This window comes from Pelophylax lessonae (assembly GCF_965119305.1).
Source record: "Pelophylax lessonae genome assembly, chromosome: 1".
NCBI lineage: Eukaryota > Metazoa > Chordata > Amphibia > Anura > Ranidae > Pelophylax > Pelophylax lessonae.
Genome location: NC_138768.1, coordinates 303,263,374 through 303,399,893, shown reverse-complemented (window position 1 = coordinate 303,399,893; position 136,520 = coordinate 303,263,374). Strand labels below are relative to the sequence as shown.

At 39.6% G+C, this 136,520-nt stretch overlaps 1 protein-coding gene across 2 annotated transcripts; it reads left to right on the top strand.

Moving 5' to 3' along the window:
* Positions 1 to 15,169: 15,169 nt before the first annotated feature.
* TBX5 (T-box transcription factor 5) lies at positions 15,170 to 111,637 on the top strand. Of its 2 annotated transcripts, none has more exons than XM_082244238.1 (7): positions 15,170 to 15,270; positions 27,121 to 27,240; positions 43,038 to 43,185; positions 88,236 to 88,388; positions 96,319 to 96,410; positions 100,528 to 100,757; positions 109,969 to 111,637. In XM_082244238.1, exons 1-7 carry the CDS (start codon positions 15,179 to 15,181, stop codon positions 110,544 to 110,546), a joined length of 1,413 nt encoding a protein of 470 aa, XP_082100364.1. In that variant the 5' UTR covers positions 15,170 to 15,178; the 3' UTR covers positions 110,547 to 111,637. The 2 variants fall into 2 exon arrangements, with proteins under 2 accessions (XP_082100364.1, XP_082100363.1); XM_082244237.1 differs by lacking the exon at positions 15,170 to 15,270 and adding an exon at positions 55,706 to 55,813 and having other exon boundaries at positions 26,398 to 27,240.
* The last annotated feature ends 24,883 nt before the right edge of the window (positions 111,638 to 136,520 follow it).

Below are 136,520 nucleotides of genomic sequence, written 5' to 3'. Positions count from 1 at the left end.
CCTACAAGACTCTTTAACTCTTTGCAGGAAAGGAAATGAGCAAGGGGTTAAAAGCTGGCTATATAGAACAAAAGAAGGAATGCAGAATAGATTAGAGTGAATGCCTCAGAGAGTGAAATGTCCCTGCTCACACCATATATTGTGAGCAACTAGCTAGAGAGAGAAAAACTAGTCTTTTCTGCTCATTGAATCCAGGTTAGACAGACAGAGTGTGGCAGACATGCATTGCACACAGAGGTGTGTGTGTGTGTGTGTATATGTATGTGTGTAAATCACCCACCTGGCCTCTCCATTCTTTTACTTACAATGTGAATATCTACTTTTTGTTTTATATTAACGGTCTAAAATCTTAATCCAGGTGTTGACTAAGTGTTTATCCACTCTGCCCCACGGGAGATTGGACCGAAAGCCAGGAAATCCAGCACATGGGATATTCTGGAGAGGAGATTGCTATTGCAGACTGGGACTTGTGAGAGGCCGGCGCTAGTAAACACTACAGTCCCCCCTTCCTAGAACAGGTACAGCTTCACACAACTACACATGTCTGCGTCTGCACTCAGTGCTGCTGTGCGGGAACCAATGGCAACCTGTCTGGAGCAGACACTCGCTTACCGTACAGTACAGCACTTCTCCTTGCACTGTGCCAGAGTGCATTCCAGTGTAATGTAGGGTAACATAGACACAAAGGGTTAAAAAGATCTTTCCTTTTTTTTTTTTTTTTTTCATCATCTATGTTCATTCTTTTGAATGTATCAATCAAAGATCCAGTTAAATTAAGGGGAAAAAAAAAAAAATATATATATATATATATATATATATATATATATATATATATATATATATATGTGTGTGTGTGTGTGTGTGTGTGTGTGTGTGTGTGTGTGTGTGTGTGTGTGTGTGTGTGTGTGTGTGTGTAAGTGATATGCAGGTGATTTTGTTACTATATATATATATATATATATATATATATATATATATATATATATATATATATATATAGTACAAAATCACTTGCATGTCACTTACCTTACATTTTTGTGTGTTAAAATTTTAAACCAAAATGATGTTATATATTATATGTATATATATATATATATATACATATATATATATATTACAAAAACACTTGCATATACATTCTTCCCTTACATGTTTGTACATATATATATATATATATATATATATATATATATATATATGTATGTGACATGCAGGTGATTTTGTACTATATATATATGTGTGTGTGTATGTGTATATATATATATATATATATATATATATATATATATATATATATATATATATATATATATATATATATAAATATATATATATATATATATATATGAATAAAAAATAATTGCAATATATATATATTCATATGTATATATATATATATTCATATATATATATATATTTATATATATATATATATATATATATTCATATATATATATTCATATATATACATATGAATATATATATATATATATATATATATATATATATATACATATATATATATATATATATATATATATATATATATATATATATATATAGATATATATATATATATATATATATATATACATATGAATATATATATATTGCAATTATCTATTATTTTTTTCTACAATTTTTTTTTTTTATAAACACTTACACTTACTTTTGACAAACAGAGGCAGCAAGCAGTGGTATGCTGCCTATTTCCCCTCCAATGCTGCTATTTGCAGTACTGTAATGTTCAATTAGGATTACGTGATATTTAGCACACATATCCACTCCCACAGAGGACAGAGAACACAAGTGGTGTGTATGACGTGCAGCCCTAACAAACACACATAATCCACATAGACAAATGATCGTAATGACAGCTCCATACAAATATTATAGTGATTGGAAGAGCAGGCGGCGTGTTCATTAGCAGGGAGGAACAAATACTCACTGGGAGTGTGTGCAGTATTTGATTGTGTACAAACTGAACACAGGCTAAACATTGGCGAAGTGCACCACTGGGTCTTTCCACTTTTAACTTTCTTATCATTATCCTTTCTTGCATTGTAGCTTCCAGAAGGGTCTACTGCTAAACCAAGCAGAAAGAAGTCTTCTTATACCATTATACAAGTCAAAGAACAGAGAGAGGCTACAAAATAACCTTATGGTACTGAACTGAAAATATATAGCAGTGTGCTAAATTCACAAAGGAAAAATTACCTGCTTAAACAAAATGAAGGGAGGCCAGGTATGCATGCATCTCACTCATCGCACATTCCCTTCTAGACTGTAAGCTCTAAGGAGCAGGGCCCTCTGATTCCTCCTGTATTGAGTTGTACTGTAACTGTATTGTCTTCCCCCACACTGTGCAAACTGTTGGCGCTATATAATTCCTGTATAATAATAATAATAATAATAATAATAATAATAATAATCACACACCTCTCTCTCTCTCTCCCCCCCCCCCTCTCTCTTTAGATAGATAGATAGATAGATAGATAGATAGATAGATAGATAGATAGATAGATAGATAGATAGATAGATAGATAGATAGATAGATAGATAGATAGATAGATAGATAGATAGATAGATAGATAGATCATGCTTACACATACATATACAATGTTTATGTACAATATACAATAGTGTACAATAGGCAATGTTTGTTTGCACACACAAGACAAATAAATCATAAGCAATAAAGTATAAAGCATAAAGAAAGATGCATTTTTTGTCACACCAGTAGTAGCATGCTCAGAGTGGCAAACTTTGGCACAGAATAAAAATAAGGTTTGTATAAATAGGCCCCTAAATGACATTATTGATACCTATTGGCCACAAAGGTAGGTAGGTGCCCTGTGCAGTCAGATTATTGCACATACTATAATTGCACCGGTTTTTAGCGGTGCATGAAAATGAAGGAAATACCTTGTCGCCCTTTCACTCTCCCCTCACATGATTTCATTGTTAAAAGTACTCCATCATTTCTCTCTAAAACCAATGAGTAAATCTTCCTGGCTAAGCCTGGTGACTCCTCTTTTAAACTGCAGACAATCTGGCAGCCCAAGTCAAGTTAATGTCAGAATTAGAACAACTTATGTCTTGACATTCCCAATGTTGCCAACATGATTATCAAAGGAGAAGGGGGGGGGGTTGGGGGGGGGGTTATGGGGCAATCAAATAGGGACAAAAATAGTTACTTATATAGATATGATTTCTAGGCCGGAGATAGACGACTGAGGAGGAAAAAAAAGGAAAACTAGAGAGTTAATTCATACCCAACTCCGCTGGGATCCAGGCAGAGGACGACTAGAATGTGTTCTGCAGCCTGACTGTGAATGACATAAAGTTACAAGAACTTTCAGGAGTTTTTTTTCTGTATTAAGAGGTGGATAATTGAGTTTGGACTGTAATTCTGCTTACAGGTCTCAGCCAAAGGGGGAAAAAAAAAAAAAGAATTTTGGCTTTTGTCACACCAAAATCTGAATGCTATAGCCTGCCACTTCTGTCAGACCTGGAGAAAATGAATCATTTGTAGTGCTGGCTTATAAATGACATTTACTTCTGTTGTATGTATTTCTATATTCTTTATGGGGCACACAGTCACATAGCACAGCATGGCGATGTGACGCCAGGAAACTATATATATATATATATATATATATATATATATATATATATATATATCAGTTATAGGGTAAAGCTGGATACACACTATACAATTCTCTTTAGATTTTTTTTTCCTTTAGATTTACCAAAACCATATAATATGAAGTCAGACCTAAACACTCTCAATATGTATGCAATCAGGCAGGCCGGTGCACTACATAGTTGAAGGTAAATCTAAAAGAAATATACCGACAAAAGTTGTATAGTGTGTATCCAGCTTAGTCACTCCTCTTGTATCCAAGTCCAACAAGTGGAGATAGCATTAATAGTGGGCTCCCGATCATCTACCACCAAAATATGTATCAAAGAAGGATACAAATTTCCAATCTGCAACATTCTTTACTTCTACATTGCTGTTATGAAAACTCTACTTTGAAGTAAAAAATGTTTCAGATTGGAGATTGTATCCTTTATATATGCAGGTGTGTATGTCTATATTTTTATATATGTTTGTGTGTGTGTGAACAATAAAGAAACAAGGATACAAATTTATATTATTCTAAGGCTCCAGAAACAAGAATATCAACGTACATAAGCTCCAGAGACGAAGATAATAATGTACATTATGCTCCAGAGAAATAAGAACAATAATGTACATTGTTATTAGGCTCCAAATACAATGGTATTGTATATTGCCCTTAGGATACAAGGATAGTAGTGTAAATTATTCTAAGGCTCCAGAAACAAGAATATCAACGTACATAGGCTCCAGAGAGGAAGATAATAATGTACATTATGCTCCAGAGAAATAAGAACATTAATGTATATTGTTATTAGGCTCCAAATACAATGGTATTAATATATATTGCCCTTAGGATACAAGGATAGTAGTGTATATAATTCTAAGGCTCCAGAAACAAGGATAATACATAGGCTTCAGAGAATAGGATTATAATGTACATTATTCCTAGGCTCCAGGAAAAAATAAATTCTAATGTACATTTATTAGACTCCAGATACAATTATATGTACAGTGTCATTAGGGTACAATGTACCTTATGCTAGGATGCAGAAACAAGGATAATAATGTACAAGGATAATAATCTACATTAATATAGGCTCCAGAAAGTAGTATGCACATGTACATTATTCTTAGGCTCTAGAAACATGGATAATAATCGACATTAGTTTTAGGCTCCAGAAACAAGGATATTAACCTACATTAGTATTAGACTCCAGAAAGTAGTATGCACATGTACATTATTCTTAGGCTCCAGAAACAAGGATAATAATGTACAATAATCTTAGGCTACAAACAAGGATAATAACCTACATTAGTATTAGGCTACAGAAAGTTGTATACACATGTACAATAGTCTCAGGCTCTAGAAACATGGATAATAATCGACATTAGTTTTAGGCTCCAAAAACAAGGATTATAATGTACATTATTCTCAGGCTCTAGAAACAAGGATAATAATCTACATTAGTTTTAGGCTCCAGAAACAAGGATAATAATGTACATTTATCTTAGACTCTAGAAACAAGGATAATAATATACATTCGTTTTAGCCTCCAGGAAACAAGGATATTAATGTACATAGGTTCCAGAAAGAGTATAATAATGCACATTAGGCTCCAGAAAGAAGGGATACAAATGTATATTAACCTTGGGCTCCAGATACAAGGACATAAATGTACAATTATTCTTAGGCTCCAGATACAAGGACATAAATGTACATTATTCTTATAGGCTCCAGATGCAAGGACATAAATGTACATTTTTCTTATAGGCTTCAGATACAAGGACATGAATGTACAATTATTCTTAGGCTCCAGATACAATGACATAAATGTACATTATTCTTATAGGCTCCAGGTACAGGGACATATATGTACAATTATTCTTAGGCTCCAGATACAAGGACATAAATGAACATTATTTCTATAGGCTCCAGATACAAGGACATAAATGTACATTATTCTTATAGGCTCCAGATACAAGGACATAAATGTACATTATTCTTATAGGCTCCAGATACAAGGACATAAATGTACATTATTCTTAGGCTCCAGATACAAGGACATAAATGTACATTATTCTTATAGGCTCCAGATACAAGGACATAAATGTAAATTATTCTTAGGGTCCAGATACAAGGACATAAATGTACATTATTCTTAGGCTCCAGATACAAGGACATAAATGTACATTATTCTTATAGGCTCCAGATACAAGGACATAAATGTAAATTATTCTTAGGGTCCAGATACAAGGACATAAATGTACATTATTCTTAGGCTCCAGATACAAGGACATAAATGTACATTATTCTTGTAGGCTCCAGATACAGGGACATAAATGTAAATTATTCTTAGGGTCCAGATACAAGGACATAAATGTACATTATTCTTAGGCTCCAGATACAAGGACATAAATGTACATTATTCTTATAGGCTCCAGATACAAGGACATAAATGTGCATTATTCTCATAGGCTCCAGATACAAGGACATAAATGTACATTAATCTTAGGCTCCAGATACAAGGACATAAATGTACATTATTCTTATAGGCTCCAGATACAAGGACATAAATGTACATTATTCTTATAGGCTCCAGATACAAGGACATAAATGTACATTATTCTTATAGGCTCCAGATACAAGGACATCAATGTACATTATTCTTAGGCTCCAGATACAAGGACATCAATGTACATTATTCTTAGGCTCCAAATACAAGGACATAAATGTACATTATTCTTAGGCTCCAGATACAAGGACATAAATGTACATTATTCTTATAGGCTCCAGATACAAGGACATAGATGTACAATTATTCTTAGGCTCCAGATACAAGGACATAAATGTACATTATTCTTAGGCTCCAGATACAAGGACATAAATGTACATTATTCTTAGGCTCCAGATACAAGGACATAGATGTACAATTATTCTTAGGCTCCAAATACAAGGACATAAATGTACATTATTCTTAGGCTCCAGATACAAGGACATAAATGTACATTATTCTTAGGCTCCAGATACAAGGACATAAATGTACATTATTCTTAGGCTCCAGATAACATACATTCACATTGTGCTGTTTTATTTCTTGTACACATTTCTCTCCATGTTCTCTATTCCTTTCCACAGAGCTGCTTGGCACAGTAAAACAAGAGCCAGCACATCAGTCACACTAGAAAAACAAATGAAGACAGTGACAGAAAAAGTGTGGCTGGGTAACCCCTTAGTAACTCTAAACCAGACCCCCATAGACTGGCACATGATGGGTTAAGGTCGAGATTATCTAGGAAGAAGCAACGGAGCTGCTTTATCACAGTAAATAATTACTCTGTGAAAGAGAAAGGGTTCAAGCAGGTTATCATTGGCTATATATAGCTGCGGCCAGGGAGGTGTCTGTATGTTCATTTGACGTGCACTTCTGCAAAGGCACAGAAAGCAAATGCCCACTATACCAGTTACCCCTAGTAATGACTGTATTTTACCATGAACGGTTAGATCCCTACATTCTACCCTTTTCTAGTCATTTCTCCAACCATGCATTCTGCTGTGCTGATTGCACTGCCCTCCTGTACATTCTCTGTACTGGGCTATCTAGGAGATAAGGCTGCCTGCCATAAGACTCCCTGCACTGTACATCCTCTGCACAGCAGACCAGGGTACATGCTGTGACGTCACCCAGCCCTAGAGGTGCACTGTCTGCTCCCACAGACAAGCCTTCTGTATGCTCTGGGCTGCAACAACAATATTTCATTTTTTTTTTTCTACAAGGAAGTTGACTTTAACCATGCTATCCTAAATCAAGAAGGATTTCTGTGATGAAGACCTAGGTCTGGTAGCTGTATTCCAGAGACCAGCACCCCATGGTAGTAACATTACCACCTTTGTACAGCTTAACTGGATCGTTTGTGCCATAAAGGTAAGAAGCAAGAAAACCTTAAACAAGCCTAGTGTTATATATGCAATATCGATACCAACGTATGGATGTTTTACAGGGGTTGATTTACTAACACTGGAGAGTTGCAAAATCTGGTGCAGTTGTGCATGGCAGCCAATCAGCTTCTAACTTTATCTTGTTCAGTTGAGCTTTGACAATAAAATCTGTAAGCTGATTGGTTGCTATGCAGAGCTGCATTAGAGTTTGCACTCTCCAGTTTTAGTAAAGCAATCCCAGTGTGTGCATGTTGTGTGTGTGTGTGTATGTCTATATATATATATATATATATATATATATATATATATATATATATATATATATATATATATGTGTGTGTGTGTGTGTGTGTGTGTGTATATATATATATAATGATTTACTATAGCATATCAGTGATTCTCTGATTATTATTAGCACCCTCTGTGTATCTGTGCTTTACACACACACACACACACACACACACACAATCACACACACACACACACACACACACATATATATATATATATATATATATATATATATATATATATGTTATTATTATTATTAATAATAATAATACTATTATTAATAATAATAATATTATTATTGAATGGATAGGTAGGACTTTTAGCATGCATGTGTGTGTATTGGCATAAATGAATAGGTAAGGAGTTGGTTTATCATGGCACTATAAGCCATAGGTGTTCTTCATCCTGAACTTCTCCAGAGATGCCTCCCTGCCAATAAAAGCAGAAAGGCCTTTCCTGAGTATTTATGAGATGAGATGTGCACACTCCACTCCTGTCAGTGTGAGGAATGAAAGGGAAGTGTTCTCACAATAAATAAATAGCACACTCAGCCCTGTACATTTATCATGTGAAGTGAGGGTACTCAGCCCTAGTCACTGGACACAGCATATGCTATACTATACTAGCTCACTACCATATCAGTGTTGCTTCCATTATTGTTAGCATCCTCAATAATAACACCCTTGACTGATAGAATACTAAGTATTATTTAGGCATGCTTGTCCATGTATTTACCTATAGGAGAGTGAGAAATCAGCAAACCTGTGTACACTGTCCAATGATGCCCCATAGCTTCTATGGTGATGCTGCTAATATGCCATGATTATGTTATCCCTATTACTTACAGATAAGTAATAAGCATGTGAACATTACAATGAGCTGTAAAAGCAAAGCGCTGGTTTACCTTGATCTGAGCCATTGAAGGAAGAAATAAATAAGGATGGAAGTGAGATAGAGAAGGATAGTGTGGTAGAAAGGGAGGGGGAGAGATGAAGGGTGGTGGTGGTTGGGGGGGGGGGGGTTGAGAGAAGAGAGTAGAAGGAAGAATACCCAGATAAAACCAATCTCCTCTGCACTATGACGGTTTGATTATTTTATTATAGCTGGACCTGCTGCTTTGTATACATTCTGCCATCAAGAGAAATACTTGGAGCATTCCAAGGCATGAAGTCTCTATTTTTACTTCTTTTGATGTCTCCTGCTGTAGCTTCAATGGTGCTGAGAGGGGTACTTTGTTTGGGGGTGTAGCATCGTTTAAACCCAGAGATTTGCTCAGTGCATTCTCCCCTTATTCTCCAGGTGCATTGAAGGTGAGAAAAGACTGTTATTAGGGGGTGGGGATGAGCAGGGCAGTGGAAGGGTTAATGGTGGCCAGGTCTGAGGAAGCCAGGCAATGAGCAGAGGGAAGGATGAGGCATATAGAAGACATGGGAGTGTGAGTGAAGTGAGATAGTGAGTGTAGGGAGCACATGAGGAGCTGGTTGGGCAGTGTCTAAACACTTGCAGTGCTCCCACTCTCCCTCTCCCTCCCCTCCCCATCATTACACTAAGCTGTGTGCAATAGAACAGCTTGGATTTCTCTCTCTATCCAGCGCACACTGCCCTCCACAGAGACACACAACACAGACACAGGAAAGGAATACAGGACAGAAAGACACACCATACATACACCCAGGCCAGCATACATCACAAGGCTGTGCCCTTCCTCTAACCCTAATGTGTCCCCATCACTGGCTGCAAGAAGATTCTCCTCCATGGCCATGATAAGAGCTGCTGGATTTATCATCTCCCTGTCTCCAACAATCTGAGTGTTCACAGGGAAGGATCCGCTGTGTCTGGGAATGACATGAGGAGGACCCTGATTTTACAAGCCTTCTGATCACCTTTCAAAAAGCTCCATCGATTTCTTAGCTGGAGACAGAGAGGAGGATTGTGCATGTGCTCCTGGCTGTTCCGTCCTTCTGGGGAGGAAGCTGAACACTGAGAAGATCATCTTCTGCAAGAGCAGCAAGCAAGGGCCTTGACCACCGACAAAGGAGAACCATTCCCTGCCAGGTAAAGCTGGGGTGCTAGGAGCCCCGACAATTCCCTGCCCACTGGGACAGCCTCAAGGCTCTTCTCTGGGCACACTATTATTATTAGCAGGACACCGGTATACTTCTATTTCTCTGTATTCTTCAATCAGGCCTGCCTCTGACTTCTTCTCACTGCTAAACATTATACAAAGGGCAGGAATAGGCTGAAATGTGTACTGGGACTTCCAGGGACTTACCTTCATTCACTGACCTGTATTATACATACTTTATTATTTATTATACATAATGCGGGGACAATGTGAGGAAAGGACCAGGCAGCAAAATCTAGAAAATCAAAAACAAAAGTATGCTTGGAAAATGATGTATATTATTGTCTTTTATCATGCCTCTTACATTGTTCCCCAATTCAGGAAGAACAGGAAAAGCTACAAAATAATGGACTTATATAATGTATAAGTATAATAGTAGTAGTAATAATAATAATAATAGTAATAATAATAATAAAAATAATAATAATAATAATAATAATAATAATAATAATATGGGTGCAGCACAATGAATATGCTTCAGCCTTTTTATATTCATTCCTAAACCTTATAGTTTCTAAACATTCCCTGTATGTATATATCTTTATCTCTCTACAAATATAAACAGACAAAGAGATATACAAAACACACCGGACATCCTGATAGATATCTAAATATATACATTGCATAATTGTGACCTTGTTGATTTATTGATTTGTTATATTTAAACTTCAATAAAAACTAGTGAAACATATATATATATATATATATATATATATATTACGGACACACACATATACACACACAGACACACACAGATATATGTTAGATTGTTAAATGTTTGTATGATGTGTAAGTGTTTATGCACCTATATAAGTTAAACAGTTTCTAAGCAATATCTTTATCTCATTATAAATATAAAGTAACTATAAATATAAACTCATTGTAAATCTCTCTCTCTCTCTCTCTCTCTCTCTCTCTCTCTCTCTCTCTCTCTCTCTCTCTCTCTCTCTCTCTCTCTCTCTCTCTCTATCTATCTTATCTATCTATCTATCTATCTATCTATCTATCTATCTATCTATCTATCTATCTATCTATCTACACAAATATACATGTATGTGTGGGTGTGTGTTTAGATATTTATTATATCTATTTGGGTTTTCCTGTGTGTTCTGTATATCTTTTTGTCTGTTTATATTTATTGTGATAGAGATATATACACACAGGACATGCTTGGAAACTTATATAAAACTTATATATGTGCATAGAGCTTGAACTCACTTATCATGCAGACATCTAATATATAAGTCTCTGTGTGTGTATATATACAAATATATCTATACATAGTAAAAATTATCTATCTATTTATCTATCTAAAATACAAATATATACATATGATATCATATAATAAACACACACATAGACATATATATTAGATGTCTGCATGATACCTGAGTTCAAGCTCTATGCACATATATAAGTTTTATATAAGTTTCCAAGCATGTCCTGTTGTGTATATATCCCTGCCTCATAATAAATATAAACAGACAAAAAGATATACAGAACACACAGGACAACCCAAATAGATATAATAAATATCTAAACACATACCCACACATATATGTATATTTGTGTAGATAGATAGATAGATAGATAGATAGATAGATAGATAGATAGATAGATAGATAGATAGATAGATAGATAGATAGATAGATAGATAGATAGATTTATATTTATTTATTACACAGATATATATACTATTTGTTGTTTGTATGATATATGATATGCAAGTCCATGTTTTTTTGGACATAAGGCTTTGTTTTTATGTCAGGTTAAAAAAAAAAAATTTTTATGCATTCTATGAGTTTCACCGAAATGTTGTGAAATGTGTTGGGTTTACTGGAGGGGTGAATAATTATATTTGCAGGTATTTGAAGTGGTCGGAAGCACAGACAGAAGTAGCTTCTTTATTGCAGGAATGTCAGTTATCTGGTCACAAGCTCAGTGCAAGCAAATGTCAGCTGGAAATAGTTTGGGATTAATTAGGTCGAGAGGAGTCAATGTAAATGTATATACAGTAGAAAAGAGAAAGCACGATCCAGTAACATTCCTATGGTTCCCTCTGTACCTTTCAGGGATGTAGAGACACATCTGATGTATTGTTTATTGCAATACTTTTTTTTTTTTTTTTTATAAAGATACATTTATGTTGGGTAAATAGAGGTGAATTGTATCAAATATATCTGTGGGAGAACTTTAGTAAATTGTATTTACTATATCTACTTACTAGGCACTAGTATTTTATTCCCAAACGTATATTAATGTATGGTGACTATTATATATATATATATATATATATATATATATATATATATATATATATATATATATATATATATATATATATACTCACGTGATGAGTGGATTAGTGTGCACAGATAGTATTTGTGTGTTTACATAGAGTTGAGAAAATTTACATACTAAAAATCTTCAAATATCCAATCATGTAAACAGGGGTTTTCTTTTTAAGTGATTGGAAAACTGAAGTTATTTTATTCATTTGTGCAAACACGATCAACTCCTTTAGTAAATCAGCCTCCATTATTGTGTACTATGGTTGTTTTTAGTTGCTTGTGAAATGTAGGCTTAAGGCTGGATACACACTATACAACCTTTGTTGGTAGATTTCCTTTAGATTTACCTTCAACTATGTAGTGCAGGGGCCTGCCTGATTGCATATAAATTGAAAGTGTTTAGGTTTGACCTCATTTTATATGGTTTTGGTAAATCTAAATGAAAAAAAAAATATATATATAAAGACATAAATATATAAAGACAATTGTATAGTGTGTATCCAGCTTAAGCTGGATACACACTATCCAACTTTTATTATTAGATTTCCTTTAGATTTACCTTCAACGATGTAGTGCAAGGGCCTGATTGCATACAAATTGAAAGTGTTTAGGTTTGACCTCATATTATATGGTTTTGGAAAATCTACAGGAAAAAAAAATCTAAAGAAAATTGTATAGTGTGTATTCAGCTTTAGTTTATAAAATGTTAACATCTTTATTTCAGTTAGGTGAATGTCATTTTCAAATCACTTTGAAATCTACTGAAAGTAACTTTGTATCCTGATCGTAGTGTGTTAACTTTGCTAATTGAGACTACAGTGTATTGCATAAATCCCTAGTAAACTTCAAGCTATATGATAGAAGGCAATGTTACAAATTAAATGATTACTACATGTTCATTTCTAAGTAAGGCATAATGCAGTCTATATATGGAATGTATCATAGACATAGTATAAGCATTGGTAATCTGTGTAGTATAAGAATTGAATTAATCAGTGCAGAGTTGTGCGGATAGAGTGTATTGGCCTTCTTGTCGCAGTAGTATGGGTTAGTAACTGGTGTGTGTGAACAGACACATTGACATGATAAGCCCATTCTTGATGAGTCCAACCTTTGTGTTTGAGTACAGGGTCCAATAATAACATGGCGGACACCGATGAGGGCTATGGGATGCCTGATACCCCGGTGGAAGCAGAACACAAGGAGCTGCAGTGTGATCCCAAGCAAGACAGTCAGCTGGGGGCCAGCAGCAAGACCCCCACCTCCCCACAAGCTGCCTTTACCCAGCAGGTAAGCATGCTATTGCATTCTATGCAGGATGATCATCCCCTTCTATAACTATTACTCCATGCCCTAATCGGCCTACAGATCACTTTTTCTGCAGCAACATTACTATATAGACAATCAGAAACTAAACTGCGTCCATTTCATAGTGGGAATGTGAGACAGTCTCAGCTATGTACTGACAGCTGCCATTTTCCTAAAATGACATGAGGGCTAGAATGGCTAATGAACAAAGGGCACATCCCAGATATGGGGTATTAGCAGAGGCCTGCTCCAGTGCTGGATAGATGAAGTCACTGTACACATAGGCATGAAATCTGAGTACACAAATGTTTCCTAATTCCCCTTGCCAAGATCCTCAGGGCATATTTCCAATTACTATTGTACTCTATGTATTTCAGCTTGATGCATCCTGTGCCATGATGATTAGCACCTAGTTTAGTCTCAAACACACACACAGTACAGATTTTTATTTGTTGTTTTTTTTTTGTTTGTTTGTTTTTTTACATATTCTCATAGCAATGTATATATCGCATGCATGTGATGAGTTTTAAATCCAATCTCCCCTCATTCACTTGCTTCAGATTTCTGCCTTTTAAAGTAGCTATTTTTACTAAAGGTGTCATTGCTACCCTGCCCTGCAATCACTTCTAATCAAGCAAGTTGAGAAAAAGTTTTTTTTTTTTTATTTCTCTACACACCCCTCAGTAGATGGAGTGGGCATAGGGCAAAGAAAAATAAGAATGCAAAAAAATACAAAATAAAAATGCAATACAATAAAATAAAAAGCAAAATGCAATAATATACTCTGGAAGATAAGCTCGTATTTATTTACAAATTAAAACTGGTGTATAATAATTGCCATTACAATATACATACAAATAATAAAATTTTTACATAGTTTGTTAGGTTTTGAAAGTTTAGTAAAAAGAAAAAAAAAAAAAAAAAAAAAGCTTTTGATGACTACTTATTCACCTCGTTGTATTTTTATTCTACTTGTAAGCTACTTGTACATTCTACAATACATAGAACTTGATGTATAATAATAAGCGGACAAGTATGATACAGTAGTTGAGACAGGCGATGATGATAATAAAGTAATTATAGTAATCAGAAGAAAGTTTTACTCTGGTTGGTGTTTCTGGGGATATTGATGCACTTTTTTTTTTAACATAAATCAGTTAACAGGATCAAAATCTAGCAGAAGTTTATTAGGTTCACATTGTAATATATATATATATATATATATATATATATATATATATATATATATATATATATATATATATATATATATATATATACACACACACACACACACACACATATATATATATATATATATATATATATATATATATATATATGTATATATATATATATATATGTATATATATATATATATATATATATATTTAGTATTTTATTTTTTATTTATTTTATTTTTTGTGCTTTACCCAGTACTTTTGCTCTTGTTCCTCTGCTTGGAAACAACTGTATGTTAACAAAGGAATTTCAGATAGAAGCACGTGATTTATCTAGCTATGGGAATCAAGTTTCTGATTAAAAGATGGAAAATCAAGCAGCAGTATCTAATAAATATTTTGCTCTCTGGCCAGGGAATGGAAGGCATTAAGGTATTCTTACACGAACGAGAATTATGGATGAAATTTCACGAAGTTGGCACAGAGATGATCATAACCAAGGCGGGAAGGTAAGATCATCATCACTATAAAGTAGAAGTTTTATCCTGGGATATGGGGGAGTGCATTCTTTGCACATGCTTTTTTTTTTTTTGTCACACGTCCTAGTCAATTATTTTATTCATTAAACTAGCTGTCAGGTAACGGCCTGTAGTATTTGGGATTGTATTGTAGTAATGTGCCAGGCTGCTATGAAAATAAAGATCCAACGAGAGAAGGAAAAAGAAGAGAACTGAGTATGTGGGCTGGGGATAAAAATGAATTATTATTAGGATTAATAATAATTGTCACTGTGTCCTAGTTATCCAGAGCACACTACCACAGGCAGTGCAGACAGACATAAGAATCATTATACAATTACAAGACCAAGGTCATTATAAGAATGAAATGAAAGCCCAGGAGCTTGCAATCTAAAAGGCAGCGGGAAGAAACAAAAATAAAGGGATCGGCTTTTACAAACAGTGTGGTTGGATTTGTAGTTTTGTGTATGAACGTTTTTATAGTAAATTGTGTGTAGATTTGAGCTCATAGGCCAGTCTGAGCATGTGATTGTTTTAAAGGAAACTGGTTGTATTCTGATAACTGTGTGCTGATTATATAGTGATCGTATTATTATTTAAATGAATTACTATTATTTTTATATCACAGGCTTTTATTTAAATCTTCATTCACAGTAACAGGCAGGCCAGCAAAAGTGACAGCGACAGGGGTAGGGCACACTATAACATATATTATAGCGTAATATACGCTTCTAAACGTGCTACAGCAGTTTCGGTAACAGAAAAAAAAAGAAAAAGAAAAACAAGCAAATAAATGGGAACTGTTGTAAGAACTCCTGCCACTAGTGTAACTTGTCACACCAATGGAAGGATCTTTTTTTTACTGGTGAAAAAAATAATAATAATATAAAAATACATTTTTATATTAAAATAAATCAATCCATATGCTGATTACTGTATTTATTAATAGATGCATGCAGTTTTCAGAAAATATTTTTTGAGTTTATCTTTAAATACATTTGTGGAGATTGTATAAGGAACCCATTAAAAAGCAATCTGTTGAAACAAACTTGGCTAAAGTGTAGCATGCTTAAACTAGAGGGGAAGATATGGAGGTAGCTAGGGAGGTAGCAGCACAAGGAAGAGGTAGACTTCCCCTGGCCGGTCCTCCTTATCATTGAGCTGGGAAGCTTAGGCCGGTCTCTCCCCTCTGTACTGGAAGCTATCCAGAGAATAGATCTGGCACATCCTCCCTGTCTTTATAGTTAGGATTTACCATTACAATCTAATAGAGACAATTCTTTTATTTAAAAGTTTCAATTTGCTCAAATATACATATATATATACATATATATATATATATGTATATATATATATATATATATATATATATATATATATATATATGTGGGTGTGGGTGTGGGTGTGGGTGTGTTTGATTTAGTAAAACTGGAGAGTGCAAAATCTAGAGCAGATCTGCATAGTGACCAATCAGCTTCCAAGTTTTTTATTTATTTTTTTGGTCAAATGTTTAAATGTTAATTGAACAAGCTGAAGTTAGAAGTTGATTGGCTACCATGTACAGCTGCACCAGATTTTGAGATTTTGCACTTTCCAGTTTTAGTAAATCAACATTTATAACACTATAGTATATCAACACTATATATATAGATATATGTATCTCTCTCTCTCTCTCTCTCTCTTTCTCTCTCTCTATATATATATATATATATCTGCACATACACACACACACACACATATATATATATATATATATATATATATATATATATATATATATATATATATATATATATATATATATATATATATATATATATATATATATATACCCACACACACATATACATATATATATATATATATATATATATATATATATATATATATGTGTGTATTTTTATTCCAACCTTAATAACACATGTATGTGCCCCCACTGATCCCAGTAAATGAATAGAGCCTATTGTGTGTGCTGAGTTTATTTATGTCATTAATGGCACACCTTGTGTGTGACATTCCGCCTGCAAGTGGTTAATGCAAGCTCGGCGCTTCAAATGCAAAATGACATTTTTTTTTTTTAAAGCTGGCTTTGTATATAAAGTCGCAGGACCCTTAAAAGTTCAGTGATGAATTAGACTCTTCAAATGTCTAAGGAGATCTAGTTTCTTCCGAGGAGGGAAGGCAGCTTTTTAATGCAGTTTTGTTTAAAAAGATGAAAAATAGCAGGATCGTTTTTAAACGTTGTGCCAGGAGCTGGGGCAGCACCAGAGAGAGAGAATTGAGGGCCTCTCTGTCGCTTAGCTGCGTGATCGGTCCTGCGACAAATGGCTTTCTAGCGATTCTTCCACCGCACAGACAAATTGCATTTTGCGATCTATCAGTAGTGCTAGCTCATTAAAAAGCAGATCAGCGAATGAATTAGTAACATGCCGGTTTGAATAATATAAGTAAAATTCACAACCATAGACGGTATTATTATATGATAAAATATGGGTCTACTCTAAAAGGTGCGATGTACTAAAGAAGTAATTGTCAGGCTGGTTTGGGGGATGCTTTAAACGTCCACTGACAACAGCAGATTTTTTTCTGCAGGTCCCCCATATTCGGTTCGCTGTACTATTATATGGAACTTATTCCATGATCGCCAACTTTAATCATGGGCAGCTTAATTCATGCATGTTTGTAATCGAGTCATGCCATACAGCAAGCATATCCATAAAATGAATAGGAAATATGCAAAGGTCGGGAATATAGTCTGCTGGACTGAGACAGAAGCCGAACAAATAACCCGAATATTCTATTAGCCTCTTTGGCAGTAAGAGAAAGGATGGCATATTCTAATGAAGAGAATAAAAAAGTCCCCCACATCTGGTATGGGTGACTACTGCAATATATCAGAGCATATTTTCCTATCTCTCTGAATGCCAGTACATAAAAAGTCCTGCACAGATTTAAAACACCTATTAGCGAATTTGCAATAATAAAATGCAGCCAATCAGAGACAAATCCAAATCTACCATGAACACATAATTCCAAGGATTAGTGTGTAGATTACTGTATGTTACTGGGTATAACTAGAACACAATGGGGTTGATTAACTAAATCTGGAGAATACAAAATCTGGTGAAGCTCTGCATAGAAACCAATCAGCTTCCAGTTTGTTTTTTTAGTATTTTTTTTTTTGCCAAAGCTTAATCGAACAAGCTGAATATAGAAGCTGATTGGCTACCATGCACCAGTTTTCGCTCTCTCCAGTTTTAGTAAATCAACCCCAGTGGGTGCTGCTTCATTTCGGTGTGCCAGTGAAGGTGCCCTATATGTGAATAAGCAGTACAAGTGGAGATGGAACCAGGTTGTTACTTACAACCACTAAAATATCTTTAACAGCTTTCCAAACAAGTGGAAAGAGCTTCCAGGTAAAAATGAGGTAGATGTATCTATAGAGAACTTAGGTACACTGGGGTTGATATAACAAAGGACTGGAGACTTTCCACTTTGTGAAAATGAATATTTATTTATTTAGTTATTACAGGTACTTATATAGTGCTAGCAATTTATGTAGCAATTTACATATATATTGTGCATTCACATCAGTCCCTGCCCCCAAGGAGCTTACAATCTAAGGTCTCTAACTCATATTCATACATACACATACTAGACAACCTAGACAGGAGCCAATTAACCTACCAGCAGGTCTTTGGAGTGTGGGAGGAAACTGGAGAACCCAGAGGAAACCCACACAGGCACAGGGAGAACATGCAAACTCCAGCTAGGTTAGTAAATAAGATGACATTTTGTTAATTTTGAACACCCATACAAGTGCATGGGAAATAAAAAGGAAAATAATTTTTTCTTGTAAGTGATTGGATACTCAAGTGAACACAGCATTCACTTATTCACTAAGAACAATCACTTTACTGAGTCAACCGTATTTACTCCTGTAGTAAATCCACCCCAGCATGTGCACACCCCAGATATCTGTTAGGTTCTTTAATGAATACTAAAAAATCTGTGAAGACAGAAAGAAGATAGGATACAGATTATATCTGTCCTTGGGAACTGTAGGGAATTTCTCTAATTAAATTAGATGTTTCCTAATAAAAATGGGACTCTCAGTGCCAATGGAGTTTTTTTTTACTTCAAAGAAGCTTCTTACTCCCATCAGACTCTCAAATGGAAGAAAATAAATAAGGCTACGTGCACATGCATGCATTTGCCTGTGCAGCATAAAAACACAGCATATTTCTGGTGTGCCAGATATCCTAGAGCAGGGATCCTCAAACTATGGACCTCCAGCTATTTTGGAACTACACATCCCATGATGCATTGTAAAACTCTGACATTCACAGACATGACTAGGCATGATGGGAATTGTAGTTCCTGAAGAACTGGAGAGCTATAGTTTGAAGACCCTTGTCCTAGAGCAGGGGTGTCCAAACTATGACCCTCCAGCTGTTCAGGAACTACAATTCCCATCATGCCTAGTCATGTCTGTGAATGTCAGAGATTTACAATGCCTCATGGGACGTCTAGTTCCGCAACAGCTGGAGGGCAGTAGTTTGGACACCCCTGTCCTAGAGCTTAGTACTGCTGCCAATAGTCATGAATGGGTGAAGGCGGCTGTACACAGCTTTGCGCAGCTATTTGCATGAAGTAGCGCACGTGCACAGACATAATACGCCAAACTCACTGAAGGTCGGTGCATATGCACTACTTATAGAGACACATAGCTGCCTTTGTCCATTCATGCCTATAGGTACATGGCTCTAGGGCACTGGGAACACCAGAAATACATAGGGTGAGATTTACTTAAACTGGTGCATACAAAATCTGGTGCAGCTAGCTGTGCATGTTAGCCAATCAGCTTCTAACCTAAGCTTGTTCAATTAATTTTTGGCAATAAAACCTTTAAACCTGATTGGTTTCTACGCAGAGCAGCACCAGATTTAAAACTCTCCAATTTTAGTAAATAACCCCAGATGCGTGCTGTTTCATTTCATTGTGCAATTAGAGATGGAACCAGGTTGTTAAAACCACTAAAGTATCCTTAACACCTTACCTAACCTTAGGGCAATATTTACTAAAACGGGTGCACACAGAATCTGGTATATGGTAATCAATCAGCTTCTAACTTACTTCTATAAAAAATAAAAATATGTGAGCCTAAACCCTCTCATTCATCTTGGAGTGGCAATAGTACAATCACCGCTTCATCCATATAGGACTGGGTACCTCCACAACATCACATGCCTGACGAAGGGGTCTTGCGCGACTCCGAAACGTTGTACCTATCCTAATGTGATTCTTTTGCAATAAAAACTTTCTTCGGACTGCTGTGCAAGATCTTTGGTGTGCTGGCGAATATGTATGTATCCACAACTTAAGTGACGTCTTATCTTATCTTATCTTATCTTATCTTATCTTATCTTATCTTATCAGACAGCTTCTAACTTAAGCTTGTTCAATTAAGCTTTGGCAATAAAACCTATAAGCTGATTGGTTACCATGCACAGCAGCACCAGATTCTTAGTGCACCAATTTTACTAAATCTCCCCCACAGTGTCTTTACACTGCGCAGACAAACGCGCTTATTTGCATGCAGACTTACAATGGAGTTGCCAGCAACAACCAATCACATCTCACCTTTCAGTTTTTGAAAAAAGTTAAACTGAACTAAATCTAGCTGGTGTCATCAGCTGAATTTTTATTCTCTTTTTCTTTTCTTCAATTCGAATGACCTTTCATAATATTAAAGTAGTACATTTCCCATAATACTCTACACTGGAAGCCTAAGGTGACCATACATGTTCAACCTTCCTGTACAGTTTTCTGTTAGAGTTACCAAAATCCATTTAATATGAGGTCAAAACTAAACAACACTTTCAATGGTATCCTATCAAGCAGGCCTTTGTACTACAGAGTTGAAGGTAAATCTAAAGAAAATTGTGCAGAAAATTGTATAATGTATGGCCAGCCTTAGGCTTGGATTTTTTTCAACTGCTTTTGTGTTAAAAAAAAAAAAGTGCAGGAATAGTTTAAGAAAAATGCTTCCCTTTAAAATCAATGAATGTTTTCATACTGGGGTGGTGCACTTACGTTGCGGTGAAAAAAATCTAGCTTGCAACATCTTTGGAGCATGTTTGGGGATCTAAAAAAAAAAGTGCCAAAAATGCTCCTCTCCATTAGAATGAATGGGAACCAGCTCAAAAGCTGCTCAAAATGCCTCAAAAACGCCCCCACTAAGCGTTTTTGGTGCAATTTTTGAGTCACGTGTTCATTAAAAACTGCACCAAAGAGCTACAAAAGCGCACCATTAACGCATAGGCATTTTACTGGCAGTGAACCAGTGTGAAAGTGCCCTAAGGCATTTTATAAAGGAATAACGCTGAAGGGGATACATGTTTACATTTACTATTGCCTGTTGTAACACTTCACCTGCACTGCTATAAGATAAGCAGGAACTGTCCATTCTAGAAATATAACTTATGTTGAAGGTTTCAGTTGTAGCTGTGTACAGTGTACTTCAGGATAGTAAGATCTTTTTTTTTTTAAGGACTCTCCCTTTCTCATTGACTTTTTATTGTATATATATATATATATTTTTTTTTTTATGAGGTTGATTTAATACAGACATAGAAGCATAGAGAGCCTCAAGTATACTGTATGTACCGTACTTTGTTCACTGAATGACACTAAATACAATGAAGCTGTGTTCACTTTTAACCACTTAAGCCCCGGAAGATTTTACGCCCTTCCTGACCAGGGCCTATTTTGCGATTCGGCACTGCGTGACTTTAACGGACAATTGCGTGGTCGTGCAACGCTGTACCGAAACTAATTTGACGTCCCTTTTTTCCCACAAACAGAGCTTTCTTTTGATGGTATTTGATCACCTGTGCGATTTTTTGATCATGCGCTATAAACAAAAAAAGAGTGTCAATTTTGCAAAAATAACAATATTTTTCACATTTTTTATATGAAATTCCTCCCCAAAAAAATGTAAAAATCTAAATTTTTTAACATTTTGGCCAATTTGTTTTATGTTACATATGTATATATAAAAAAAATCACAAAAAGCGTATTTTGATTGGTTTGCGCAAAAGTTTTCGCGTTTACTAACAAAGGGAAAGATTTTTGTCATTTTTGTTGTTTTTTTTTTTAACGAGTAATGGCGGTGATCTGTGATTTTTTTTGCAGTACTGCGACATTGCGGTGGACAGATCGGACCCTTGACTGACATTTTTGACACTTTTGGGGTTACCAGTGACATTTCTACAGTAATCAGTGCTATACATATGCACTGTTACTGTAAAATTACACTGGCAGTGAAGGGGTTAACTTTTTTGAGATGGAGGGGTTATGTGTGTCCCTAGGGGCGTGATTCTAACTGTGATTTGCTGTGGCTTGAGGTGTAGGAACAGTGATCAACGGTCCTACATAGTAGAACCGTATGATCATTGTTTCTACACAGGGGAGAATGACAGGCGGCTTGTTTACATCAGCCGCCTGCCTTTCTCCCTCTGCACTGACGATCGCCGAGTGACCGGCGGACATCGGGTCCGCTGGTCACACGCGCGGGGGGGGGGGTCCGTGACCGCGCGGGAGCGCGCGCTCGCTCCCTAGACCCTCACAGGCTAGCGACGTAGTACTACGTCGCTCTGCCTGTGAGGGGCTGACCGCCGCAGTAAATAGTCGTGCGGCGGTCGGCAAGCGGTTAATACCCAAACATATTATTAGCACATAATTGGTCAATTAAAGTGATTACAGGTTTCATATTATTTACCAAGCTTAGTGATCATTCACTGTGCTAAGTGAATAGTCTCTACTTCTTTAATAAATCAAACACAGTCTATCTACTGTCCCTCATTCATCACTATTTAAGAAAGTCCCCTCTCTAGTTTGACCTAGTTTTAGAGTAATTCCCCAGGTCTGGTTATCAGTGGAAAGGTCTGGTACAAGAATCTAGAGTCTGTATATTTACAGCAGCCTGGCTTCGTGTTATAGGAGATACATTTTTATCTACTAAAGGTCAGCTATAGCCATAAAGAAATGTTCTGACGCATAGTTTCCTCAAATACATATTTTCTTTATCCACTCTGTGACATTCTAGGCAGAAAATATCTTTTCACATTATTCACTGTTGTTTACCAAAATCTCATAACTGCAGAACTGGAGCTGGTCCAGCAATAAACTCAGCGCCACTTTTACCACAGTAAGGGGAATTCAGAAAAAGAAGGTGGACACTTCCCTCAAGAACAATTGGTGTTTATTATAGCATGCTATTTTGCGCAGGGAAATGATTCCCTTGTTTTGTTGTTTTTTGAGGTGGAAACATTGACTTTTTTTATAATAGTCTAAGACTATGACTATGGCACAGCAAAAAAATATACATACACTTTCAACAAAATGCTGCAAAGAGCAGTTAAGGTTCTATGGAACCCTAGATTTTTTATAGAGGTTGCTACGGGGTTCCTTGAGCAAGGAGCATTTTTTGTAGTAACCATTGGCAATGGTCCTTTATAGCTTATCTGTAGGGGGTATTTCTTCTCAATGACCACAGCAATAAGGAACATTCTTCCCAGCAACCATCACACTACTGTATTCTGAGCTGTTGATATAGTATTTATTAATATAGGTTCTTTAGTGTTCCTCTATGTCGAAAAGGTTGACAAGGGCTGGCATAAAGGAAGAAATAAAGCAGGGATCCTCAAACTACGGCCCTCCAGCTGTTGCAGAGCTACATATCCCATGAAGCATTGTAAAACTCTGACATTCACAAACATGACTAGGCATGATGGGAATTTTAGTTCCTGAACAACTGGAGGGCCGTAGTTTGAAGACCCCTGAAATAAAGCATGCCCTCAACTTGCATTCATTTATTTTTATAGTAATACATTCTTTGATTTTTGTAGGATTAAAACATCCCCTCAATTTGCATTCATGTATTTTTATAGTAATACATTCTTTGATTTTTGAAGAATTAAAACACCCCCTCAACTTGCATTCATGTATTTTTATAGTAATACATTCTTTGATTTTGGAAGAATTAAAACATCCCCTCAACTTGCATTCATGTATTTTTATAGTAATACATTCTTTGATGTGTATCTTTTAGCACTATGTAAAGTAAAAAAATAATGATTTTTGTTTAACATTTGGCTCGTATTAACTTACATAGGAGAAGAAGAGGTCATATAGAAAAGTTTATCCCTAAAATATTAAACACTTTATGTTCCCTGAAGCCCAACTTGCAGCCCTTTGGTGCTTGTCATAAGGCCTTTGGATCCCATTAGTCAACAGTGGGATTGTTGATTTGGTAAAGTGGCTACAATGGCAGATATTTTCTAGTAGTCTCTTGCAATATGACCCCAGTCTTTGACAGTCTTCTGCAACATGTCTCCAGTCCCAAAAACACACCTGTAGCATATTTATAGTCTCTGACAATTTGCTGTAGTCTGCTGTTTTTGACAATCTTCTATAGCATTGTGTATACTGAATTATTATGTGCAGTCTCTTTGGTGATGTTGAGGGCCCCCTATACTTCATTAGTTGACAACCACTGCTTCAAGGCTTCAAATTTATTGAAGACAAAGATCAATTTGGAAAGCACTGTTATATTCAGCACTCAATGAGAAATCAACTGGTAACAGCTTAAACTCCTCTTAAGAAAATACATGGAAATACCTTTTAATATATTTGCAACAAAGATAAAAATCCTTCTAATTTCAGCTAACATATTTACCTAAGATATGACTTAAGTGTACGTTTATGAAACTGTGAATTTTTTTCACCGGCGGTTCTCCGAGGAAAATTATCTCCTCTGGCACCCTGTTTATGAAGCGGTGAACTTCAGTTCTCACAGGGTGATCAGAGGAGAAGTGTTTCCTCGGAGAACGGCCGAGATCTGTGTACAAGTGAATGGGCCGCCTGTAATCTCGTGAGAAAAAGCGAGATTATAGTATGAGAAAATCACTGGTGCCTGCTTAATAAGCAGTGATAGATTATCACTGCTGAGTACACGTGCGTTCGACCCCCACTAAAGTTAATTAAATGATTAGTCCCCCTACATAAATATATATATATACTGCATACACACACACACACACATACATTATATATATATATGTGTATATATATACATTAAATACATATATACATGTATGTGTATATATATATATATATACATAAATGCGGCAGGGGGGCATGATTACTGTGTTGGGGGGTCTGATCGAGGAAGAAGGAGATCAATAATATTCCTTCTCCCCCCCCAGTTCTCCCCCAATTCTGTCTTCTCTCCCCGATTCACCACCTCTAGGCTGCTGAATCCAGGAGTGTGAATTCTGACAGAGATCACCAATGAAGTGTGGAGATCACAGCTTCATAAACTGGCCATTTCTGTGTCTGTCAGTGACAGATTCTCCATGTGTAGAGATGATCGGGGGAGAACATGTTCTCCCCCGATCATCTCTGTTTTGTAAACCGATTATGATCCGAGATGAGCTGCGATCAGCAGGATCACTGCTCATCTTGGTTTCATAAAAGAACACCTTTATATTTAATTAACACGGATGTGTAGGGACTGAAGAGTGTTATAACCCTCCATAGGCTATACAGTTGTATATTACAACAATTGTGGGTGAATCGATCACAGGTGCTAAACTTTACCTAGCAAATTTTTTGACCGGTAAAGTGGTTCCTACATATGTTTACCTTTGTAGTTTACTATTTGGCTGGAGTTTGCCTTTAAAGCAAGTTATGTGTAAACCAAGATTGCACCATTGTAAAGCTAAAAAAATCATAAAAAACATCTTTTTCTTAATTCATGACTAGTTTACGTCAGCTGAAATTCAGTTGCTTTAGCACCTTCTATTTACATCTCTGACAGTGTAGCGGAATGTTGCACAGAAGCTGTTAGGAGCTCTCATCCTCATCATCATTTTGCTATGCTGGATTCACCGACACTCAAGTGAAACAAAATAGAACCAGTTTGAATAATCTAATCAAATAGCACTCGAAAGTAATAGACTCTTGGATTAAAAAGATTTTGTCTATTCCAAATGAAGTAATTTTTATTTCAATATTTAATGAAAACTGAACTGTAAAAGAGACGGTTATTGGTATTCCTCAACAAAGCTTTAGCAATACAATCTTTACACTAACTAAAGCATGTGTGTGTATGTACCACTATTAAATCACACGTAACTTCAAATAACTCTTTGTTAAACTGAAAAAGTACAAATAAGTCCATTCCTAAACTGGCCAACTATGCTCGCACCCCAGAGAAACACAATATTGCCACAAAAGTGGTTATGGGAAAAGACCGGGGAGTATACGATGTTTGAACTGGAGTCAATATCTATAATTATTACAACCTCTAATAATAGTACGCACTCATACAAAAGCATAGTTTTAACATGCAGCACATTTATTCTAGATTATGTTTGTGAAGCCAAGTTACATAGACTTTCCTATCACCTGACTGACAGCTGTAGAGTTAGGCAATCACAAGTTTTTCAGCCAGTCGTAAATCATGTATTTTGTGTAATATAGAATGGTATGTCTATGTAAATACAGCAAACTGGATATCATTTTTACAGAGGGTGTCGCGTATTTGGCCAATTAATATGAAATTGTGAATGGGAGGTGACACCCTACATGAGTAAAGTTGTTTGGAGAAATTGAGTGGAAAGTATACTCAGAATGATACATATATTCCAGACTTGGTTCTCCACACTAATGAAAAAAGCCTTACAAGTGTTCAGCATTAACTGATTTAAGACTCAAAAGAAAGAAAAATCTTTCCAATTTCTGCCCAGTTCAAGTTCTCTTATTTTATTCCAGACGAATGTTTCCCAGTTACAAGGTGAAAGTCACTGGACTTAATCCAAAGACCAAGTACATCCTTCTTATGGATATTGTGCCAGCTGATGACCACAGATACAAGTTTGCTGATAACAAATGGTAGGTGCTTTTTATTCATATATTTGTTTGAAATGTTTTCACGGAGTCAAGTACATTGTGTATGGCTAATTGTTTTGATAGTGAACATGTACTGCATAGTGTCAGCCTTATGTATTCTATTTACCATGGCAAAATGGGGAGCACCATGTATGTCTAATCTCATGGTTTTCCTAATTTTGGTACACCAGAACTATCAATTGTGTTGGCTGTCATGGGAAGCACTTAGCTATTTCTTTGCAACTTGATCTTACTTTACCAAAGCCAAATCTGTGCACGATGAAATCTGATTGATAGTATGGGTTGCAGGCAGCATTTGCTTTGTGGAACAAGTTAGCTATAACTTTGCTGTGTTGAACAAACAGAACATTCTAATGGCAACACTTACAGAAACCTTTACCTTTCGTTATAAACACCTATTCACCTAGAATCACAATTCTCCAAAAATGACATTCACCCTACAAGTATAACTTATTTCTCAAAATTTCAAAGTTCTCTGCAGTAAATGGACCAGCTACAGGAAATTTGAAGAGTTTGTCCAATGCATGACATTTGGCGTGGTTCACATGACTGAAACATAAATGCTGAAGGAGTTAAAAAACTTTACAAAATAATCAACTGAATAATTACTTCAATTATCCAAACATGTGAAAATAAATTCCTGTCTACGTATTTCATCTGCATAAGATTGGATTATTGAAGTGAATGTTCCCACAATTTACCATGTGAAGATTCTTAACCTCTCCCACATCAACAAAGACCTTATTCTTTGTCTTTAGAAGATCCTCCATACTATTGTTGGGTGCAGTCATCCATAGGTAATGAATGTAAAGGAACTAAAATGTAACACCAGGTAAAAAAAAGACTAGGGTATTTCCCTAATTAGCAACAAGATTCATATAAAGGCAATGCAGAAAAAAAATATACATATCAAGATGCAAAAAAAAAAAAAAACTGGTAATGCATGCATAAGCTGCGTGAAATTTTAAGTAGCAACATAAAAACTGTCTGAAACACAATTTTCCTGCTACCAATTAAACAACTATGTTGCTTATAAAAAATTGCTTATAACCTGTATAGAAGAGATTAAAGGTTTACCTCTCTAGTTGCTCATGCAGGGAATTGCTGCACCATTTAAGAGAAATTTTCCTCTGAAGTCAATTTAGAAATTGACACTTCCGACACTCCTTGGTCTTGTAAACACTTGGAGGTTGGCCGGAAAAACACAATCATCACTGCAGAGAACACAGGAGTTTGACACTCCTGGAAGTGTCAGTTTCTGAATAGACTTCGGAGAAATATTTCTCTTTAATGGAGTAGCATTTGGCAGTGGGGCAGCAGTAGAATACAGTAAACCCTCCTCCATTGCGGGGGTTACGTTCAGGACCCAGCCGCGAAAAGTGAAAATCCGCCAAATAAAAAACCCTATTAAAATACACTGTAGGCATGTTTTTTTACTGTCACTGTACATTTAAAAGCATTTTAAGGTCTTTAAACACACTTTTAAAACAATAGAAACTCATTTAAACACATAAAAGATACAGAGAGACAGAGCAAGAGCTATGGAAAACCCCAAAATATTTAATTTTTAATGATTTATATAGTAAAATAACATTACAGAAAAAAAATGCAATATACCGGGACCGCAAAAACTGAACCGCGATGGAGCGGGGGTTTACTGTACTAACTCTCTTCTTTACAAGTATTATGTTGAGTTAGGATGTTGTTACGTAAGAGTTGCTTTACGCTTAACCCTTATCCAAAACATGAGATCAACCTTTAACACTTAATCCTCAACCCACTCCTTCAAAAGAAACCCAAACCCCAAATCTAAACCACACTTGCAAAGCTAGCTTAAAAAAAAGTGTCAGCCCAAAAACCCAGAATTTTCCCTGACTTCTTTAAATATACTTTAAGTGCTAAAAGATAACCGTTCCAAGCCAAAAATTACCAGTGCCAAGCTTGCGGCACTAAAAAACTTTATACAGCCTTTTATTTGGGAAACATTGTCCTACTTTTGCCTACGTTTAACAATCTGCTGTGGTTCATCAACCAACTTTTCATAACCAAGGTGTTTTTTACCGTAAACCATATCTCTTGACAGAGGACTATTCCTTAGCTTTGATAAGTGTGCTCCTAGATTGCAGCTCATGTGCACAACATGTCAATGTACCTCTCCACCTCCATATTGTATATCCTAATTAGTAACTGTTGCTTTGCCCTTAGACCTCTGCTATATAGTATCATACGTACATCATACGTACAGAAAATAAAACATACATCATTAAGTAATTTTAATGTATACTGTTCTCCATAAATACTGAAAGTAAGATAACCTAATTTAGTGAAATATTAAATAAAATATCTTCTGCTTCAGAAGACACTTTAAAATTCATACAGTTATGTGAAGGTTATTTATCTCTTCGGTTTATGTTCTGACTATAGCACCAGTCTGAATTCTTTGTTGGCTGACCCATGCTTTGTATTATTGGACATTAAAATCGCAGAACACTGATATAATTATAGTCAGAAATGTGTGTTTTACAATTTGCATCATCATGTTTATTTATAGTTTATGTCTAGTTTTATACTTTTCAGTAAAAAAGAATTACAATGCCATACAGCAAAGCCAGTTAAAATAATTGTCTTCTTCTGTCAGGGTTCTACCTACAATGGGACAAATAGGCTGGTCTCTTTGCAAAGGAATTTTCTCTAAGCCAAGTTAATGTAGTGAAAAATACCCAATTATATACAAGTCAAATAAAAACCACTTCTTACACTAGATTGAATTTTGGAGGTCAGCAGAACTTTCACCTTATTCACTAGGCTAGGGGACAATTCTATTGCAAAGTGAAAAGTCTATTTGCCTTTAACAAATCAAGCCCAATTTGTTCACCCGAGGTAATATTGTAACACTCAATGGGGCTGATTTATCAGAAACATAGAAAAAGAAATGAGAACCAAAACAGATTAGCTACATAAGAAAAAATGATTTACCTGTTCAATAGTTCCATATACTTAAAAGTAAACCTGAAGCGGCACAATTTAGTTCTGGTTTTCTTTTCTCCTGTTTTTTTTGCATTAGCCCAAATTAAGATGAAACATCAAGTTAAAAATTAATATTCGGCTCAAATACATGTCTCTTTCGAGGTTTTAAAAAATGTCCCTTTAAAAAAAAGGCTAAAAATTGTAAAGATCGGGTTCATCTTTCACAAACTTTTAAAAGTGTGCAACAAGACAACGGGGTTGATTTACTAAAACTGGAGAGTGCAAAATCTGGTGCAACTCTCCAAAGAAACCAAATTAGCTTCCAGTTTTTTTTTTGTCAAAGTTTAATTGAACAATCTGAAGTTAGAAGCTGATTGGCTACCATGCATAGCTGCACCAGATTTTGCACTCTAATTTTAGTAAATTAACCCCAGAGATTTCTTTTGCTTTGTGCATAATGTTTATTGTCTGTTGAATCTCCTTTATAAATATACAGAACATTGAAATAATGTACAGCTTGATTGTGTAAATTATGTTTGCTGCACAATAAGGACATTACAGCGGCGATGTTTAAGTACTCTGTTATACAAATTGTTTCTTCTAGCTATTGTGTGAGCAATAGTGGACCATTCAGACCAGGAGAATGAGAGCTACCACACATGGTCCAAAACACAACAGCAATAGGTGGCTCAGGGCTACAATTACTTCAAGAATGATGTGATTATCTTGGGTTCTTGCCATTCATACAGTTGCTCACATACACATCCAGGCGCTGCAAGGCCGTAAGACAGTAGCAGTGATTTTCAGTTACACATTAGCATGATCAGGAATCACCCATGTAATGAAGTTCTAATTCTTTACTCATAGCCATTGCATTTTGCAGGAACATTGGTTTATATGGTCTCAGACCAAACAAACACTATACACAATAGGGTCACATAATTACATAGTACAGTGGTGTCCGTTTTTGAAACTGAGATGAGGTGCGATCCTGATGATCGCAGCTCATCTTAGATCATTATCGGTTTATGAAACAGAAAATCTGTCACTGACAGAAAGAAACATTTTGAAGGTGAGATCTCAGCACCTCACTGGAGCTCTCTGCCAGAATTCACACTCCCAGATTCACCAGCCCAGAGATGGAGAATCAGGGAGAGAAGAGCCAATCCCTGGAAAACTGAGGAGGAAGAAGGAAAATTATTGACTTCTTTCTTCATCAATAAGACCCCCCAACTAAGTAAAAAAGCCCCCCTGCCTTTCACAAACCTCCCAAAACTAGTAAAGCAGGTGGGAAACACTTTATATATAGGCACTCTATAGAGCAGAGCGATCTACATCGCTTCATAAATAGGCACTCCGAGCAGAGCGATCTACATCGCTTCATAAACAGGCACTAAGAGGAGAGCGATCTACACCGCTTCATAAACAGGCACTAAGAGGAGAGCGATCTACACCGCTTCATAAACAGGCACTAAGAGGAGAGCGATCTACACCGATTCATAAACAGGCACTAAGAGGAGAGCAATCTACACCGCTTCATAAACAGGCACTAAGAGGAGAGCAATCTACACCGCTTCATAAACAGGCACTAAGAGGAGAGCAATCTACACCGCTTCATAAACAGGCACTCTGAGCAGAGCGATCTACATCGCTTCATAAATAGGCACTCAGAGCAGAGCGATCTACATCGCTTCATAAACAGGCACTCCGAGCAGAGCGATCTACATCGCTTCATAAACAGGCACTAAGAGGAGAGCGATCTACACAGCTTCATAAACAGGCACTAAGAGGAGAGCGATCTACACCGATTCATAAACAGGCACTAAGAGGAGAGCAATCTACACCGCTTCATAAACAGGCACTAAGAGGAGAGCAATCTACACCGCTTCATAAACAGGCACTCAGAGCAGAGCGATCTACATCGCTTCATAAATAGGCACTCCGAGCAGAGCGATCTACACCGCTTCATAAACAGGCACTAAGAGGAGAGCGATCTACACCGCTTCATAAACAGGCACTCAGAGGAGAGCGATCTACACCGCTTCATAAACAGGCACTAAGAGGAGAGTGATCTACACCGCTTCATAAACAGGCACTAAGAGGAGAGCGATCTACACCGCTTCATAAACAGTCACTAAGAGCAGAGTGATCTACACCGCTTCATAAACAGGCACTCAGAGGAGAGCGATCTACACCGCTTCATAAACAGGCACTAAGAGGAGAGCGATCTACACCGCTTCATAAACAGGCACTAAGAGGAGAGCGATCTACACCGCTTCATAAACAGGCACTAAGAGGAGAGCAATCTACACCGCTTCATAAACAGGCACTAAGAGGAGAGCGATCTACACCGCTTCATAAACAGGCACTAAGAGGAGAGCGATCTACACCGCTTCATAAGCAGGCACTCAGAGGAGAGCGATCTACACCGCTTCATAAGCAGGCACTCAGAGGAGAGCGATCTATACCGCTTCATAAACAGGCACTAAGAGGAGAGCGATCTACACCGCTTCATAAACAGGCACTAAGAGGAGAGCGATCTACACCGCTTCATAAACAGGCACTAAGAGGAGAGCAATCTACACCGCTTCATAAACAGGCACTAAGAGGAGAGTGATCTACACCGCTTCATAAACAGGCACTAAGAGGAGAGCGATCTACACCGCTTCATAAACAGGCACTAAGAGGAGAGCAATCTACACCGCTTCATAAACAGGCACTAAGAGGAGAGCGATCTACACCGCTTCATAAACAGGCACTAAGAGGAGAGCGATCTACACCGCTTCATAAACAGGCACTAAGAGGAGAGCAATCTACACCGCTTCATAAACAGGCACTAAGAGGAGAGCGATCTACACCGCTTCATAAACAGGCACTAAGAGGAGAGCGATCTACACCGCTTCATAAACAGGCACTCAGAGGAGAGCGATCTATACCGCTTCATAAACAGGCACTAAGAGGAGAGCGATCTACACCGCTTCATAAACAGGCACTAAGAGGAGAGCGATCTACACCGCTTCATAAACAGGCACTAAGAGGAGAGCGATCTACACCGCTTCATAAACAGGCACTAAGAGGAGAGCAATCTACACCGCTTCATAAACAGGCACTAAGAGGAGAGCGATCTACACCGCTTCATAAACAGGCACTAAGAGGAGAGCGATCTACACCGCTTCATAAACAGGCACTAAGAGGAGAGCGATCTACACCGCTTCATAAACAGGCACTAAGAGGAGAGCGATCTACACCGCTTCATAAGCAGGCACTCAGAGGAGAGCGATCTACACCGCTTCATAAGCAGGCACTCAGAGGAGAGCGATCTATACCGCTTCATAAACAGGCACTAAGAGGAGAGCGATCTACACCGCTTCATAAACAGGCACTAAGAGGAGAGCGATCTACACCGCTTCATAAACAGGCACTAAGAGGAGAGCAATCTACACCGCTTCATAAACAGGCACTAAGAGGAGAGTGATCTACACCGCTTCATAAACAGGCACTAAGAGGAGAGCGATCTACACCGCTTCATAAACAGGCACTAAGAGGAGAGCAATCTACACCGCTTCATAAACAGGCACTAAGAGGAGAGCGATCTACACCGCTTCATAAACAGGCACTAAGAGGAGAGCGATCTACACCGCTTCATAAACAGGCACTAAGAGGAGAGCAATCTACACCGCTTCATAAACAGGCACTAAGAGGAGAGCGATCTACACCGCTTCATAAACAGGCACTAAGAGGAGAGCGATCTACACCGCTTCATAAACAGGCACTCAGAGGAGAGCGATCTATACCGCTTCATAAACAGGCACTAAGAGGAGAGCGATCTACACCGCTTCATAAACAGGCACTAAGAGGAGAGCGATCTACACCGCTTCATAAACAGGCACTAAGAGGAGAGCGATCTACACCACTTCATAAACAGGCACTAAGAGGAGAGTGATCTACACCGCTTCATAAAGAGGCACTCAGAGGAGAGCGATCTACACCGCTTCATAAACAGGCACTAAGAGGAGAGTGATCTACACCGCTTCATAAACAGGCACTAAGAGCAGAGTGATCTACACCGCTTCATAAACAGGCACTAAGAGGAGAGCGATCTACACCGCTTAATAAACAGGCACTAAGAGGAGAGCGATCTACACCGCTTAATAAACAGGCACTAAGAGGAGAGCGATCTACACCGCTTAATAAACAGGCACTAAGAGGAGAGTGATCTACACCGCTTGATAAACAGGCACTAAGAGGAAAGCGATCTCCTCTGAGAAAGCCAGAGAACTCTGGCAAAAAATAAACAAATAGTAAACCTACACATACAGAATCCAATACACACAGTTGATCCAGAGGTAGGCAAAAAAACCCTATAAAGCATGATCCCATTTACCCCAGTATAGAGACTTTTCACTTCACACAAAACAAATGTTTACTGCACCTATCAAATATGGATAAGGTTTGTTCACTTTATTCAACCACTCACAAGCCAGCAAATATGCTTTTTTTTTTTTTTCTTGTTTATTATTTACTTTGTTACACATCCTAAACTCTCTTAGTAAATCAACACCAATACATACTGAGAGTTTCAAAAACATAAGGCAAAATGATGGGTAAAATTATTGTTTAAAAAGCATAATTTTTCTCTGCTTTACTGGCAAGATAGAAATAGGTCCCATGTATTAGGCATGTAAATGGGGCTTTGTTTTTGCATTATGTCTCCTCTCCACCCTAAGAAGTATGTATTTCTCCTGGTAATGTACTATTTCAAAAGACAGAAATGTTAACTAGTAACATATTATTGTACCAGCTTCCTTGATGTTAGCTGCTTAATGTTTTGGGTCTCATAATGAAAAATGCTGAAAAAAAAAAACATGTTAGAAAGGGCATCCAAGTTCCACCTATCAGCATTGTTCTTACCCAAAGCCCACCAGTTTTAGGGGAAAACATAAAGGGATTCTAAGTTCTCAGTTTGTTACCTTAATGCATTCTATGTATTAAGGTGAAAAACTTTCTTTGTTGCACCCCCCCCCCCAGACCCCCCCTTTTTCTTACTTGAGCCCATTCATTCCAGCACCATGCATGAGCCCAGAGGCTTTAGCCGCTGGCTCTCATCCCATCGAACAGATTGATAGCAGCAGTAGCCATTGGCTACCACTGCTGTCAATCAAATCCAGTGACACGGGAGCGAGGGGGTGTGGCCGAGTCCCGCTGACTGTGCCAATGGATGCAGCAGCAGAACTCTGGAACGGGCCGCAGGGGTGCCCCCATGGAAAGCAGCTTTCTGTGGGGGCACCAAATGAAGAGGAGGAGCCAGTAGCACTACTAGGGCACCCCAGAAGAGGAGGCACGGTGTTGCTCTGTGCAAAACCCTTGCACAGAGCAGATAAGTATAACATGTTTGTTATTTTTATTTTAACAAAACAAACCTTTACAACCCCTTTAATTACAGACGAAGGAAAGTGCAGGAAGTGTTGCTTCGTTTTTGCAGATTGATAATATATTCAGTGATGTTACCAAAACAACAAAGACAGCACAGTGAATTCATAATGTGTTTTTTAACAACATAATTCATTTGGGGTTGATATACTAATTTATTGTGATATGCTCCCTTAGTATAGCCTCATTTGCTCACTTTAGGTACCCAATCACATGTAGGGGAAAAAAAAAAACAGTATTTAGTCTTGACTACTTGAAATGAACGCAACTTGATTTTACTCTTTTCATTTGGTGAATATTTACCTTTCTCGTCTACATTCTTCACCTTTTTTGTAAACGCTATTATGTTTAGGTCTAAACTTTTTTTTACCTTATTTGCATTGCTGTTGTGCTTTATTTTTAAAAAATAACAAACATTTTACTTACTTGATATGTTCAATGGTTTTGCACAGATCCTCCTCTTCTCAGGTCCCCCGTTAGTGCTCCTGGCCCCTCCCCCCTGCTGGATGCCCCCACAGCAAGCCCCTCGCTATGGGGGCACTCCTGCATGCTCAGTCCCAAGCTAGCTCTGTGTGTTCATAGACATACAGAGTGCAGCTCAGCCACACCTCTGCTTTCTCACTGGCTGATTGACAGAAGCAAGAGCCAATGACTTCAATGGCTGTGTCTGAGTCACTGAGGAGAGATAGAGCTGACAGCGCTTCTGCTCTCATGCACATCACTGGATTGAGATCAGGCTCAGATAAGTATTTGGGGGGGGGGGGGGCTGGAGGGGGAGCTGAATGCAGAAGATTTTTTACTTTACTGTTGTTTGAGCTTATAGTAAGATTATCAAAATTCAAAAAAGATATCATTATACCTGGCTTTATTAAAAATGATCAGCCTGAGTGCTTATCTACAAACAGTTATGGCTCCAGGCCAGTCCACTCTTGCCTGCACATCTGGCTTGTTACCTTAAAGTCCACAACACTCTAAAAAAATCAACACTTTCTATTGCAAAAATCTTGTATTGAGGCTTAGTGAAATATATTGGAAATGGTGAACACTATGCCTCTTAACACTCTGGTTCGTTGCATGCTGGTTAACATGTAATCATGGAGTAAGCTCTAGTGAAATCTTCTATCAGTATACAGCACTAACCACACCTTCAAGGCAGAACAACCACCACCTGCTACTGATTAGGAGACCACTATCGATCAGTTAAGACATACCAAGTGTAACCTAAATAAACCTGCTTCCACAGGAAACATATTTGCTTTTCGAAAATGCTATCACATACTTTTATGCCCACTTATAAAAAAAAGTTAGATGCAATGTTCGAAAAAGTTTCTGATCTTCAATAAAAGTTTTAAAGAGCATCTTATAATTGGTCCTTTCTTGAATATTGTGGCCTGATACTGAACAGACTAGATTATGCACGAGATATTAAGGTTCACCATAGAGCCCTGTTGCTGTTTTTAATGCTTATGGGCTACATGTGCAAATATTTTTTACCTTTGAAATAAATCAAATATATTTCCTTTTATTTTGGTCTGACATATTGACATGATGAACTGAGAATGATAACTGTAATAAGCCTAGTGTAAAATCCTCAAAGAGAACAGTTTAGTGCTAAATACTCCTAGATAGCAAGGTGTCTTTGGATTTGGAGACTCATCAAAGTTTAGTTACATTTGCATGGCGCAGAATGTAATGACATCTTACGGGAGTAGGATTTAGAGGTACCGCTTGAAAGACTTTGTAATGCTCAAGCTAGTTTTACTGTATATCACATCTTGTTCTATTTAGGAATGGGCGTTCCTAACACAAGCCACAATTTTAAATATGTTTTTGGCTTAGGGGCAGAGGAACACATTCTGTATAAACTTTTGACTGTGAAATGCTTCTGTTTGTAATTGTTCTCTCCAACCAGTAAGTTCTGGCCTAAAAATTAACTTTCTTTGAGCTACGCTTAACTTAACAAGACAAATAATGCCAACAAGTGCAAATAAGTAAATGTATCAAACCTATGAGATCTAACTTGAGCAATACTCCTGTCAATTCCTAAGTCAGGTATCATGCTGTAATGGATGTTTCCTCTATTTTGCACTTATATGTAATATTTATTTTCTATGAGCAATATTCTACAAAGGAAGTCGTGTTTTAGGCCCTGTTCACACCTGAGCGTATTTCAACTCCTAAAACTCTCAGCTCTGAAGTCTCAAAACGCCCAACAAGCAAAATCCCATTCATTTCGATGGCCCTTGTTCCCATCTGAGCGTTTTGTCTCCTGAAGCAAAACGCCTGAAGCTCAAAAAAGTAGATGAGCTTCTTTTTTGGCAGATTATAAGCGTTTTTGTTAGATGTCAATGCCTGCCTCCAAACACCTACAAAAAGCACCTGAAAAAAGACCGAAAAAACGCCTGTAAAAAGCCCCAAAAAAACACCTGAAAAAAGCCCCAAAAAAACACCTGAAAACGATACGTTCAGGTGTGAATGGAGCCTAAGGCTCCATTCACACTAGTGCGACTTGTCAGACGACTTGGTCGCCTGACAAGTCGCGGTCGGTCGCCTGCCATTGATTAGCACAGGACCCGTTCTAATAGGAGCGACACAAGTCGCTCCGACTTAGAAAAAGGGTCCTGTACTACTTTGGGGCGACCTGGAGGCGACTTGCATTGACTTCAATTACATAAGGTCCGTGCATGTCGCGCCGAGGTCGCGGTGCACGCTGTGCACCCAGAAAGTCGTGTCGCCCCTGTCTGAATGGGCTCTTAAGGTCAAAGTGCTAGTGTCTCACAAAGTAAAACACCTGTAGGTGCAGCAGCATGCTAGTACCAGGGCAGAGATTTACTTGGGTTGATTTACTAAAGATAAATAAGCTGTTCACTTTGCAAGGGAATGTTTACTTAGGAAGGGAATTTTCCTAAAGCTTAGAGAATGAGATGAAGCTCTGCTGACTGCTATCATCCAATCTTGTGCAAGTAGAAATAGTCTTTTTATTTCCCTTGCATGTGATTGGAATTTTCACACCATTCACTAAGTTAAGGGAAATTCCCTTGCAACGTGAACAGCCTATTAGCATTTAGTAAATCAATCCCACTGAATAGGTTTAGATTATTATTATTATTATTATTATTATAATACAGGATTTATATAGCGCCGACAGTTTGCGCAGCGCTTTACGATATGAGGGAAGACAATACAGTTACAATACAATTCAATACAGGAAGATTTAGAGGGCCCTGCTCGTTAGAGCTTACAATCTAGAATGCAGTATGTAATACATGAATCGGGGAATGGACACTTATACCAAAACCTAGTGACACAGCTGCTTTGTGATAGTCCCTTTTAGTACTAGTATGTCAGTACCGGTGCTATAGAATGTTTTATCTGTTAGCAGATTCTGCAATGCTCAATGCAGTATACGTAAATGCGTTTCTAACCTATTAAATGTTATCCTGCAAAAATAACAGGCAATGCTATATACAGGGTATCTAGATTGTCTCCTAAAGGCGTGAATCTTTCACAGAACACCATGTTGTAGATCAGAAGTAATTTAAAATCAATTATACTTATTCACGCTGTTGTAGATGATCAACAAGCAGAGGAAAAATAGTAGCTGTAAATCTGGACACTCTAAGAAAGTTGCACAGATTATGGAGATATCTACACTGATCTAGTTTGGGCACGGCAACTATATATTTACTAAATGGATGTATGCCGAGCTAATTTTAATTATTGTAGGTTTTTTTATAGCACTGACAACTTATGCAGCACTTTACATATTGTACATTCACATCAGTCCCGGCCCTCAATCAGCTTACACTTTATGGTCATTGGATCATGTCTATGGAGTGTGGGAGGAAACCAGAGTACCAGGATTAAATACAAACAAGTGATTGTTATCTAATCTGTGAATTTCCAAAATCTCCTTCTTGATAAGGTACCTTTTTATTAAAGAGGTTGTAAACCTCAAATTTTTTTTTTGGCATCCGGCCATCTGATTGGCTGGAGCCGCGATGATGTCACTCCCGCGCAATCGCGTGGGAGCCGACGGTCACTGCACAGGACTCTAAAGGAATGGCCGTTCCTTCAGAGCGCATGTGCCAGTGATGTCACTGGCTGCATGCAAAGTAAATATCTCCTAAACGGTACATGTTTAGGAGATATTTGCAGTACCTATAGGTAAGCATTAATATAGGCTTACCTATAGGTACAAGTTGCAGAGGAGGGTTTACTTCCTCTTTTAGTCTGAAATTAGTGTGTTTCCATGCATTGTAGTTTTATATATAAACAAACAAAAAAAAATATCATTGATCTCAAATCCAACATTCTGGTTAAAGGTACTTACCTGTTTTCTCATAAATACTTAATAGACTGTACCCACGCTTCCATTTCTGCAACAGTTCGGTAGAATATTGTTTACTGATAAATGAAAGAACTACATGGAAAAAGCATTCTCCACAAATATTTGTGAGGCTCTCAAAAGCCTAAACAGACACTAAATTGAGATGTACATGGATAACTGGAAGAGTAAAATTGTTATTATTTCTTTTTTAATGGATAAACGAGCAGACTGTTCTAATGGCATGCAACAGCTAATAAACAGGGGTATAGGGCTTGCTTTGTTAAATAGTATAAAAGTCGTTTATTGAGTTCTGACAACTGATGCTGACAGGCTCATATTATACCATTCAGGTGGGATCCATCATATTTGTTAATTATAATGGGTTTTGTGGTTGTGTTTGTTTTATTCTATGCGGGTATTTCATTTGTAGGGTGTAGGTTGCTACTAGTCCTTGTCTGATGATGTCACAGGTTGCAATCTGCTCAGGTTAACCCAATCATCGGAATCTTATGTAAGCCTTACCATGTTAAAGAGACCCCATCATCAACTTTAAAAGAAATTCTGATAAAGTATTTTAAATATTTACTTGCAGATTTTTTTCTTTTCATATACACTTTCTTTTTATTGCAATGTGCCTCTACATTTAATAGAGAATTCAACCATACTGTTCCCCAAGCATAGCCAGAGCTTTTCCTCCCTCCTGTGATTTCCTAGTCCTCTCCTTTTCTGAGGATGTGTTACCATCTGTGGTGGCCCAGCTCCTTCACCCCTACTTTAACGTTTATGTAGCTGTGGGGGAGGACCAAAGGAAATATTATAACAATCATTTGAGTTACTGAATCTGCTTGGGCTGCTGATATCACATCCAAAATGGCAACAAGAGTCTTAGGGCCTTTGAAAGTCTACATAAGAGGATTTTTTACAGGTAAAGAACATGCATAAACACAGTATATGCACATATCATCTTATGGAAAGACTATTGTCTAAATGAACAGTCAGGCAACGGCGTCACTTTAATGAAAATCCCAAACATAATTTTCAATCTTCTTTTAAATTTGCAGCTTTCGTTTTCGTTAAAATAATATCCAGCAAATCTGTTAGGATACTTGTTATTATATGTTCTGTACATTTCTCCCATTTATGCTCAGGAATTATCACCATGTGACATGCCCTTCAAGTAGACACTATAAGCAGATATGCCACTACTCATTGCCCAGGCCTGCTCCACCATCGCCATTATCAGGAATTCTGTTCTGAGCAATGACATGTACAGTAACTACCACTGAATGACAAACATATAGACAGAATGTAGCTGTAAAAAAAAGAGCATCTAAAAAAATAAAAAACATGCAATTTTTTAATGATACGCAGTGGGGTTGATTAACTAAAATTGGAGACTGCTGTCCTACAGGCAGGTACATAGCTTGTGGCTTCTGCAGGCTGTCCCCCAGGGCTGGTTTCTGCTGGTGGGTACTTCTGGCTGGTACTGCTGGCTGGTACTGCTGGTGGGTACTGCTGGCTGGTGGGTTTTGCAGGTGGGTACTGCTGGTGGGTACTGATGGCTGGTACTGCTAGGGGATACTGCTGGCTGGTACTACTGGTGGGTACTGCTGGCTGGTACTACTGCTGGTGGGTACTGCTGGCTGGTACTGCTGGCAGGTACTGCTGGCTGGTACTTCTGGTGGGTACTGCTGGCTGGTCCTACTGGCTGGTACTGCTGGTGGGTACTGCTGGCGGGTACTGCTGGTAAGTACTGCTGGTGGGTACTGCTGGTGGGTACTGCTAGCTGGCACTGCTGGCTGGTACTGCTGGTGAGTACTACTGGCTGGTACTGCTGATGGATACTGCTGGTGGGTAAAGCTGGCTGGTACTGCTGGCTAGTACTGTTGGTGGGTACTGCTGGCTGGTACTTCTGGTGGGTACTGCTGGCTGGTTCTATTGGCTGGTACTGCTGGCTGGTACTGCTGGCTGGTACTGTTAGTGGGTACAGCTGGCTAGTACTGCTGGTGGGTACTGCTGGCTCGTACTGCTGGCTGCCTGGTACTGCTGGTGGGTACTGATGGCTGGTACTGCTAGTGGGTACTGCTAGTGAGTAATGCTGGCTGGGACAGCTGGCTCCTCTGGGGCACCAATGGAGTTGACTGGAGCGGCGCTAGAGGAAGCATGCGGCTGCAGTAGAGAGCAGAGCTGATGCTTCCTGTATCACTCTTGTCACAGGCTCCTGTCTCCTGTCACAGACGGAGTACATTTGGTATCACTCCTCCTGTGACAGGAGCCAGAACTATACAGGAAGCATTGGCTCCGCTTCCTCTAGTGCCCGCTCTGTTTGCCACAATAATGCTTAAGGATGGTGAGTCGGGATCCCACAATCTGGGCTTACCAACCTGCCATCCCAGAGGCAGGAGGTGGGATCCTGTTGGGGGAGGCACAGCATAATGTTGGGGGGCCAGAGCCCCCTCTGCCCCCCCCCCCCCGTGACACCACTGTTTCGGTCTGATCTATATAGTTGTATATAATTTGTACTATTTATCTATCAAAAAAGTGTTTCCCAGTGCTACATCTATTATCCTATTTTTAAATTGCTGCATTTGTAATTTGTAAAGACCAATATAAAGGAATAGTAGTGGTAAAAAAAAGTACTTATGAGTTTAACAAATGTGTAATTCTCCTTTAAGGAGGGTGTGACAGGGAGTGTGTTCTATGCCTACATACATTTGCTAAAAGGTGTCCCTCATTTCCATCTCAGAAGGTTGGGAGTAGTTGTCACCAAGGCAGGAAGGCACAGCCTGAAATAAAAACATGGTCAGGAGATCTAACCTTTTACTACTTTGGTTTTTGTCTTTGTTCCTGTTTGAGAGGATCTAACCCTTTGTTGCTCTATTAAAAGCAAATAAAAAAGATTTAGATAGAATTGGTTTTAAGGAATTAAGAATTTAGCATTTTCCACACTTCTCCTATAGACTGTCTGCTTATCAAAAGTTCCTTGTTTAACTTGGATGGAGAAAAACAAATCATATTTCATTGGATTTCATGCTTTCTTTTCATACCATAGGTCAGTAACTGGTAAGGCTGAGCCGGCCATGCCAGGGCGCTTGTATGTTCACCCAGACTCTCCTGCCACTGGTGCACATTGGATGAGACAACTGGTTTCTTTCCAGAAGTTAAAGCTCACTAACAACCACTTGGATCCTTTTGGGCATGTAAGTACCTCCACTGCGTGAAAGGTTGATGTAAGCAGAAAAATATTGTGAAATATAGAAAATCCCTTATTAAACACATACTTGGATATGAGCGGAGTTTCTGTAACATGACACCAGTACTGGGGCAAGGTCTTTAAAGTTGGCCATACAGGAATCATGATCATACACCCGATTCCTGAAGAACTGGACAAAACTCAAAGTGTGGATGGCCCAAGTAGGACAGAAAAAGGTCAGTTGAACAGTGATTGAATCCAAACAGATGCATCCACTGTTTGGGTATTCTGACAGCTGCAGGTGCTGGCTGCCGAAAACCAATAGTTAGATAGGAGTTTTCTCCATTTATGCTCTTTAGTCCTTGAAGGGCTGAACAAGAGACATCTTACAGTGTATGGCCATATTTAGGACCCAGAGCTAAAGTGCCAAAGTACAAAATGAGCTGTGAACTACATTGGCAGCATAGGTTGCCGGTCCTGACTCTTTTAGTGCCCACCTACTGCTGAAGTGGGAAAGGCAGCTGCCTATTTTGCCTATTTTGCAGTCCAGCCCTGAACATCACAGTATTTTCTTGTTGTCTACTCCTGTATTCTGTAGTCATCACCCCTTGTTTCTTCTTAATTGCCAGTCATATGCCCTCCTAACCTTTTTCCCTCTTGACTGCTTAAAACCTCCCTTATGCCTGCTACAGTACCTCCCATATGCCTAATCATATGTCATTTTTTCCACCATCCACATACAGCATGGATAGTTTTAAGGATGGAGAGCTTGAATATTGTTGCATTTACTATAGCAAATGTACAAGGCATTTTTAGGGCATGTGTACAAGGGCACGTTGCCATGCACCTGTGACATGTTTTTGATGGAATCATTTAGCACAGGCTGTAAAACCTAAAGTTCTATACAGTGTACAATTATATCCTGCAAGAAGTACATATGGTATGCAGCTCAGTACAAGTAGATCTTGCCTTGTCCATAAGTGTAAAATAAAAAAGAATCAGCACTACCACAGTAGCAAGAACTCCAATAATGCAAACAATTTATGGTTTGACACCAGGGAATAAGTAATGGTTAATGTATTAGTCATTTTTCAAATGATATTCCAAAAAATATTACATCCCATCATAACAAGAATGCCCAAAACATACAAGCATCAATAAAAAAAATGAACAAATAATCGAATCCTTATGGACTGACCCCCAGATTCCCCTTCCTGGATCCAGGTTCAAAAAAGGCAATGCCCTGTTAGCACTCCAATCTAGTCTAGAATCCTAAAAGCTGTCAATGGCATATTATTAAACCAAAAGTGCAGCAAAAATATTTATAAAATATAAATATATTAAAATAACAAGTTTTTTAACATTCTCTAAAGAACTCCAAAAATTTGGCTGTGATGCAAATAAACCTATAAATAGTGAGAATAAAATAATACACTGAAAGTAGAAAGTAGTGAATGCTGTGCATAAATGATATTCACCTCCTTTTCTGGGGAGTATCACCAGAAGTGTAACTATAGATTATGGATCCCTATAGCAAAATTGTGATGAGGCCCCTGTTACCTCTTTCCATGGTGCTTGATAGCATCAACTGTGATATTATGGTCATTAACACAAAGGGGAGATTTACTGGTGCACACAAAATCTGGTGCAAAGCTAACCAATCAGCTTCTAGGTTTTATTGGCAAAGCTTAAAGTGTTTGTAAACCCTAAAACGAAAAACAAAATGGATCCTGTTCCTTTAAAGCATGTTATAAAGCACAGTGCTTGTGCTATGCAATTTGGCCCTTTCTATCCCACAAAATACCTGGCTGATCCTGCCTGGTGCTGCCCTCCCCCCTGTAAATTGACCACGGTTTATCATGGCTGCTGAGCCCTGACACCGTGGTCAGTTTACGTGCCTCCGTCATCCATACCTTTCCCTCCTCCCTCCCTGCCTGTCAGCTCCAAACGCTCCCCAACCCTCCCCTCCCCTCCTGCTGGGAAAATAACTGAGTGTTTGTGCTACAATCACCTCCATTATAGTAACTGATGTGCCCCACTGTATGTTTTTTTGAAAAAAATAAGCCGCTATATACCTTATTTTATAGCGCCGCTCAGCGCTCACGTGACCGGCAGCCTCCATGCGATTTCCCTGCAGCCACATTTTAAAAAAGGTGCAAGCACCTTTTTTTTGTTGCCGGGAAACGTGGGCCGCAAACCCACACATGTGTGAACCAGGGGTCAACTATCATTTTCCAGCTAACTATTCTGTTCTTAGTAGCTCCCTGATCATTTTTAGCATTATAGAATTTAGGGCTCTAGTGCAAATTCAAAGCCTTTCCACCACCACCAAAGCAAGCAAGTGCTGAAAGAGGTGGTACAGCAGTCAGTAAAAAACAATAACCATCACCATATTTTATAGTATTACATAATTGTTAGTGTTTGTGTAACAATTACCCTATAGCCCTAATTCAAATACATAAAACTCTGGCATTTTCTGCAGAATTACAAACCTGAGTTATAAAAGTTATCAGGTTTAAGCTGTGAAGACACTCTGCGGTTATTACAGCCCCAGTGTAGTGCTCACCCACACAGGACCTGCTGCATAGATGCCCAGGGTTCTTTTCCCAGTAATTGCCCCGCAGCCAGGGACACAGTCACTCCTTTGGCTCAATGAACAGTCTAGGGGTGTGATTTTGTGATGCTTTATTACATAGCTTGAAGTTGGATAGGATCAGGGTAACTGTGGGATACTCCAGTAACTTTTAGTAGCAAACTTGAATGCACTAAACTTCCTCTTAGTAAGTGAGCAAGTGTCCTTACTGCAGAAAATATTGTACCAAGCTATTCGGGAACACTTTAGCAGTGAAAGTAGAATTGACTTTGTTGCAAGCAGGGCTTTTTTTCTCAGAGAAAAGGTGCAGGAACTCCCCTTTCTAAGTTACTTTGTGTCTCCGCCCCCTACCCACCTTCGAGCACTAACCCTTGGTTCCACCCCTACCCACCTCTGAGCCCCGACACTTGGATACACCCCCTACCCAGCTTCCAGTACAGCCCCTTTTAGAGAATAGAGAGCCAAGTATAATTTTGTAGTGGAATGTATGGAATTTGGATATGATAACAAGAAAAGCAATATAATTGATCCCCCACAGCCAGCAGCAACATACCCCCCCCAGAAGCAATAGACCCCCAGCAGCAGCAAAAGATCTCCCAGCAGCCAGCATCAATAGACTCTCTAGCAGCCAGCAACAGTAGACCCCATCCCCAAACAGTAGATCCCTTCCAGCAACAATTAACCCACAGTATCAAAAGATCCTCCACCAGCAACAATAGATTGCCATCCAAAAATAGATCCCCTCCAGCATCAATAGATCCAGCATCAGTAGACCCTCTAGCACCCCTTGCCATGGCATACATTCAGCGCTAGAGGTGCTTCCCCCGCGTTCCCGCCGAAAAAAAAGCCCTGGTTGCAAGAGATTTACCAGAGTAATAATGTGAGCAAAGAGTGCTTGCTTGCAGCAAATAGTGGATTGAGCTTTTCAGGACATCAGACATAATGCCCCTTTGGACAACATTTATTTTAGCACCAGAGGGAGGAGAGTAGCACACAGTCTCAAGGATCACTTACACCAGCCTGTACTCATTATGTCCTTAAATAATTGCTTGCCTCCTTCAAATATCTTCCAGACACTTTTCCAGTGATACTGGACTAGATCCCCACACAAAAAAACCTGCAGTCAGCGTCAGCAAACTTACAGGAGAATAGGCCCCCAGCTAGCCCCAGTGAACCACAAACACATGGCAGGCTTGCCTAGGGGGCAAACAGGCCCCCCCCCCAAGATTATGATTTTCCCCTTAGGGACAAGACTTCATTTTTCCAGGTCTCAGAGAATTTATACACAATCTCAGCTACCATCTAGGCACCTCTCCTCAGGGATTGGCCAGGGCAGCTAAAAAAAATATTCAGCAGCTAATTTGCTGTCGTGTACCTTCCAGAACATTTCCAGACAGACAGGGGGAAGCAGTAAACTCTGCAGCCAGTGAAACTCAGAACTGAATAATATAACACAGCTACACTGATTGCAATGAGCCCAGAACTAAATTTACCTATGCTAGGAACTATCTAGGAGGATGCTACACTAGGAAGACTATATGTACCTGGTCTGAGGCCAATTTGATGAGAGGGCTTCCCTTGCAGCTAGTACCAAGCACCCCTGAGAGTGAGAACGGGGAGTGCTAGGCTCAAAGAAGCATGGGTGCCATTTAGATAGATCTGCTGGAAGCTGCTTGCAGCACAGCGGAACTGAATAGCTGTCAGAACAGATGGCAGGACCTCCGTAACCCCCAGTGTATAGCAGAACCAGGACAGCAACCACAGGCAAGTTGGCACCTGAGAAAGAAGCAGGAACAGGCTAGCAGGGCCAGATTAAAGAGGCGTACTCAGGAAGGGAGCTGAAGTCATACACATAAAGGCAAGCCAGGGAGTAGGCAGAAGCATGGTCAAAAACAGAGCCAAGGCCATAAACAGAGACCAGTAGAGCAAGCAGAAGGGTGGTCAAGAGCAAACCAGGGTCATGCACAGTAGAGCAAGAGAAGCAGGGTCCTTAGAATAATAAAATAAATGACAATGTTGTCAACAACCACACATCATTCATTCCTCTTCTTACCTAGATCTTAGACTTTTTCATTCTGTGTTGTTTCATGTTAAAGTGGTTGTAAAGGCAGAAGGTTTTTTACCTTAAAGGAGATGTACAGCCAAAGCTCGTTTGGTTGTATATCTCCTATGGATCACAGGAGTGCAGTTTGTTCTGCACTCCTGTGAACCGTTTTCAGCAGAAAGCTGGCTGAAGTCTGCTGTCTGCTGATGTCACAGATGTCGGTCCAGACACCGCATCATCGCGACCACAGAGTTCGGATCCGTCAAGTACCTGAACCGACACCCAGGTCAGCCTCTCAGCGGCTCGCTCCCCGCCTCTCCACAGCCTAGCGCTCCAGTGAGCGAGGAGGGGGCAGAACAGAGAGCTGTGACTGACAGTCAGAAGCTCTCTGCTCAGGGAGCTGTCAGAACCGAGTGATCGGCGATGTTCGATCGCTCGGTTCTCAGTGCAGAGGTGCCGGGAGGACAGATGCAGCATTCACCTAGGTAAGTATATATTGGGAAAAAAATCCCATACATCTCTTTTAATGCATTTTCTGGATTAAGGGAAAAAACCTACTGTGTGTCGCTCCTCACCCAGCCCCCCTTTATATTTATCTGAGACCAATCTCAATTAAGTGGCTCTCTCTCTCTTCCCACTGGATATCAAGGCAGCAGTAGGAGCCATTGACTCCTGCTGCTGCCATTCACGGTCAGTGAGCAGAGGGGAGTCAGTGAGCTTTTGGGTTTGCATGGATGTTCTATACCCAAAATGCGAAAATCATTATAAAATAGGGATTAACAAAATATCTAAATTTGAACACATGTACCGCAGGCTAACATTAGCAAGTTTGTCAGCTCACAAATGGTTACGGCGCTAATTTTTACATTAAACATTCCTGTCTTATACTGTATTAATTTAGGGTTATTTCATTTTTATTGGACTAATTTTATTACAAACTTGATTTTTGCAAAGCCTTGAATCCTAATTTATGTTGTACAACTGCGACTTGTAGTATTCTATGAGATCCCGCTGCACATACTCTGTTCAGCTAAACTCACGTATCTGTGCAGGGAGATGAAAGGGGCATAACATGTGCCGAGGTATTGGGCTGTATATTCATCTCATGGTTTTATTCTGTTAGGGAAATCATGCCGGTTACTATAGAAACAGACTGGGAACACTGCCAAATGGAATCTCTGATATAGCTGCAAAATTCAGGTCCACTCCACACTTCTAGGTTTACACATTTAACAGTATAGATGTATTTAAAGGTACAATAGACATAAAAAAAAAGATGTCTTTACCTTTTAAATAATTTTGTTTTACACAATTATAATACGCCATTAAAGTTTTATTGCAGCATTTGCATTATGCAATCTTTATCAATATGCTAGATGAAATTCCAATTTTTGTGTTTTAAAAAATGATATGAACGCGCAAGCACTAGATTCTAATGAGAATTTGACTCTGACTATAATAGGAAAGTATCAAGCAAAGCATTACCTTTTCCCTAAATGGGAGATGGGGATCATAGTAGGAAACACAGATGAAGTCCATAGAGTTGTTGCTGCCATGTGAAAATATGTGCTATGCATGTTGGACTGTGTTTAGCCCCTACAAATATGAGCACACAGATTACAATACTTTTTAAAAGTAAATGGCACATAAAAGTATCCAGTGTGCTGCACAACACAAATTTAAAGTGGTTATGAAGCTACTATATTATGATGATGCAAACCCCTCTGTTAAATAAGCACGTGCCCCACTTTATGTGTTTTATAAAAGATATGCTGATTTCTACCTGATTTCAGAGCGTCTCCCGGCGCTCACGTGACTGCTTGCTACTCTCCTCTCCTGGGCTGACAGCTCCAGTGGGAGGAACTTCCGCTGGCCTCAGCTAGGAGGAGGGAAGGAGAGGAGGAGAGTGGCGAACAGTCACGTGAGCGCCGTGAGGCGCTCTGAATTCAGCTAGAAATCAGCATATTTTTAAAAAAAACATGCAGTGGGGCACACGTCCTTGTTTAACATAGGGGATTGTATCATTATAATATAGTTTTATATATTAGGAGGGGAGGGGCAGGCACTGTCATGAGCAGACAGGCGGGGGGGGGTGTATAGGAAGACAGAGGAGAGCTGCAGATAGCGCCAGGTGATGGAGGCACGTAAACTGACCACGGTGTCAGGACTCAGCAGCCATGATAAACCATGGTCAGTTTACAGGGGGAAGGCAGAACCAGGCAGGATCAGCCGGTATTTTAAGTTACACAAAGAGCCAAATTAAACAGCAAAAGCACTGTGCTTTATAAAATGCTTTAAGGGGAACAGAATCCATATTTTTTAGGATAGCAAACACTTTAAGCTGGCCATGCATGGCTCAATTTTTTGTCTGATTCCAGCAAAATAGGCCAAAATTTAAGCCATGGGTGATCCTGTTGGCACCACCTGGCTTGAACAGCTTTGAACTTGAAAAATTGAATAGGTGGGTGGAAAATTGTTGGATAAACAGTGACCGAATCTATCAGATGTAGTTGCTGTTTGAATTTTCAGACAGCCAAGGGGGCTGCAGCTATCTGAATACAATAGCCAGCAGGTGAGATTTATTCATTCACGCTAAACAACCAAATCTAGTGAATTGTTTCGTTCAGCCAGTGTGTGCACCTATGGCTAGCTTTAGCGTCATGCTTTATACATTTCAATAATAAATATGAAATTACCTGATAGGGTATAAACAGAAAAAGGCTATGTAAACTGGTGTTTTTTTTAGATTTTTAGAACAAAATTATTTGTATATAATAGACATGGCAAATCAAAAATAAGAGCAGCCTTGGTTACAAAATGCAAAGCTGTGGTCCAGTTAGAGAGCTGTTTATTTGTCTTTTTTTAACAAAGCACTAACCTATGCTACAGCATATAGAACCATGTGCCTATGACAATTATAGACTTACACATACCCAATATAGTCAATGCACTTAGAAGCCCATAAAAATACAGGAAACGTTTTGGATTGTATCAAAACCAGGAAGCCCTCATTATTAGATGAGTTATATATAAACTCCACACAGAAAATCTGCCTGGCTGGAACAGAACCAGGACCTAAGCTCTTTAAAGCACGAGTGCTAACCACTGAACATACAGTCCATGGTCAGTCTCTCTGACCTCTATTACCAAAGCTAAACGTTACTACCAACAGATTTAAAGGGGATGTAGTGTTTTAAGTGTTATTTAGATAAAAATGAAAAATAGATAAATATGCTTGATATACAGACTCATCAATATCTTCTAAAGTTATACATGTATACAATATATATATATATATATATATATTATATTATATATATATATATATATATATATATATATATATATATATATATATATATATATATATATATAGTGCATATAATTTAAATAATTATACATGTGTATAATTTGTAATTACATAATTATGATATGTGCTCAGAGCAGACATAATTGCCCATTACATATGCAAGCTCTTCTTCTTGCTTTGCAGAGCTACCCAACGGTTGTGTTTTTCGGCTACTTTTTACAATGGACATCTATGTTGATTTACCAAAGTGGTAGAGAATGTTCACTACAATTATGTAAAGAGTTATAAAAAAAAAACCAGGCTGTTAAATCCCCTAAGATTGATGAATATATACGTCCTGGGGGATTGATATACAACTTAACAGTTTATAGGAGAGAGACAAAGCAACTGCACTGCGATACACAGAACTACCACTAGTGGCTAATCGACAAATCTCTCTGTTTTATAACATAACAAAAAAGTAAACTTGTAAAACTGTCCTTTAAAAAATGATCTTATACTAAAGCCTGCAATAGTAACTAAAAGAATGCACTTACAGAAAACACACTATTAGTTTAGTTAGACCGGAATTGGTTTTACAATTCACATATCATTCAGCCTGAGTTGCTATATAAATGCTTTCTGTAAACTGTACTTCTTCGATAAAATAAACAGCTCACAAAAAGGTCTAATGTTGATGCTCTTCCTAAGGGATCATTTACATGAGTGGCACTGTCTAAAAAGAGATCCGTAGTAAATTGTTTCTTAGAAGGCAGCAAGGCAATAACAGTCAGACTTTCAAGATGGGATGCTGCCAACCTACAATACTGTTGTATGAATTTTGTCGCATCACTGCAGTGTGTACTAACATGACCGCTGGCCGTATTGACTTAAAGATAGATATTTGGGGGGGGGGGGTTAAAACTGCAACTCTCAACTGCAGGGCTGGCCCAATGGCCCAAGACATTGTGCTGCCTGGGTCCAAGAATGAAATGCTACCCCCCCAAACCCCCCCAAAAAAATTACACCCACCAAAAGGCCCTCACATCCATTATTTTATATAAATATAACATTTTGAAATAATTATATATATACTGTTATCTTCTTCCATAATTCACCACCAGACTGGTCCACCAAACACCCACTATCTTTCACATCTGTCCTCAGTCCTCCTGTCACTCCTGTGTCTGCCGTGCCCATAGCCCTAAAAGATCCAGCCTGCCCTGCGTGAGATGGAGTGCCCTGATGTCTGACGTCATTGCGCACACCACGATCATGTGAGGGATGTTCCCCAGAGGAGAAGCTCCACCCCTAATACTCATCAGTTTGAACTATGGGCAGCAGTATGGGATGGGGAAATGGCACCTGTAACCCGAAGCAAACTGATGGCACACAAAACTGCTGGGAAAAAAAAATCTTGGGAGTCAATTTGCTGCCCCTCTCCAAGTGCTGCCTGGGTCCAATGGACCCAGTGGGACCCATGGTAGGGCCAGCCCTGCTCAACTGACATGTAAATGAGAGCAACAAATGTATTCACACACACAAAAAAAAGACAAATTAAAAAGGTATATATTGGGCTGTAGTTCTGAAAACGTTAATACCCCCAGCTTAAGGTTGCCTTGGATGTTCACTAGAAATGTTCTCATCCACCGATATGGCCTTCATCCTAATACATATGATGAAAGGAACGTAGCTCCACCTTTAATGAAATAGCATTCGGAGCCACAAACATATCTGAATACCTGTGCCATCACTAACAGTCTCTGATTATGTGCATGTTGGCAGTTGCAGAATTGTCCCCATCGTTGCTATTCTTAAGGGTCCATGTCCACAGACAGATAAATGCTTCTCCACAGATTCTTATTTTTTTTAAAAACGGTGCTATGGCATATGTTGGATTATACTGCTTTGCTCCCACCATGCCATTATGGTGTTCCCAGACATCGCGCACAAACCCTGGGTAAGCATTGCAGTATATTTCAAAAGACACTGGAATTTACCTCTGCATAGAAATTTCCTTTTCATATGATTGGATAATTGAAGTGAATATTCGCACAATTTATTCAATAAATAATTGTAACTCTTTTAGTAAATCAGCCTCTTTTTGTTCACTGTAATGAACTGTATTGTTGGTCCTCTTTGAATGTAATGACAGATTCGGCTCACGGAGAAGGAAATATGGCGCCCAGCACCCTCAAGAAACAGCCAGGTAAGAATAGATGAAAGCATCTTCAGCCCGACACCTCCCAGGATACGCTCCTGACATGTTTCACCCCATACATGACTAAGCCCTGTGGGCAGGGCTGCTGGTAGAAATCAAGGGGCCCTGTAGAGCCTACCTAACAGGGTCTCTCACCCGGAATTACAAAAATTACAATTGTTTAAAATTATTTTTTTCCAATTTTTTTAAATGTTTTTTTTCCCATTTTAAAAATTATTTTATATATATATATATATATATATATATATATATATATATATATATATATATATAGTACTTTTTTTTAAATATCAGGGTTCTAAACAGAGCCCTAACATCTCACCTTTAAAACAGGGAAAGGGATTGGGGACACAGATTGTTTTAATTCCTTTCTCTGTAGCCTCAGTAGCACTGAAAAGGAATGAACAGGAGACAGAGGCTCCTGTTCATTCATAAACTAAAGCTTAGTAAACACAATTTATTATGCTCAGCTATGAATGAACACAGAAGTGATCTGTACCAATCGCTCACTGTGCCCAATTCAGAAAAAGAAGGGGCTGGTATATGACATATTTACTGGTGCCTGGAGCAGCCAGTGGGGGACGAGGGGGACCCAGACACACAGGAGGGAATCAGATGTGGGCAGCACAGGGAGGTGAATAGGTGCAGTGGGACAGGAGGACAATTACAGAATGATGCACTGTGTCTGTGTCTCTCCCTCCAGCAGCTGGCGGGAGGGAGAGGGGGAGAAACTGGCTTTCAGCTCCTGGAGGGAGCATTGTTCTGTAACTGTCCTCCCATCCCACATCACCGATCCCTCTACTGTCTGGGCCCATCTGTGTGCCTACAGGAGGCCCAGTGGTACCCCTTATCAGCGGCCCTTCCTGTGGGCTGGGCGTAACATGTCAGAGGCGTGGCCTGGGAGGAGTTGGGCTGAAGCTGCTTTCATCTTTTCTTACCTAAGCTGCTTTTTCAGAGTTTAGCATTCCATCTTTCCTTCTCCATTTGTGTATATACCTGTAGAGCTGGGACAGACTCTCCCAATGCCAGCACCCGCAACCAATAAGAGTCTATGTAAACAGTAGTGCAGCGCTAAACCACAAGCAAATATGACAACAAATAAATATATTGAGTATAAAGAATGTAAAACATCCAGTAAATAAATTAAAAGTTCATAAAAAGTTAATCATTCTGTATGACAGACATTCCAAATAAATGGAAAACGTGATGCCGTCACCGCCGCTGACCACGCCCCACATGTTTCGTCATAGATGACGTCTTCCGGGGGTTGGTCTGGACAGGGCTCTGTTTGGAGGTGATCTGGAGTACTTGTGGGTTTATTTGTCTCTACTGATGTGTCCTGACGGCTTATCCTGAAAGTTTTGACCGTGTTCCCCTAGAGTTGGATGGGATGTTTTCTTTGACCACCTATAATTTAGTGGTCAATACATTTTGGTAAGGAGATCCCTTTATCACCTGGGGTGTGAAGTGCTAATATCAATCTTTCAGTCACCCATATCTCCCTATCCGAACTTCTGGCTCCTTTCTGGGAATACTGGTTCATTTGGAATGTCTGTCATACAGAGTGATGAACTTTTTATGAACTTTTAATTTGTTTATTGGATGTTTTACAATTATTGTACTCAATGTATTAATTTGTTGTCATATTTGCTTATGGTTTAGCGCTGCACTACTGTTTACATAGATATATCATTGGAAGTTTGTATTTTTCCATGTGCTAGCTGCTCCCCTCATTAGCGCAGTGTTCTTCTCTTGTTTATAATACCAGTAAGAGTCACCAGAGCATTATGAGATGGCTGTTTGGAGAGGCACCTAAATCTTGTATGGTTCTTGGTGACAGATTCAGCTTACCATAGAAATAAATAGGAGCCTTCCTGAATGCACCAATGTGTATCTGAGCATAGTATGTGCACAGTTTTAAGATGATGAGCAACTACCGTGGCTGATTTTGGTCATTGCTGAGATTTTTGCCTGGTCCCCCAGCTTCTTCATGGGTTTTAAAGCATATCTAAACACACAAGCGCCAAGTAATATATTGCAGCTTACCAAACCTTAGATGTGGTGGTTGTTATTTTTTTTTTGTTGTTTTTTTGTTCTTTTTCATTTAATAATTTCATCTGTGGATTCGGCCAGTAAGTTTGTTATTTTCCAGCCTCGTTCAAGAGAAAATACTTTGGCGGTTGGAAGGTTGAGACAAACCATTTAATATTGATAGGGGTGCTTACAATGGTCAGTTTTCTTTTAAAAAATGATTTATGTAAAACCTTTATCCCTAAAGAAAAAAAAAAAAGTTTTATCTGTGTTAGCTGGAGTTCAGCTTTAATTTGCTAGTCAAGCCCATCTAAATCTGCTAGCGCATCTAATACTACCCTCTTCGCAGGCTGGCAATGCTGCTGTCCAAAGGTGTCTCTGTTGCTCTTCCATCCAGAATGGAGACACCCTAAGACAAGAAGTGTGTTACTGGACAGATCACCAGATGAAAATAAAGGTAAAAAAGCCTAATAAAAGAAAACGAAGGCAGTCGCCACATGTAAGGATTGGTAAACTGCAATATAAAAAAATGTTTTTTCTTTGGGTTTAGTATATCTGAGAGTGCATATAAATGACATGCAAAAAATATTCAGTAATGAAAATGTGAGTTCACATCCCACTATCTGCAGCTAGCTTTATAAAGACTAGTTAACCACTTAAGCCCCGGAGGATTTGGCTGCTAAAAGACCAGGTTTTTTTTTGCGATTTTTTACTGCGTGATTTTAACGGACAATTGCGCGGTCGTGCGACGCTGTACCTAAGCGAATTTGACGTCCTTTTTTTCCCACAAACAGAGTTTTCTTTTGGTGGTATTTGATCACCTGTGCGATTTTTTGATCATGTGCTATAAACAAAAAAAAGAGCGTCAATTTTGCAAAAATAACAATATTTTTCACATTTTTTTATATGAAATTTCCCCCAAAAAAATGTAAAAATCAAAATTTTTTAACATTTTCGGCCAATTTGTTTTATGCTACATATGTTTGGTAAAAAAAATCGCAAACATTGCAGCGGACAGATCGGACCCTTGACTGACATTTTTGACACTTTTGGGGGTACCAGTGACATTACTGCAGTAATCAGTGCTATACATATGCACTGTTACTGCAAAAATGACACTGGCAGGGAAGAGGTTAACTTTATTGGACAGGGAGGGGTTAAGTGTGTCCTAGGGGCGTGATTCTAACTGTGCAGGGACATTGCTATTGGTGTAAAAACAAAGATCAATGGTCCTACATAGTAGAACCATCTGATCTTCATTTTTACACCAGGGAGAATGACGGGCGGCTTGTTTACATAAGCCGCTCCGCCTTTCTCCCTTCACCGGAGCGATCGTAGTGTGACCGGCGGACATCGAGTCCGCCGGTCACACGCACTGTCTGTGAACGAGCCGCGGCGGGCGCACGCAAGTCAGTGACAGGCGAGTGACGTATCCATACGTCACTCTGCCTGGCAGGGGCTGACCGCCGCAGTATATAGTCGTGCGGCGGCCGGCAACCAGTTAAAGGGTAACTCCACTATCATGAGAAAAAAAAATCAAATAAAAAAAAAATACTATAGCATTTACAATTGAGACACAAGTCCAATTGTAATTGAATGTTATTATAATGACCTTTCCTTTTGAATCTGCAGCTCTGTAATTTCCTGTAAAATGCAATGCAATATGGCTACCTGGAGTATACAGGGCGACCTGGGGTATACTGAGTATACTGGGGCGACCTGTATACAGAACGCCCCCCAGAAACATAATTTCCTGCTTGTGTGATTGGCTCACTGATTTTCCCTGAAGTTTACACTAAGATACAAATCAGATTTTTGGCATCCCCTGCAACAAAAATGTCATTATATGTTAGATATCCCAATAAGAAAATAATGTCTAAAGGGATGTAGACCCTGCACCTTTCATTATAGCCCTGATTCTGCAGCAGCTGATAGATAATTATGAAACCACTGCCATTAGACCCACTCAGCACAGAGGAGCAAACAGTGATTTCTTCAAAATAACAAAAGTTAGGAATCTGCACAAAGTTTGTTATAATCCTTGTAATGTTTTTTTCTCAACAAAAGTTGAGTTACGCTTTTAAAAAAAACAAGCAGCAAAAAAACAAACATCGATTATTGGGTTCTATCAAAATACACACTTTTCCATTTATAATTGTGCAATGGAACCTTTAACTCCTTGTGTTCTGAACAGAATCTCACAGATGGATCAGTCAGGGAAGGGTTACTTAAAACTTGTTGATGTGTGAGTCAAGTAGTAGTGAGTTGATGGTAATTGTCAGGAATTACTCTGCAAGCAACGTGCTGGGCATATCCTTCCAGGGCCTGGCGTAGAAAAATGTCATCAGCCAGCGGGTAAACTCCGTGATCAGACGGTGGTTAACGCAGGTGATGCCAATGGAGACATACATTAAATCTCCCTCATACATCAGTGGATGAATGAACAGGGTTCTTATACACACACTGCTGTTTGGCAAGGCTATGTTCTGTGGCTTTTCGGGATTGATGGAATGGTTGTCTTGGAAAAAAGGCAGAGAGAAAATGAGAGAGCAGCCTACAGGGAGACGTCAACCACACAAAAAGGGGAGGGCTACTGGGATTTAACTGTGTGTGTGATTCCGTCTGCGTACGACGCACATTTCTTGTGTGCTGCTTAAAGATGTTACATTATTCGCTGTGTAATTAAATGATACGATCAATGCTGTTCTTAAAATAATAAGAACTACTGTAAATAACATATATGTTTATTAGCAGCTCACCAATACAGAACATGTAAGACACATGTACATTACATTACATATTAAAAAAGAATTTGATCTTCAGTATCCCAGCATTTTGATGTATGATTATTATTTTACTTTTTTAAACAGCACTGTAGACCTTGACAAGCTTCTACAGAAATGTCAGCATTTTTTAACTCCATTACTGGTTAGAGTACTTTGTAAAGTGATCTGAAAGCAGCTACTCTTACATTTAACCTTCATAGATGAAAAATATTGATTACTGTATCAGGGACTGAATGGCAACTTTTGGCCCAAGGGGCAAGTACAAACCAGAGGCCCATGGTGCAGCGACTCAGCCCCCCCTCATACTCTGCCTCTTCCAGCCTTCTTCCTGACCCTCATTCCAGACTGAAGCTCTGCTTTAGGTACTCTCTACTCACCGGGCGAATCTGGGTTCCCGATCTGGCTAGCAGGGGTAGTTGGGGGGAACTGGGACTGCCTGGGGGAGGAGAGTCTCCAGTGGGGCATGGAACCAGCCTCTGCTTAGACACAGTTTACACCATCCATGCTGGGGGAGGGGGGGCCTGCATTCTGTCCTTGCCTTCATCCCGCACTCAGTAGGTCAGCGGTGGGGACTTTTTACTTCTCATCACCAGTAATTCTTTAGTCATGTCTGTGGTAGAAGCGGGGCAGCCTTTTAACAGGGCATCAGAGTGGCCCACGGGGAAATTGCCCCCCTGACCCCTGGCCCAGTCCTCCCCTATACTGTATACAAAGGTAATTTAAACTTGCAATGCTACTAATCTGAACATGGATTATCCCTAGCAACAATATAATCATTTAGTCCAGGGGTGTAAAACCTGTGGCCCCCAGGCTGCATGCAACCCAAGACGGCCATGAATGTGGCTCAACACAAAATTATAAAGTTACCTAAAAATATTGAAAAAAAAATTAGTAAAAATGTGTTTACACTTAGCGAACACATGCGGCTGGAGAAACATTTGACAGTGGGGTTGATTTACTAAAACGGGAAAGTGCAAAATCTGGTGCAGCTGTATATGGTAGCCAATCAACTTCTAACTTGTTCAGTTGAGCTTTGACAAGATGCACCACACTGTCCAAAAGAACAAAGCAAGATCCATTCTGACTATTTTATGACCATGCGGTTAGCTTACAAAGCAATCAAATGTACATGAACCAAGTAAAAAAAAGCCTGTAAGCCGTGATGTAGCAACAAAAAAGGCAGTGTATGTACAGGTATTTATCCCTGGAAACCTGTTCAGAGGCTGCAGTATATAAAAGCAAGCACTAACGGTAGCCAAAGGAAGAAGAATATTTGTATATGCTCAAAGTAATTACTCCAGCTCAGTGTGCACTATGGTCTTTTTTTACTTTTTGACCTGTTGTTTTACAGTTAACATTAATAATATCAGCCTATCCCTAACAGTCGACAGACTAAAGCATTAGTGAAAATTCTTCATTTCATTTTTTTTTTTTTTAGGCATGCCACGGCTTAGTTGTTTGGACACTGGAGCATACACTCAATATGCTATTGACATTTATTAATAATTTCAATGCAAAGGATGTTGGACCATGTGTGTGTGTATGACAATTCATATGGCAGGCGATTAGAAAATACTGTAAGGATTTGCTTATCTACATTTTCTATCGCAATTTAGCGGGGTAAGAGATATGCCCTCTCAGTACTGCACCACCTTCTTGTCATAGCAGATTTTTTCTAGCTTGGATAACTGAGAAAACACAGACTTTATAGATGTCAAGTAATTATCTCCCCTATGCCCAATCAGTGAATATATCGTATTAAAATGATAATTGTGCCCCCCCCCCAATTCTGCCTCTAAAATAAGACTAAATGAAACAGTTAACATTTATTTTACTCTAGTCAACAAGAGTATGTATACATGTCTTGGTGGTTGTAAGCGATGTAACAACTCATACCACCAGTTGCAATGATCAGCAGACCATCAGGTCATGTAAGGGCTAAGAAGAGCTTGTAACTACTGAAAAGATTTGTCATCACAAACTGTGAATGTCCAAGATTTTGGAAAATCTCTAAGGCTGACCATAGATGGAGCAAATTCTTTTCCTGCAACCATGGGTGTTGACAGGGGAATCCCTCCTGCTGAAACATGTTGTTCTCCCACCAAGGGAAAGAGGAGCCATTCGCACCAAGAGAACACAGTGATTTTTACTAGCGGCTATAACACCTGCTTGCAGTAATTGCTTGTTACATTGATCGATCAACTTGGGTACATTCAGCCTGTCCTTACATGGTTTGAATCTCAGCTGGTTCTTGCTGAACCAGCCGAGATTAGAACCTTCTATGGCCGGCTTTACAATCTGTTATGATAATACCCTTTTTATTATTGGACAATTCAGGAAGAAGATGGAGCCAGGTCCCAAAGCTGTACTGATGCACCAGAAGATGAACAGATATATAAACATTGTTCCTTTTAGTCTAACTATAACTGGCTTAATGCAGATTGCATACAGAACTGATAAGACCATAGTGTTTGGAAGGAAGGGCAAGGACAAATGGTGTATGTGAGGTTGACGACTACCCCTGAGAGGGCACCAAAGATCACACTTGGACTGTCTTAGCTTCATTATCAACCTTGTGTATTTATATAAAACAGTCACAGCAATTATACAAAATTTCAAGGCATTAACAGAACTGGAAAAAAAGAGGATTATAACACATAAACAGTTATTTCAGCAGCAGGAGAGACGGGTGGGCCATGACACGGAGCTGACAGGCAGGGAGGGGGGAGGGGGACAAAGAAGGACAGTGCAGGGCTGCGGATGATGGAGACATGTAAACTGACCACGGTGTCAGGGCTCAGCAGCCATGATATACCGTGGTCAGTTTACAGGGGGGAGGGTATAGCCAGGCAGGATCAGCCAGGTATTTCAGGTGATATGGGGGGGCAAATGACACAGCCCAAGCACTGTGCTGTATAACATGCTTTAACATTACAGGATCAAATTATTTTTAGTTAATAAACGCTTTAAAGCATTTATCAAATTGCTTTTGGAGTCTTTGAAGAGAAGGATTTGTCAGGTGTTGCTATAAGCTTAGATGACTACTATAGATGTGTCTTGAGGAGTCTGTTTGTAAAAAAAATCTGAAAAGTTGCTTCCTGGACAATGGATGGAAGTGAGTTCCAAATTGTGGGTGCTCTCTCAGAGAAAACCCTAGCAGAGGGAGTTGCGGTAATTTATTCTGGCTGACACAAAAGCATGGTTTAATTTTGACATATCCTCTGTTTGAATCAGATGTTTAATTCTTGGAATATTCCTAAAATAGTGGAGAGTGGATCTGATAACAGCTAAAACCTGTTGCTCAATAAGTCAGTTAGGCTGCGCACAGTCTGAGAACATAGGAATTGTGTTCCCAAGGTTTAAACCACCTAGACATGTTTGCTGGCGCTTTAATTGCTTGCTGACTGTATAGCTTACATATACAGCGGCAAGGCGGTTCTCCTGTGCAGCATCACGTTCTAGTACGTGATCCTCCACTTCCAGGTCTGGGGCGCATTTGTGCCACTGGCGACCTGCTCCCATTGTGATTATAGACAGCGGGAGCTGATCTACGGGTAACGCAGGCTTGATGTCTGCCGTCACCCACCGATCATTAGGCAGAGAGCCAGAACAGTGGTCTGCCTATGTAAAAAAGGCAGATCACCACTCTGTCAGTAGGGAATGCATTGATTCTGATTTCTGCAAAGCAGAAATATGCATCATTGCCTTCCCCTAGTAAAAGCACCTCCCACACAGTACACAAGCACTGGCTAGGCACACAGTTAACTCTTTGATCACCCCTGATGTTTACCCCTTCCGAGCCAGTGTCATTAGTAAAGTGACAGTACATATTTTTTAGCACTGATCACTGTATTGGTGTCACTGGTTCCAAAAAAGTGTCAAAAGTGTCAATTAGTGTCCAATTTGTCCACTGCAATATTGCAGTCCTGCTGTAAGTCCCTGATTGCCACCATTACTAGCAAAAATAAATAAATAAAAATTCCATAAATATATCCCATAGTTTGTAGACATTATTGCTTTTGTGCAAACCAATCGATATGTGCGTATTGGAATTTTTTTTATACCAAAAATATGTAGCAGAATACATATTGGCCTAAATTGATGAAGAAATTAGATTTTTTACATTTTTATTGGATATGTTTTATAGCAGAAAACCAAAATGTTTTTATTTATTTATTTATTTATTTTTTTTTTTCAAAATTGTGTCCTTTTTTATTTATAGTGTAAAAAAATCAAACCTGCAGAGATGATCAAATACCACCAGTGGATGGTCTGAAAGACAGGCAAAGTTGTTATTTTCCAGTGGCGTTATGTATACAGTAAATAACATTAGTGACAGAATAGAGCCCTCTGGCACCCTGTAATGCAGTAGAATTGAAGAGGATGATTGTATTCCTGATGTGACCCTTTGTGAACTAACAAGAAAGGTTTGAACAAGCTGAGCACTGTACCCCCTTACCCACAAAGCAGCTTTAAAGTGTTTCTAAAGGAAAGATTAAAAAAAAAAACATGTTATACTTGCTTTGTGCAATGGTTTTGCACAGAGCACCCCCGATCCTTTTCTTTTTGGGTCCCCCGCTGGCGGTCCTGGCTCCTCCCACCTGCTGACTGCCCCCAATAGCAAGTCTCTTGCAATGGGGCACTCAAGCAGGCTCATTTCTGAGCCAAGTTCTTTGTGTCCATTCACATATTTCCTTCTCTGCCCACGTTCTATCCTCATTGGTTCACTGGCTGTGATTGACAGCAGCCAGGGCCAATGGCTCCCACTGCTGTCTGAGCAAATGAGGCGATAGAGACCCCAGTGAGCTGCTGTTCTCATGCACCTCATTGGATCGGGGTGGGCTCAGGTAAGTATAGGGGGGGCTGCGGGGGGGGGGGAGAGCTGCAACCAGAAGTTTTTTTTTTTACCTAAATGCATAGAAGACATTAAGGTAAAAACATTGAGCCTCTAGAACCACTTCAAGCTATTCAGTAAGATGTTATGGTCCACAGTGTCAATTTTGGGGCTCAGGTAAGTATAAGGGGGGGGGGGGCTGCAACCAAAAGTTTTTTTTCCTCAATGCATAGAAGGTGTTAAGGTTAAAACATTACGCCTTTAGTGATTCAAGTGATTCAGTAAGATGGTATGGTCAACAGTGTCAAATGTAGCACGAAAGTCAATTAAGATAAAAATAGAGCATTCTTCCTTGTCTCTAGCCATCAATTGATTATTCAATAGGCAGGCCACTGCTGTTTCTGCACTGTGGTTTATTTTTTTTATCTAAAAGCAGATTGAAATTTGTCAAATAGTTTATTTGACAGCCAAACTTGCTGCAACTGCATTTGGTTGGACATCGGTTGAAAATGGCAGGAGCCAGTAAGATGTTATTGTCTATGGGGGTTGCTTTACTAAAGACCAATTGGCTGTTCACTTTGTAATTTTCCCCCAGAGTTTAGTGAATTTGTTGAAATTTCACGTGGCACAGAAAAACCCAATCATGTGCAAGCGAAATAAAATAAAGCAATATGATGGAAGTCAGAAGAACTTCACCCCGTTAAACTCTGCGAAAAATGATTTTGCTAAGCGCAATTTCCCTTGAAAAGCGAACAGTTGGTTTGCCTTTAGTAAATCAACCTTACAGTGCCAAATGCAGCTGAAAGCTCATGGGGGATATGGATGGAGCCTTCCCCCATTGTCTCTAGCTCGTTATTCAATACACAGACCAATGCTGTCTCTGTACTGTGTTTTTTTCTGAAATCTGATTGAAATTTGTCAAAGATTTTATTTGACAGCCTGTTAGCAACTGCATTCTCAATCACTGTTGGTAAAAAGGGGAGGTTTGACACTGGTCTGTAATTGGCAAAGATCTCTGGATCCAAGGAAGAATATTTTATCTATGACCTGATAATGGCTTCCGTAAGTTAGTGAGGGAAGATCCATCTGTTGAGGGAGAACTGCGCACATTTTTTTTGTTACTGCTAGACGTATGGCCCTGTTCATATCCCAACCCACACATGACAGTACAAGCATCCCTTTCTGATCCTTTTGTACTCCAAGTAACTTTTTTTTAAGTCCGTGCAGGAAAAAAAAAAAATTGAAATTTACTGTAGACTGGAAAAGCAATGTCTCATCTGAGGGTAACAAAATAAATTAGGAATCAGTGCATAATACAAAAATGATTACATCATTAAACAGTGTTTATTTGTTCTAAGTAGAACACAAAGGCAGGGATGAGGGGCTGGTAATGGTGCTGTGCACTTATCTGCTAAGAACTGCTTGTGAGTATGCAGATAAGAGAGAGTGACTTTGGATTTAACCTTGAAGTTCCTGGGCCTTTCACATGGAGATATCGCTCCACATGTACAAAGCTGCAAGAAGTCAAACCTTTAACCCTTTAATCACTCTTTGCTAATAAAAAATGTTCTATCAATTTATTGTAAATGAACGAATTGCAAATTGTTGGAATCGTTGGAAATAACATCAATAACACTTGGCTGCATGTTTTGTCGGGAACGTGTTAGATTATGGTTTTAAAATATTTTGTTGGCTTAGCTTTGTAAAAAAATTATTTTTTTTGCATATTACATTAACCAGTTTACCTCCGCTCACATAGAGGCTACTGCGGCACTTTGCCACGATCCCGTCCCTGGACTCCTCCCCCTGTAGGCGGCGCGCGCCGCCGGAGGCACGCTCCCGCTGTTTTCATTCACAGCGGGAGTCGGGCCAGGGGAGGAGCAGCGGCGATCGCCGCTGCTCTTACCCGATCGTCGGGGATCGAGTCTGGAGATCCGCCCGCTGTGTGTAAACACAGCGGGCGGATCTCCATAGTGACAGGGAGTGACAGATCGGAGTGTTCAGCATAGCTGGACATCCGATCTGTCCCTGTCTCACAACGTCACCTCCCCCCCCACACGTCAGTAAGCACCAGGCATACATTAACCCCTCCCTCTCCAATAAAATTAACCCCTTCACTGCCAGTGTCATTTTTACAGTAAAAGTGCATATATATAGCACTGATTACTGTTGTAATGTCACTGGTAACCCCAAAAGTGTCAAAAATGTCAGTCAAGGGTCCGATCTGTCCGCCGCAATGTCGCAGTCCCGCAAAAAAAAATCGCAGATCGCCGCCATTACACGTTAAAAAAAAAAAACACCAAAAATTACAGAAATCTTTCCCGTAGTTAGTAAACGCAATAAATTTTGCGCAAACCAATCAAAATACGCTTATCGTGATTTTAATTACCAAACATAGGTAGCAGAAAACAAATTGGCCAAAAATTTTAAAAAAATTTGATTTTTACATTTTTTTGGGGGGGAATTTCATATAAAAAAAATGTGAAAAATATTGTTATTTTTTCAAAATAAACGCTCTTTTTTTGTTTATAGCGCAAAAAGTAAAAATCGCACAGGTGATCAAATACCACCAAAAGAAAGCTCTGTTTGTGGGAAAAAAAGGACGTAAATTTCGTTTGGGTACGGCGTTGCACGACCGCGCAATTGTCAGTTAAATTCGCACAGCGCCGAATCGCAAAAAGTGGCCTGGACGGAAGACAGCAAAATCCTCCGGTGGTAAAGTGGTTAATGAAAGTTCAAAAGATGCAACTGATATGTATAAACTCTATACAGCTTATATGCAGAGCTGTATTCAAACCTCAGCCACAGTAAAGCATACTAGATAAATCAAAGTTCCACGGCTCAGCAGAGACCATGGGGGAGATTTACTAAAAGTGGTGCACACGGAATCTGGGGCAGCTGTACATAGTAGCCAATCAGCTTCTAACTTTGCATTGTTCAGTTAAAGGGTAACTCCACATTCCGGGGGAAAAAAATCAGCAAATAAAGAAAAAACAATATAGTGTATACAATTGTGACACAAATCATATTGTAATTGAATGTTATTAAAAATTATCTTTCCTTTTCAATCTGCAGCTATTGTAATTTTCTGAAAATGCAATGCAATATGGCTACCTGGAGCTGTTCTGTACACAGTATGTGTACTGACCACACCCCAGAAAGATAATTTCCTGTTTGCGTGATTGGCTCACTGATTTTCCTAGAAGTCCGCCTAAGATACAAGTAAGATTTCTGGCATCCCTGCAACAAAAATGTAATTTTTGGTGAGATACTCCCAATAGGAACACGCCTAAAGGGATGCAGGCCCAGCAGATTTCCTCATTAGAGCCCTGCAGCTGCCACAGCTGATAGATAATTATGAAACCACTCCTATTTGACCCACTCAGCACAGAGGAACAAACAATGATTTCTTCAGAATAACAAAAAGTTGGAATCTGCAACAAAGTTTGTTAAAACCCCTGCGATGTACAGAGATCACCCAGAGGGGAATGTTTTTTTTCTCAACAAAAGTGGAGTTACGCTTTAAGCTTTGGCAATTAAACCTGGAAGCAGTTTTTTTGCAGAGTTGCAACATATTTTGCACTCCAATTTTTAGTGAATAACCCAATGTGTTGCTGGTTTCACTTGACATAGGCTTGTTGGAATTTTTTTTTTTTCAATCAGCAGCTGCAGCCACTGGTCAGTATATTCTGACAATGGAGAATCCCAAAGGCAAAGAAAAACAAAGAAAGGGTGCACCGACCTAGCACATTATCCTCATTAACAGGCTTTATTCATATAACATTTAAAAATGGCTACTCACAGACGTAGGTGAAAATAAGGAAGGCTCTGAGGAAGAAGTTAAGCCTCGAAACGCGTCAGCCGTCATCTTATCGGATATGGACGATTCTATGGACTATTCCTGACATCTGAGCAACTGAGCTCGATATGATTTATTTTCACCTACGTCTGTGAGTAGCCATTTTTAAATGTTATATGAATAAAGCCTGTTTTTCTTTGCCTTTAGTATCGGTGGACTACCCCAGTCCGTTATGGGCAGCAAGACCTTAGCCATCTGAGACGCCAGTTGTGAGTCCCGTGGGGAGTGTGGTCGGGGGGCTTGGATTCCAAGCGCAGGAGAAGGGTGTTCACACCTTATTGTTTTGGAATGGAGAATCCCCACTGTTAGAATACAATATCTTAGCAAGGGTATTCCTCTATATATCTTGATTGTTTGGATGGAGGAATCCTTTCGTTCAGTCTGGTAAAATGGTTCATCTATGGTCAGTCCAAGGACATCCTTTTATACAAGCTTCACACCCCTTGTGTTATGTGAATAACCAAGAAGATTACAGCTACAACTCACTATTGGATACAGCCTACGGTTTGCTTTGTAAGCATGACTAGTTTATATCATATAATTAAGTTATATGTGTACTGACCTCCAAACAAGAGAAAAGAGATATGGCTTTACACTTCATGAACTTCAAAGAGTCTTGTGACTCCTCTCAATGCCCCCCTGCACACTGTTTGTTTACAAATCTCTTACTGGATATAGCCATGATTGCTCAGAGAGGGCATTAGAGGCAAACAAAATAAAGTAAAAGTTAACATTTTAAAATTGTTGAGCTTGGTGCCCAGCCTTATGGGTGTCAAATGGTGAATACAGATATTTTATATGTATACATTCGTTTATAAGAATGAGACTCTATGTTACTATGACCTGCTTTGAAAATCCCCTATTCGCTTCTGTTTTTACAGAACTAGTATGTACCTAGCACCAGCGTTTGCGCTTTCTGAAGTCTTGGCAAAATTGCTTAGCTTTATAGCAAACCATTGAAAATTGTAACCAGTTATGATGCTAGCTATAGCAGTTGCATATGTATTGAATATTGCAAAAGTAAAGCAAAGTCTGGCTTCATATTATTGTAGGCATGACAACAAAATGACTCAATAATATCAACCCTTTATCTTTGAGTTTAGAGAAGCCTTTTTCAACTATGGAGCCATTGGTGTGCGCAGCATATTGCATTCGATTGTGCACGCCAAATCTCACACACAAATGTATATATATATATATATATATTATAGATAAAAATATACGCACACGCACATCTATCTATCTATCTATCTATCTATCTATCTATCTATCTATCTATCTATCTATCTATCTATCTATCTATCTATCTATCTGTCTATCTATCTATCTGTCTATCTGTCTGTCTGTCTGTCTGTCTGTCTGTCTGTCTGTCTGTCTGTCTGTCTGTCTGTCTGTCTATCTATCTATCTATCTATCTATCTATCTATCTATCTATCTATCTATCTATCTATCTATCTATCTATCTATCTATCTATCTACTCTGCCCCACCAGCACATGATCTCCCTGCCTGCAGATTCAGAGTGAGAGAGAATTGTTTCCACACTTTTCCTTTAAGCAGAGTCGCTCAGTTGGAGATCTTTCTCATCTCCTCACTGGCACTCACAGCAATAATGCTAATGCACATGTGTTAAATAGAGTGTGCCAAAGCACACCTGGCGCACCATGTGTGCACGCCTATGAAGGGTGCCTTCAGGTTTATTTAGGCGTGCCTTGGCAAAATGCCTAAAAATTTACAAAAAATTGTGAACAAGCCAGCAGGTGGATAAAGCCTGCCTTTTGGTTGCACAAAGCCCCAGGTTTTCCCTGAGCTCCATTACAACCCTCCAGCCGCCAGCATCCTAACGACAAGTGTTGTTATTGGTTGATAAGGAGGACGGCAATCACCTACACAGCATCCACGTTTGCCCCTCCCCTGCCCCTCTCTGTCAGCACTGGGGTCACAATAGCTGAGTGAGGGAGAGAAACTGAGACAGAAGTAATACTTGTATCAGTGTGAAAAGGCGGATTTAGCATATTAGTAAGAATAAATCGCATCTAATGTTGAGTGTGCTCCATGTGTGGTAAACAATTTGTTTAGCTTTTTACATTTAGGAATGCGGTGCTTCGAGGTTTTTCAGAATTTTACAGGGTGTCTTGACTGAAAAAAAGTTGCGAAAAACTCGTTTAGAGTATCTATGCGCACTTCTAGGTGTGGGCAAGCTTCCCATAACAGCTGGCACATCACAGGCCTCAGACACAAGCTTAGCTTGCAGACGTCTCTGATTTCCTACAGATGGCACAGGGGCTACAGCAGTGTGGGCTCAGTAGAGACTGCAGCCCCCTACTTATGGTAGCTCCATTAGTGTGCTTGACAAGGTACAATGTAGGCCTGTGCAATAAAGATTGTTTTCCTGCATACAGAAGACTGTTTAGATACATATTTAAATATGCATTATATATATATATATATATAGATAGATAGATAGATAGATAGATAGATAGATAGATAGATAGATAGATAGATAGATAGATAGATAGATAGACAGATAGACAGATAGACAGATAGACAGATAGACAGATAGATAGATAGATAGATAGATAGATAGATAGATAGATAGATAGATAGATAGATAGATAGATAGATAGATAGATAGATAGATAGATAGATAGATAGATAGATAGATAGACATTTTTTTTTATCTTCTGATACCTAAGAGCTTTTACATTGCAGGAGGAAAAGATCCGATGTAGGGCTTTGGAATCTTTATTTGTATATGTATGATTTTTATTATGTTCATATTGATATTAAAGTATGGCCAAATCAGTTACATGACTTAGATATATATATCACTATGAACATGTGGATTACAATTTGTTTAACATGTTCATATTGATTTTATTAATACTCCAATAACACTAATACATTTAAAAGGAAACAGTAGCGTAAAATGTTTCAATTGAATGCTCTTCTGTGAACAAAGGAGTTAGCAAACAACCCTCATTAGCTCAACTGACTTCGGCTTCTCAATTCAGATGAACAAAGAGACGTCACTAGTAATAAACAAAGGATCAAATCCAGCTCACATTCACTATTGGATAAGGAGTTCCAGAGACAAAGAGATCTAAGCAGAGAGGAGAGCAGAGGGCAACGTAAGGCCGGATGGAAGTGCAAGCAGCTTCTTCCAAACCTCAGTCACTCCTGCAGGGGTTAAGTCACTCTTCAAAGGCTTCTACAGATAAGTCCTGCTTTGAGCTTGTATATTTATCATAAGACAACAGGGCAAATTCTATCAGTATCCGTTAGTATGACTGGAAATTCCATTTCGACATATCTTGTCTACTTTAACCCTTAACCCCCTGATGCATTCTGTATTACTCTTTAAGATGTGAAAAATGTGACAAGTCCAAGGTGCGCAGTATTGAAGAGCAGTGGTTAACATTCGTTTTAAGGCAGTCGTACTACAAGTAGAATGTTACAGTACAGAGATAGAGAATCTGTTTGGATAGCACATTCAAGTGTGAAATGATTTCCTATCTGATTGGCCAAGCTATTATAAATAAGGAAAAAAAATTCATATGACTGAAGGTGTAATTTCCATTATCCTTTGTTGGACACTACAAAATATATCCTCTCTTATTGGGATTTTTAAGGCAATCAAATTCATTTTTTAAATATAAAAAACCTTGTCTTTTATTATTGTTTCTTAAAAATGTTATTTTAGAAAATGACATAGAGTTTAATTGTTTCTTAAAAATTTTATTTTAGAAAATGACATAGCGTTTAAAATAAATCTTTCTATGTAACCATACATCACATGAACAGTAAACATCATGGTAGTATCTCAAAGATGCAACAAGTGGTGTTCCCCAACTGATTAGTGTTCAGTCCCATCACCGAGGAAAGGCAGTAGATGGTTTCCAATAGTTGCCTTTCCTTCGTGATGGGACTGAACACTAATCAGTTGGGAAATACCACTTGTTGCATCTTTGAGATACTACCATGATGTTTACTATTCATGTGATGTATGGTTATATGGAAATATTTCTTTTAAACTCTATGTCATTTTCTAAAATAGCATTTTAAAAAACAATAATAAAATACAAGTTTTTATATATTTAAAAATCTGTTTGATTGACTTAAAAATCCCATATATTTTGGAGTTTTTTTTATAAATATGCATTTAATCTGAGCAAAAAAAGCTATTAAGTATTTTATAGTTCATTGATCTCCAAATATTGGTAGCTTCAAATCAAGTTGGGCATGAATTGGCTATAAATCACATAATGTAGTAAAAACCAGCGCAAAAAAAAAAAAATATATGTAAAATGATAAAAAGCAGATGAACATTCCAGGTAAATTTGCAACAGCCTAGATAAAAATAGAATACAAATAGTGCAGCGCTATAGAAATAAAAGTTCATCAGTGACGATTCCCGAATACAGAAGATTTCAGAAATGGCAAAGATGTGCCTTTAAAGCGGAGTTCCACCCTGGGAAAGTTTTCTTTTATCAAAATACCCCCGGGACAGTCAGGGCTAGTGCATTCCACAATGGATAGCCTCTGATCTATCCCAGGTTGCACTTACCTGCAAGAAGAAATACTTACCTTGAAAATGTATTGTACAGCGCTGCCATCTCAGGTGTGGGCAGCTTGAAGCCAGCGAGATCCTTTTCTGCGTCATCTTCCGTCTTCTTCGGTCCCACGATGCACTGCACCGGCCCCGCCGTCACTTCCGGAGCCGCAGCGTCATCCCTGCACAGCTTCTGGGCATGCCCAGAAGCTGTTAAGCAAGGTATGACGCGCCTGCACTGGAACTGATGTCGGGGCTGGTGCAGGCGCATTGATTCCTGGGAGCGATGACGTTCAGCTCCCAGGAATCATTGCAAGCCAGGAAGTGACGAATCGCCGTGGCCTCCGAGGGGAGGAAGAGGAAGTAAGGTGAGTATATTTTCTTCTAAACAAGGTAAGTAAAAAAAAAAAAAAAAAATTGCGATTATCCATTTGTTTTTCAGGTGACCCGGAGCAAGAAGATGGAGGTAAGTATAATTTTAGGGTGGAACTCCGCTTTAAGTTTTTAAACTCAGTGAAACAGAAAGTGTGTAACCTCCACCATAGATACACTGAGCCGCTCACCTTAACAACAAGACCCCTGAATTAACAGATGGGTCATAAAGGCTTTCCCATAAAGGGTATGTCCCCACCAGTCCAATCACGGAGGTCCTCCTGTTGCTAACCATATAGTGCAGCAGATCACGTCCACACAAGGATATCTCACCAAGACACTCTCCTCAGGACTCTCTGTCTTTTCTATTTTGCTGCTGGCTGTTGTTGCTGTTTGGATGTTGCTGAGATTCTCTCCACCAACCATCTTGGTTTGGCATGTACTGTGGGGGTCCTTTCCCTGACACTCTCGGCACCCAGTTCTTTTATCCTCTTTCTTTGTCTCCCTTGGTACCCCAAATGACTTGTCAAATCAGAAATTGTTGGGATGGCATTTTCTCACAGTACTGTCCTGTATGTGCTATTGCGACAGATCATGGAGTCTTCAAATTGCTGAGCACCTAGTCTGTAGTGCTTATTGAGTTGATCGGGGGTTTTATCTTCTAAATCAGACCAACGACAGTTTTCAACCCACTTCTGGCACCTGTCGGGGCCCGGGGAAAGCGGAAGAAGGCCAGGTCAGACTGCGTGCTCTTGCGGGTACGGTTGGGGGCAGCTGTTATGACCCATCTGTTAATTCAGGGGTCTTGTTGTTGAGGTGAGTGGCTAGGTGTGTCTATGGTGGAGGTTACACATTGTTTGTTTCATGGAGTTCAATACCTTAAAGGAACATCTTCAGTGTTCCTGTAATCTTCTGTATTCCTCACTAAAGAACTTTTATTTCTATAGTGCTGCAATATTTGTATTCTACGAATTGGCTATAAGCATATATAAAGCTTCCGGAAACAACTTAAGCATTTTGATTACCATTTTGATTTGTGCTTTCATTATCATGTATTCAGTAATGAATTAACAAAGTATTTTTGTGCCTTCTATCTAAATCTTTGACTCAATAGTAGGAAGCTCTGAATACAGCACTGCATTTATTTATTCAAAAATGGGCAGGATCATAATATTATATTAAAAACTAAAAAAAGGGTAAACGACGTGCTGATGTCGTCGCGTGTACGATCCCGGAAGGACAGTTGTGTTTTATGCTGGCCGGCTTGATTTTAACGTGAACTTTATTCTTTACTATGTAAGTGCATTACTTTGGATATAAATAAACTACTTGAATGATTTTACATTATGTGGAGCCTTTTTGCATTCTGGGGTTTTCTGTGATGGTACCGCTGGACTATCGGTGTGTGGAGTCATAGGAGGACCCCTAATCCCATAAAGGCCCTGGCTGGGTATTAAGCCACAGGTGTCATTGACCTCTGACAATGGGGTCAATGTGAGCTGGTAAGAGAACATTTCAAACAGAGTATCATGGCACTCTGCTAGTGTAGGTAGGTGGTGAATGGAGACATTTGGAGAAAGGATGGTATGGAGGGAATAGGAAGGGGGGCAGGGGGAGTTGTTAGTTCCAATCTGTAATGGATTCTCCTGTTTCTTGTTAAGAGACCATTTCAGCCTTTGGTGGTGTTGGTGGCGGTGTTATTTTTACCTTTCTATGGTGACGGAGAGTGGTTTCATCACATCAAGGACAGTTTTCATCTTTACTTATGGACTGTTTGATATATATGGACACTCATCACTCTTAGCGCAACTTATATCTTTTTAAGTTTTTGCATTGTGTTTATCACACAAAATAGTTGCTGCTTATTAATTTGATTTATTTAGATTTACACTAGCGCGGTATTATTTTCTTTCTTTTTTTTAATAAGTATTATAGTGTGAGTTTATTCAGCACCGTGAAATTTAGGGGTTGATTTACTATAGGCAAATAGGCTGTTCACTTTGCAGGGGAATTTTCCCTTAGCTTAATGAATGGGGTGAAGCTCTCTTGCCTTCCATCATCCAATTATGTGCAAGCAAAAACACAGTTTCTTTTTTTTTCCTCGCACATGATTGGGTATTCTTTGCAAAGTGAAAATTCCCTTGCAAAGTAAACAGCCTATTTGCTGTTAATAAATCAAAGCCACATGCTTTAGTTAGTAAACTGCTGCATATTCACGACAAAGTGCTTCCCAGGGACTAATTGCTTTAGTGTAGTCGATTTATTTATATTCAAGGAGTTGATTATTTTTTTACTACATGAATTAACATTCTTTTTCCTGTTTATAACACAGTACTAATGTGGTTGGTGAAGAATTTTCAACTCAAGATGTGTCTTGGGTCACCTGTAGACATTATTATTATCTATATGGCTGCAGCTGTCAGCACATATTGACAGCCTTCAAAAGGTTGGATATGAGTCAGACACAATTCTATGCTAAGGTGCAATCAGCACATGGAACGGTGCCATTGTGTATGGCCAGCTGCAGCCACCAGAGACTATTATGTCTTCCTGTGACAGAGTGCAGTCTAAGATCAGGTTATGGTAAAGAGAGTGCTCCCAGGTGGAAACAGCTATATTAACCTCAAAGCGATGATTATACTTTCTTAAGTAACATTTTCATCAGTAAACTGTCAAAGCATCAAAAATTATCGGAAGTGCATTTGAACGTTATTTTTTCACTTTTGGGGAGATACTGTTGAATTAAACCATCCACAAGAATATATTTCAGCACTTATTTTCCAGATCTGCCAGCCTATTCTTACTATTATGAAGGAGTTTGTTTCTTTCTGTTAAATGTTTCATATTTCTTTGAAGGAGCAAAGAATTGGGATCTGCAGTGGTGAAATCTTTTTTGAGAGATACAAAAAAGGCAGAGGGTATTTTATCTGGGAACACCTTGCTGTCTTATATAAAGAAAGCCCGATGTACCAAGTGTCACTACTAAGATGTCTCTCACCACCACCAGTTTGAATGTTTTTTATTTTGGCTGCTGATACATCAAGCACTGATGCAAGAACTTTCAAAGCACACTCTTCAAGAGGTAGACCCTCCATAACATCATGTAGGGAGAACATTCAAAGAACACTCTTCAAGAGGTAGATCCTCCATAACATTATGTAGGGAGAACATTCAAAGAACACTCTTCAAGAGGTATACCCTCCATAACATCATGTAGGGAGAACATTCAAAGAACACTCTTCAAGAGGTATACCCTCCATAACATCATGTAGGGAGAACATTCAAAGAACACTCTTCAAGAGTAGGGAGCGCTCCATAATATAGTTTCACTGGATCACCCTCAACCAAGACTAAAACAAACCTCAAATGATCCTAAAGTTGGATCTGAAAAGACATAGCAAGCATTTCCAAATACTGTATCTGCATGTTAGCTCAGCCCTCTAACTGCGTGCCTTGAATCCCAAAGGCTCTCCAGTATGCAGATGCTTTTCCCTACTGCCTCCCTACTACCTCACTAATGCCTCACCAATTGTCATTTGTCATACTATCTGGCTGATAGTAAAGCTCAGGGGGTGGGGATAAAAGTGGAATCACATTGACCACAAAAGATGGTGGAAGTAGACTGAGATACTGGTTTGGCCAGTTTTGCTTTTCCAACTTATACATCACTTTAGACACACCTTATGGTACCTTGAGTGAACAGTATTTCCTGGATATCATGAACAGCCTATATGTTTGCTTGTATAGAATTAACAAAGATAATGATATTCATTTTGCACTGTTCCATTAAAGTGTATGACAAGACAAAAGAAAAAAGTATATATGTGAAATACATGCATATTTCAAAAAATCACAAGTTTTATCCCTTTAAAAGAGATGCATCTGTCCCCCAGCGCCTCTACACTGAGAACCGAATGATCGAACACCAACGATCACTCCTTTCTGACAGCTCCCCTAGCAGAGAGCTGCTGACTGTCAGTCACCGCTCTCTTCTCTGCTCCCTCCTCGCTCATTGGAGCGCTGGGCTGTGGCGAGGCAGGGTGGATCCCAACTTCCATTGTCGCAAGGACACGGTGCCTGGACTGACTTCTGTGACGTCAGCAGAGAGCGGACTTCGGCCCGCTCTCTGCTGAAAAGGGGTCACAGGAGTGCAGAACAAACTGCACTTCTGTGATCCCTAGGAGATGTACAGCCAAATAATCTTTGGCTGTACATCTCCTTTAAACATGGTGGAAATACAAAAAAAACTGTTGATGTCCCAGAAATATAGTGCACTTCTTCCTTCCTTTTTGACATGACAACACAGCTCTTGATTCCTAAGCAGGCTGTGTCAGCCCCAACTGGCTTATTTCTGATGGATTACAAAGAAAACAGAGCTCTCTTCTATGGTTTCCCCCATCCTCATCTCCATAACCCCTCCGGTGCACAAGCAGCAGGCACAAGAAATAAACAGTTCACAAGATTTCCAACAAAATCAACATTTTTTTTTCTTTTGCACTCTTGTATTTCAGAAATGAGCAAATAAGAGTTTATTGTTAGGGTTTACATATAATTTAAACCAATAGTATAATGTGTAACCAATCAAAAATACCATCATAAAAAGTTTGTCTTACAATTACCAATAACTGATATTCAAATAAAATGTAATTAATGTACAGGCTAACGTGCACAGAAAGCCACCATTACTAAGCTAAAGCAAGATTCTACACATGCTCATCTGAAATGCAGCAATTCACTAGTATAAAATAATTTGTACTACTCTTACTTTTAACCAGAATACTGGCACAGCAGGGGGAAATTATACAAACACTTGCCACTTGTTGTTTTGCCAGAGCACATTCGTCTTTTTTTGGAGTAGCCAACCTAAACCAAAGCCTTGTACTTACAGTTTACTACTTTTCACAAAAAAGCTTTTTTTTTTTTTGGCAGAATTCTTGGTTTTAAACACTTTATACCTACTTTTTGCTGCACAGAGCACAAATTTGAACAAACATGTGGTGCATTTTTGCATAATGTGTGCATAGTTTTTCTCTGAAATCTCACGGTAAAAAAAGAGGGAATGTTGGCAGGCACGTATCCTGTTAAGCTGATCAAACATTTTAGATGGTGGTTGCATATTAAGTTGTGATCTGAAGTCTTTATTACAGCTGCCATTCACCCATTTGAAAAGTATATATGTACAAAAAAGAGACAAAAAATGATGTAAAACAAAAAGCATATGAAGTATATGTACTGTATGTGCTAATAGGATGAATAATGCATATTATTGTTTGACTTTTTTTGGTTTATATGAAAATGCACCAAAACTTATGGCTATACACTATATGAAAAATGGGCCGAAATTCGGTCATTTGGACAGTTCGTTCGTTTTTCGGACACAAATCGGTAATCGCTTGTGAGGTTTTTGAGCCAAAAAAAATGAAGGACACGTACGGAATTTTCTGCCAAGCGAATGATAATTTGAAAGGTTAATGTGTTTCTCGTCCAAACTGTTTGCACTAAATACATGTGAAAAAAAACAACAAAAAACAGATTCATTTATGTCCATTGAACGATTTATCAGTCATTACATGAAGGCACGAACGTTTGCTCTCACGGCTGTTTGTTTTTCGAAAATTAGTTTAAACGATTTTTTGTATAGTGTATGGCCAGCATTAGAGTCAGCATGTGCTCTCAAGGACTCTAATGTGCTTTTCAAAAGGCATACATATATGTGAACGAGTATTCATTGTCATTTACAAGCTGCAAAAAAATTAGGAAAAGCAAGGTGTGTTTTTGTCTCCATATGCACCTACCAATGTTTGATGATAACTGGGTGAATGCATTGTAAAAGTTTAGGGAGAGGTGTAGCCTACAGAAAAAAAAATAGTAAGAATAAAAAAAAAAAAAAAACAGTCCTGAAAGTACCTTGACGCACTATAGAGCATGTATAATTAGGGTTAAATTCACATATCTTCAGTATATTGTAAAATGATGGACGTGTAAAGAGGTAATGAGACAGCTGCGTATATACAGCGTTTTGGCAAAGCTTAGAACATTTTTTTTTTTTTTTACCCTTTTTTTTCCTGTAATTTAGTTTTTTAAGTTGTTTATTCTGGTTTTATGGCTTTAGAAAATTTCAAACATGATCTTGAAAAATGGTGACTATTCACATGCCACATCTAACATTTGCTCCCACTTAGCTAATATAAAAACTAGACTGATCATTCAGACATCAAAAAAAGTTTTATGTCATTTGGCTGTGGTATACTTTATTAGCAAACATAAAAGAAAGAGTTCTCAAATGAATTTTATCTAGCCGTGGGATAGCTAATTTAATGTTAAAGGACAACTCCAACCACACAGCTAATGCAATGATAAAACACATTTAACTTGCCATGAGATTTGCCAAGTAATGCACTTTCTTGCTCATCAGATTTCAGTCCAGGCATTGCCTTTACTTGACTGATTTTAGCAGTTGAATTGACACTAAACAATATTTTCCAAAAATAACCCACACACATTTACTACTGTCCCCGTAATCTATTTTTCAGTAAATAATTTCTTACTGTGATTTTCTGCCTCCTTGTAATGTCTTCAGTGAGTTCCAGAACCTCTCATTTCCCCTCTTACTTACATTTGTTTGGAATGAGCAGTGCACATTGGTTGTTGTTATGTGCATAGTGCATTACTCTATCTATGCACACTACAAATAAAATTGTCCATAGTCCCTGGTCCATCTCAGGAAGCAGGAAGAGAAAGTGGCTATATTTCTACAATGAGACCATGGAGAACAAAAGTAACCACCCTCTAAAAGAAAGTCAGATTATAATATAAAAAAAAAAAGAATTCAGAGATTTGAAGGATCCTGAGAGCAATAGAAGAAGAGTTAAGAATGCTGTTTGGAATACATTTTTTTAACTAGAATGTAGGATCACTTTAAAGCAGAACCTCACCTTCTATTTTTCCCACTTTTTTTTTTTGGTGGGGGGTACAGGTGCCAGCTCTCACTTCCGGTTGGATCACCGGACATTCTTCAACCCCCCCGCATACCTTCTGGGGCACATCACAAGTCCCAGAAGGCTGCGAGACCATTTACAAGCACAGTGGGCAGATGGTTTGAACCCAAAGGAATCAAAGCCAGCTGCCCACAGTAAACAAGCCAGCACCGGGGATCTGAAGACTGGCGAAGAACCGGTTTGGGTGAGGGCAGTGCTGAATTTCTGGACAGTTCAGTAATTTTAGCTGCTGACATATATTTTTTTTTTTTTAACAGGGTAAAGAACTGCTTTAAAATAGTTGTGAAGTCTGAAGGTTTCTTACCTTCATGCATTCTATACATGAAGGTAAAAAACCTTCAGTGTGCAGCCTCCCCTAATACTTACCTAAGCCCGTTCTCTATCCAGCGATGTGCACGAGAGAGGAAAGTCTCCAGGGTCTCTCGCTCCTCATTGGCTGAGATGCAGCAACAGGAGCCATTGGCTCCCACTGCTGTCAATCACAGCCAGTGAGGCAGGAACGTGGGGTGGGGCTGAGCCCTATGGAGAGCTGGCTTGGGAGTGAGAACGCATAAGTGCCCCCACAGCAAGTGGCTTGCTATGGGTGTACTCAGCAAAGAGAAGGGACCCAGATTGCAGACAGGGGACCCGAGAAGAGGAGGATTGGGGCTGCTCTGTGTAAAACCATTGCACAGAGCAGGTATGTATGAAATATTTTGTTGGGCTTTGTTTTGTTTTTTTTAATCTTCTTTACAAATGCTTTAGGTATAAAAACAAATTTCAGATAATGACACTAGCTGAACAGAAATAAAATGATTACTTGTTAATAAATACTTAAAGGAGTTGTAAAGTCAGAAGGTTTTTTATCTTCATGCATTCTATGCATGAAGATAAAAAGCCTTCTGTGTGCAGCAGCCCCCCTCAACCCCCCTAATACTTACCTGAGGTCCCTCTCTGTCCAGCAATGTTCACGAGTGTCTCAGCTGTCTGGGATTCTCCCTCCTGATAGGCTGAGACACAGCAGTGGAGCCATTGGTTGCCATTGCTGTCAATCCAAGTCAGCTAGCCAATCAGGACAGAGAGGGGGCAAGGCCGGGTCGGGGCTTTGCATCTGAATGCACACATGGAGCTGTGACTCGACTCGGGTGCCCCCATAGCAGGCTGCTTGCTGTGGAGGCACTGAACAGGGGGGAAGGGCCAGGAGCAGCAATGAGGGACCCGAAAAGAGGAGGATCAGGGCTGCTCTGTGTAAGACAAACTGCACAGAGGAGATAAGTATAGCATGTTTGTTATTTTTATAGGAAAAAAAACAAGATTTTACAATCACTTTAAGTGGTCAAGGGGATGATTTGCCTGAATTAATTAATCTTCATGTAGATTTGTGTATTAAGAGTCACAATTTTCTGATATTGTGCAGGAAAATTGTCTGATGTGAAATATACTATATGGCCACTGAAGAGAGAGTAAATGAGACAACAAAATATATAGATAGTAGATGAAAAAAGAGAAGAAGCTATAAAGGAACAGTGTATATTTCTTGCAGTTTAGTGGTGGGAGGTGAGGAGGAAGACTGGGGGTAGGGGATAAGCAAAGGGCAACAGCCGTGCCCCTACTGTGAGAAGAGACTAGGGAGTATGGCAGAATACCCCCCGAGAGCAAAAGTGCAGCAGTAGCCTCTCAATTAGAGTCACTGTAATGAAATTAAAAGCCATTAGATCATTCACCGCTGAGGCCTGCAAGTTACCTACATGTCAAAGGAATTTAGTTAAGCCACTGGGATGAGAGGAGCCTTGTGAATTAGGATGTCTCCCTTGTTGAAGGGGTTGGCGGGATCTGCCTGCTATTGACGCCAGCTCTTCTAGCAGAGAAAATACATAGCTTTCCAATTTAAATGAAAAGCACTATTTTCTCTCTCAAAAATATACTTGATGTGTGCATAGACATATATTTGGGTAATATAATCTGCACCCCTTCCTAGTGCAAAGGCAGTGGCTTCACTTCCCTATTTACAAACCTGTTATTTCTACTGTTATCACTGGTAAACTGAAAGGGGACCCTATACTCAAATTCCATTCTCTAATCAGAAAATCAATAACAGAGACCAGGTGTAATTTCCTAGAGGTGTTTGGACAGTCAAAAAAGTAAAGATGATTGCTAACTGTTTTTCTTTTTTGATATTAAGTAAGAACCATAGATTGAATTCGAAACAAAAAAAAGAGAGAAATCCGAATCAAATCAATATTTGGTGTGACCACCCTTTGCATTCAAAACACCATCAATTCTTCAAATCTTCTAGGTACACACACACACACGGTTTTTGAAGGAATTCCACAAGTACGTTGTTCCAAACATCTTGGAGAACTAACCACAGAGCTTCTGTGAATGTAGGCTGCTTCAAATCCTTCTGTCTCTTCATGAAATCCCAGATGGACTAAATATTGAGAGGGGGAGGGGCAGCAGCGCTATCCCACGGTACATAGTCTACAATGTAACTCAGGCAGGCTTGATGGAAAGGGGAGAAAAAAATTCCTGCGACTCCCGACGCAAAGTCCACACGCCCCCTTACGGAGCCGGCTGCTTTACATTGCTTGATGCTGCTTTGGACAATTGCGGGACGCCGCACTGTTCTATGTACCTGTTTTTTACCTTCTCATTGTGAGTAGTATTCTTTTAATAAATTGGATTTTATATGTTACGGAATTACGCTATGGGCTTTTATTCTTTTTATATACTCATGCATATATGATGGAGTGATTATGAAGCATTTGAGCTTGACAACCGCTGGTGACATTGGTATAACATCTTGCTGGGAGAGGCTGTCTCATTAAATTGAGTAGCCAAGGAGTTCTGGTAAGCTGCTTGTGATACTTGTGCACAGAGGTGTCCCCATCCTTCACTTTTCCCTGGGTGTCACTGAAAAGGATTGTTCTCCTCAACACCTTGCATGCGGATTTATTTTCATTTGCATTTCTGTTTTGGGACTTTATTCAGTATTTTGGACACTATTTAGCTTATATTGTATATGTTTTTTTGTGGTTTTCCACTTGCCACATTATTATTTAAATTACTTTAGCGCTGCACTTTGTGTAAAGATTTAGGCTTGATGGAAAACCTGGGTGGCGGCTCCGCGGCACGTCTACACTGCTCCTGTGCGAGCAGCCACACTATCGGGTGGGAGGAAGCCACGCCACCCTACCGGCTGGTCCGGTCTGCTTTTGGCACATAAGATCCTTCTCCCTCCTGCCTGGTTCCCTGTTGTGATCATCTACACAGTTCTGGCTCACTCAGCGGCTCGGTCATCCTGTGACCCCCAGCAATGCCACAGATCTGGTTTGGAACAAAATCTATTATGTTTTAATCATCACTATATATTTTTTATAAATAAACTTTTCAAGGTTTTCCATCAAGCCTGCCTGAGTTACATTGTAGACTATGTACCGTGGGATAGCGCTGCTGCCCCTCCCCCCATGCACTGACTTATGCTGAATCAGCATTAATTAGCAGCAGCCCCACACGGTAACTTGACTTTATTCATTCCTGAGAGTGAGAGATATCACAGTTAGCAATGGAAGTCCCTTTGTTGTTCGACTAAATATCGAGATCAGGCTCTGTTGGGGCCAAACCATTACTTTCAGGACTCCATGTTCTTTTTATGCTAAAGATAATTCCTAATGATATTGACTGTATGTTTGGGGTCATTGCCCTGCTGCAGAATAACTTTGGGGCCAATCACACAGCTCCATAATGTATATATATTTTTCAGCATTGAGGACACCATTGATCCTGACCAAATTTCCAACTCCATTTGCAGAAATGCAGCCCCAAACTTTCATGTAACCTCCACCATGCTTCACTGTTGCCTACAGATACTCACTATCATACTCCAGCTCCTCAGAGAACAAACTTCCTCCTGCTACAGACAAACATGTCCAAGTTTGACTCATCAGTCCAGAGCACCTGCTACCTTTTTTCTGCACCCCAGTTCCCATGTTTTTGTGCATATTTGAGTCATTTAGCCTTGTTACCATGTCGGAGGTATGGCTTTTTGGCCACAGTTCCTTAATGGAGACCACTTCTGACCAGACTTCTCCGAATATTAGATGGGTATACCTGGTTTCAGCCAGTTCTTTGCTGATTGCACTGCTGGACATCTTCCGATTTCAATAGGAAGTAAGCATGATTTTACTTTCATCTGCTGCATTAAGTTTCCTTGGCCGACCACTGCGTCTAAAGTCCTCAACTTTGCCCGGTTCTTTGTGTTTCTTCAGAAAAGCTTTTCTCCTAAGAGAGATCTTGCTGATGCAGGATAACGACCCTGTGTCTGTGTCATGAAATGCAGTAAAGTAAAAAAAAAAAAAAAACTTCTATCTTTACAACGACTTTAAGCCAGCCATAGACAAATGAAAATTCAGCTGATTCAGCAGGGACTAGCCCAATTTCAATCAGTTGATGGGCAGGTTGGTTGTACTGAAGTTGTTCCATCAATCAAATTCAGTACAACCAGCCTGTTGTGTTTCTTTGCCCTATCACTGCAGGCAGATATAGCAGCTGTAGAACTAAATCCTGCATAGAGACATACTGAGTAAGCATTATACCAGAAGTGCATGTAAAAGGCTACTACTTGCAGGATCACCAGGTATGATTACAGACACTGCAATCCTTAAGAGGAAAAGGAAATTTTTGAGAGCAATCAATCATTCTTTGAAATGTGAATTTTGGGCTTAGGTAAGCTTTAATAAGTAATGATGAACAGCATATGATATGTATAGAAGATCAAATGCAGCCTCTGAGCCCACCAGATCCCATGCAATGCTAGCTATTGTATGCACCTTATATAGGACAAGGATTACTATGCACAGATGGTCACTTCTAAAGTTCATAGTGTTTCCAAATGGACCAATATGGTTTAGTACAAGAATTAAACATCTTTTCAGGGTGTGTAGAAAAATTCTTAAGTGTGTTTTCTGAAGAAGTACAGTGAGAGTTAACACCTTCTATATTTTGAAGCCTGTAAAATCATTATTTTTTTATTTCATAGAACTGCCTGGATAAGAGGGTATGATGCCTAACTTGTGTGCCTGCCTTAGCAAACTGGCTCCTGGCCCCTTAAAATGGTTTTTCTTCCAGGTTTAGTAAAGTTTATAGATTTTCCTATTCGGGAATGGAAATCTTTACAGTCTAAATCAGACTGTTAGATGACACCACTTAACCCTTCAAGGGTGGAAGGTGTCACCTTAAAAAATCTTTAAAGTTGAGTAGATTTATACAGAAAGATAAATACTTAAAATTACATTTGTAGTGTTATGAAAAATAGCTACACATGCATTTTAATGTGCATACAGTCCTCAGAAAATACTAAATTTGTTTACACTTTACACTTTCTTGGCGATTGACCTCAACTGTTACAGATGCACACGTTCAGTTTTTTTATTTTGTTTTGTTTTTTCATTCCCTCATAAATCTGAGAAAATAAATATTATCTGCACTCCTAAGTAACACAACTTCTACATGTTCCTACAGAGAGTGGCAAAGGTAAAAATGGTCCATGGATCTCAGAAAGTCCTTTCCAGAACATTTGAATTTGACTGAACCAGTGGAAATGTCATTATCATGAAGTGTTTACTAGCTAGAAGAGATATGCTTCACATTTCACACTGAATGGGTGAGGCATTTGTGTATATGAAGGGCACCATTAATGATGAGGAAATCATGGGTAGCATGGACCTTCTATGTCACCAGTCATAGGTGTGGGCTCCCATGAGCTGTAATGTCTAAAGAATAATTAGTTCCACCAGGAAACTTTACACAGAGAAATGGGCATTACAGTATAAGACTCTTAGAACATAGATCCCCAGATTACCCCATTGGGCACTTAAGGTCAAAGACCAAATTGAGAGGAATCTGGAGAAATAGGGATTGAGGCAGGTAGCATTTGGCCCATAGTACAATGAAGGGTGAGGCTGGAGGCATAAAATACCAAATGATTAATCAGAAGTCTGGTTGGGAAGATCAAAAACCAAACTTGCTAGGAATCAGAGTGAACTTTTTTTCTCATGCACTGTTCCTATGCAACATCCTGTTATCGTGGATTTGGTATTTAAAACAGCTTTATGTTAGCATACTACATAAAGGCCTACCGAACTGTATGAATATTATGATATTTTAAAGCAACGATTGTCTAACTTCTTTCTTGCGGGCTTTGTTGGGTACTCCTGATGATACCTAAAGCCTTATCTCTTGTAAGCAACTAAAAGTTTTCCTTAATGGATTAAAAAATGAATATTCTATGCACATTTTATGTTAATTTCAAATGCAAATATATTGGTAAGAAACCCATTCTGCTGTTTCATTGTCTGACAGCCATTCTTAGCTGGTCAGTCATATGTGGTGTCCTACATTAGGCAGTTGGTTACAAATCAGTCATCTGTAAGGCAGTTGTTTGAAGGTCTCCTGAATCCTGCCTTGTCCGTGGCCTCCTCTTGTTTTTCTAGACTAGTCTATTGTTCACTGACCAGCTGGTTTGACTCTGACCTTTCTTTGTCTCATCCTCTGTCTGCTCTGGTCTGACCTCTGCATGTTTGAACTGTCCTTACTTGTCATCTCTGTTTAGATTCCATAAGCTGGCACTTAGGAACTTTGGGGCCTTCAAGTATCAAGCAAGCACATAACGCTTCCTCAAAAGGTGGCTGCTACGGGTGAAAAGTGCTGTAGTAGCAGTTATTGAATCTTATATTGAATCTTACTGTAAAATGCACATGAATTTTAACAGAAAAGTACCACAATGTAAAATGCCCAAGAAGAATTTTCGGTTTACTTTGTCCAGAATTTGCCACATTCTCTCCACTCCACCCTCTTTGTGTACATTTTACCTCAGTTGGTCCACACCAATGTCTGTCTACTCTGATATAGTAATATCAGAGTAGAATAGTATCTGATATACTGTATATAATATACTGTATCTGTATCTGTCTGCCACCATCAATCCATTTGGGTCAACTACTGTTCAAAATGGTGCATACTATATCTTTACTGTTTGTGTTAACCTTTTGCTGTCTATGCAAACCTTTCACAAACATGCAAGCATTCCACTACATTTGCACTCAAATGTGAGATGTCAGAAGACAAAACCTAGTGTCACCAGCTCATTCAACTAGTCAGGGTTCTCTGGGCTCCCATTGTGGTTGGCTATGGACCATGCATGCATTCTGCAAAGACAGCAGCATGCCACACCAGGGAGCTGTGTCCCATAGTTTAAGAACAGCTGTAGCTATGGGGACTGAATTACTAGTTGAAGTTGAACATCTTTACTGAAAAAAATTTGTTAATATTCTTTTAATTATCCAGTCATGCGAAAAGCATGCACACATGATTGGGTATGGAAAGTAAACAAAAAATTGCTTTTCACATGACTGTATAACTGAAGTAACTGTTTTCACATTTTTTTTCAGTGAAGATTCTCAACTTCTTTAGTCAATCAGCCTCAAAGTATCATAATCATTCACAAAAGTATGATATTGCAAAGCTGAGTACACACTGTTAGCTTTTTCTCCTTCACCCATCGAGCTGGATGAAAAAAAAAGTAAACTTCTAGATCAATGTATCCACACAAGCGAGGTAGATGTAGGAATGATCCCCACTGTCCTTTTTTAGGCTGACAGTGGGGACTCCTCTGCTGTCAGCAAACACTGATCAGCTGCTGCAGCCATTGACAAGGCGAGAAGGTTTTCTAGCGGGACTGTCCAACAATTGGGTCTGTGAAATAGGGAGGACCACACACAGATCAAAATGTGGCTGGTTCCTGCTGAATCAGCCACATTTTGATCTGTTTCTGCAATGGAATAAACTACTTTGCAATAAGCAGGTATTACCTATCTGCATCCATATTACTTATGTTGATCCTCTATGCTTGTAAATGCTTTTGATGTACTTTATATAACATTATTGTCAAGGGGAAAAGGGGCTATCTTTATAGAAAAAGGACTGCACAATTTAGGTCTATGTAAGGGACACGTCAATGGATGAATGCTTGGCTTAAAGCCCAACTCCAGCTAAAACATTTTTTCTGGTTTTGGATAGAATTGAAAAAGTACACCTGATAAATTTGTTTTGCAGTTCATGATCCTGTTAAGGAGATTTCACCTCACTTCCTGTCCCTGTGGTGGTAGAAGAAGAAATTAGTCATTACTGGAACAGGAAGCCTAAGATTTTGTTGCAGTCCATGTCCCAGCCTCGAGATTTCCCAACCACATCCTGCCCCAATAGGATGTGAGAAAAAAATTACCCCATGGAGACACAGACTACAATAAAAATGTGATATGTCTAAAACAAGGGTTTTTGCTTACGTTGGGCTTTGAGGATACACAGGAAATAGATGTGGGCAAACATTGGATCTTATTACATAGTAATACAGTATTACTATCACTGTATCATGTGCCAGAGCGTTCTGCCCTTATGCCACTAGTTGTACCAATGGTGAGTCATTCTGTTGACATGCCATTCACTGCAAAAATGCTGCTGTGGTCCATAAACTAGAGTCATTTCCGCCACTGCCTAAATCCTGGAACTATCGTGTATATGACGTTAGTCAATCTGCATATGCAAAGACTGCTTGTTGTCCAGAAGAAGCCTGGAGGAAAACAACATTTATTTCTGTTCCTTCTTTATAAGCAGGAGGTATCTAAAAGCAGCCCTCAATTCCAGACGCATGATATTTAGCTTAGGTTTTACCCTTGAGCGGTCTAGGACAAATTTTAATTACTGTCCCTATATTAACATGCCGTGGGTTCATACCATAATCTGTGTGCATTTTAAAACATGCCACACTGCTTGCTTACTTATAGTGGATGTCTATTTTAGATGAGAAATAAAACAATGCCATAATATGTATTTCAGTGATTTTTGGGAAATGAGTTTACCTACTATGATCAAATGCTCAGTCCTAGTGTTGAATAAAGAGAGATACAGCAGCAAGCCAATCACAGTAGCAGGAAATGACAGTGGGGTTGAGTTACTAAAACTGGAGAGCTGTGTATGGCAGCCAATCAGCTTCTAACGTCAGCGTGTTCAATTAAGCTTTGACAAAACAACCTGGAAGCTGATTGGTTGCTGTGTAGAGCTGCACCAGATTTTGCACTCTCCAGTTTTAGTAAATCAGCTGCAGTGTTCCTATGGTTGTAAGTAAGCAACAAAAACTTTATTGCTATTTCAGAAAATCGCAGCTGACTGCAGACTGAAATGTAAAGTTCTTTTTAACAAAACTGCATAAAAATGGCTTCTTTTTGCACTTATATACATTATATTTTTAGTAAATTTGAGCTTTGTTTTACTAATGATATCAGAAAGTCTTATTGATAAAATAAAGCTAATATTTCTTCAAGTGTTATCCCTGAGCAAGGCACTTCAAATAAATACTCAGCGGCACTTATTTTATATGATATTTAAAATCAGTTTAAAGTTTTTTTGTACCTGAAATGTCTTTCTGTCCTGGCTGTTTTTTGTAGATCATCCTGAATTCCATGCACAAATATCAGCCTCGGCTCCACATAGTTAAAGCAGATGAAAATAATGGATTTGGGTCCAAGAACACAGCTTTCTGCACACATGTCTTCTCGGAAACAGCGTTTATAGCAGTCACTTCCTACCAGAACCACAAGGTAAAGGGCAAAATGTTTAAATCCACACCATGAAAGTACGCCTGGCCACTGACAGTAAGATAATGATTATCTATAAACTATTACTTTGTAGACTGGGTGCAGTGTAACATTTCCACAGTCTATTCAAACCACTCTAGCTTAGATAGTTGTTGGTGAAATTAGCTAAAAAGACCAATGAAAAAGGTATTATATGAGTCTGTGTGTAACACTCATGAGTTGAAGGAAATACAGTTATAGGGACTTGACAAATCCCTGGGCCAGAGGGTTATAATGTGGTCTTTTTTTCTGCTAAAGTTGGACTATAAACCGAATTTATATGAAAAAATACATACCAATCCAGTGCTCATCTGTGATAGTTAAATTGTTATTTTTCATTTAAAAAAAATAAAACTGTCAAACTGTAAGGCTTGCAAACTAGTTTGGCTAAACAGCAAGTAAAGAGTTAATGAAGCAGGCATATAAAACCACCCTTCCATAGTTGCTAAGCCTCTCTCCAGCTTATACACATTTTACAGTTTTATGGAGAGCAGGGAAGCCAAGCAGTTTTTTTTCTGTAACATCTGTATACTGTATATATAAAGCAAAGAATTTGCCCATGTGGAGAAATCTTTAGATAAAAAATACACCCTGATCCTTGGAAAGAATGGCATCTGCTCAGTTTCAATATAGGTAGGAGAGATATATATAGTACTGCTTGACCTTATTTGCAGTTAATATATCTTTCAAAATCCTTTTAGTCTTTTACCCCTGAAGTGTTCATGTGTGTGGAAATATGTCTTCAAATAAAAACTAGATGCACTCATTTTCTTCAATTTGAGCACTAACAAATCCCGAGGAACACAATTAGAATATGGGTGTTTTAGAATGATTTAGATGGTTAGGTGTATACAGTTCAAACTGAACCAGGGCCAGATCTAGCCTGTCTGATTTGGGGATGCAAAGTATCAGAACACGTTCATGTTATTAGTGTGGCTTTGTAAACCACAGTGGTTGGGTTGGGCTTCAGGGCCTCGTTATAGTCTTCGCTATACTGATGCCACTGGTCCTGGGGGCAAGACCAAAATCTAGAGGGGCATAGATCCAGCCTTGAACTGAACCCTAGATGAAACACACCATTGGTTATAATTAGGGAGAATGCCAGGAAAAAAAACACCTGAGTGGACATAAGGTCCAGTGCTGTCACAACTACCAGTGCCCTTGAAAGACAGGGTCAGGGATCAGATCCTTGCTTGGGGAGGGAGCAATAGAAACTTTCCCAACTGATCCTGTAACTCAAAAGGTTCCTCTAAGGAGAGGGAATACTGAGGATCAACATTATCCAAGGATACAGAATTTCCCTGCGGAAAGGAGATATTACCCTTATAGGAAATACCTCCCAAAGGAAAATGTATTACTGGACAAAAACAGGACCTACCAAAGTGCAGAGAACCAAGTGAGCTCTGAGTAAAGGCACAGCTATATGTAGTAGTATAGGAAAAAGATGCAGGGCAGTTGAAATAGATGCTGTCTCCAATTTGCCATAATTTGCCTTTTAGCTTAGGTTGTAAAAACACCCCCCACAAGTGGGGGAATATCTCCATGCTGAAGGCTTTTTGTACCAAAGATCTGCAAATATGCATTTCTAGGACAAAAGAGGTAGAGGGGGGGGGATTTCTTTAACCTTGCTGCAGACCTCCTGCACCTCCAATGACAATGTTAAGAGTGGGTCCAGAGAGATGATGTCCCTGAAAGACTAGTCAGATGCTATCATTTGCTTTCCACATAGCCAGAGTGCCCTACGCATTTGTACAGACAACATTCCTATGCAGAACATAATTTCAGAGGCTTGTATAGATTGTCACAGGTAAACCACAAGGCTGTAGACATCTGCTCCAGACACTCTAAAATGATGTGACCTACCACAGCAATCAAAGGATTATCTACAAGAAGTTTATTCCATCCTGACATGGTTTGACAGATCAGAGTTACCGCCAACACTGGACAAAGGGCCAAACCAATTACCTCAAACTGACATTTAGGATGGGAATTCATTTTTCTATCAGCAAAGTCATTAAAGGTAAGTATACCTTGCCTGTTTTAAGCCCCTACATGCAGCGTCACTGTGCCGCAACAGCATGCACTGCAAGTGGTTGTGGGGCAGTTGCAGCACAGCCGCATTCACCTGGGGTTATACTTCCAGCCTTTTCCACACCCTCTGCAGCTAAAGGGGGGCCGTTTGGTCGTTGTAAAATGCACCTTAACCATTTAGTTCCCCCCCCAACCTGACATGTGAATGAATCTTTGGTTCACATCTGTGCAGTTGTGTGTAGGGCAGCCCGTTTATTTCAATGGGCTGCCCTACACAAAGAAGCAATTTTGTGTGTATTTCCAGACACACAGTAATTTGAACCACACCATAGACTGGGGTGCCTCAAGACTGAAAATACTTTTCAAGGGTGCCTTGACTATAAAGAGGTTGAGAAACACTGCTTTACACTGAATAGCACTAAATAGAACATGGAGCACTGGGTCACACCAGAGGCTTTGCCACAGCTCTGGACCTGAGGTTATTTAAGGGCTAACTAACACAGTACACAGAGGTCTGTGTAGCACCACAATTCAGAGCCTAGTGCACAAAGGTCACATTTCATTCTAGCCCTGCAAATCTCAAGTCAAGCACTCTCTGGGTGCCGCCTCTGAAGCACTAGCTGAGGGAAAGGTGTCCAATCTCCTGTATGTCAATGTCCAAACATTATGTAGGAAGCAACATATACCTGGGTGTTTCAGAATTCACGTGTGCCTTGATTGACAATAAATAAATTATATGTGTTTGATCTAGCCCTAAATTACAAGGCTAACAGAATAGAATTACCAAACATTCTGTTGCCTGAAGTTCAGCTTCAAGTCTAGTCATTTTTCCCAATACACCAAAATAAAATGTAAAATATACTTCAGAACGATACATGCAATGCACTTCGATCTCCCACATAATTGTTATTTCAAAGAAATGACATCACCCATCTGAGCTCCTCCATTGAAGGAAGAGGCTCAGGTAGGTGACGTGACTTCTTTGAAATAAAAATAGTTTGAAGGATATTAGAATGTGGTGCATGTATCTTTAGAGTATATGGACTTATAAGAATTGACCTGAACAGAGCTGACACCTGGAGTTTAAGAGACACTAGTGCAAAGACTGAGATCTGAGGCCCCCGTTTAAACTTTCGCTTAGCAGTAACATACAAGATGAAATCCATTCAAAGTGAGGGAGTCCCTGGTTGTCCCCATTGGAAGGTTTACCATCTATTTCTGTTCAGGGGGCAACCCAAAATTGTGGATTTTCTTTTACTTTTGCATTCAGTGATAGCGGTAAACAGGACAAATAGAATCTCTCTAATGGGGACATAGTCAGCAATACAAACCTGACAGTTTTAATCCTTCTCCACTCTTTCCAAAATGAAAAAAAAAAAAAAAAAAAGTTTTGCCTTTAGATATACTTTAACAACTTAAGGACCGCCCACCGAACATATACTGCATACATGTATGAGGTTTTGCTTTAAGGCTCTAGGGGGCGCGCGTGCTGCTAGAGCCGCGCTCCCGCTGTGATTAAACACAGCGGGAGCCAGTCCGCGGGACCGGCGGCCGCAATCGCAGCCAACCTCCCGAGATTGTCAAGGAGACTGACAGAACGGTTGTCTACCTATTTAAACAAGACAGACGGCTGTTCTGTCAGACATGAAGGGAGAGATCGTGTGTTCCCAGTAATCAGGAACACGGATCTCTCTCTTACCACAGTCAGTCCACTCCCCCCACAGTTAGAAAACATTCCTTAGGAGCACACTTAACCCCATGATCGCCCCTGATGTTAACCTCTTCCCTGCCAGTGTCATTTATATAGTAACAGTGCATATTATTTAGCACTGATCACTATATTGGGGTCACTGGTCCCCAAAAACTGTCACTTAGTGTCAGATTTGTCTGCCGCAAGGTCACAGTCCTGCTAAAAGTCGCTGATTGTCACCATTACTAATAAAAACAATTACAAAAAGTCCATAAATCTATCCCATTGTTTGTAAACGGTATAACTTTTGTGAAAACTAATTAATATACACTTTTTTGGATTTTTTTACCAAACATATGTAGCAGAATACAAATTGGCCGAAACTGATAAAGAAATTTTATTTTTTCAATTTTTTTATTGGTAATTTTTTATAGCCAAAAGTAAAAAAATATATATTTTTTTTATCACAAAAAAAAAAAAAAGAAAAACACAGAGGTGATCAAATACCATCAAAAAAAAGCTCTATTTGTGGGGAAAAAAGGAAATCAATTGTATTTGGGTACAGCGCCACACGACCGCACAATTGTTAGTTAAAGCAACACAGTGCGGTAATGCAAAAAGTGGCCTGGTCATTAAGGGGTAAAACCTTCCAGGGCTGAAGTGGTTAATTCACATCTATGGTGACCTCAACTTTTGAAAACATTTACGCCTTTAGTACGGGAAGAAGATATAAGTAGCTCACAAAGCATTATTGATGCATAATACAGCCTCATTCAAAATGGCATACTTATGTGTACATTCATGCAAAGGGCCTTCTTTGCCCACATGGGATGCACAGGTTCCATGCATCTGCTCTAAGGCAGTTCTTTTCATGTCTATTGGGAGGCATCTGCTGGACGGACACAGCCACTGGTCTTGATTTGACAGGTGCTTGTCCCTGACCTCAAAAAGTAACGTGTCAGGAAAGAAATACAGTTATAACAGCATGCTCCAAGGTTTTCATTCTTACTATTTTCTCACTACGTTGTATTTCACTAATGTACAGCAAACATGGGCATAATAGTAAAGAAGCCATATGAATGTCGTGGTTTATGGTTTCAGCACCTCTTTGTTCATACCCTAACAACTGAACTTGATTGTAGTCAAAAAACCTCCAGACCATATAAAGCCCTCTAAGAATAAGTCACTTTAAGTGGAACTGAACTCAAGAAGTAAAGATTTTCTATGTTATAGAGAAAACTTAAAAATGTGAATTGTGTCTAAGCAGTACCCTGGAAAATTTACCTTTTCTTTTTAGTTTCTACTGAAAAATCCTGAGAAATGGAAAGCAATGCTGCTTCTGACTACTAGTCCCATGAAACTTGGTGCAAGGTTTGGTGATGACACTGCCATGCTGCTCACTATTCTCCTTGCTAGAGGCTTCAATATAGAAAAGCAAAAGCCTGCCTTTTTCAAGATGTCCACCTCCTCACAGAGACACAATGCCTATAATATGCGTCAATGCATCAAAAGCAGACAACATGTTTCAATGGCTTTAAACAGATGGGAACTAGCACCATATAAAACAATGGTTACTAAGATATGTACACGTGTTGAGGAGTGCTAAAACATGTGTGTTTAAACGCTTAGGTGTAAATGGTTCTAAAGCACATCTAGCTCTAAACAGTAAAGAAATAACGTAAAGCAGAAGGGAAGAAAAACACTGGGGTTGATATACTAAAACTGGAGACTGCTGTGCTGTGCATAGTAGCCAATCAGCTTCCATAATTTTTTTTTTTTTGTCAAAGCCTAATTGAGCAACCTAAATTTAGAAGCTGATTGCACCAGATTTTGCACTCTCCAGTTTTAGTAAATCAACTGCATTTTTCTTAGATGTTTCAGTAATCACAGCTGTGCATTTTGAAAGCAGTATGAATGAATGTATATCTAAATTCAATTTGTTTTTAGTTTCGGATATATTAGGATATGGTTAAATTCCTGTCAAGTTTGTTTCTTCTTTTAATGTCTTGGTCCTATTAGGGAGATTTTATTTCACTTCCTGCCTTAACTTCTTGCCGCCCGCGCTATAGCTGAAAGACGGCTACAGCGCGGGCTCTAATTTCCGGGAGGCCGTCTTTATACGGCCTCCCAGTGACAGGCTCCCCGCGCGCTCCCGCGACAGCGCATCGGGGCAAACCTGTGTCGGCCGTGTCCCTTGGACACAGCCAATCACAGATCGTGGTAAATGGCCAATCACAGCGGCCATTTACCACGTGATCGGACCATGCAATGAGAGATGATCTCATATGTAAACATATGAGATCATTTCTCATCACCAGTTCTCCTTGCTCACACAGAGAATGCGTGTGAGGAAGGAGCAGAGCCGATCAGCGCTTAGGGGACAAAGAAAAATGTTATCAGGGCACTGATCACCAGTGCCCTGATTACAAAAGAGGTAAATAAAATACAATAAGTGCCCACCATCAGTGCCCACAGTGCCAGCCATCAGTGCCCACAATCAGTGCCCATAGTGCTGCCAGTCAGTGCCCATCAGTGCCTGCTCATCTAGGCACTGATGGGCACTGATGGTGCTGCCCATCAGTGCTTATCAGTGCCGCCCATCAGTGCTCATCAGTGCCACCCGCCAGTGTCCATCAGTTCCACCCACCAGTGTCCAGCAGTACCGCCTCTCAGTGCCCATCAGTGCCGCCCATCAGTGCTGCCTCTCAGTGCCCAGCAGTGCCACCTCTCAGTGCCCAGCAGTGCCACCTGTCAGTGCTCATCAGTGCCACCTATCAGTGCTCATCAGTGCCGCCTATCAGTGCCACCTATCAGTGCTCATCAGTGCGGCATATTAGTACCTCCTCATCAGTGCCACCTCATCAGTGCCCATAAGTGCCACCTCATCAGTGCCCATCAGTGCAGCCTATCAGTGCCCATCAGTGCCGCCTCATCAGCGCACATCAGTGAAGGAGAAAAATGTATTTATTTTCAAAATTTACTCGCAGAAAATAAGAAAAACTTTTTATTTTCAAAATTTTCTGTCTTTTTTCTTTTTTTTTGTAAGAAATAAAAAACCCAGAGATGATTAAATACCACCAAAAGAAAGCTCTATTTGTGTGAAGAAAATGATAAAAATGTAATATGGGTACAGTGTAGCATGACCGCGCAATTGTCATTCAAAGCGTGAGAGCGCTGAAAGCTGAAAATTGGCCTGGGCAGGAAGGGGGTGAAAGTGCTGGTAGGCAAGTGGTTAAGGCACAACAGCAAGTAAAAGGAGATCTCTCCAGAGTAAGTGAAATTCTCTCTTAGACAGTTGTCACTGGGATAAATGCCCCCTTTGGATAATGTCCCTTTTATTCCTGTTGCAGTGACAACTCAGAATTTTAGATTTTCCCTCACTCTCAGTTCCAGTGAAAATGGTCATCAGGGCAAATAGAGAAGGTGTATCTCCCCAACAGTCACACAGAAAGCTATAACAACCTAACTGAGGTTTTAACCCTTACCACACCATCCAAACAAAAATAAATGGCTTTAGATAAACTTTAAGGCCTACTGCAATTCTATATTTATCCATATTTGTTGTTGCCATTAGAAATTCAGAAAACATTTATAAAGTAGGGAATGGTTAAAACCCCTGTCATTTGTGACCTGTTCTGGAGATTTCCTTTCATTTGCTGTCCTATAGACCCACTAGGAAGTGAGAGCAATCAGCTCCCAAATGAAAAATTTTCCCGCAATGTTCTTGTGGCAAACCCAATTTTTATATTTTCGTTCACCTTCGGTCCCAATGAAAAAAAGTAGAATTGCAAGTTTACATCTGATAAAAAATGTAATCCATTACTCCCATACATATAGTGCAGTAAAGGTGCCTGGCTGGAGATAAGGCTTCTAGATTGTAAGCTCTAACGAGCAGGGCCCTCTACTTCCTCCTGTTTTGAACTGTATTGTAACTGTATTGTCTTCCCTCACATTGTAAAGCGCTGCACAAACTGTTGGCGCTATATAAATCCTGTATAATAATAATAATTTGATTAACATAATCAGTTCAGCTGAGGTAGTGTTAACAGTTATTGTAATTTGTGGTCAGTATACTGATTATTACTCATTACACATTTAGATACAATAAAGAATTTATTGTGACTCTGGAAATAAAACTTTACAATTCTGATGTGGTTTCCATATTCTTATCAGATAACACAGCTAAAGATTGAAAACAACCCATTTGCCAAAGGCTTTAGGGGGAGCGATGACATGGAGCTGCACCGAATGTCCAGGATGCAAAGGTACTCTTTGTGTTTTCTCTGAAACTTGACTTCAAGTAATAATATGACATGGGTTTCTAATGAAAGGATAGAAGGAACTGAATGCTAGCCTGCCTCAATGCTGAAAAATGTTGTTCTACTCAGACATCAATAAGATGGTCATGAATATTGTGGGTGATGAACACATAGTACGCTAGTTTTAGTTTTTTGGTAATTTGTTACAGTAGTTCTGGATGCAATCACCAATGCACAGTAGTAGTTTAAAACCAAGTAACAACGCATTTCCAAAAAAATGAAGGTATACACAAAAACAAAATATATCGCACATGAAAGGCTAACCCCTAACATACCCCTAAACAAAACTTTAGCTTTACCTCTAAACCGTAACTTTTAATCTGAAGATGTATTGAATTCTAAATGTACCCTCAACAGTTCTTTAACTAATGTAAACTTGAAACATTACTTAGGCCCTGAAAACTTCACAATAAGAAGAATTCTATCGTACAAATAACAGCACAGCAGCACAAGATCAAAACTTTTTAGTATGCATTACACTCAAAAGTCAACTTCACACCTACAGCTAATGTTTCAGAGATTGTACCACCAATGGACACCAATAAATATAATTGAAACAAAAAAGAAGGATGGCGCTCTAGTGTGCACTTGTGGTTAATCAAATGTAAATGATGACCCCGAAGAATAGTCTCTTAGTGAGCCTTTAAAGGTTTAATGTATATAAACAAATTAAAACGAGTACATTTACTTCCAAACCAATCCCTGAAGCCTCCGAGTCTCCTTGGGGTGCTGTGGGGATCCCTGGTGGTAATTGTGGGAATCCAATAACATTCCCACAATTACCCCCAGGGATCCCCACAGCACCCTAAGGAGACTCGGAGGCTTCAGGGATTGATTTGGAAGTAAATTTTCTCATTTTAAATCGTTTATGTACATTAAACCTTTAAAGGCTCACTAAGAGACTATTCTTCGGGGTCATCATTTACATTTGATTAACCACAAGTGCACACTAGAGCGCCATCCTTCTTTTTTGTTTCAATTGTTTCCATACACCATCCCGTGTTAAGGATTGGGCAGCCGTGGTGTAATTGATGTACAGTGTCTACAATTCAATAACTTCCGGGTTCATGACATAGCAGGAAAATTGCATTCAGGACTAGCGCTTGAACCTTTTTTGTGTTATACCAATAAATATAAGCAAACACTCACATATCCTTGGAGAAACTGATATCATCTAGGTTGTGATTTCCTTTAAGAGTGGACAAAGTATACTTAAAGCCCAAATTTAACTTAAGTTTTTTTCTCTTATATATATATATTGCTCAGATCTTAAAAAAAGAAAGGTAGCTTTTGCTGCAATAGTTACCTTATCTCCAGCACTGTAGACTCAACAATCTGAGGTCCAGCATCAGTGTTTTACAGGGTTGGACGAAGAGGCAAGTGGTAGTATATGAAGGTGTAATTAAGCTTTAAACTACAGAATGTAAATAAATGGTAACTTTTGTAAGTACCCCTGAAAGTGTTATAGTTTATCCCAGCTGGTCACTATTGGCAGGTTGATCTGCACATAAACAAAGGCAAATTAAAAATAAAAAAGCATATGAGGTTAAAAAGGGTCTATTGCATTTTATACTAATACTATAAGACACCAAAATTAACTACATATAGCTATCATTCACAAAATGTGTTCTACATTTGGCCTGTGGTACAAATGCCAATAACCACTGTACCAGTGCACGTTTTCCCTTCTCCAGGAAAAGTTGGGTGTGAATTCTATTTACTACACTATAAACATGAAAAATTCACTGTTCATACTCCTGTGTAAGATCTCTTCTCTATATTTAATGAGTTCTCAATTGATACAGGCTGCATACGTTGATATGTGCTTTATATCTTTGTACCTGGTATTCAGGTCTGTGTTCACAGCATAGGGATAAACCAACTATCTAAAATCCTCTGTTGGCTACACAGGATTAGTACACAATTCAAAGATATAAAAAATATATGGAAAAGCATTCTTCTTTAGGATAAGTTGTCTGTATGGGTCAGTGTCCATTTGGTTATGTAGATAACACCAACCATGCCTTCTCTAATAAGAATCTCCTATTCACTACAAGCCAACATTAAAACAACAACACAGGAACTTTGACTTACCATTACACAGTCCTCTAGACCTTAGCTAATGTCTGGTTAAGGGAGTTTTTCCATAGCAAAAGAGATGCTGTCACTTTTCCCATTATTTGGCTCCATTGCTGTATTGGATCTGGGCTTCTGGGAATGGCGGAGTAAGGGACATCTCCCATGTGACAGTGCTTGAATTTGAGTGGCCAGTCGCCATGCCAGGGTGGGCTCCTGCAGCAAGTAGGTGCTGAGAGAGCATGGATGGGTAATTATACCTTGCTGTGGGGGGCTACTAAGAGACACTGGTCACTTTGCCCTGAATGCACAATGACATGTTTAATAAATATGTAAAAAGTTAGAACTTTTCTTATAACTTACAGTTATTACCAAACTTCTGATGACAACAAAAACAACTTACAGCAAAATTTTAAACAGTACATAGGATGTCATGGTGCCATCATGGCGTACTGTCATAATTTCATTTAAGACTGCATTCATAATACAGCTTTTTGTAAACACATGCAAAATCTCACAATTTCGCCAGTGTTTACGAAATGTAGAAAAACATGTGTCGCACTTGTGGTGCCATCTGTTATTAATAGCCCCTTCATTGTGGCAAAGCAGACATGCATTTTTCACGCAAATAAACATACAATAAACACATTTGTCATTACACGTCAAGTGTCAATGGGGCCTAAAACAGGAAGTAGCTGAAAGAGGCTGGAAAAGGTCAGCATCACTCGGATAGAAAAAGAGGATGAACAAAGAGATGAAAAAAAATGTCTATTGTCTATAATACACAGTTTGTTTGTAAACTAATGGTCAGTTAGGGTGTATTTCTACTTTAAAGTGTACCTAGGCTCAAAACGTTTTTTTTTTTTCGTAGTTTTGGTTAGAATGGGGAAGGATGTTCTGTAAGGTTTTACTGCAGTTGGGGGCTCCAGAGATTTCTTTGCTTTCTGCCGAGAAAAAAGGTTGCCCCAAAGACAGGAACTAAGGAGAACTCTCTTTAACAGCACAGACAGAAGTAAAAATTATTTTTTTTTGTTTTTTAGTACGGGAATGCTTCTAATGACTTAGTTGGGTTTGTATTAGTGATCGACCGATATCGGTTTTTCGTTGCCGATACCGATATTTTGGCCAATGCATATCAGTATCGGCCGATATTGGCTGATATTTTTGTACATTTAAAAAAAAAATATATATTTTTTTTGACAGGGACTTTTGTGGAGGGATCTGGGGGTCTAAAAGACCCCAAACCCCTCCTCTGCACTTAAAACATTCAAAATGCCAAGTTTTGCTGTTTTGAATGCTGTCATTTTTTTTAATCTGGCGCCAGACAGTACCCGGAAGTGATGTCACTCATGACATCACTTCCGGGTGTTTGAATGGAGACCCGATCAGAGCCGAATGCGGCTTTTATCGGGTCTTCGGCGGCCATGCAGGCTGGTTGCCAAGGTCTCCTGGTGGGAGGGTGGGACAGGAGACCTGGGCAAGCTGCGGAAGATGGCGGGAGGGGGGGTGTCACTCCTTATAATGACAGCCGAGCGGCTTCTCAGCCGCATTGGTTGTCATTACAAGACAGCCGACCGTTGGCTATGGACGCCGGTACCGGGGTGATGCCTCTAGCTGCAGGCATCACTCCGATACAAGCACTTCCCTGAAATATCGGCAATATCGGTAACCTCTGGGGCCGATTCCGATATATCGGGAAAAGTGCATATTGGCCCTTTATATATCGGCTTTGCCGATAATCGGTCGATCCCTAGTTTGTATTGCCTGTTTTCCTGTTTAAGGTTTCCATAATTTTCTGTCTGGAAAAAAAATGCTTCCACAACAGAAAGTGGGGGAAGTCTTTCTAATGGTCCCAGACAGCAGTAAAACCCGACAGGGGTTCCACCCTTTCCCCATTCAATCTAAAGCTAAAAATCAATTTTTCATATAGATACTTGATGTTTTACACTGATGTACATCTGGCTATATAGTTTGTTTTTAATTTCAGCAAAGAATATCCAGTAGTCCCAAGAAGTACAGTGCGACAGAAGGTTTCATCCAATCATAGTCCATTTCCCTCTGAATCTCGGAATATTTCCAGTTCCTCCAACCTCAGTTCTCAGTACCAGTGTGAGAATGGCGTTAGCAGCACCTCTCAGGACATAATGCCTCCTACCAACTCATACCAATCTCTTCCTCATGAACCTGGGCCTATATATCACTGCACAAAAAGAAAAGGTATGTGCAATTTACTTTGAGGAGCTCTCTATTTTTGGTTGGAAAATTGATCCCTGAAGTGTAAATAAATAAACCTATCATACATTTTGAATGTTAAAAAGGAATGTAATAAAACAGAAACACCAAGGTGCCTTCCATTAACCAGAATAAATCAGAAAACCACAACAGGGTGGACATAGGTTGCTGTACTTTTAAACATGGTCCAAACATTTTTTCTAGTTTCCCACAGCAATGCTGGTAGATCACACATATGATGTAATAACAATTTTTACTGAGTTAATGAAGCTGGGATAGCCGCTTGCCTATATGCATATAAGCTGACGTTCCAAACCAGTCACCCAGAATAATTTGTTGACAGTGCCTGCCTTGTTTTAAGATTATTGTGAGTCAGCGGAAAGCAAGCTGTGTCTCTGCCTGCCTCTGATGACAAGCTAAGAAGAATAAACTCCAAACCTTTTTTCAATACATTCACATGAGTGTGATTGTTAGAACCACAGAGAACCAATACAAAATATATGTATATTACTATCGGTTCTTTGTCATTTTATAAACATTCTCATTGTTTTGCTGAGTTCACCTGTTCTGGAGTCTGCCAATTTCCATGGAATTTGCAAATATTTTGGTTGATTTCTCCTGGTTAACTGCATTCATAAAGTGACGTACATGTGATTTTAGTATATTTGTTTTTTGACTGTACTTTTGTTGTGGTGAACACAGTTGTTGGAGGATAACAGTCTACAGCATGCAATAATGATTAGAAAGGACTATTTTCTGTTTTTGCACTGATAAAAATCTAATACAATTTTAAACCGTTTTCATCCCCTTGTCTCACATGCATAGGGGAACAGGGATTTTAGAAGCAAATACAATAGTTTTGATTAAGAGCTTGTCAAATGTCAGTACTACTAATAACAATTATGTTTGGCATTCCAAGCTATAGAATTAATGTAGGTATTGAATAAAAATTATATATATATATATATATATATATATATATATATATAAAGATAGATATATGCAATATTATACGGTAGGAAAAAATACAGTTCTGAGAAAAATTGGATTGAATATGAAACAAAGAAGTGCATCTTAAAGCGGAGTTCCACCCAAAAGTGGAACTTCCGCACATTTGCTTCCTCCCCCCCTCCGGTGCCACATTTGGCATCTTTCAGGGGGAGGGGGGAACGGGTACCTGTTTTTGGCGCATGTGCAGTAGGGACCCTCCCGTGAAGCCGCAAGGTTCCCTTACTGGCAATGGCGGCAGCAGCACCCGGCAGCCAATAGAGACATCGCCTGCGGTGCCGACATCGCTGGACTCCAGGACAGGTAAGTGTCCTAATATTAAAAGTCAGCAGCTACAGTATATGTAGCTGCTGATTTTTAATTTTTGAAGGGGGAGGTTGGAACACCGCTTTAATGTAATTTTTGGAATTGGAGAAACTTTATTTAAAACGTATCAAACCCACACGCTAACACAACCTCAGACCCAGGAAGAGCCAATGACACACATGTCCCATGCACCCCACAAACACAACCACATACACTAAACACGTTTTCTAAACCAATCAACAACAACCACAAAACATACCCCCACAGCAGAAACATAGACTCAGGGCCGGCCCTACCATGGGTCCCGCTGTGTCCATTGGACCCAGGCAGCACTTTGAGAGGGACAGCAAACTGAAGCCCAAAATTTTTTTTTCCAGCAGTTTTGTGTGTGACAACTGCCCCCCTGGGCCGCTCCAATGCCACCCTGCTGCCCTCAACACACATACTCATAGTTGCTGGGCGCGAGGGTGCTCACACACAGTCTTACACTGGCTGGTAAACATCCAAGCGCACATATAGAGCTCAGGTGTGTGTACTGCCGGGGTACCCACAGGAGACAGAGAGCAAAGATCCCTTTCCCACCGGCTCTGCCAGCAGCCGATGCACAGATTTAATTTCTTTTGGGTGGAACTGGAGGAGTAGATGCAGCTGGCCTCGTGCCCGGCCTGCCTTCTTCTACTCTTCTATTCACGTACTTTGATGGGCGTGATTTATTTAATTTTGGGGGGGGGGGGGGCAGCATTTCATTCTTGGACCCAGGCAGCACAATGTCTCGGGCCAGCCCTGAATAGACTTAATTGGAACCTAGAATATGCAACATACTCGCTAATCTGGGCCAACACCTACCCCACTGAAAATGGCTCTGATGGCACATTGCGGTAACTAATCACTCAACCCAGCAGTTGTGAGTAAAACATCACTACTCCCTTTCTTTCCCCATTTTCCCTTACCTGTATTCCGCTACTTCAAAAACACCACCAATATTACGTAATACAAAAGCAAAAGATGTTTTCTGATATACTATGTTATACCATGCTGTATCACTTTGCTCACCTTTTTAATGTTACTGTTTTTGTTTTTACATTTTGTAACTACATTTGCCAAATAAAACTTTTGGGGGAAAATCAAACTTCAGTAAATGCCACATTTTCCTTATAAAAAAAAAAAAAAAACCAAAAAAAAAAAAAAAAAAACGCACCCTCCTACAAATATGGTAGTTCTTATCCTAGCTTTCAGAGAGGTGTCCAAGTCCTTGAGTTTCAAACTAAGCCAGAATTAAATTTGTGCTTACATAAATTGGTTGGGAAATGACTGCCATATTTTTCTGAAATATAGTGTAGAAAAAGAATGGCAACCTTTAAAATTTTACACCACTATTTATAGAGAAGAAACTTTGTTATCACATCAGGATAGCTCTGCTTTCCCATAGACTTCTATTATGTCCTGCAATTTTGGTGCTCCTTCTGAAAGCACACCAAAAATTCTACATGCTAGTAGGTTAACTGGCTACTGTCTAAATTAGCCCTAGTATGTGTATGTATAAATGTGAGTTAGGGACCTTAGATTGTAAGCTCCTTGAGTGCAGGGACTGATCTGAATGCACAATATATATGTAAAGTGGTGCGTACATTGTAGGCGTTATATAAGTATCTGTAATAAATAAATAGGTTTAAAGTTAGAAAACCATAAAGCCACACCAGTGAAATAAACCATTCTAATTTTTAACGCAAAATTGTTTCCTAAAAGGGGTGAGCATAGTAATGTAAGGCAGGCCATACATGATTATTTTTTTCTCTTTCTACCAGAAGGTTGAATGAAAAAAAATGAACCCATTCCCCCATGCGGATGGAGGAATGACTCCCGATGAGCAATTGTATTCTGCCAGAGAGGAGCCTTACCAACCAGCAGAATAAAAATGATCAGTGTCGCTGGCTATAGCCGACGACACTGATCGTTTGGGAAAAATCCGATAGGTTGGTTGTACACAAGTGGATCAGTAGATATTAACCTCTTGCTGACCATATACATACACATACAATGACAAGGCAGCTCTCCTGTGCAGAATCACGTACCTGTACCTGATCCTGTACTTCTGAGTCCGGGGCGCGCACATGTGTCGCCGGCAAGCTGCTTCCCAATCAGATGGTCCAGTGGACTCGATGTCCACCAGGACCCACCGATCATTCGATAGAGAAGCAAGACAGCGGTCTGCCTATGTAGAAGGGAGGGACAAGGGAGATCGCCGTTCTATGAGAAGGGAAGGTAGTGATCCTGTGTTCTGCAAAGCAGGAACACAGATCTCTGCCTTCCCATAGTACAAGCACCTCCCCCACAGTTAGCAGGCTCTCCCTAGGCACACATTTAACCCTTTGATCACTCCTGATGTTAACCCCTTCCCTGCCAGTGTCATTAGTACAGGGACAGTGCATATTTTTATACTGATCACTGTATTAGTGTCACTGGTCCCCAAAAAAGTGTCAAAAGTGTCACTTAGAGTCTGATTTGTCCACTTCAATGTCATAGTCTCGCTATAAGGTGCTGATCACCACCATTACAAGTAAAAATTATTAATAAATAAAAATTACCATCGTTTGTAGACACTATAACTTTTGCACAAACCAATCAATACACAGTTATTGGGATTTTTTTTTACCAAAAATATGGAGCAGAATACACATTGTCTTAATTTGATGAAGAAATTCGATTTTTTTTTTTATTGGCTATGTTTTATAACAGAAAGTCAAAAACGTTTTTGTTTTTTTTTGGTTTTGTTTTTTTTTTTCAAAATCGTCAGTCTTTTTTTGTTTATACAAATAAGAGAAATATATTCAGCACAGACAACAACCCAAATGTTATAAAATAAAAGGCTGCAGGCTGAACACTACAAGGTCAATACACAAAACCTCGACAGAATGCTAAAATGATAAACAGTGCAGCACAAAAATCTAATTATTACAAATTAATTATAGAGTCTATAAAAAACAGTTCATGATGAACAGGATGATTGCCACTGTGAGGATGTGCATCCAAGCAAAGCATGCAAGTATCAAAGTGACTCCAGCCCATCCACCAAAGACATCAGCAGCCGCTCCCCTCATTAATATGACCAAAAGGTCTAAATAAGCCTTCCCAGAATGTGGGGATAACAGTCCTCCGATGATCAATCAACGACATAAAGGATAATCCCTCCACGAGTTACATGTGTGAATACAATAAAACAGGATCCAGTGATCTCTGTTTAACTCTCACTTTATTTAGAAATAGTTAAAAGGACTTACAAGTAAAGCACCTTTTGGCTAAGATCAAGTGTAGTATCTGTTCTTATCAGTTGGTATGGAACCTGATGGTTAGTATCGGTGGGGGCCGAAATGAACCGGGGCGCTCTGGAACTACCGGAGGACCGGGAAGTAAGCCACACCAGAGAAAGCCGGATGGTTCCATTGCCTTCCTGATTTGAATGGGTCCGCCCCCACCAGTTTGAAGGGAGGGAGAAAACTGGATTGGTTCCGTGGCCAGTTAGTACTGCTCCTGGATGTGATTGGTAAGGAACGGCGGATGGCGGTGGGAGAGCCTTTCCTCCTGGGTTGAATCTGGCCTTGCAAAAGGCTTGTCCCCAGTTGAAGGTAGGTTCACCCTAAGCTGTCTAAAGTTCTGATGCCTCCTGGTAGGATAGGGCTACACTGGGTCTGGCCTTTGGGCTGGGATAGAAAAAGCCCGTAGTGTACGTGCCCCTGGGGTGGCAGCCCAGGGGTGCCTTAATTCTCACTGGTGAGGGGCAGCTCGCCTTGAGTTTTTCGGCACCTGCCTCTTGGGCAAGGCCTTTTGGCTTCGACCAGAGGAATTTTTTATTCCGGCCGGAAGGCCTGCCTTTGTTTTTTACACAAGGGCACTAATTCACTCCTCCACTTCCCCTTCCCCACTTTTTTGTTTGTGTGTGCTTTTTCTTTGTAGTGTTTTGTCACTTCACTGTCACCTTTTTTCCTGCACGACAAGTACGGTGTGGGTCTCTGGGCCTACCTTGAAAGTCTTGGGAGGGGGTGGACATGGCCTTCTGGCTTAGTTCGCCCTCTCTCATGGGGTCTCCCTTCGGGGGAGCCCCACCCAGTACTTGGGGTGGGCTGTTTCGGCAGTCCCCCTGGAGAACGGGGTTTGCCAGGTCTCAGCCAGGCAAACCATAGGAAGTACCTCAGTCCCTGTCAGGAGTCTTGCGCCCCGGGGTATCAAGGTATAGGTCAAACCTCTTCGGAGGCCAGACCATTTTCGCACACCCTGTGCAGTTTTTGTGTTTCTTCACGTTTGCGTGTGTGCACTTTTTATGCACCGGGTGTTAAGTCTTTTGAATGTGATTCACACTCTACGGGCTAATTAAAAAAAAAAAAAATAAAAAAAAAAAAAACTTGTCTCAAGTGCATAGATAGAGCTTTCTGGATACAAGTAAAAAAACAATAAGATGGCCGTGGGTGATGTCATACGTAGACCCTCCCCCGTACGTGTTACGTCTGTAGGCGGGATTTCGTCAGTGGGAACAGAGCCATGTAGTCTTCCCGCACTTATATACACACAATCTCCAGTGTCATGAAAACCGGATGCTACCTGCATAATTACTGAGATAGGCGGAGCAGCCAGCAGCATTTAAATTTAAAAAAAGGAAAACACAACTATCCATCTTCAAAATACAAAATGGACAATTACAAATCTGTAAAATTGTCTCAGTATATAATACAGCTACCCTGTTGTACGAAATCAACACAGGGTAATATTGCTCATGGTATTTTGTCGGGTTAACTGTCTCAAGCAGCTTTTAAAGGGGAACTCTACCCTACATAATAAAAAAAAAAATTAACAAAAAATAAAGCCATCTTTCACAGAAATAATTTGAAACATTGTAACACTAAAACAGTACAGCTAAAACACAATCATCTATTAGATATAAAAACAATTCAAGTCAAATTTGACATTCAAGCCAGCAGGGGTCTTGTTTATAGTGCAAAAATAAAACCACTAAAAGAAAGCTCTATTTTTAGGAAATAAAGGACATACATTCTATTTGGGTAAAGTGTCGCACGACCACAAAATTGTCAGTTAAAGTAACACAGTGCTGTATCACAAAAAATGGCCTGGTCTTGAAGGGGGGTAAACCTTCCAGAGCAAAAGTGGTTAAAACCAGAAAATAATATGTGAATAACTGGAAATGTAGCCATTCAAAATGGAAATCAAATTATGATTCATGGGAAATAAATGAATTTAATCCAGAAACATAATAAATACATGTTTTTTTATGTATGTATTAAACATTTCTGATGAAAACATTATTGTGGGACAAAAGTCATATAAAATATATACATCAAATATTAAACACTATTAAGATTTACACATTATGTTAAAGAAATGTTTAATGCCCTTTTAGGTTTCTCTGTATGAAAAAGGATGCACAACTTTATACACGTACTGTATGGGGGAGATTTACTAAAACTGGAGAGTGCACAGTCTGGTGCAGCTCTGCATAGAAACCAATCAGCTTCCAGTTTTATGTCAAAGCTTTACAAGCTGAAGTCAGAAGCTGTTTGGCTACCATGCCCAGCTGCACTTAATTCTGAGTGCTCCAGTTTTAGTAAATCACTCCCTATGTGTGACTTCTGTTTATTAACTGAACTGGGCAAAGCAGCAGTAAAAGGGTTCATGAAGATTCTTTCCCTCCTCTACCCTATGCAAAAAAGGTTTATCTGGAGTTAGGCTTAAACCTGTCAGCACCAAAAATTTGTTTAACATGCTGTGGCAGGATTGTGTAGGCGCAGTGGTGTATCCTCATATAGGTGACTCCTCAAGCACCAAGGGGACCCAAAGATCAGGGCCACTTTACCATACTAGATGTGACAGTTATTAAAGTATTAAAGTTAGCATGTCACTTTTGTTTCCTTCCCATGCAGAAACAGGTTCTATTGTGACATGTTTCATGCCAGACACAGTCATTTCTCAAAGAAATCACCATGTCTAGTCCAACACATGTCAGAATAGAACCTGTTACTGCTGCAATAGCATGTAATGTCAAGCTGCAGCTACCAAAGCCAGCAGAGATTTAGCATGCATAAAAAGGGGATACTGTATATTCCAGAGATAAAACTATAATCCTACCACTTTAAAAAAACTCTGGTTAGACCACATCTGGGGTATTCCATCCAGTTCAGTTCTGGTCACCAGTCCTCAGAAGGGATGTGCTGGAGCTGGAGCTGGAGAGAGTCCAAAGAAGGGTAAATTAATACCCTTCTTTGGAATTAAATTAATAATGGAATTGGAGGACCTCAATTACGAGGAACGACTACAAGCACTCAATTTATTCTTGCTGGAGAAAAGACGTTGGAGAGGGGACATAATAGCGATGTACAAATACCTCAATAGTGATCCCTACATAGGAAAAAAATATTCAGTCTCAGGGAGTATAAGAGGACACGAGGCCACACAATGAGATTGAAGAAGAAGCGGTTTAACCTTAAGCTGTGTAGGGGGGTTTTCACTGTTAAGAATGTGGAACTCTCTTCAACAATTGGTGGTATCAGTGGTGTGTATTGATAATTTTAATAGACTCTTGGATGTGCATCCTAAAGAACACAACATGCAGAGATATGGGAAATGATTATCGACACTGACACACGTACACCTACACAGGTTGAACTGGATGGACTATTGTCTTTATTCAACCTCACCTACTATGCAACTATATAACTATGTCTATTTTAATAAAGGAAGAATATTATTTTGAATCTCAATGTGCTACATTCCTGTTGCTTTTACAATCACCCCACATTCGGGATCTTATTCAATTGGCTGCATACACATAACCAAAATGTTTTTAATCCGATGTACTGTATATGCAAAAATAAAAATAGAGATGAAACTCAGAAATAACTCTCTTATAAAATTTATGGATAAGATAGAAACTAAAGAACTGTGAAAAAAAAAATATTAAAGAAATATTCAAGGATATAGAGCGAAGAATAACATATGCCAACGGCAAAAATATAAAACTTGTAAGAGAACAGAACCATAATTATACCTTATCAATTAATAAACCTAAATAGTTAAAAGAGTTAAGAAAAAAATATATTAAAAATTAAATACTTGTCCCGGCCACAAGCTAAACACGACTGAAAAGTCGTGTATGGTTTTACTATGATCTTGGTTCCAGGTGTGCACTCCAGAAACATCAAACTTCGATGTAAATCACTTTATCACCCTAAATAAACTATTATTAAGTAATCCCACATAGATCAGTTTATTCAAATCAACATATTACATAACAGAGAAGCATAAAAGTTGCTCTGGAGGTGACATCTAAGCACAGAATGCAGATAGAGTTTAAAGTACAAGTCTTGAATTTAAAAGCGGGAATTATTTACTAAATCTGCGTAGTGCTAAATCTGGTGCAGCTCTGCATAGAAACCAATCAGCTTCCAGGTTTTATTGTCAAAGCTTAATTAAACAAGCTGAAGTTAGAAGCTGATTGGTTACCATGCACAGCTGTCCAGATTCTGAGTGCACCAGTTTTAGTAATCCCCCTCACTGTCTTGTTAAATTCAGGACAGCTATAATAAGGCTCACCCATAAGAATTTTGGAGGTCACAGTGTGCATGTGCACCAAGAAAAGGAACCGGAGAAGACATTTTTGGGAGAAAGGTTGTTCGCCACTGGGCATGGCCGCACAGTGATCATCCCTGCAATGGGGAGGAAGGTAAGTATTTAACACATGACTCTGCACTATGGATGGAGGAGAGGGTTTTTTAAAAGACATGTTTACTAAAAAATAATCTGTTCTTTGCATTATAGAGGAAAGTAAATTTGGTACAGTGTAACAATAGTAAGAAAAGATATTTATTTTTCTTTTCAGCAAGTGAAGAATCATCTGAACATCCTTATAAGAAGCCCTACATGGACACATCTCCAAGCGAAGAAGACCCATACTACAGATCTGGGTATCCACAACCATCCTCCTCTTCTTCATCCTCAACCTCATTTCGCACAGAGTCTGCTCAACGTCAGGCCTGCATGTATGCTAATTCAGCACCTGCCACAGAGCCTGTCACGGGCATAGAAGACATTTCATGTAATAGCTGGTCAAGTGTGCCATCTTATAGCAGCTGCACAGTGGGAGGTGGAATGCAACCTATGGAGCGATTGCCCTACCAGCACTTCTCTGCTCATTTTACTTCCAGCTCACTCATGCCAAGATTGGGCAATCATGCAAGCACACAGGCTGCAGATACCCACTCCATGTTCCAACATCAGCCTTCTCACCAAGCTATTGTAAGGCAGTGTGCACCTCAGTCTACAGGGTTACAACAGGCTTCTTCCATCCAGTCCTCTGACTTCATTTACCCACATGGAGTTCCTCGGACCCTATCACCACACCAGTATCACTCTGTTCATGGGGTGGGAATGGTACCAGACTGGAGTGAGAATAGCTAACAGAACATGGACATTACATATACATTGTTTTGCCTAAAACAAAATGTTTGTAGGACAACAAAGTGGAGATATCCTAAAAAAGACACACAAACTTGTATGCTGGATCATTGCTTTTTAAACACCTCAAACGTTCACCCAATCTTTCACTTTAATCCTATTCCTTCTGGCACCAGGATCACAAATGGGGTGAAGAGGAATGCAAGAAAAAGCAAGCTGGGAAATGCAAGATGAACAGTCTGAAACCACCTAACTAGAGGTTTTGTACTTCACACAATGGGCTTTATTAGGATGATTGGTGCTTATATGTGAAAGCAGCACTTCATAAGTTCACTGACATGCCTCTGCCAAACCATTGGGTGTTTGCAGTGTGTTACACTGTGTGACGTAGGAGGCTGGGAGAATAGTTTAAAAATATGTCAGAAAAAGGGGAGAACACAGCAAGAGGGTGTTGGAGAGGAGCAGAGATTCCATCAGAGCTACCATTTCCCTTTGTTCTTCTGTTCTGTAATTTTTTTGGGTCATCATATCAAAAATATCATACAAATGTTAAAAAAAACTAAAAAAGTGAAGCTTGTATATAAACCAGGTCAATAAAAGGTACAGCTAAGAAACAAAAAAAAAAAAAAACATGCTCTTAATCACCCAAGCACAGTAACAATGATGTTACCCTTCCTAGTTTATAAAAGTAACATTTTTGATCATCTTGAGAGCACTGTTTTGGGATAGCACTAACATATGTGTAGAGAATTGTCTGGTTCTTTACAAGAACATGGTAAAGTTGGATTCCAGTGTTTGAAAGTACTTTAGCAATCACAAGTGTACAAGAATATGTAAAACGTGAACACTAAAAAGTTAAATGAATGATAACAATGCGCTTAGTAAGGCTGCAATGCAATTAGGACATTTTCTTTTAGGCAATAGTCTTATTGTTATTATAACCTACTAAGGCATTGGACATTTGGATTTCTGCCCTCTCCAAATGCACAGTGCAGTTGATTTACCAAAACTGGAGAGTGCAAAATCAGGTTCAGCTGTGCATGGTAGCCAATCAGCTTCTAACATCAGCTTGTTTAATTAACCTTTGACATAAAAAAAAAAACCTGGAAGCTGATTAGTTCCCATGCAGAACTGCATCAGATTTTGCAATCTCCGGTTTCAGTAAATGAACTCCACTGTGCTATGTTTGTAAACTATTGCGTTATTGACATTGTTATATAATAAAATATAATATATTTTTCCTGCTTGATTGCTTTTTTGTGACGTTCTAACAGTTCTGCAGTGGAAAATAAATAAAGTAAATTAAAAATGAATTCAACAAGACAAAAAATAAATAGTTACCTTATTTTAGTAAGGAAGTGGTTATACATACATTAGTAAATTAGTACATTCGTTTGTGCTGATGAAGTGTTTCCAGTTATATGTCCCAAAAAAAATTCTAAACAAAGTTTTCAAAGCTTTCAAAGTTATTTTCAGCTAACTGTAGATAACGCAATGTTATAAAATCAGGGCTTTTTTTCAGCTGGAACTTGGTGGAACTTAGTTCCACCACCTCTGGCTCAGGCCCTCTGCTCCCTGCTCACCACCATCACTTGTAAACACAGAAACCTGGCTTCTGTGTTTACATGTGACAGCTTGCCTGCCAATGGTTCCCATAGATCTGATCTCCTGAGCGCCCCCCTCCTGTGGAGTGCACAAGGAGAGGGGTGTTGGGCGCTTGTGCCAAAGGGGTGTTCACCAGACGCAAAACAGCCAGATGACCGGAGGCTGTTTGCAGATCAGACTTCATGGTTATTGTTAAAATTCAGGGCAGCTCTGGTAAAGAACAGGAAATCCCGTTGGCAGAAAATAGAAGAAAACAGGCGCCACTGAAATTAGCAAGAGGCTTTATTACATGACAAACAATATGTAGTAACTCACATGTAATATTGCTCTAATCCATGTGGCTGTTCCCCGGATTCAGTCCTCCGTGTTCTGACCGTCCCGCAGCTAGAAGATGACGATCCAGGAAGCTTAACCACGGAGCTGGTTAGATTGGAAGCCGCGGTGAACCGCAGGCTAACCGGAAGTGACGTAACGTGTTTCGGAGCATGCGCACTCGGCTCCTTCTTCAGACGTAAGCAACAACTATCCACAATAGGAGTTATATAGAGACATGCTCCGGAAGTTGCCATGACAAGTATTGACACAGCAAGAATACAAAGCGGAAATTGCTTTTAACTTTTCAAATATTACATGTATGCAACAATCATATTAAAAAAGAGGGGGAGGCCTCTTGCTAATTTCAGTGGCGCCTGTTTTCTTCTATTTCCTGTGGAGTGCAGGATGGGGACAAGGGAGATGTGGGTGTCTGTGGTGCTGTACATATCCACTGGATGATCTCCCTGCAATAAGACAGGCAGAGCCACCTACAGTGTGCAGGGAGGTACTAAAGACGGTTGGGTGCTTCAGCAAGAAGCACCCAAGTAAGTAGTAAGACATGTGAAAGATGGTGGAGCTTTTAATGAGGGAGGGAGATTATGGGGGCAGTGGAGAGGTGGGTTGTATGCAGGGGTCAGAGCTGAAGAGAGATGAAAGTCAGATGAGGAAAGGGGATGCAGGAGTAAGCAAGTGTGGAAGAAGGCTGAACTCTGCACTCTATTTGTAGTGCACCCCTGAGCTTTGCATTCTGTATGCAGTGCACCCCTGAACTGTGCACTCTGTATGCAGTGCACCCCTGAACTTTTCACTCTGTATGCAGCGCACCCCTGAACTGTGCACTCTGTATGCAGTGCACCCCTGAACTTTTCACTCTGTGTGCAGCGCACCCCTGAACTGTGCACTCTGTATGCAGTGCACCCCTGAACTTTGCACTCTGTATGCAGTGCACCCCTGAACTGTGTACTCTGTATGCAGTGCACCCCTGAACCTTGCACTCTGTATGCAGTGCACCCCTGAATTGGGCACTCTGTATGCAGCGCACCCCTGAACTGTGCATTCTGTATGCAACGCACCCTGAACTCTGCACTATGTAAGTAACGCACCCCTGAACTTTGCACTTAGCTCCCCCCCCATGAAATCTGTAGTCTATGTGTAACAAATTATCAAATTTGACCACACCCCATATTTGATGTGGTTTGGAGGGTGTGCGATGAGGGGGGGAGAGGAGAGTTTTAGGGGGGTCGTGGTTGGGTTCCTGCACCTATTTTTTGAGAAAAAAAATCCCTGTATAATAATAATACATATTGTATATTTCAGTGCAGTTTTGCATAATAGGAAATATCATTTATAGTGTATTCTGTAAATATATTAGTGCTGCTATTTAAAATAAAAAAACAGAGATAATCACTGCAATAAATCTAAAATGGCATGGCTTTACAACACAAGGGCATAGGTCTATTTGAGAATACATATTTGCCAGCAGATATGCTTTTCACGTTTGCCATCATAAAGAAATAGTAAAAGGGTAAATGCTTGTCAAATCGAAATGTATTCAGTGAAACAAGTTATGCCAGGGTTAAACATACTCGAGAGCGACAATTTATAGATGAAGGGCTTAAGTCATCATCGCTCTTGATTGCCTCAGGTTTTCTGCATTTGAGCGTGCACAGGAATAGAGAGAAAGGGAAAACCACAACTATCTCTCAGGGGGGTACTTAAGAAGAGAGGCAGCGATGGATCTGCCAACATGAACCAAGAACCAAGAAACCTGGAATGTGTTCCAGAACTTATTTATGTTGTGATCACAAGGGAAAGACCCCAGCTAACCACAGAGCCCCCAACCCCCTCCCTAGTTAGGTGCAGTCACCAGATTTACAGAAAATACTTCTGAGCAAAGGGGTTGTACAGAAGCATGTGTAAAGGATATAATGCATAATATGGCATACTTGGGCGAAAGGTATAGGTCTACTAAGAGCTGGTCACACAATTATTCACAACAACGAGGTCTGATGATAGGATGAAAAGCTCAGTTTCAGAATAAAAAAAAAACAGTTGTTGCAACACAATTGGGTGGGAACAAAAAGTAAAGACTTAACATTAGGTATCACAGTAAAGCTATGCGAAATATTAAATCATGAGTAGGCCGATTTTAAAAAGTGTATGGTATATGTTAGAAAGATAAGAACTAATTAATATAGGTTTGTTTGCTATGGTTACTGATAACATATAACAAGATATAATGAGGTATAAAATGTATACAGCATGCATGCAGTATATAAATTGCTTATTCCTAAATATTTCCATTATGCCACATTGCATCAGACTGGATGAAGGTAGCCAGCTAGCAAATGTTAAATCACATTTTATATTAATTTTTCATGATTAATTAGCAGTGAGGGAATCTGTTTACCTGTACCAGGATTCAGTTCAGATTGAGAAGACTTGCAGATTGCAGGCCCTAAAGCAGTATCAACCACTTGAGGACCAGGCCTATTTCTGACACTCGTTGCCTACAAGTTAAAATCAGTATTTTTTGCTAGAAAATAACTTAGAACCCCCAAACATTATATATATATATATATATATATATATATATTTATATATATATATATATATATATATATATATATATATATTTATATATATATATATATATATATATATATATATATATATATTGTGAGGGGTTAGCACGGTAGCGGGGTTCGTTACACAGAGAGACAGCCGAGGAGTGGGTGAAAACAACAGTCTATGGTTTATTCTTCCAATTTTCTTCAAACATTTGCAAGCATTCAAAACAGCATAATTCAAAAACAAACATAAAAATAAACCCTGGCCACTTGGGGCGTCTACCTTCACACACAGGAACCTACCTATGGTGTCTGTCCCAACCTACTGCTGGGCAGACACTGCTGGTCATACAGCAGAAAACCAACAGTCTTTGTTTTCTTTGCACACAGAAAACATCCAACACTTCAATTTCAGAAGTCTTTCAGCTGACTGCTCGCCTCAACTCGCACAGCTCCAGGAGGCATTCAGCTCACTGCTTCTCCTTAACGCACACAGCTCCAGGAGGCATTGAGCTCACTGCTTTTCCTTAACGCACACAGCTCCAGGAGGCATTCAACTCAAGGCTCTCCTCACTGCTCTCAGCTCCAGGAGGCATTCAACTCACGGCTCTCCTCAGTGCTCTCAGCTCCAGGAGGCATTTTTCTCACGGCTCTCCTCACTGCTCTCAGCTCCAGGAGGCATTTTTCTCACGGCTCTCCTCACTGCTCTCAGCTCCAGGAGGCATTTCTTCTAAACAGGAGTCATCCTCTGGGTAACTTATAGAGGCCTTAATTGCCTCATCCTAAACAGCTGAAGCTTTTTCAACGTCCTTACACCTTTCTGGCTACCTCTGCAGCCGACACCCTATAGTAATTGGTGAATTGTCTACACAAGGCAGAAATGTATCTCCCGTCTGTGACAACACCCACAGATTTACCTGACTTCCTGTCACAATATATATATATTTAGCAAAGACTGGCGGTCGTTGCAATATTTTTTGTCAAGCGGTATTTGCGCAGCGGTCTTTCAAACGCAATTTTTTTGAAAAAAATACATTTCACTGCATTTAAAAGAAAAAAAAAACTTAACAGTAAAGTTAGCCCAATTTACTTAAAAATCTCCATAGGCGACACTTTAAAAATTTCTACAGGTTACCAGTTTAGAGTTACAGAGGAGGTCTAGAATTATTGCTCTCGCTCTAAAAATTATGGCAATACCTCACATGTGTGGTTTAAAAACCATATGTGGGCGCGAATTGCGTATGTGTTCGCTTCTGCGCGTAGGCTCGGAGGGATGATGCGCTTTTGATCTATTTTTTTTTTCTTACTTATTTTACCTTTTATTGTTTATTTTTACACTGTCCCTTTAAAAAAAATTTTTTTGATTATTTTTATTCCTATTACAAGGAATGTAAACATCCAGTGTAATAGAAATAAGCAGGACAGGTCTTCTTTAATGTGAGATTGGGGGTCAAAAAGACCTCAGATCTCACATGTGTACTAAAAAGCAAAAAAAAGTAATTTTTTTTCATCATGAAAAAAAAGGGGCACTTTAGGGCTGTTTGGAGGAAGCGACGTATGACGTAGCTCCAGTCCACCAAGGCCATAGAGTTAAGTGGGGGTCAGCTTGCCCTCACTCGACTTCCTGCCTGGATAATTTTCCCCGCTACCCATTTTCTCCGCAGTGAATCCACTGCTGGGACCACTTTTATGAGAAAGAGGACCGCCCACCCAGTAAAAAAATACAGGGGTTTTGGCAGATATCTGCTGCCATAACCCCGGTATTTAACGTGAAAGTAGCAACGTATAACTGCGCAGGCAGTCCGGAAGTGGTTAACCACTTAAGCCCCGGAGGATTTGGCTGCTCAAAGACCAGGGCCTATTTTGCAATTCGGCACTGCGTGATTTAATGGGCAATTGCGTGGTCGTGCGACGCTGTACCCAAACAAAATTGACGTCCTTTTTTTTCCCACAAATAGAGCTTTCTTTTGGTGGTATTTGATCACCTGTGCAATTTTTACTTTTTGCGCTATAAACCAAAAAAAGCGACAATTTTGAAAAAATAACAATATTTTTCACATTTTTTATATGAAATTCACCCCAAAAAATGTAAAAAATCTAATTTTTTTAACATTTTAGGCCAATTTGTTTTCTGCTACGAATAAGCGTATTTTGATTGGTTTGCGCAAAAGTTATTGTGTTTACTAACTAAGGGAAAGATTTATGTCATTTTCATTTATTTTTTTTTCTAACTAGTAATTGTGGCAATCTGCGATTTTTTTTTGCGGGACTGCGACACTGCGGCGGACAGATCGGACCCCTGACTGACATTTTTTACACTTTTGGGGGTACCAGTGACATTACTACAGTAATCAGTGCTATAAATATGCACTGTTACTGTAAAAATGACACTGGCAGGGATGGGGTTAATTTTATTGGTAAACAGTGGGTTAAATGTATCCCTAGGGGCGTGATTCTTACTGTGGGGGGCGTGGCTTGTGATGTAACCACAGAGACATACGATCCTACATAGCAGGATCTTATAGTCTCTGTTGTCACACCAGGGAGAATGACAGGCGGCTTTGTTTACATTAGCCGCCTGCCTTTCTCCCTCTCCAGCGGGACATTGTGAGTGGCCGGCGGACATCGGAGCCCCGGTCACACGCGCGCAGATCCCTGTGAACAAGCGGGGGCGGGAGCGCGCCCCCGGTGGCGCGCGTTCGCCCCCTAGAGGCTACCCCTACGTCGCTTTGCCCAGTAGGGGCTGACCGCCGCAGTAAATAGTCGTGCGGCGGTCGGCAAGTGGTTAAACACTGAATCAAAAATGTAATTTATTGCAGCTTACAATTCCCTAGATGTGGAGGCTGCAGTCATTTGTTAGGCTTTTTTTTATTTTAACCTGTTGATCTGTCTATTATCATACTTCCTGTCTTAGGGTGTCTCCACTCCAATGGAGCAGCAACAGAGATACCTTTGGACAGCCGCATTGTCATTCTGAGGAGAGGGTAGTGTTAGATCTGCAGTAACAGGTTTAGATGGACTTTACATAAGTGACTAACAAATTAAAGCCAAATTGCAGCTAGCACTTTTTAAGCAATTTCAGCAGGAGCTTTTTTTTTTCTTTTGGGATAAAAGTATTAAAAAAATGGAAAAAAAAAAAAACTGATCATTGTAATCACCCCTGACAGTGTTAAATGGTTTGTCTCAACCTTCCAACTGTCACTTTTGGTGTACAGCTTGGTCTGTTAAAGGACATTGAAAAATAAAAGACTTACTGGTCAGATTAACAGGTAAAAGGGGAAAAAGCCTAATGCTCCACGCACACTAGCATTTTTCACAAGCTCAAAAATGCTGATAATAGCATTTTTGTGCCAGTTTCTAGTAGCATTTTAAAAGCTTTTATAAGTATTTAGAAGCTTTTAGGAGACTTAAGCATTTCATTAGCGTTTTTGCAGTACATGAAGAGAAAAAAAAAATCACAAATAGCTAGCATTTCAGTAGCATTTAGAAGCACTTAGGAGAATTCAGGGTTTTCTTCTGCTGGAAAAACGCTCCAAGAAACTCTACAAAAACAATTTTTTTTCTACTTCTAGACACTGAAGCTCAAAAAATTTAAATAGCCTAAAGCAGTGTGCATGGACACTTGGATAACACTATTTAGCTTCTAGAAACAGAAATAAAAATGCTAGGAGCTTAAAAAAACACTAGTGTGCATGGAGTCTAAGAAAAGAAAATGAATACAATCACCACAACAAAGATTTTGTAAGCTGCAATATGTTACACTTTAGTTGTTTTTTTTTAATACAGCTTTAAATGATAAGATAACCTTTTCACAAAAAAATGAAATGCGTGTTTTTTTGCTGGTAAAAAAAATGTGCATTTATTACTTTTTGCTGCAGGAGCCTGTAAAGCATTGCACCAGCAAAGGCTGTCAGACCTTGTAGTTTTTTATTCAGAAGGATTATTTTTTTTACATTTTGACAGCTACTGGGTGGGGGGGGGGGGGGGGGGGGACTAGCTGTCACCACAACGGGGGATCGGTAGATGCGGGGGCTAGGCTAGTGAATTCATAACATGTTACACATTACATCCTGAATATGGATGTTACATTTAACATGTTATGAAAGGGGAACCTATCCTTTAATTTACTTTTCGTTACTCACCGGTTACCAATTTGCTTAATATATGAGCTGCTGAAGAGAACCTATTACCAAATTACCATGGCATCTAAGAGATTTCATTTTAAGACGTGCGTTAAAGCAATTGAGAGTGACGATTTTTGTTTATAAATGGCAGCTCTATAAATAACTAATACAGTAAGGTGTAATCCAGCCTGTGTCTGTTATTTGCATGTGCTTGGAATTACAGGGAGGTGATGCTTCCATCAATCAAGATGTAATATCTCACTCCCATTGTGTTTAGCTGGTTAGTGGGCATGGAGAAGGAGGGAAGGAGTGGGCTTTCATTTACCTCTGTTTGGCTCAATAGTCATGTGGGCTGCACAGATAAGAAAAAGGAGTAAATGAGCAGATTAGAAGGGAACTGAAACTGGAGCATGCTCAGTAGATGTGGCAATGGCTGGTCTACACAATCTCAGACTGCAGCAGGGATACAGAGAAAGAGGGAGGGACAGTGAACAACAGATTTGACCTTTTTTTTTTGCAAAATACAGAAAACAAATCCCATAATAAGAGTGAGTATGAACATCATAAAATACAGCAAGTACTGACAGTTTTTAATCATGTGGGTTTAATGGCACTTTAAAGTGGTTGTAAAGGCACATTCTATGCAAGAAGGTAAAAAACGTTCTCGGTGCAGCAGCCCCCAGCCCCCTCTAATACTTACATGATCCCCCTCTCAACCCAGCAATGTCCACGAGAGCCTTGCCTCTCTGGGGACTCACACTCCTGATTGATTATTGCCAGCAGCGTGAGCCATTGCCTCCTGCTGCTGTCAATCACAGACAGTGAGCCAATCAGGAGATGGAGGGGGCCGGGCCAATCCAGGGCTCTGTGTGTGAATGGCCACACAGAGCAGCGGCTCAGCTCGGGTGCCCCCATAACAAGCTGCTTGCTTTGGGGCCACCTGACAGAAGGAAGGAGCCAGGAGCGCCGGCGTGGGACCTGAGAAGAGGAGAATCTGGGACACTGTGCAAAGCCATTGCACAGAGCAGGTAAGTATAACACGTTTATTATTTTAATGAAAAAAAAATGAAAGCTTTACAATCACTTTAAGACTATCACTTATTTCCTGACAGCACAACTGGATATTAGGACCAGGTAAAGTACTGCTTTTACACAGAGTGCAGCAGCCTGGATCTCCGACCTACTTCTGGGGAAGTGGACATTGGCAAAATCAGGAGAAAGGGACTGGACTGGAGCACTATTAAGAAGAAAAAATGAAATAGATTACTTGCAGCCTGACTTGTTCTATTAACTAAACATTCTAAAGTTTGAGCACCTAAAAGATAGATAACACACCTCAATTTATTATTATGTTGAACGAGCAGCAAGTTAGCATTCTCTTTTGGCCATCCAGTAGGATTGATTTTCTAAACAAAGCACTACCAACCAACGACGTGCGAGCCAAATCATGTTTTTTTAAATGTATTTTTCTCACATATTCTTAGGGGTCTATTTATTATTTTTTTCACACAAGATTCACACATCTTTCACCCAAGATTTACACATTTTTACTTTTTTCTTTTTTTAGAAAAATGCATGAACCTTGGGTGAAATTTGTGGGAAGATTGAGTAAAACATTAATAAACAGACTAAATAGTGTAAAATAGCTGCGCTATGCACTAAAATATTAGCTGACACTGGTTAAATAACATCAATCGAATGAATGAATATAGAAAGCAGCTACACATCAAATGACCCTGATAAAATCATAAAACATAAAAACAAGTAAAATTGTAGCGCTAAAAATTAATTAAATAATAGAAATGTCCATAAATGCAAAGAGTCTTTAGAATCAATCCAAGAGCTGGATAACCACGTGCATTGGAAACTTATAATAAGTGATCCTTCCTTCCTCCAAAGGCCACGTGATACAAACCACCACCAAGATAGGTATAAAATACCCTTACCAGAAGTGACCATATAATGAGCCGTAAGAAAATATAAGGACCTCCAGGAATATGGGATCAATCACGATGGATATCCTGGGCACATTAAATCACAAACACCAGAGTCCTCTTGTTGTCATGCTCCAAAACATACAAAAGAAGCCTCTCATAGTGCAGTACATTTAAAAGGATTTATTAAATAATATCAGACAGTATTGCACTTACATTCTGGCAGAGTAATAGCAGCGTTTGGAAGCGTGCATGTCGAGATGTTTCAAACCAAAAAAATGGCCGCCGTGGTCGTCCACCGCGCATGCGCCCGCCTCCACCAATGAGACCGCCCGACGTACGTTTCGTCATACGGAATGACGTCGTCAGGGGCGTGGCCACATGGTGGAGGGACGCACTATAAATAGGGACTAGACGAGGCGGATTGGCAGATACGGCAGTCAGCCGAAAACCTGAAATGAGGAGTTATGCGCTCCACCAGCCGAAAATTGGATTCACAAAAACTCGGTAGTAGCCAACAGGCCAACTCCAATGGAAAGAAATAAAATGACATAACAAAAAAGGGAATTTTATGATATATTCCAAACTGACCATTCAATATTATTGACAGTGAACTTTTGGCCACAATTAATAATAATAATCTATAATAAGCACGCATGCACAGTTCCGCGACAGCGCCATCTAGTGGTCAGATGACATATCGACATGCCCACAAACATTATTACTGCCACTTAACAAACAGAAACAAAAATACAAACATAGAGTTAAAATTATATATACATAATGCATATATCTATGTCTACCATATGTTCCAAAAAATAACAATAATCATTAAAAATATCCACTCATGTTGATAAAAACCAGAGATATAATTTTAATAAATACTCAAATGAGCCGGAATTATTTCTGGTTCGATAATATTTATTATCGTCAAAGTCGGGGAGTGGCAATGGGAGCGAAGTTTGCGCCTAGTATGGCCAATTTATTTATGGCCAAATGGGAGGAGGATGTCATCGAGGGTGTTCCCCAGCCGGAGTTAGTCCTCTGGAGGCGGTACATAGATGACATCCTCCTCCTATGGGATGGTGATTCCGCATCCCTTGAATCATTTATGACTAGACTGAATCAGAATGATAGGGGGATCGTGTTGACCTTTGAGTGGAGCAGGAGTGAAATCTATTTTTTGGACTTAAATATCAAAATCATTGAAGGCCAGATCACGACCTCTACATACTTCAAGGAGACTGACAGGAACGGATTTATTGACAATACTAGCTGTCATCATCCAGCTTGGCTGAGATCCATTCCTGTCAGTCAATTCTTGAGGCTTAGGCGTAATTGCTCCAAGAAAGAGGACTTCTCTGTAGAGGCATCTTCTTTAAAGAAAAAAATTTTGGAGAAGGGGTACGCCGAGAAAGATCTTGACTCAGCAATATTGAGGACGGATCAAAAAGATAGGGAAGAGTTGCTCCAACCAAAATGTAAACAGACAGATGATTCATTCACACATGCTTTCTTCTCATCATTCTCCATTCAGCATTTTTCTATTAAGCAAATCTTGAAAAAACATTGGCCGGTGCTAAGGAATGATGGGATTTTGGGTCCAGTCCTTCCGGAGACACCCCAGGTTGTTTTTAGGGGTGTACCTCCTTTGAGATTACAAATAGCCCCCAATGTCATCAATCCTCCAAAACGGGTATCCTTCTTTCAGGACAAAGTAGGATTTTTTCCTTGCAGGTCCTGTAATGTATGCAGGATTAATGCAGGAGGTAAGAAAAAATGTGAGGAGTTCGAGGCCAGGGTTACAGGAGAGGTACATAGAATTAACACCTTTATTACCTGTGCGTCCACACACGTGGTGTATCTTATTAGGTGCCCATGTGGTATGGAATATGTTGGGCGGACCACTAGGATGCTTAGGGTCCGCCTGAATGAGCACATTACTAACATCTGTAATGGGTTTCCTAAACATAGTGTTTCCCGCCACTATGATACTCACCATAATCGGAACCCTGCGGGTACTCTTTTTTTTGGAATCGACAGATATGTGGGGAATTGGCGGGGAAGTAACCTCAAGAGGGGGGTCTCCAGGCTTGAAACATCCTGGATTTATCGTATTAAGGCTTATACACCCCATGGACTTAATGTGGAGTGGGATTTGAATGCGTTTATAAATAACGCATGATATATCCATCCACCCCTCCATCATCCTTTTTGAATTAGATTGCTTCCTCTTGCTTCTTGAGTATTTATTAAAATTATATCTCTGGTTTTTAATAATTATATCTCTGGATATTTTTAATGATTATTGTTATTTTTTGGAATATACAGTATGGTAGGGATAGATATATGCATTATGTATATATAATTTTAACTCTATGTTTGTATTTTTGTTGCTGTTTGTTAAGTGGCAGTAATAATGTTTGTGGGCATGTCGATATGTCATCTGACCACTAGATGGCGTTGTCGCGGAACTGTGCATGCGTGCTTATTATAGATTATTATTATTAATTCTGGCCAAAAGTTCACTGTCAATAATATTGAATGGTCAGTTTGGAATATATTATAAAATTCCCTTTTTTGTTAAGTCATTTTATTTCTTTCCATTGGAGTTGGCCTGTTGGCTACTACCGAGTTTTTGTGAATCCAATTTTCGGCTGGTGGAGCGCATAACTCCTCATTTCCGGTTTTCGGCTGACTGCTGTATCTGCCAATCCGCCTCGTCTAGTCCCTATTTATAGTGCGTCCCTCCACCATGTGGCCACGCCCCTGACGACGTCATTCCGTATGACGAAACGTACATCGGGCGGTCTCATTGGTGGAGGCGGGCGCATGCGCGGTGGACGACGACGGCGGCCATTTTTTTGGTTTGAAACATCTCGACATGCACGCCTTCAAACGCTGCTATTACTCTGCCAGAATGTAAGTGCAATACTGTCTGATATTATTTAATAAATCCTTTTAAACGTACTGCACTATGAGAGGCTTCTTTTGTATGTTTTGGAGCATGAAAACAAGAGGACTCTGGTGTTTGTGATTTAATGTGCCCAGGATATCCATTGTGATTGATCCCATATTCCTGGAGGTCCTTATATTTTCTTACGGCTCATTATATGGTCACTTCTGGTAAGGGTATTTTATACCTATCTTGGTGGTGGTTTGTATCACGTGGCCTTTGGAGGAAGGAAGGATCACTTATTATAAGTTTCCAATGCACGTGGTTATCCAGCTCTTGGATTGATTCTAAAGACTCTTTGCATTTATGGACTTTTCTATTATTTAATTAATTTTTAGCGCTACAATTTTACTTGTTTACTTGTTATTAATAAACAGACCCCAAAATCATTCCAGGTTAACTTAATATCATTCATTTTGTAAAGTGAACACACACATTATACAATATTTATTTTGTTAAGTGATAAGCCTTTAATAAATTAACCCCATGGTGTCATTATTCAGTACATAACTGCCTGTCAAAGGGTGACATTTAATTCTTTGCAATGAAGTCTTGCTAAGTAAGTGTTCCCAAACAGGCATGTGGTATGAATGTCCATATTGACCGAATAATCGCTCTACTAGCCCAGTAGATTTCTAAATCAATGGTTTAATTGGGATTTAAGATCCTATTTACTTGGTAAGGTGTTCCTTCACTAAATTACACATCAACAGGAAATCTTAAAAGCTATACATGTGAATAATTTATTCATCCAAACCAACAGAGCCAACTATTGGTCTTAGCCTGAGGTGACGCAAAAGTTTAAACTTAATAAATAGCAGAAGCTAAAATCTAACCTTAAAACGTCAGGCAAGAAACTAAATACGCTGATTAAATACTGTACATATAAAGGCGTTGTTATACCTGCCAAAAAATTTGTGTTTCTATTGATCCAGTTCATCAGTTCTCAGCTTTGCAGAGTGGGGCAGAAGAATTCATTTTTCTCTGCTGCAGTTAACCCCTTTAGGTTTTACCCCCTTAATGACCAGGCCATTTTTTGCGATACGGCACTGCGTTGCTTTAACTGACAAATGCGCGGTCGTGCGACATTGTACCCAAATAAAATTGATATCCTTTTTTCCCACAAATGGAGCTTTCTTTTGAGGGTATTTGATCACCTCTGCAGTTTTTATTTTTTGCGCTATAAACAAAAAAACAGCAACAATTTTGAAAAAAAAAAAAAAAAACAATATTTTTTACTGTCTGCTATAAAACACATCCAATAAAAAAATGTAAAAAAATCAAATTTCTTTATCAGTTTAGGCCAATTTGGATTCTGATACATATTTTTGGCAAAAAAAAAATCCCAAAAAGCGTATATTGATTAGTTTGCACAAATGTTATAGTGTCTACAAACTATGAGATAGATTTATGGACTTTTTATTTTTTGTATTGATTTAATATTAGTAATGGCAGCGATCAATGATTTCTAGTGGGACTGTGACATTGCGGTGGACAAATCTGACACTTTTTGGGGACTAAAACAGTGATCAGTGTTAAAAAAATGCACTGTCATTGTATAAATGACACTGGCAGGGAAGGGGTTAACATTTGGGGTGATGAAAGGGTTAAGTGTGCTCCTAGGGAGTGATTTCTAACAGTGTGGGGGATGGACTGACTGCAGGAAGTGAGAGATCTGTGTTCCTGATTAGTGGGAACACAAGATCTCTCTCTTCCTGTCTGACAGGCAGACCACCATTCTCTTATTCTTTCAAATGATCGTGGGTGACTGGCGGCCATTGCGGCCACTGGACCCGCTGATTGGCTCCCGCTGTGTCACATCAAACGCGCCCATAGAAAAAAATCACGTACGGGTACGTAATTTTGCCCTTAAGGGCAAACCTGCTGCAGTACATGTACGTGGGTCCTTAAATGGTTAAGTAATCCCTTTAAGTGCTGTGACAGTTAAAGTGGAGGCAACATGCTGATGAGCCTACCACTTGTTAGCACATGAGCACTGCAGCACAAGTGATTTGGTCCTTGTGTGGCTTCACTATCCACCAGTCTGACATCTGCTGTATAGAAACGTAAAGAGGTAGATGCCAAGGTAAATTCAGGTACATACACATCTTGTGTTAAAAAATAAATGTATTAATGAATAAGAGCTGCATTAATCTGTCTATTATATTAGCCTGGAGTTAAACTTTGCTTTACAAGTTTATTTTAAAGAGAGAGAATGCAGTCACACACAGATCTTTTGTGAGAGGAGCCAGAGAGAGGGACATGACAGGCGCAGCTGCAGCACCTCAAGCTTGTCTCATTTATGGGTTCAGAGTGGGTGGGAGCACAGTGGGCTCCATCCCCCTCGGGGCCCAGGTGCACTGCATACTTTGCACCTATGGATGATACGCCACTAGGATCCACCAAGCTGCCTTACTGACAGCTCTCTCCACCTTTCAGGACATGGCATGACATTTGTTTTTTCTTAATGTGCCCTTTAAGGGGTCATTTATTTCAGGGTTGGTATTTTGGGGTTTTCATTAAATTTCAAGTTTCTTGATTTTTATCATTAACAAGGCCTTTTTTTCAAGTTTGGGGTGCTCAAATTTCAGTAACATTTTTGTTGCCAATCTGTTATGATAGTTGCCTCTTGTTTGCAGCACATAGTAAACCTTGTGAAAGAAAAAAGAACACCACAAAAATTAAGAGCAAATTCAGTGTACTCAGAAATCGCCCTATACTACTACCTATGTTACTCCCTATCCCATAGTAAAAATACAATTTAGGCCTACATTTGTTAGGCCTATTATCCCTGATTTAAACGGTCTAGCTGATGTTCAATTTTACACAGCTGTATCCTCTGAAGTATTTAAATTATTTTAATAAATCACCATCCTAAGCTCCTTATCTCTAGTAAAGTTGAGCCTAATTTTAATAAAATGTAAAACTGTCCTGTTGCTTGTCATTTTAACACTGCTTTATAACATGTGCTCTCTTAAATCTTGTAGTATAGTCACCAGTGTCGTCAGACTAGAGTAAGCAAGTAACAGTGTTCCTATTACCCATCACACAAATCCCAGTGTTACAAGACCAGGGTATGCCAGCAACAGTGTTTCTAATTGTTGCCACACCACTCTAATCATCACCAGACCAGTGTACACCAGCATCAATGTTCCTGATTGCAGCCACACTAGTCCCAGTGTCCCAAGACTAGTGCAGCCAGCAACAAAGTTCCTGTTCCCCCACACCAGTCCCAGTGTGAGTAAACCAGTCTATGTCAGCAAGTGCTCTTGATCACTAGCCACACCAGTGCCAGTGTCACCAGACCAGGGTATGCCAGCAACAGTGTTCCTGATTGTTGCTACACCAATCCTAGTGTGACTAGACCAATGTAAGCCTGTAACAGTGTTCCTGATTGTTGCCACACCAGTCTTAGTGTCACCAGACCAGTGAAAACCAGCAACAAAATTCCTGATTGCAGCCACCCTGGTCCTAGTGTCCGCAGACCAGAACAGCCAACAATAAACAGTCTATGTCAGCAACAGTGTTCTTGAAAACTAGCCACAGCAGTCCCAGTGTCACCAGACAAGTCTAAGCCAACAACAGTGTTCCTGATCACCGCCACACCAGTGCCAGTGTTGCCAGACCAGTGTAGCCATCAACAGTGTTTTTGATCTCCACCATACCAGTCTCAATGTCAACCAACCAGGGTAAGCCATCAACAGTGTTCCTAATTAAAGCCACACCAGTCACAATGTCATCAGACTAGTTCAGCCAGCAATGATGATCCTGATCGCTAGCTACACCATTCTCAGTGTCACCAGAGCCAGTGCAGCCATCAACAGTGTCCCTTATCGCCACCACATTAGGCTCACTAGAGCCAGTGCAGCCAATAACAGTGTTTCCGATCACCACCACACCAGTGCAGTGTTGCCTCTGCCTGCTGCCAGTGCTGAACCTAGCCTGTTTATTTACCCTGTTTCTGCCTGCTCTCTGGACTAGTCCTTTGCCTGTTTGCTGACCATATCTCTGCCTGCCACCTGAATTGATCCATCTGCATGTCCACCCGATTTTGTTTCTGTAAAACACTGATTATCCCCTGATGACAACTTCACTCCTATAACTAGAGGAACTCTTTTGCTCTTCTTTTGTTCAGCCTCCTGTATTTCCTGGCCAGTGAACACGGAATCCTTGGGGGAAACCATATATCAGTTGGCTTGGCCTGCCTAGCTTTAGGAAAATGAAGTGCTGTAGGTGATGCTACACTAAGCTACACATTTTATAAATAGTACCTTTTCTGACCACGTATACAGAGGTGACCATTACAGTACAGTAGTTTTGATACAATTGGTTGATTTGTGTACAAATTCATCTCCCACAGAAGGCTTGAGGGCTGCTACAACTGCGGATATGTAAAACAATGATTCCGAAAGGGAAGATGTTGAAGCCATATAGCCTCTGCATTCAAGGTCAGCAATAAAAGCTGCAATGTGGCCCATACAATCTCCCATGAAAGCTGAAATTCCTCCTTGGACAAGGCTGAGCAAAGAATTATGCCCTTCAGAGCTATGGAAGACTTTAAAAAGTGAACAGACTTAAACAAGGGCATAACAGTCCAGAATGTTGGTCTATGAGGAGGGATACTGTAGGCCTCCCTGGAACTATTGGTGAATTGTGAGTTGGAGAGACCCAATACAAAGGTGCTGCTTCCTTTGCACTTAGGATTTTTTATGTTATATTACTTGAAAACACAAGGTAAAAACCTTGGGCACTCACAAACAAATTGCTAAAAGCAGGAGAAGTTCAAATTTCCGGAGGTGACTAGGTCACTGTAAGCTTCAGGAAGGACTAACTGAGGTGGAACCAATGTCTCTTGTAAATAGGAGCAATAGTCAGAAAATCTTACCTGACACTTAAAGGTGAGAACAAAGTGGAGAGTGCACATGTTACTTCAGCAATTGACACAGCACTCAGTTGAGTAGCGTATAGACTCTTTCCTTGGAGTTCAATAGAAAAGAGTGGCATGCAGAGGCTGTGCCATGGCTCTGGACCTGGAAGACTCTCTGGGGTTAACAACTAACACAATACACAAAGGTGTAGAAAGTACCACAATCGGAGTCCAATGCCTGAAGGCCACATTCAAAGCAATGCCTATGATCTTCAGTCCAACATTACATCCTCTAAAGCTTGTGCTGAGGATACGCTGGTATAGATAGCCACATGAAGTGACCAGATCAAGCAGATAGGGTCTTGTCTAAAGCAAAATATCTTGAACTATTATGAAATGGTATATAAAAAGTTTTTCCTTTCTCAGTAAAAAGAAAAAATTGTCTATCCTCTTAGGACACAATCAAAAAACTGAAGCATGCTGAGATTGTTTTCTTGTTGCCAGTGTCAAAAACATCCTTTACAAAGCAGTATAAAAGAAATTAATTAATATCTCCAAATGTGCATCAACGCCAATTATATTGTCCTACGATGTAAACCACGTCAATCACAGTGTCCCGTGACGTAAGTCAATGTCAGTCATGATGATCCATTGCCTGAGAATCTTTACACAATGCACTCCAGTCTCTAAATGGGAGATCTTTGGACCTGCGGTAATGTAAACACACAGCCAGGAATAAAGAGTGATGTCATTGAGCACATTTGGTCAATGCTGTCACATGAGATTATCAGGGGTGTGTTTACATTACCACAGCACCATGGATCCGTCATTTAACAACGGGTATTGCCTGTAAAGATCATCAGGTGATGGGTCATCAATGTGGATTACATCACTAGACAATGGAAATTATGTGATTTGACATCAGGGGAAATTAATAAACTTTATTTTTTTTTTGTTTTTCTTTTAATTAAAGGACATTTCAAGGAGTGTTTTGTTTTGTTTTGTTTTTTTACTTTTAACGCTCTGTGTGAAAGGGTAAGGGTTAATCATATACCTTTATTATCATTCCCTTGGGAGGACACGAATATCTTGGTACTTGGCTTTTTTTAAAGGAGGCTTCCATATTCCACAATAGGTCCCACCCATATTACCCGCACCGCCTTACCCCCACCACCTTCTCAGTTCTCAGGGCATCAGAAGTGGGAAGGAGGCCCTTGTCCTTCAACACTGGAAAAAGTATACCTTGCAAAGTACCCCCACTTTTTAACGACATGAGACCTGGTCTGGTACAGGAAGTAGGGGGCACATACTCACTGCCTTTATTTTCTTGGTGGAATTTTCAGGGGAGACCATGTCAATTTTGTTTCAGTTTTTTTCCTTATCACATCCAAATTGCAATGAATCAGATTGGGGTGCTCCTGTATCTAGGTCAAGCTTTAAAATAAGAAATTATTCCACAGTCATATATACCAGTGTATGCCATTACTGAGACTGTTCCTGACAACTCTACTGTTTTGTAATATCACACAATCTTAATGCATTCCCTTAAGCATGTCATTTAAAGGATTTGTGATTTTTGCTTTTAAGTTTTTAATGTTGCTCTTGAAAACATATGAAAATACTCTCTCACTGCTGTACAGACAATGGTACCATAAAAAAATGGTACATTTGCAACTCAGAGCCACGGAAATGCTCCTTCTTTGCTCCAGCCATGTGACAGAGCTAAAGGAAGGACTTCCCCTCATTCTGAATGGTTGCTGCATCTGGTCTGGTGAGTGAGTTTAGGGAGGGGGTGATCTGTACTGAGAAGCCTACACTGGGCGGTGAGGGGGTGTCTGTACTGAGGGGTCTGTACTGAAGGGAGGGGTGTTTGTAGTGAGGGTTATGTACTGGATGGAGTCTGTACTATGGGATCTGTACTGGGGAAGCGTGTCTGTACTGAGAGGTCTGCGCTGGGGTGCTATGTGGAGAGTTGGACTGTACTGAGGGATCTGTATTGTGGGGGGGGGGGGTCTGCAATGGGGAGGGGTGTATGTACTGAGGGGGTCAGTGCTGTTGTGCTGTGTGTGTGTAGGGGGGGGGTCTTTACTAAGGGATCTCTACTAGGGGGAGAGGGAGTCTGTACTGAGGGGCCTGTACTGGGGCGGTATAAGCATGTTCTGTGGGTAAAAGGACTGTGGCATATTTGCGTAGTGCATAGGGGGAGTAGGCTGAGGTTTTATTTAACCATGCATTTTAAGCCCTTCTCACTTTTAGCACAATTGAGCCACCCCCACAATTCTGTACAGCATGGGTAGCTTTATTGCTTCGGATCATTTTGGGGGTTAAAAAATGATCACACTTGGGTGCCAGATTTGCTAGGTAAGTCACTTTCTGCCAGTGAGTTCCATTAGGAATCAAACATAATAATTCAATCATTCAAACATTTTATTTTGTTTAATGCATTTTGAGTTGTGTAGGGTTTGCCTTTTATCTTGCATTTCGTAAAGGATTAAAGATTATAAAACAAACTATTCTGAATCATCCATAGGTAAATTCAGTATGTGTAGAAATTGACATAATTGTGGCAATTACTAAATGATTAAATATTATACAACAAACTGTTCTGAATCCTTCACAGGCAAAAAATGAGGATGTCTTATGTCCAATCTAATATTATCACAAAACAGTTTTCGATATGCGTGTCTATGCCAGTACATGGGAGGCTAATGCTGACATTAGTACTTATGAATGCAGAGTTCCCAGGAGATAGCAAGAATGTAATTTGGAAATAATAAAAGACAAGTGGTGGTAAAGCAAAATATATCAAACATATGTTTATTTCTGTGCTGCTAAGACAGCTGTTTAACATACATCTGTAGATAGTGGGTAGGTAGATTCTATATACTTGCAATGTAGTATCAGGCCCAACAGCCACAGGAGACAGTTCTGCATCATACTCTACTACCTCTGGTTCATCTAAGGTTAAAAACTGAGCACGTACACAAAATGAATAAAATCTTTAAGACAGTAGTGCAACCATTTGAAGAGCTGGGATCTATCTGATGTTGAGCAGATCCCTCTGATGCAAATGTCTGCAGCTTTTTTCTTTAGACCGTCTGGATACCTATTGGTCCCCTCCCCTTATCCCAGCAGAACTAATTCCATATGGGTGTGTGGCTGCAGTATGGAATCCTGATAAATTGCCATGCATGTTGCGGGCAGCGCCAACATATGAAGGAGGGAGACAACAATGAACAAAAACGTAACCAAAGCGTTATAGGAAAAAGAAGGAGGGTGAAATTCAGAGGATGGGGGATGTCAATTTTTCTTAGTGGCAGGAAGAATTTTTATAAACATCTGCATTACCTAAATGGACAGACGAGCGAGTGGGTGGATTTTCTTTTCCAAGGAGTGCGGAGAGGATGTAAGCCTCTTCATATCTTCAATAATATACCCAGATAACACGGTTAATTGTACTCTGATTTATATATTGAATTCTGATGCTGAAAACTTCTAAACTATAAAAAAATGATATTTGCCTGACATGAAGTAAGAATAGTAGGGAGATATAATTGTGCGAAACTGAGCTATTTATTAAAGAAACATGGTCCAAACTTGCTGCAAAGATTCCAGGAATTTTGTAATGTTGCCTAGCATACATCAACGGGCCTGCCAATAACAAGATCTTTTTCTGAGTCTCTTGAATTGCCATTATGTTTCTTACCATTGAAGTCACCATTTTTTCTTATTATAATATATGAAGTGCTACAATTGCATGTTCACAACAGAATTTCTGTAACGTCATCATCATGTCAAGTATTTTGCTACTTATATGCTATTAATTAAGTCACTGGTCACAGAGTATCTAAGAGTATCGTACACAATGCTGCCAATCACTTACAGTGCCTTGAATAAGTACTCATACGCCTTGAAATTTTCCACATTTTGTCATGTTACAACCAAAAACGTAAATGTATTTTATTGGGATTTTATGTGATAGATAAACACAAAGTGGCACATAATTGGCTGCTTCTCTGAATAATTCTCTCCTTGCCTGGCCTGTCAGCTTAGGTGGATGGCCATGTCTTGGTAGGTTTGCAATTGTGCAATACTCCATTTTCAAACGATGGATTGAACAGTGCTCCGTGAGATGTTCAAAGCTTGGGATATTTTTTTATAACATAACCCTGCTTTAAACTTCTCCACAACTTTATCTCTGACCTGTCTGGTGTGTTCCTTGGACTTCATGATGCTGTCTGTTCACTAAGGTACTTTAACACACCTCTGAGGGCTTCACAGAACAGCTGTATTTATACTGAGATTAAATGACACACAGGTGGACTCTATGTACTAATTAGGTGACTTCTGAAGGCAATTGGTTCCATTAGATTTTAGTTAGGAGTTTTAGGGCTCTTTCACACAGAGCGGACCGCATTGCGATCCGCTCCGGCACTTTTTTTTTTTTTCACGGATGTCTGCATATCATCCCATCTGTTTGCGGATGATATACGGACATAATGTATGTCTATGGGCATTGCGGATGTCAGCGAATGACACCGCTGACATCCGATTTTGCATCCGTTCTGTTTTTTACACGGAACAAAAATAGGGTTCTGTTCCGTTCCAAAAAACGGAACAGAACTGAAAGGACGAAAATCGAATGTCAGCGGATGGTCATCCGCTGACATCCGCAATGCCATTGACATACATTATGTCCGTATATCATCCGCAAAAAAATAGGATGATATACGGACATGCGGAACGCCTGTGTGAAAGGGCCCTTAGAGTAAAGGGGGCTAAATACAAATGCACACCATGCTTTCTAGATATTTATTTGTAAAAAAAAATTTGAAACGCTTTTATCATTTTCCTTCCAGTTCACAATTATGTGCCACTTTCTGTTTGTCTATCATATATAATCTCAATAAAATACATTTACGTTTTTGGTTGTAACATGACAAAATGTGGAAAAATTCAAGGGGTATAAATACTTTTTCAAGGCATAATGTATGTATTGTTATGTAGTACATAACATACTCCAAGTTCAACACACCTTAACTGCACATTTATTTTAACAGTCTGTGATTTCACAAGATACTTCCTGTTAGCTTTACCACCATAAGCTTCACCACCATCTTGTGTTCTGTAGAATACATTTGACAGCTTTCCATCTACATTTTAAAGGGACTGCAACTCTTATTTACAGCAATAACAAAAATGCATACAGTTGTATCTAAAAACATAAAACCAAAAGACAAAAACAAAATGTAGGGCATTATTAATGTGTAACACTATTGGTAGCCAATTTAACATGCATTGAAGAGATAATGCTCTTCAGCTAGCCAACAGCCACATCATAAATGTCCCAGACCCACTTAATTGACAATATAGGTCCCAGGGACATTCATCTCAGGGTGAAGTTTTTCATCTGAATGTTCAGAATGATGATCACTAATGCATAGAGAAATAGGAAATAAGGTGGACTGAGAAAAGCATACCGATACTTTAAACACAGTTGTTGATCTTCTGCATGCCTAACTTTCTGGGTCCCTCTCCCACAGCGCTAAACTGACTGCGGTAATTAGCTCCAAAGTGGCTCCTTAGCTACTGGGGTTCAAATGGTACCTCCATCTTTTAATTCACAGGAGTACACCATGGAACATTAGTCACTCGCCAATTCCAAGTGGAGAGCAACCACAGTCTGCTTACTCTATGACCAAAGTAGAACTCTATTTAATAACACTCTCACCATGCACTGCCAGGCAACCCAAGCCTGCTGGATGGACAGGCATTAAGCATCCTTAACACAGAATATTACAACAAGCAGCTGAGAAAATTTAGCCAATGCTTAGAGAACACAAATGTACTCTCTGCTTAGAGAACACTAGCCAGAGCACAGTTAGGCTTTCTAAAGCTCACTATAAAATCACAAAATAGAATTTGGAAAAATATGCATTTGCAATAAAAAATATGTAAACAAGAAGTGCTAAACTGATTAGCACATACCTATACCATATTTTCCCCATAGTCCTGGAATCTTGTGTACTGAGGCTTTGTCTCACAAAGGCTCTGCCCCTGCTACAGTGTGGCCACAACTAATTTACATGCAAATTAACATTGGTTTACACTCTATGTACAGTGCATCCAGAAAGTATTCACAACGCTTCACTTTTTCCACATTTTGTTATGTTACAGCCTTATTCCAAGATGGATTCAATTCATTATTTTCCTCAAAATTATACAAACAATGCCCCATAATGACAACGGGAAAGAAGTTTGTCAGAAATATTTGCAAATTTATTAAAAATAAGTCTTTATTGAGTATGATGCTACAAGCTTGGCACACCTATTTTTGGGCAGTTTCTCCCATTCCTGTTTGCAGGACCTCTCAAGATCCATCAGGTTGAATGGGGAGCGTCGGTGCACAGCCATTTTTAGATCTCTCCAGAGATGTTCAATCGGGTTCATATCTGGGCTCTGGCTGGGCCACTCAAGGACATTCACAGAGTTGTCCCGTAGCCACTTTGTTATCTTGACAGTAGCCCTTTGTTATCTTGGCTGTGTGCTTAAGGTCATTGTCCTGTTAGAAAAGGAACCTTTGCCCCAGTCTGAGGTCCAGCTCACTCTGGAGCAGGTTTTCATCAAGGATGTCTCTGTACATTACTGCATTAATCTTTCCCTTGATCCTTACTAGTCTCCCAGTTCCTGCCACTGAAAAACATCCCCGCAGCATGATGCTGCCACCACCATGCTTCACTGTAGGGATTGTATTGACCAGGTGATAAGTAGTGCTTGGATTCTTCCAGACATGACGCTTGCCATTCAGGCCAAAGAGTTCATACTTTGTTTCATCCGAACAGAGAATTTGATTTCTCATGGTCTGAGAGTCCTTCAGGTGCCTTTTGTCAAACTACAGGTGGGCTGTCATGTGCCTTTTACTGAGGAATGGCTCCTTTCTGCTGTAGAGATGGTTGTTCTTCTGGAAGGTTCTCCTTTCTCCACAGAAAAACGCAGGAGCTCTGTCAGAGTGACCATTGGGTTCTTGATCACCTCCCTGAGTAAGGCTCTTCTCCCCCGATCACTCAGTTTGGCCTGGCAGCCCACTCTAGAAAGAGTCCTGGTGGTTCCAAACTTTTTCCATTTACAGTTGCTGGAGGCCACTGTACTCATTTGGGACCTTTAATGCTGCAGAAATGTTTCTGTACCCCTCCCCAGATTTGTGCATTAATACAATCCCATCTTGGAGGTCTAAAGACAAATCCTTAAACTTCATTACTTATATTCTGCTCTGGCATGCACTGTTAACTGTGGGACCTTATATAGACAGGTGTGTGCCTTTCCAAATCATGTCCAGTCAACTGAATATACCACAGGTGGACTCCAATCAAGTTGTAGAGACATCTCAAGGATGATCAGTGGAAACAGGATGCACCTAAGCTTAATTTTGAGTGTCATGGAAAAGGCTGTGAATACTGTACATGTACAGTACTGTACATGTGATTTTTAAATGTTTTATTTTTAATAAATTTGCAAAGATTTCAAATACACTTCTTTAACATTGTTATTATGTGGTGTTGTTTGTAGAATTTTGAGGAAAATAATGAATTTAATCTATTTTGGAATA

Coding starts and splice junctions, on each gene's coding strand:
- TBX5 (XM_082244237.1), top strand. CDS start 27,125: ATGTTTCCCAGTTACAAGGTGAAAGTCACTGGACTTAATCCAAAGACC. Junction 27,241..43,037: donor AAGTTTGCTGATAACAAATG/GTAGGTGCTTTT, acceptor TTCATACCATAG/GTCAGTAACTGGTAAGGCTG. Junction 55,814..88,235: donor ATCACCAGATGAAAATAAAG/GTAAAAAAGCCT, acceptor TGTTTTTTGTAG/ATCATCCTGAATTCCATGCA.